The 144,179-nt window shown below is 42.0% G+C and overlaps 1 protein-coding gene across 1 annotated transcript; it reads right to left on the reverse strand.

Moving 5' to 3' along the window:
* Nucleotides 1–9,510: 9,510 nt before the first annotated feature.
* On the reverse strand, nt 9,511–99,249 carry TGFBR2 (transforming growth factor beta receptor 2). Its single transcript, XM_034993315.1, has 7 exons — nt 98,902–99,249; nt 62,969–63,137; nt 57,995–58,185; nt 30,107–30,906; nt 28,301–28,442; nt 15,035–15,162; nt 9,511–12,235 (listed from the first exon to the last, which is right to left on the reverse strand). The coding sequence occupies exons 1-7, from the start codon at nt 98,993–98,995 to the stop codon at nt 12,056–12,058; spliced, it is 1,704 nt and encodes a 567-aa protein (XP_034849206.1). The 5' UTR covers nt 98,996–99,249; the 3' UTR covers nt 9,511–12,055.
* Nucleotides 99,250–144,179: the final 44,930 nt, after the last annotated feature.

The raw sequence follows: 144,179 nt of genomic DNA on the forward strand, positions 1-144,179 counted from the left end.
AAGAGGGAGACATGTATCAAAAAAAAAAAGGTTAAATTTTGAATCAAATATGACAAAGCACATTTATGAAGTCTGGATATATGGTATAGGCCTGGGTATATGCTGAATTTTAAATTTTTTCCTAATAAAAAATGAATGAAAACAAAAAAAGCATGAACAACAACAACAAATAACAACAACAAATAACAAGCCGTAGTGTTAAAGAAAATTCTGGGAATTGGGAAGTATAAACATTAATTAGAAGTGACATTATCTATAGCAGTCTTGCACTGAAATTTGGATAATGGAGCAAAATAGTCCAGAAGTAGTTTCTATTATAAAGACAAACCTACTGTGTCCTGAAGGAAATAACACAAATCAATCATAAATGAGTTTCTCACCCTCATTCCCACAATACATGATGTTGAGGTATCTGTTTGGCAATTAGAAAAATATAAATGATCTTCCCTCAAGCCTACACCATACACCTAAATACATTCTAGGGAAAATAAATAATTATTAAAAGAGAATGTCACAGAAAATCTTTAAGAAAATAGCATTGGTTATTTGTTGGATTTTTGGAAAGATAGTTATTTTCTAAATCTGAATGCAGGAGAATTCATAAAGAAATAGAGTGAGTGACTTAGCTCCATATGTATTTTAAAATCTGGATACATTAGTGAAATGACAAGAGAGATAAAAGCCAGGAAAGTGTGGCAACTATTGGAATTTAGAAAATCATTTAGGTGTAATAGATAAATATGTAAAGGACATGACAGATAATTCTCAGCAATGAAACTACAATCTCTAAACAAACATGAAAAGAGTTCAACCTTCTATGGAAGAAATACCAAAAATGATGTATAATGCCAGAATATTAAATTAACGAAAAAGGGGTAATATGTAAAGCTGTGCTGGTGTTCTCAGATATTGTTGGTGGGAATAAAAACAGACACAATTATTCTGGGAAATAATTTGGACAGAGATGACAAGAACCATGAAAACTTTCATAACTTCTTGTAATTTATCTTAAGGAAATGAAAAATATATAAATGTTAACATATGTGAAGTTGTTCATCATGCCAATATTCCTAATGCTGGAAAATGGAAAATGGGAAACAATGTAACAGATATCAATGTGAGAATGATAAATTAATGAGTATAGATACATATGAAAGACAAAAATAAAATTAAAACAGGATAAAAGTTGTTTTCCATGGTTCTTCTCAACTTCATATTAGGTTAAGCATAGCAGTCTACACTTGTCTACATGATTATCCTCTGACTGTAATTTACTCAATCACTTCTATAACATTGACTGTTAAATTTTTGAATGTTCAATGTTTGAATTTAAACTGAGTGTTAGCATTTTAAGAAATCACATTTAGTATCAATTACTGAAGATTTGTAACTTGTGAATGATTTCATGTCTTTACACAGTGCTAGTGTATGAATGATTTAATTTCCTAACACAGTATCTTTATTGTTAACAAAATACTTGTCTCATAAAACAAAACCACAAGGTATTGCCTATATTAACAGCTTTTTCCTGTCCTGTTTGTGCCAACAGCAGAGACATTCCTTCCAGTAATCATGACTCAGCATAGTCCACAGGGGAGCTAGAATGAGGAGGCATTCCAGCAAAACCAGTTCTGTTCCAGAAGTAGGGTCTACTACTCCCAACCAGGAAAAGCTGAAGAAAATATACTGCTTCCTGGTTTTGGAAGATTTTCAGCCTGTTCCCATTCAGTCTGAAACAAGTTCAAGTGTGGAGGTTGAGAAGCTGGGAGGATTTCAGCGAAGTACCACCACCGTTATCTTTCTAGGTATCCAGTGTTCCACGCTCTAACCTGAAGGGCTCCTGAGTGCCCTGGGAAATTGAAAGGGGATTACCCACAAAGAACCTCAGATAGTGAATTGTAGTCTGCACTTCACTTTCAAATACTTTAGCACTTACATTTGAGATACATATATTATATAAAATAACTTGAATATACATTCCTCGGATAGATAGCTGCTTCAGTCTCAATAAATATTCCAAGGATGCTTAATTCGTATATGATTAAATGTCATACTTCATAGACTGTGACTACAAGTATTGCTCCTGGGTAGGGACTTGAGGATATGGTGGGTTTTAAGGGAGTAGCCCAGGTGCAGCAGGAAGTAAATCTGGACCCTTGGCACTCAAATTATCCCAAGAAAAATACCAAGTCCCCAGCAAAGCAAAGGACCAGAGGAGAGGCAGACCCAAACAAATCCAGCAAATGGGATAATGGGCAGCCCAGGGGAAAATCAGGGAACGAGAACTATCCAACACCTTGCTCCTTATTCTTACTGCAGGAAACCCAAAACAATGGTAAAACCTCAAGAGTTAGTGGGGAAAAATCTCGCCAAGATAAGGGCTGAATTTCCCACCAGTCCAGCAGGATAGGGGCTCAGAATCAAAATTAAGTAGATTTATAGAAAAATAAGACATATGACATTTCTTGCATGCCTGAGTTTGTAATCTGAGGTTAATAACTACTACAATTGAATTAGGATATTAAATTTTACTGGTACATAGCATGTTTAGTTATAATGGCAACGAGTGCCCCTTAAAAATAAAATTCCAGAATGTCCTTCTTAATTCCGAGAAAAATTTTCCAAAATGGTGAACTGGTAAGTTTATCACACTCACACACAGACACAAAAACACACACATAGAAAACAACTCTAAAAATATATACAAGTCTAGGGAGTCTATTGAAATGGAAACTTTTCTCTCTTTCCCCCCCCTAATTTTCTGTAATATGGTTATTTTGTAATTGAAAATAAAGGAAATGAAATATAAATATTAGGGGCGCCTGGGTGGCTCAGTCGGTTAAGCGTCTGCCTTCCACTCAGGTCATGATCCCAGGGTCCTGGGATCGAGCCCCATGTCGGGCTCCTTGCTCAGCGGGGAGCCTGCTTCTCTCTCTCCCTCTGCCTGCAGCTCTCCCTGCTTGTGCTCTCTCTCTTGCTAGATCTCTCTCTCTCTCTGTCACATAAATAAATAAATAAAATCTTTAATAAAAAAAGAAATATAAATACTAATGTGAGTACATTAAGATAATGAAAGGAAAGTACTTCATAGGCTCTAAGTATTAGAGGAGGTTTAGTGAGAATATAGTTCCAATCTACAGATGAGAGACTGACACCCACATACTGCAAATTACCCGTGGTGGTTTTAGGCATTGCCTTGAATTCTTCGTCAGTTCTCCCATTGAGAGGTCTGAGGCCCTGTGTCCTTGCTTTGAATTTGAGTGACTTGTAACTGCTTGGTTCAAGAGTGTGGGAGAAGTGATGTTCTAAGACTTCCAAGAAAACGTCATAAATGTCCATGCAGGTTCTGCTTGGTTCTCTTGGCACATCTGCCCTAGAGGAAGCCAGCTGCCATTCAGAACTCTATTGCTCTGACACTGCCAGCTGGAAAGGCCACGTGTAGGTGTTCTCGGTGTTCTAGATGATTGTCCCAACTGAGCTCCAAGCTAACAACCAGCATTAACTGCTAAGTGAGGCATCTTGGTCACCCAGCTCGGCTGAGCCATTAGATGATTCTAACCCCAGTCAATGTGGGAGTTCAATGGCAGAAAAGACCCCAAATGAGATCTGTCCAGCCCATGCCTTTCCCAAATTTCTGACCCACAAAATTTGAGGAAAGTAAAATGGTTGCTTTAAGCTACTAGGTTTTACAGTCATTTGCTATGTTAGAATAATAATTAGAATCCCCAAGGTCGTGGAGCTAAGGGATTGAGAAATAGGACTTAGGCTAGAACCTAACTTCTCATTCCCATCCTTCCTGAGTTCCAAAGGAATGAGATGGGACATTTGAATAAAACACATGTATGTTTTCACACAGTCGTGGTTTATTTCTAAGTTTGGCACTGGTGTGAAATTCCGTAATGTTGTTGGAGTACCATGAATTGCTCCCTACATGGTATCAGGGGCTGTTAAACACAGGGTTGCATCCAAGGAAGGTATGGTGGGTGGGAAAAGACATGCCAGCTGCATCGTATTCCTATATTTTTGGAGGACATATGTTGCTGGAAAAATGATAGGTGTACGAAAAGAATGTGAAGTCATTGAATAAACGTTAATCTTTAAGTGGTATTTTAATTATTGTACAGTATGAACATACCATTTGTGTGTGTGTGTGTGTGTGTGTGTTAAGATAGAAAATGAAACCAAATAAAATTGTGAATCTGTCATAGTCCTCTTTGCGAATGTCTCAAGTGACCAAAGGAGAGAGTCTTGGGCTTGAGATCTTTTCATCTTGAAAGAATTTATACCAGAGGAATTGGCTAATGCTCTGTATTGGGTTAAATGATGGTCCCCAAAAAGATATATCTATGTCCTGATCCCCAGACTTGTGAATGTGACCTTATTTGGAGAAAGGGTCTTTGCAGAAGGAATTTAGTTAAGAATCTCGCGATGCAATCATCCTAGTTTATTCAGGTGGTCCCTAACTCAAATGACAAATATCCTTATAAGACACACAGAGAGGAGAAAAGAAAAAGGTAATGTGAAGATGGAGGTGGAGATTGGAGACTTGCGGCTATAAGCTAAGAACTGCCAAGAAACATCTGGAGCCAATGGGATCTGGACACATCAAGCTTTAGTCCTGACTATACCCTAGAGATTTCAGAGGAAACAAGGTCCTGCTGACACCTTGATTTTGGACTTCTAGACTCCAGAACTGTGAGATAGTAAATTTCTGTTGGTTCAGATTGTGGTAATTTGTTACAGCAGCCCTAGGGGACAAGCTCCATGGGAGAGAGTTCTGGGGGAATTGAAGGAGCAAGGCCATTCTGTCAGGGGTAACCATGATGGCTGGAGCATTACATCTACACAGGCAGGTATGGGACAGCAGTCAGGTTCTCACTGGAATTTCTCTGTAAAACCTAGGCATTTTTGGCCTCAGGCTGTATCATTCCACTAGGCATTATCAGTTAGGGCATCCCGATCATGGACTGTTTATTTGTATGTCTCCTCAGTTGGATTGTGTACTTCTAAAGACCAAGAGCCTTCTTTTCTTCTCTCAGCGGAAATTATTGAACAATTGTTATGTGCTCCACTCTGTGCTAGCCGCTGATATAAAATACCAGGTAACACATAGCTCTTGCTTTCAAGATGCAAGCAGATCTTGGATGGTACACCACTGCATTCAACTAACGTATGCTGAATGAAGGAAAGAAATAGGGACAAAAAAGCTTGCAGGAGTGGACGGATTATACTGAGAAAGCCTGGGTGCAAACTGTAAACTTGCATAAGATACTTATCTCCATTTCCTTAGCTGCAAAAATGGGGAAAATAATCCCTACTTCATAGAGTTGCTAGGATGATTACCATATACATATATAATGTTATTAATGAATGAGAATCTAATGTTCCAGCAAAGTTTCAGTGTATCTATCTGTGCCCAAAAAAGGTAATACATTCTATCTTGCATCAATGATATCTAGTACTTTTCTCATGTATTTTTACTTAGTGTGTCATTTGATTTTTCTCCAGCTTCCTAATGTAGGCAGGACAGGGAGGGGAGGGGTCTCAAGTGGGGCACAAGAGCAGGAGACTAAAGTCACAGAAGAACAGGGTGGTGGATGGTGAAGCTAGACTAAACCCCAAGACTGCCTGTCTCCCAGAACCCTGTATTTACCACCACAGCCATGCCAGGCACACTGAGTGAAAACAGTCCCTTCCAGGATATGGGGTGGTCTGCTCACAGTTACAGATAAATATGACTCATTTTCCTCAAGAGTCCATTTTGCCCCCAAATTTGGGGAACTCTATGTCTGCAAAATATTACAACAGGGCTTCATTTTAGAGTAGAATGGAAAAAAATGATCATTATCATCCTAACAACTAGTGCTTATGTGCACCAATCTCTGTTCTAACCGCTTTTAAAATAGGAACCCTATTCTTGTAGCAATTCTTACTATTCTCACAGGTAGGTTCTCTCACTTCCCCCATTTTACGCATTAAGAAGCCAAAGGAATAAAACGGTTAAGAGGCTTGCTCAAAGTCACATAGCTAGTTGGTAGCAGAGCTGGGATTTGAACCAAGGGGGTCTGGCTCTAGAGGTCCCAATTTTAATGATTTTGTTATGAACAATTAGACAAAACATGAAAATTCAAAGGCATTTTATCTTTTTTGATGACCCGATGGCCTATGGGCTATGGTTATTCTGTTGTTTACTGTGTGACTGCATACAGAAGTGATTTTTTTTTAAAGATTTATTTATTTGACAGAGAAAGACACAGCGAGAGAGGGAACCCAAGCAGGGAGAGTGGGAGAGGGAGAAGCAGGCTTCCCGCCGAGCAGGGAGCCCGATGCGGGGCTCGATCCAAGGACCCCGGGATCATGACCTGAGCCGAAGGCAGACGCTTAACGACTGAGCCACCCAGGCGCGCCTATGGAAGAGATTTTTAAGGACCACTTGTGTGTGTGTGTGTGTGGCGCACACGCATGCGCACGTGCATGAGTGAAAGAGAGTGAGCATTTCACAGTGTGTGCAATTTTAGCTGGATTAAAATGGGAAGACTATTAACAAGTTATTTTTAAATGCAGCAAAGATCAGGAGCGGTACTAGAATGAAATTCCGCGGTGTGAGGCTGATTGGCAGGCCATGTCATGTGGGAAAGTTCATAATCTCGTCTTTATCAGCACAGGTTGCAAAATGCCTGGGAGCTGTGGCCCCAAACCCATAGTCTGGAGCTATAATTATTCAAGAAAAAAAAAAAGTAATTGGAAATGTGATAAGCGACGATTAGAAGGCCTATTTCAGGAAGAAAACTAACAGAATGAGCAGATGCCAATTGCGGCGACTTTTGTGAACAAGGGTGGACAGACTGGTTGAAATGAAAAGTTTCCTGTCTGTCACCTAGGGGAGGGCTTTCCCTCAGGACCGCAGCGTCAGTGTGTCATCTGCAAAGGGAGCTTACAACAAAACCCACTGCCATAAAACAGAACCTCCTGAGCACAAAGAGTGCCTGCATTCAAAAGCTGGTGACCAGTGCAAGAGCCCGCGTCCCTGCTGAGGGCACTTGGAGACTTACTGCCAGCCAGGAAGGCTCCTGACCTTGCAGTAGCCAGCACTGAAATAACCCGGGCAAAACGGAGCCTGCGGAGGGGGTCAGAAGACCTTGGCTCCTGTTTTGGCTGAAGCGCTTGGGCTGGAGCCCAGAGTCCATATGCCTTTGAGGAATGACTCTCTCTCTCTCTCTCTCTCTCTCTCTCTCTCTCTGTCGGCTCCCTTATGGCCAACTCCCTCCCCTCCAGTGCAAACTGTGTTTTCCTCTTCCATATTTTAGGCTAACAAAGAATCAGGATCTGGAGCATGCCAGAGGCTCCCCCATCCTGTCTTACACCAGCTTTATCTTGTGTTCAAGGAGGGAGTGTGGGCTCTGGAATCTCATTGCTTCAGTTCAAATCCCAGCCTAAAGATTGCTAACTGTGGGACTCTTAGGAATAGCTCACTGTCTGCCTCAGCGTCCTCATCGCTAACATGGAGGTAAGGCTACCTCGCAGGTGTGTGGTGAAGATTAAAGCAGATAAAGAAGGTAAAACAGAGAATAGTGTTTGATGCCTCTGAATACCAATACATGTCAGTGATTAATACGGATTCACATTTGTGAAACCCTGGGCTTAAGGTGTTTTTTTTTTTTCCTCCTACTGCATGTTAAAATAAAAATAGACCCACTAAAACCATGTTTTTAAGGGTTGGCACAATCTGAAGTCATCTCACGTACCAATGTACATTTTGCCCATTAGGCAACGCTGTCCACACATATTCATTCATCTTTCAATCGTTCTCATCAAGGCTTTAGACAACATTTATCATGTGAGTGGAGAGCAAGTGGATAATAGAGATGCCTCCACTGAGCAAACAGATCCACGGCAGAGAGATGAGAACAGTGACCATGCCATATGTAGATGGAATAGAACATTTCATCATGGTGCGGCCTCTCATTCCACTGGGCAGGCCAGTTTCCTCAGGAAACAATACAAGGTGGAGAAAAGCACCGGGCATGATCCCAAATTATTATTCCAAATTATTCTAAATTCTAGGACAATTTGGCCTTGCACCCAGATTCTGCATCTGTGAGACCCTAGGCTTCTTTCTTGAGTTCTCTCAGCATGACTTCTCGTCTGTAAAATGGGCACAATATCTACCTCAGGGAACTAGTGGGGGATTAAATGTGATGACACAGCAGGTAGTGAATGAGCGTTCTCCTCAGATTGTCAATACACGGGGACAGAAACTTCCCTGTTCTACAGGTCTGTAGCATGTGCCCAGATCTCTTCTGTGTTATAAGTGCTTCCTAGGGTCTACCTCAAAATCTACCTCTTGGTGGAAGCAGCCATTGATGTACTAAACCAACTTAATGTTGGCCAATATGCGTTGCAGGCTTTCCAAGTTCAAGACAATTCCAAAAACGTTTGCATGTATTCCATCACAATGCTCCTGTATAGGATGAGACCTGTTTTACATATTTTACCTATTTTACATATAATTAAACTGAGGCATGGAGAGGGTAAGTTATTTACTCAGGTCACATGGCTGGTAAATGCTAGAGCAAGTAACCACTAAAATTGCCAAGCTACTCGTGAAGATAGGACGAAACCTCATGCCCACAGTAGTATAGGACAATATCATCTAGCTCGGTGATTCTCAGCTGGGAGCAATTTCATCCCCTAGGGGACATTTGGCAATGTTTGGTGACATTTTTGGTTGTCACAGCTGTGGGGTGGGTGCCAGGAACTCTGCCTGCAATGCATAGAACAGGCCCATTCCCCAAACAAAGAATTATCCAATGCAGAATGTCAGTAGTGCTTAGGTTTCTAAACCTCAGCATTATTACATTAAATATTTAGAATCTTAACTATTTAGAACTCAGTTGATAACTTAGAAGAAACCATAGAATCTCTCAGATTCCAAAACAGGTAGCCCAAAGTTCGGGCAGCAAATTATATACATTGTTACCAGAAACCCTTCCAACAATGACCTGGAACCAACTGCCTAAGGCACATTCATCTGGTGATGCAGATAAACGGATTAAAATCCCCAAGCAGGATGCTGTGGCTAAGTAGAAAGGAAGAGGGAGGAACTATGACACATGACAGAAATCAAAAAGATATAGTCAACGGCCTGCTATATGAGGGAAGAAGATATAAGAAACAGCATGAGCTCTTAGCAGCAGCGTTGGTTGTGCCAAGCCATGGAAGAAGCAGTCATGTGGATGGAGGCCGTTCCTGGGACAGGCAAGATGGCGGCCGGGAGACGTAGAGACTTCATGCCCCGGCCACCAATGGCATCTGCTACATCTCATATTATGGATCTTTTTGCGATTGCTTTTTTTTTTTTTTAAAGGACTCGAGACTGTCAGTTGAAGGAGACAATATGGGAAATTTGGAGAGAATCTGGCTTGTGACTTTTCCTGCATAAACTGTAGAATAACCAAGTTTTGAGGTTAAATGGCTTAATTACGATGAATGGGATCAGGAGGCAGGAAGCTGACCTGAGTATTTTTGCTTTATTCCATCTAATAAACATTTTATTTATATAAAAGACAAACAATGCATAGAATGAAAATAAGTGCTTGAGACATTTGATATAAGAAGAGTATATAGCATTCACATTCCTATTTTAATACATGAGTACTGCTGAAGTGTTCCATAAAAGAATAAAACTTTCCCTTTATGTATAGTAGTAAAAAAAAATCAGTATTTTTAGGAACTACAGAATGTTATTCCTTGGTCTTTTTCTCGACAAAGAAAAAAGAAATAAAACAAGCCACAGTATCATCTGACACTACATTCCAGTTTAGGCTGATGACCACCCAGAAGTGATAAAGCTCTTTTGAATCTTGGAAAATCCCATTAATGGACCAGTATTCTAGAAATTCACCACTAGAGGTCGATGAGCAACAGCTATTGGGACAGCATTGACAAGCCCTAAGGTGCATGGAATTTCTGGGCACTTCCATGATATTGCTGGCAAGCTGTCCTGAACTCTCTCAGCCCACACCCACTGAGCAAGGTGCCTACGAGGTTCACCTAATCCCAAATCTCAGCGTATCTGCTAAAACTTCAATGAGATGAGATCTTCCAAAATCCAAATGGAACTGATCTACTCACTGCCAGTCCTCTCTTAGATTCCTATTTGGCTGAAAATAGGTAGCTTCAAAAACATTTTAGAAAAAGATTTTTTTTGCAGCATTAACACTTATTTGTGGATTAACGAGTTCCTATGGAGTACTAAAGCTCATTCCTTGTTCTTGCCCATGTGGACACAGACTTTCTAACTGCAAATGGGATTCTTGGGTCCCACATTCAAGTCCTCGCTGGCAAATCCTGCAAAGGGCGGGAAAGCTGGTATGGTGGAGAGAAAGATAACCGTGGCAAAAGCTTCTAGGTAAGAGCTGCCCTCCTTAATGCAGGGGTGGGGGGGAAAGCTCTTAATATATAGAAAAAAATAGATTTGGTTTACCTGGGACCACTTAGAGGGGGTCCCCTTCAGTCCAAAAAAAAAGACCAACTTTAAATCTTAACACCAGACTAGGAAAAAGGAGGGACTCGAACTCATATAGCCAGAGAATGATTGATGGAAAGTACATTTCTTACAAAAGGCCTTGCTTAGGGGCGGGTTTAATTCCCAGACTGGGGTGGGGCAGGCAGTGGAAAATGCAAATGTTTACATCGAGAAGTAAAGCAGCTTTATAAGTGTGTCCACACCTTCGTTTTTTGAGTAATGAGGACCGGGGAAACGTGAAAACCATCTGCTATCTATCCTCACTTGTGGGATCCAGATTTTTTTTTTTTTTTTTTTCAAAATCTCCAAATATTTAAAAAGTGGCTCAATTTTGTCAAACGCCGTTCTGGCCAAGCAAAACACATGTTCAGAGTGCCTGAGGAAACAGTTCTGACCATGGCAGAATCCTTCTGACTAGGCCAAAATGTACCTGAGCATTCAGGAGCCCCAGACAGATGGAACCCACGGGTGTTTGCATAGAAAGCTAGAGATTCAAACTAAGCCTGATGAGAAACCCAACACAATGAACCCCGCGGGGGAGATTTGTTCCCTTTAGGGAAAGTAGCATGGGAGAATAGTAGCATAGGTATGGGGGCAGGGGGTAGGGGGTAGGGGGTGGGGGATGGGGATTAAAGGAAAGAAAGAATGATCTCTCCTTAGTAGAATATGTGGCCATTTCATAAGTGGGGAAATTTGTCCTGATTTTTATGCCTGTGAAGCCTGCGAAGGTAAACAAATGGGGCTCAAAACTTTTAAGCTCTTAGAGATGGGGACAGGGTTTCTGAGCTGGTTGAGGAAGGTGGCTCACAAACCAGATGTGGGCTTGAAGCTCAAGTGAAAAGTCCAGGAGACACAGTGGCACACAGGAACCCCAGAATCTGGTCCCCAAACAGTGTGACTATAATTGGCTCCATAGCCAGAAAGGACCCCCCCTCCCCCCCCAGCCCCGTGCAGGGAATTATTGTTTTGCAAAAGCGAGTGCAACGTGGCCACAGCAGGCTCTGAGACTCGGAGCCCCCTCCTAATGCAGAGCCCCCACCTCGTGGAGGCAGAAAACCAGCGCACGTGTTGGCTGTCAAGTGCTAATTAGCTGTCACGGATCCCCTTCCTTCTGTGCCTGGTTCCGGAGCTCTCCAAACAAACCAATTTCTCGGGATGTCTGATTTTATTTTCCTTGTCTCTTTCCAGAGTATGGCTGTATATATATAGATATAGACATATATAGATATATATAAAACAGAGCTATTCCATATTTATATACAGGCATTAATAAAGTGCAAATGTTATTGGCTATTGTAAAAATCAGTATCATTTCCTGAGGAAGTGCTAACACAGCTTATCCTATGACAATGTCAAAGGCCTAGAACGCTTCATGTCACCCACTCCCGGCTGCCGGCTTCCAGGGAGGGGAGCGACCCCCGGGCTTCCAGGAAGCATTGCTGCAGGTTCAGGGGCAGCCTCCCGCTGCCTCTCTTCTTTGGTGGCAGGGCAGCCTCTCCAGCCGTGGGCCAGCCTGCCCCAGAAGAGCTATTTGGTAGTGTTCGGCGAGCCATCTTCCGGGATCTTCTCCTCGGAGCAGCTCCTCCCTGAGAGCCTGTCCAGGTGCTCCAGTTCGCTGAAGCGCTCCGCCACGCACTGGGCCGTGAGCCGGGCCTCGGGGTCGTGGTCCCAGCACTCGGTCAGAGTCTCGCACACCGTCTGGATGCCCTGCAGCGGGGGAGAAGAAGGCACCGACGCCCTGAGCTGCCGGTCTGCGGGGCCCCGCGGCCCGCAGGGCGGCCCGCTGCCCTTGCCCCTGCAGGGCAGGCCGGCTGCCACAGAGCCTGTGCGTGCCCACGTCCCGCGGAGCACCCGCCGGGGCTGGGGGGCAGCCGCTTGCCTGGGGAGCCGAGGGGCGTGCACTGTCCTGGAAGCCCGCCGTACCCATTTGCTCTCGGGCGCCACTTGATCTCGAGAGGCCGTGAAACGGAGAGCCGGCACGTTTGGGCACAATGAGGCCTCTCCGGGAGCCCCAGTACTGGAAAATTCCCATGAGGAGCGGCCCCTAATGCCCTGTCACCCCTTCCTCATTCTTTTAGAGCACTTTCTGGTTTTCTTGTTTTCGGTGGTTTTGGGTTCATAGCAAAATCAAGTGGAAAGCACAGAGGGTTTCCATATACCCCCCCCCCCCCGGCCACCTTGCATCCGCGTGGTAGATTTGTTCCAATCAATGAACCAACACTGACACATCACTCCCAACCGAAGTCCATAGTTTATGTTGCGGTTCGTGTTAGGGGTTCTGACAAATGTACAATGACCTGTACGCACCATTATACTATCCCACACAGTAAGTTCCCGGCCCTAAAAATCACCCGTGCCCCACCCCGCTTCTTCTTCCTCCCTCCCTTGAGGCCCTGGAGACCCCAGATCTTAATGTCTCTGTGGTTTTGCCTCTCTAGGGTACCTTATAGTTGGGATCGTAGACGCATTTCTATTTAAACAGCACCGAATACCGCAATCAGAGCGAAGTCTAGGCTTTAGTCTGGTTTTATCTGGTGAAGTCCAAGCTTCCAACTGCTGCCGAGGGTGGTGCCCGGGGCCCCACTGCCCCCCAGCAACATCAGGCTGCACTCCAGAAGCAGCTGTTTTGTGGGTCAGCTGTACTTAGACTCTAGGCTATGTCAGAGGGTTTAGTCCAACCCGGTGAAGGCCCCATTCGAAAGGCCCATCCAGGAAATGCTGCCCAGTATGGCGGCGAGGGTCTTCTCTCACAGCTGTAATTTTTATTTTGCATCGCAAATACTTTGATCATTTCAAGCCCTTTTTTGCAATAAAGCAGGCGGGGGGTAAACAGATGGGCAGAACTAGAGCATGCTCCTGGCAATTAGGGGCTTGCATGGTCACTGGTGATTCTTCACACAAGTGGCCCAGGGGGACCGGATATATCCCAGCACTTTCCCCTTCAACATCTACTACCAATAACTTTCCCAACACACCTAGGAGCCTCTCCCTCCCTTCCCGACCTGTGAGTGAATTCATGATGTTGAATTAATTGTATAATTCACCTAATTGACGGTATTGATTGATGGCCTGTTAAGAGTGGAGTGGTATTGTTGGTACACAAGTAACATTTATTTTACTCTGGCACTGTAATTATAGGCACTAAATTAAATTAAATATTAAGCATTAACTTGAAATCAATAGGGCAACAAATCTCATTAAGAGAAAAAAATGTATTATGCAAATTCTTTCCAGAATTTTATCATCATGAATAATGGCTTCATTATAAGAACTGTACGGCGGAGGAGGCAACGGAGTCTGAGAGAAGTAACACCAGGGCCTTCTGATTGCAGAGGTAACACAGAGCAGGCTTGCATTTTTCAGTCAGAGAGGCTTTGCCCGAAACCCCGGGGGGGAAGCCCTGGGCTACCGTGGCCTGGTTCACGTGCCCTCCGCCGACTTTATTAGGGGCTGGTCTGCTGAAGTGGCTCCAGGCCAGGATTGGCACAGACCGGGCTTCCTGTTCCATCTGTCTTCCTGAGTGTGCGTGATTTGTTGTTTCTGTTTCTTATCTCAATTTGCCTGGCCCTGAGGAAAACCTATGACTTAGCCCCAGCCTTGACTGGATGAGGGAATTCTTCCAAAGGAGGCAATAAAACAATTTACTCCGTAGAAAGATCCGCTCTGTCGGCGAGATAGGAGTGCACTGTTCTCTCTCGTACTTCCTTCCCGCCGCTGTCTCGGGGGTATGTCACATGGCCCTGCCACCCACCACTTTCTTCTTTTCCTCTGACCACTGCCCTCATCGAAATGCCCCCAAGCAAAGAATTTGGATAGTCCTCCCTCACCCTGTTAAGTCCAGAACTGCTGTTCTTCCATAGCTGGCCTTGCCTACCATCTCTTGAAAGGAAAAAAACAGCAGCCATGAAGATGTTCCCCACAGACACATTTCCTATTTGTTCACTTGCACTTTCCTATTTCTCTTGGCTTTCTTTTAGTCCCAAACTGGCCTCCTCTTTGCAAAGTCTGTGCGCCCAGCCCACATATGGCCCTGAGCACACGGCAGTGCCCCCCCCCCCCCCCCCCCCCCCAGTCCAGCTGGCTGACAAACTCTGCTTGCTTCTCACTCTGCTAAGTGTTTCCTTCTAGAGCTGAAGATTCCCAGGAGAAAATATTTGGAACCCAGAAGGGAACAAAACATAAACACTCTACGCAAAGGCTTGGGGGTGAGGGGCAGAGGTTGCAAACAAAATATTTTAACCCAGAAACAAGCGGGCTTGCACAGTGGGACAAATGCCCTTCAAACGATTATTTGAGAGTCCTCTTTGAATGGAGTATCTACCTGCTGGTTGGAACTTAGAACAACAGGTCCACACCAGTTGATGAAATTTTCTTTATAAACAAACAGGATCATAGAACACAAAGGGACCTGCCCTCAGATTGAAGCCCAATATCCTAAAATTCTCTCCTCCCTCAGAGGCTACTTCAGATAAATCTTATTCTCCCCTCCATATGGCCACTCCTTACCTGGTGGTTGAGCCAGGAGCTGGGAATTTCTGGTCGCCCTCGGTCTCTCAGCACGTTGTCTTTCATGCTCTCAACACAGGGATGCTCTCGCACCTTGGAGCCAAATGGAGGCTCGTAATCTTTCACTTCTGTTAAAGAGAGCAACACAGGGCCATTGAGAAGGGCGTGTGCAGCTGGGGACGTGAGCAGGTTGAGAGGTCTGGCTGAGTAGCCTGAGGCACTGAGCATCAAAATATATCTGTGATCACTCTGAGAGCAATTTTTTTTTTTAAAGATTTTATTTATTTATTTGACAGAGACAGAGATAGCGAGAGCAGGAACACAAGCAGGGGGAGTGGGAGAGGGAGAAGCAGGCTTCCCGCCAAGGAGGGAGACCGATGTGGGACCCGATCCCAGGACCCTGGGATCATGACCTGAGCCGAAGGCAGACGCTTAACAACTGAGCCACCCAGGCGCCCAATTTTTTAAGAATAGTAGGTTAAAATAAGAGGGAAGGAGGGGTTGTGGAAGAGCTTGAGAAATATTCAACAGATCATCATTGAGGGTTTGCTACGAGCTACGTACTGTGCTAACAGTTGGGGACAGTGAAGAACAAGACCAACAAGGTCACTGAGCTTTCATTTTATTTATTTCTTAAATTAATTAATTAATTGATGATTTTAGAGATAGTGAGAGAGAGAGAGAGAAAGAGCACAAGTAGGGGGAGAAGCAGAGGGAGAGGGACAAGCAGACTCCGCTCTGAGCTCAGAGCCTGCCCAGGGCTCAATCCCACAACCCTGAGATCACGACCTGGGCCGAAATCAAGACTCGGATGCTCAATGGACTGAGTCACTCAGGCCCCCCTGAGGTTACATTTTCATGCAGGCATTCTCAGTGGGGTGATGTTGCTCCAAGGGGGGCAAAACTGGTTCTTGGGAGGTAGAAAAATCTTACATATTACAATGGTTGGTAGCCCTACAGAGGTCCCCAGTACATAAGCAGGTTTAATATGTGGTGGTTAAACTTCATGGGGATATCCAGCCTAAAAGGGAATGAAATTCTGACATGTTACAACATGGATGAACCTTAAGAATGTTAAGTGAAATAAGGCAGTCACAAGAGGACAAACACTGCATGATTTCATTTATGAGGTACCTAACATAGACTAATTCATAGAGACAAGAAGTAGAAGAGTGACTGCCAGGGACTGGGGGATGAGAGATGGAGGGCTGTTGTTTAATGGGTACAGAGTTTCAGTTGCGGGGGATGAGAAAGTTCTGGAAATAGATAATGGTGATGGTTGCACAACACTTTGAATGTACTTAATGCTAGTGAATTCTACACTTAAAAAAGGTTGAAAGGTGAATTTTAGATTATGTATATTTTTCCATGACGGGAAAAAGAATTGATGTGGAGTACTGGTTAAGAAAAAAAATGCCAGGGTGCCTGGCTGGCTTAGTCCATACAGCATGTGACTCTTGATCTCAGAGTTGTGAGTTCAAGCCCCACAAGGGGTGTGGAGCCTACTTAAAAAAAAAAAAAAAAAAAAAAAGGCAAAGAAAACAATGTCTATAAAGGCTCCTTACCATAGCAATGATGACACAAATGTTGAGCAATGCTGTTTACTGGGATGATGGAGGAGAGAGATTAACAACACATCAACAAACAAAATTATAAAGGTAATTTTCCTTTAGTGATACATGGGACAAAGAAGAGAAGAGAGAATGATATACCCTTTCCCTAAGCTTCAGGTTTCCACTAAGGTCAATCTCTTTACAGAAACTTCCTTGAATATCTCCCAAGCCATTCGTGGCTAGATGTCCCGGGCAGAGCTTTATTTTAGTCTGTATCATATTTTGATATAATCACATGTTTATTTGTCTCATCTAAGAAGACCATGAATATCTGAGGGCAGGTTCTGACTCCCTTTTGTCATTCTTCTATACAAGAGGCTCTCAACACATTCTTTGTTGAGGAATGAATGAATGAATGAATCTTAGATCTGGTCCAAAGTGGCAATGCCTAAACTCTAAGTGAAAAGTAAAACAACACACTGATTTAACTGGGTGGATCAACATACATGTCATTGCACAGGACAACCTAAAAGATTTTAGAAAACATTCCTTTACTAAAACGTGTCTGTGCTAGAAAGGGAGAATGGGCTGGACCCAATATTCTTCTTCACAGAAAGTAGAACCTTTGGCCTTTAGCAAAATAATCATGTTTAATGACTAAACTTTCAATATTTTGCCCTTCCAGGCTAAGAACTGAAGAAGATTTCGATGCCCCCTTTGAAAAGGTTGAGCTTATTCTTATTGGTCTATTTGTTTTCTCCCCTTTCCCAGAACCCCACTTGCATATTCATTTTCTGTGATATCTCCACCCCCACCCCCCAATAGAAGAGCAGCCGGGATATCGTCTTTTTTCAGGAGATTTGTGATGAAGGCCTCCCATCACATCGAGACAACCACAAACCATCCTCCTGTGTGTCCGCCTTTGCCCCCGAGTGCCATAACACTTAATCCTTACTGCTCTAGGGGTGAGAGCTGAATCTTGATCAGCATAATATTCTTATTTCTTTCTTCCATTCCCTTATCTTCTATAGACTGTAAATTCCTAAGGTCCGAGGCTGAGGCTGAGTCTAGTGTCTTTCCAATTCTCTGCTCAGTACTTAAAATTGTGCCATTCACATAGCAGGCATTCACTAGATAGGAGTTGGGTTGAATTCAAACAAAAGCAGAGGACTGGCAATCAGAGCTCGTTCTCAGTACAGTTGACTCTGACCTAACTCTTCTATAAAAGGAAGGGGCTGAATTGGATGACCTCCTTGTTCCCCTCCAGACTTATCTTGTAATCCAATCTAATTGAACAATATGATGCCCTCTTAGCGCTGTGACTTGAGGTGTGTATATTCTTTTTCTTTTCAAAGATTTATTTATTTATTTTATTTATTTGACAGAGAGAGACACAGCGAGAGAGGGAACACAAGCAGGGGGAGTGGGAGAGGGAGAAGCAGGCCTCCTGCTGAGCAGGGAGCCCGATGCGGGGCTCGATCCCAGGACCCTGGGATCATGACCTGAGCCGAAGGCAGACGCTTAATGACTGAGCCACCCAGGAACCGGAGGTGTGTATATTCTAATACAATATAATGGGATAGGATTTGTATATGATATAGAGTCCTCTTTAAATAATCTATCAGTCCACGGAGTCTCCATTTCCAACTATTTTGGCCGCCATAGCTGGTGTCCCTGGCTCCCTGCCCAGATCCCTTTACCAAGCCAGCAGCACCAGACCCCAGCTGCCACAAGTGTTGAGTCCTGAGGGCTCACACCTTCGCCCTCCTCTGGAGGACTGCCTTTGGCTGATGAGAGCTGCCTGGCCTGGAGATTTCCAGAAAGCCTTACCCCCCAGAGGCAGCCTGCAGCATATGATAAATTGATGTGGGAGTTTTCATAGTCTAACCCTCTTGCTTCTGCAGGGAGAGGACTGTGGTACAATTCACCCTCTAGAGTACCCCATGAGATCAGGCTGAGGCTAGAACTCTCTTGAAACTACAAGTTTGCTGAGCTCCTCCCCTTCCTGTTTCTCTTTACTCTCTTCCCCTGAGACCTTATCCACGATTAACCACTGCACAAAAATCTTTGTGTCAGACTACTTCTAGCAAAGCTGGCCTGAGAGAGCTGCCAAGGAAGTGCTTTCTCTTTAGGTCAATCTCTCAGCGAAACTGCCCCATCAGACACTAGTTGCAAAGCCACCCTGAGGAAGTCTTGATAGGGCCTCTTCTTGAGAAACTAAATGTACTAACCCATCAATAATTCCCACAGCACAGTACTCAGAAAGGGGCAGGGGATGACCATGGTCAGGGAAGGAAAATGGCGGCATCAGAATCAATTCCAGGTGTCACTCTCATGGCTGAGATTCCTACACAACAAAGAAAAAGTCTCCATAGTTGAGGTTATAACCCAGGGCCGATTTATTTCATTTCCAGTCCTAATCTTCAAAGTTGCATAAACCACAGTGCCTAATTTTTAAGTTCTGTGGGGATGAAAGTAGGTTTCCATGGGGAATGAGGGAGAGCTCAGAGAGGACGGCATAGGGCATCAGGCACAGGCTTGTTTTCTGGGTAAAGGAAAAGTAATGAATGCTCCTTTGGAAAAGAAGACAAAGGCTTTCCCAGAGTGAAGAGAATTTTTACTGGATTACTTCCTACTTTTCCTGAAACCTTGGAAAGTTGTGAGATTCTCTAGTATCCCTAAGGGGCACAAGACCTGCTCCCAGTCTGTGACTTGTGGGAGATTTTATAGGGAAGGGAGGTCAAGGACAGTCTGAAAGCAGCTGGCCCTGAGCTGAGCTGGGAGAGTGTGAGTCTATGACCCTCCTTCTAAGTTTAAATTAGACAAGTCTGGGTGACCACCAGGTGACCCACACAGGTACACCCCAACCCCTAACACTGAAGTAGTCTTTCAGGTGAGGAACCGAGATGGAGATTTAAAGTGCATGCATCTTTAAAAAAATAAAAAGAGGGCGCCTCGGTAGTTCAGTTGGTTAAGTAACTGACTCTTGATTTCGGCTCAGTTCATGATCTCAGGGTCATGAGATCGAGCCCTGCGTTGGGCTCTGTGCTGGGTGTGGAGCCTGCTTAAGATTCTCTCTCTCCCTCTCCCTCTGCTCCTCCCTCCCCTGTGCTCTCTCTCTAAAATAAAATGAAATGAAATAAAATAAAATAAAATAAAATAAGATACAATAAAATAAAAATAAAAAAATAAAAAATAAACTGTATGCATGTTTTAAGCCGACCTTTCTTCATCTCCTGGCAGATGTCATATTTATATAATATATAATATATATTTTCCAAAATAGCTAAGTGGGCTTTTTGTTTTATTGCGGATTTTTGCAATTCCTCTTTCTTTGCTTTTTGCCCTCAGTTTAAACATGCTATTCCCACCTAATTTTTTTTTTTGTCATGCCCTAGAACATATGTAAAGATGACCTATGCTTGGCAGCGCCTCTCAGTCACCACCTTTAATATGTGATTTTGGCAGCATGAAAGCCACCATCAGCCAGTGTTATCTTTCTTTCTTCTTTCTTTTCTTTCTTTCTTTTCTTTCTTTCTTTCTTTCTTTCCTTCCTTCCTTCCTTCCTTCCTTCCTTCCTTCCTTCCTTCCTTTTTCCTTTTGTGGCTGTGAAGGCAATGTCATTCTCAGGCCTCCACCAGGATGCAGAGGATAACTGCTGCCAGACATTATGCTGGAGGTTGTTTCCTCCTGGAGGCCTTGTGCTAACTGCTCCTCAGGTCTGCCCAGAGGCCCTGAGGATATGGAGCACATCTGCTTTGCCTCAGCAGAAGGAGGCGGCCACAGACACCCAGGGGGACGCCTTAACTCCAGGGCAGGTGGTTGAGGGCAGGAGGCCTCTGCCAGCCAGGTGGGCACCGACGGTCCTCCCCAGGACAGGATATCAAGCACTGATAGCCGGGTGGTCCTGGGGAATCCAGCAGAGGTAGTGACTGGCCAAACCAGGGGCTGGCTTTCGCTCCTACTTTCTCGCATTGTTTCAGGCATCTAGAGGCTGAGATGCTTCATCCACTCTGGCAAAACTGCTGAGTCCAAATTACGTATCTTTTATCCCTATTTATCTTTTATCCTTATCTATTTATTTTTCACCTTGGTGCTTAAAGTACTTTTATTTTAGAAAATGCATGTGAGGGGCGCCTGGGTGGTTCAGTCGGTTAAGCGTCTGCTTTCGGCTCAGGTCATGATCCCAGGGTCTTGGGACCGAGCCCCACATTGGGCTCCCTGCTCAGCCGGCAGCCTGCTTCTCCCTCTCCTCCTGGCTTGTGCTCTCTCTCACTATCTCTAGCTCTCTCTCTCTCAAATAAATAAAATCTTAAAAAAAAAAAAAAAGAAAAAGAAAAAGAAAATGCATGTGATTAAAACTCCAAAATTACTAAATAAATGGATATGGCAAAAGCAAATCTTTCTCCCACTCCTCATTCCTAGTTGAACAAAACTGGCTTCGGTTGAATGCTAGGATTAAAGGTGACTTAAATTTTCCCCTTACTGTTTATGATGAGCACTGCTCAATCTATATTTTTATAAAAGATGAGGTGTCTTGCTCCCCAGTTTACTGGGGACTGAAGCTTGAGAAAAACACTGCAGAAATAAATCACAAGAAAAATGAATGCTACTCAGGTGTCTTGGGCAACACCAAATTGCTATTAAAGTCACAAAATACCCTCTCTGTCATCATATCACAAATCTGGAACAACCCATCCCAGGACCAGCACCTTCCACAGACCAGGCTTGGAGCTGCATGGCTGTAAATGTTTTGCAAGTAAAAGGAGTTGCATCTTGACAGAGGAAGTGAATACAAGTTATTAAGCATACTTTAAGCATTTCAAATGAGTCAGAGAGAGAATGTCAAAGAAGAGTCTTGAAAGATGTGATCCAACACTTCATTTTACAGTTGAGAAAAGAGAGGCCAGAGAGTGCACTGGATTCCGGGAAGAACACTCAGAATCGCATGCTAGATTACCGTTACTCTGAAAATGGTTTTGCCTTTTTAGGAAGCCTTGCATGCTTTCTCCTCTCCCCTCGAGCATTTCAGTGAGCTCTTTCTCCCCCAGCCAGAACAAGCCCAGCTGGGGCAGCCCCAGGTGGGAACATGCCTGTCACAGATGTGACAAATGTGTTCCTCCCTGCCTTGGCCAGCCCCTCTGCACCGCATGACTCTGAGAAGGGGAAGCTTATGGAACCTATCGGATGGTGATGGTTTGTAATTTCTAAATGAGTTATGCAAAAAAACCACTGATTACAAAAAGCAGCCCTCTCCTTAACTACTATTATTTACCGACATTACACCCAAACATTCGTGCATTTTGGGTTTAGAGAAACAAGTGGGATGGTGGGGGTGGGGGTGGGAAAAAATGATCCTGTCACAAATTAGGCCGCGAGCACCAGATCAGGGCAGGGTTGGCCATGGAGTTCATGCATGGTTTTCTAGAGTTTTCTAGAGTCTTCTTTGTGCATATGATCAAACAATGCCCAGGCTCAGGCCTCCCTTCTATGAAGAGCTGTAGAGCAAATTAAGGGGTGAGCGGGCTCCCCCATCATTACTCAGTCTACTCTCAGAAGACCACTGGCCACACAATTTGCCATGCCTGCTGGCCCAGCTCCATGTAGAACAGGCTGGTGTTCACCCTCCCAAACTATCCCAGATGGATGCGGGTTGGAAGGTAAGCCCCCAGCTTCCTCGTGAGTCAGGTGGTGTGATGCTGAGGTGTGTGTTTGACTGCACCTGGGGTCCCCAGCAGGACTGTGTGTCTTAGCTGTCTGCAGTGGTGCCCTGCTTGATAACACGCCATTTCTTGGCCTCCTTCCCTTTCCTGACTGACTTCCCCGTTCCCTTACTGGCATTTCCTGAGATCACTTCTCAAATAAACCACTTAGGCTCAACTCTTGTTCCAGGCTCTGAGGCACCCAACCCAAGGCAGATGTTCACACAACAGAATTATTCCATCAAACCAAGTCTGTCGTGCCCTCAGGCTGTTTTCCCAGGCCAGGCACACCAAGGCCCACCACCTCAGGATCTCCCCCTGACTGCCTCAAATGACCTCTTTTCTAAGAAATTTCTTTATTAGGAACCACTTGCTCTTCTTTCCAACTCCCCTTCCGCAGCCTTTCCCCAAAGTCTTCTCACTGGTGGGAGCCAGCCTGCACTCCCAGACCCTTGCAGCTTCTTTTAATTTCTCTCCGAAGGCTCTGAAGAGAAACCTTGCTTGCCTCTCTCCGCCCTCCCCCCACCCCGCCCCTGCTCCAGTCCTGCGCGCCCGCAGAGGGCAAGTCTCTGGGACCCAATGCTGTTCCTCTGGAAGTCAGCATCTGGGACACAGCTGTTGTTTTGATGCAGTTCCAACTTAACAGAGCAGCAACGCCGTTGACGGTTTTCCCCAAAGCAACACCCCTGAGTTTTATAGCTGCTTCCAGATTTTACTCCCCTGAAACCCAGGAAAATGAAGCGCTTCTATCCTGTCCCTCTTCAGCCCTTCTCCCCCACCCCTCTTCGTTGTTGTTGGGGTTTTTTTTTGTCTCTCTTTTCTCTCGTTTTGATTCGTGCACACTTTCTGTCTGTTCTACAAGGCTGTAGCAAGCTGACAGTATGCTCAGGGACTGTGTCTCTCCTCTTGTTAAATGCTTGCTCTGCGGGAGGTTGTGTGTTAGCTTCTATTCAAAGGCCTAAATGGCCAGGGATTTGAAAGTCGGTTCGCTTGTGGGCCTGTTTTGGCTGGGAATGATGTGAACATTGTGCCTGCTGTGCTCGCCAAAGGGGGGCCTGAAAGGCTCCCCGCCTTCATCCGCCCCCCACACACCACGAACACTTGCATGAACACCAAACAAACCGAAAGCTGGACAGAGATTTCTTTGTAAAGACAGGGCCAGTCTCTACGTCTGTCCTTGCTGAGTGACGACTGCAGGACTTTCCTCCTTCCTTGGAAGACAGTAACAGACCTATCACCTTCTTCCAACAGCTCTGAGAGACCTGTTCTCTTGACTTTCATATTCTTTCAGATGATCCAAGTGTCTGAAATGATCCCTCTGTCATAATCTGTCCCTAACTCTTTATTTTTCTTTCTAAAATCATCATATTGGCCTCCTCCCACCCCTGGTGTTGTATCACATATCTATTTGTTTACTACCTGTCTTTCTAGAATATTAGCTCAGAGACTTTTTTTTTTTTCAATTTTTTCACTGCTGTGCCTTTAGCATTTTGAATATGCCTGCCATGTAATTGGTCCTCAATAAATATTTGTTGAGGGAAGGAATGAATGAATAAATAGATCTTCAGAGAAAAAAGGGTAAGAAAGTTATCTCAGACTTTAGGGCGCTGAGCCCATAACGCTCAGAAATGAACAGCTTTGCGATTCTGCTAACAGAGATGCACCCAGAGGAGACAGCCATGTCAATCCCTGGAGACTTTCATGAGTGAGGCCGTCACCGAACATTCCTCAAGCATGTGACTGTCTTGCCAGCTACTTCCAGAAAGGCATGGAATTAAAGGCCAGGATGCACCAAGTCACACTGGTTGCCTGATCCATAATGATAATCATGGTGAGGGAAGCTGTCCTTTACTGAAGATGTCCTTCACTGGTCAGGCCGGCAGCGTCCTGGGAAGGTTGGGGCCAGGGGGCTAGAGTCAGACAGCAGGGCTCTCATTCCTGGCCGCACAGCTTGCCCATCTCCTGACACCTCAGTTTTCCCATCTGTAAAATGCAGCCAGTAACAGTGCTTACACTTCAGGGTCCTTGGCCGACTGGGGGAGCGGACCCGTGAAGCAAGTGTGTAGTCATGGTGATTACTCTTCCTCTGTGGCTCTCTTCATGATCACACCGGCGTCCCCCAGGAAGCCTTTCCTTTTTGACCACCCTCCTCAATTATGACAGCCCATCTCCTGAGCTCCTGGGTGCGAATGGCACTGTACCGGTTGGCCTCAGAAGAGTGCTATGATCCTCTGTTTGCACTTTCTCATCTGATAAGAGAGACTTCTCCTGTGTAGTGCTCTGTCTTTCTCTGTTCCCCCACCACTCTGCACAGAGAGGCTGATCAAGAAGGAACTCAAGAGGACACTCCTGAGTCTTCCCCTTCCTTCCAGAGCTGGCCTAACCCTCCGTGCCTAACCCTACGGTCTCACTGCCCTCAGCTGACATAGGCTTTAAGTGCCCCATGCCCCTGCCTTACCTTCCCGCAGCACTGGTCACAACTGAACTGCACTTGCCTGTTCAAAAGTCTATTTCAGTCCTGGTTAATGGCATGAGACAAAGCCTAGCGTTGAGACCCGACAGACATTCATAGAAGACCTGCAGTGTGGAAAAACTGTGCTTCGGAAGATGAGCCTAGAAAGGCGAACGAGGGTCAGGTTTAGTGTCCATGTGAAGAGTCTGGGCTCAACCACAAGAGCAGAATGGAGTCACTTAAAGGCAGGAAAGCTGGGGTTTCTCATTCCCTGCAAGACTGTCCCCTGACGCTTAGTATCCTACTGCATTCAGTTAGATGTTTTGCTACTCAGAATAAAACCAGATGGCATATTAGTTGACCTATGCTGCAAAATAAAATCTCAATCTATAAGTCATCAGACTAAGTTAAGCTTCATATTCCACATTTCCTTTTTTGAAACGAGACTGTCAGTGAAAAATAGTAATTACCTACATTGTATTTCAGGTTACAGAAAAGAAGGTTTAAGCTTAAGGAAAGCTTTTTTATAACCTGTCCTCTTTCTTAGACCTTCAAAATTAAAGCCTAACAGCAGCTGGAGGGAATTATTACCCATTTTATTTTTAAGGTAAGAAATGTGTCTGCATGTGCACATTTTTAAAAAGTAAAGAAAAAGAAGGCTATAAACTTCCTGAGGGCAAAACCTGTCCTTCTACCTGTGTATCTACAATAGCCGGAAGGGAATGCATTTATCTCCAGGATTTATGTTGTTTCCATGGGATTCCTGAAATACAGAAGAAAAGTCTCTGAAATTAAGACGAGGCTAAGAATCTGTCTTTGATGTTTTTAAGATACATCCCCCTCAAAAAACAAAACAAAACAAAACAAAAACCCAAAAAACTCTAAACCAAAAAACAATGCTTTCAAAAGAAGGTTAACGACAGGGCTTAATACATGAGTTCACACACTAAAACAACTGAAGGGCTTTTAGTTGGATCAAAATGAGCACAGATAAATAGCTTGGGTTTCTGCAGCCTGAGCGGAGATGGGAGAAACAGGACTGTGGGCTTAAGATCAAACAAAACGAGAACTGGGATGGCCTCTTTCCGGTTCCCCAAAAGCCGTCTGTTCTTATCCTAGAGGTTATGAAAAGTTTTTTTGAGACTAGCTGAGCAAATGAGATCCTGTTCCTTCCTTGGGAAAACTTGTTTATACTGTATCCGTTTTTAGACCTTGTAAAAGTTGGTGAACTCAATTCTTCCCATTAGCCCAACTTCTTCCACACTCAGCAAATATCAACAGGAAAGGGTTTCAGTCATCGATAACAATGAAAGCAGGGAGCTCACATAGGGACTTAATAAGCTGGCTGCACCGACAGAGGGAAAGCAGAGAAACAATCTCCAGCTCATGTTTATAGAATAACGGGTTTGAAAGGATAGAAAAGATACTGAAATCTAGGTAAATTTATTCTGACAGTGACAACAGCATCGTCTCTTATACAACTCATACCGGTTTAAGGATTCATTTTGGAACTGTCAAAGCTTTCAAGCAGAAAATTATTCTCAGTGGCTCAAACTTGGTTAAACAAATTTCACTGTGCAAGGAAAAACCAAGTTAGTTTTGGATGTGCTGTCGGGGAAGAAACTCGGGCAAGACAGCCAGAAAGGAAGGGCCATCTCCATGCAGGAAGCCAGGCAAATAGGTGATGGGGCAGTAAGGTTTCCAGTGGAAAGGGGTGACCTGGACCCATCCTGGAGAGTCAGCTAAGGAAGTTCTAAACAGGATGAAGATTCAGAGCCAGTGTGTGCCAACCAGATCCACCATGTTTTACCCATGGGTAGTGTGGTCCAGTGACCAAAGCTGTGGTGATCTGAACAACAAAATAAATATTGGTGGTATTGGATGCCCATAGAATAAAATAAATATTCACAGCCCTATACTGACATAAATGCATAATGAAAAGAATAAATACCAGGAGTGCTGAGAGAAAGGACAGATCTCCTTTATGGCAGAGGACCTACTAATACATGCAGAAAGGATAAAACAACAGAAAATCACTGATAGGCAAACATTACAATAATAATTGTTGCCAACAAGGATGACTGATGGATCCTAAAATCAGCAGGTAAAGTTATGATAAGAAGCACGTCTAGTATCCTAACGAAACAGGTGTTTAGTATCTTTAGGAACAGGTCAAGGTATCTTCTTATAAGATATGTATTAGCCACAAATGGAAAACGTAGTATCTTTACAGGGGAGAAACCTGACAGATACCACCCCAACCCAGGGACCAAACTGAACAGACACCCCCACATCTTGTGCCCCTTCCATGAGCTGCCAAGGAGGGCAGAGCATCATTGCTGTGTACTTTTTGCCCCAAATGCACGATCCCAATCTAACCATGAGAAAACATCAGAGAAACCCAAAGTGAGAGACTGTCTATGAAATAATTAGTCCAACTTCTTCCTGAGTGTCAAGGTCATGAAAGACAGACAGACTGAGGAACTGTCACAAGTTGAAGGAGACTAAGGAGGCACGGACGTTAACTGGAATACAGGATCCTGAGCTGGATTTTGCTCCATTTGCTCCAAAAAGGACATTCCTGGGAACTCGGAAACATGAATAACCTGTATGGACTAATTAAGAGTATCGTGCCAATGTGAACGACCTGTCTTCAATAGCTGTGCCGTGTGGCTTAGGTAAGGTGTTAATGGTAGGGGAAGCTGGGTGAAGACTACATGGGAACTCCCTATACTATTTGTGCAACTGTTCTGTAAGTCTAAAAATACTACAAAACAAAGAGTTAAAAATAAAACTGGAGTTGGCTTGGCTGGACTTAGCAGCCAGCCAGGACCAAGCTGAGATGCATAAATTTCTAAGGTGAGAGCGAAGACCATCATGGAAACTACTGAGAAGAATGAGAAAAGGCTAAAAATGTAGACCTGAGCCATTCTCATGTCCACAGAAATCAGGGGCCAATGCTGTCTAAAACAATGGCATCCCTCCTATGTCCCTGAAGACTACCGTGGCATTCCTTAATAACCTCTCTACTAGATTTTTATAAAGTTTAACAAATATATCAAATCGTTCTGCTTGTTTTGCCCAACAAAGGAAAATCATCTCCATAGAAATAAATTTTTAGCCAAATCCACTACCTGGACCTTATAATTCTTAAGGTTTAAAAACCTTAAAATAGAAAGCCAAACAAAAATCAGATATTTTCCTGAATAATATTTTCCATTTGATAAACAGAACTCATTCCTATAAATTGTATCAGTGTTCAAGTCTTCCCAGATATTTAAATATCTGTGGCGAGATGTGTCAAGAGAAAAGTAAACATACTTCAAAAAGGGGGATAAAAAGCTTTATGCTCTGAACATGGCTTTCAGCTTAAAAAGCTAAGCTTTTTTTTTAGCACAATTCCCAATCATTCTGGAATGGCTGTGTACTAACAGATCTCAGATAGCTCTCACTGTGGGGTTAACTCTGTTGTAGCCCTGGAATTATGCTTGAAGCAAACAACATGACATCATTTTGAAGATGCGTCAACCCCTGCACCATGATGGTGGTCCATACGTACCTCCCACCGCATTACAGCGAGATGTCATTTCCCAGAGTACCAGAGCCATGGAGTAGACATCCGTCTGCTTGAAGGATTCAACATTCTCCAAATTCATCCTGGACTCTAAGACTTCTGGAGCCATGTATCTTGCAGTTCCCACCTAAAGCAATAATAGACTTTGAGGCCCATCATGTAATTCCCGGCTAGCATCTTTATTTTAAAAATATAACTGATGTTTGTCCTCGACACATGCAGATGATCTTTGAAAAGCACAGTGCTCTTTTAAATCATGAGACTGGCAAAGAAAGGTACAGCTTATGAAATTATCTAAAAATAAGTTTTCTCTCCCTGAAAACACTTGAAAAAATATAAACAAAGCATACCAAAATAAGGAAATGCCAAACCCCAGAGCTGCTTTATCTAGCTTCATGATATATGTCATCGTATTCTACAATAACATCCTCACCGATAACCGGGGAGATAACATCTGTGATACTTTAGATCTTTATTTTTGCTTTTGCAAATTAACTATTTTCTCATTCCCGAAACACCAAGATTTATGGGGAAAATAAGAATCACTGCCATTAGTTTCGGTCACTTAAGGACTGTCTCAATCTTCTTTCTTTACTCCATGGTACTGTTCTAGTGTGCCAAGAATGTAGTATAATTTCATAAAATCTCTAGTAAACTAAACTGCATGAAAGTATTTCTACAGTAAAGGACCAAATCTAGATCATTTTATAATTTAGCCATGTAGGACTGATAACGTGAAAACACTGGTATACAGAGGAAAAAAGAAGAAAGCTATTTCTAGGGAAGGGATCACTTAAATGTTTGATTTTGTAGCCAGCATAGCTTCACTAAATAACAATGAAGTCCTACATTTTCAAGAAGCTAAGGAAGGTCAGGTGAGTTGATATTATTGTCCCAAGGAATGTTTCTTAATGGTATGTATCAGAAGAAATTTTTCTTCTTACTAGGTCACTGCATGACTCATGACCCTGTCATATTAATCTGTCCATGTTTCACTCGATATGTTTATCTGAACATTGGCTGTGCAGCCAGAGACCCAAGAGGTCAGACCAAGCAGTAACCAAATGCTTCAGAAGCACATACCGCCACCTGCTTAGAGGAAACAATGGTTCTTTGCAGACTCTACTGTAATCCATATCAAGCTTCCACTGTGTGAGAACATGGGGCGCCATTATTCATAAAGGATGGCTTGGTAATTTCTAGTGACCTTCCAATATCTCCTTACCCAAAAAGGTTTCTATTTTCATCTGTGAGATGCTTCAAAGGAACTGGAGAATTGTATATCCACTCAGTCTGTCATCTCACTCAAATATTTATTGGTCACTTTCGCTGTTCAAGGCATTGTGTTAGATGTGAGCAAAAATGGAAGTGGATTTGGGCTACAAGGAGACTGCCTTCTAGAAAGGTAAAAAGAAAACAAGGTAGCCACCAATAGTTCAGAGTAGGAAGGGCTGAGTAGAAGCATAAGAGAGGAAAAAGAGATAATGCATGGGTGGTGTTGGAAGCAATGAAAAGTAATTTACAAATGGGAGATAAATGAAGACCAACTGAAGGAGAAGAACGTCTATCCTGGATTAGATGGGCTTGGCAGAAACCGGAGGAGAAATGTTGTTCATTAGAAAAGCACGCTGGCAGGAGAGAGTGGGGCATGCCCAGGGGCAACTCCTGACTTCGGCTAGATTCCCTAGACAGGTGTCTAGAGCGTAGGGCTGTTTGAGACAAAAGACATGAGAGATGGATGGAGAGGTGGCTTGGGCCCCCTACGAGTAAAAGGACCCAGGTCTAACTTACTTGCCCACTGTTGGCCAGGTCATCCACAGACAGAGTTGGGTCGAGGCGCAGGGAAAGCCCAAAGTCACACAGGCAGCAGGTCAGGTCATTCTTCACGAGGATATTGGAACTCTTGAGGTCCCTGTGCACGATGGGCATCTTGGGCCTCCCGCACAGGGTGTGGTCGCTGTGCAGGTGAGCAATGCCCCGGGCGAGGGAGCTGCCCAGCTTGCGCAGGTCCTCCCAGCTGATGACGTGCCGCGTGAGGTATTCCTGTAGGTTGCCCTTGGCGTGGAAGGCAGTGATCAGCCAATACTGCTTCCCCAGCTCTGTCTTCCGCTCCTCGGCCGTCAGGAACTGCAGGATGTTCTCATGCTTCAGGTTGATGTCTGAGAAGATGTCCTTCTCCGTCTTCCAGGAGGCGTACTCCTCGTAAGGGAAGATCTTGACCGCCACAGTTTCGAACTGCTCTGAAGTGTTCTGCTTCAACTTGGCCTTGTAGACCTCGGCGAAGCGACCTTTCCCCACCAGGGTGTCCAGCTCAATGGGCAGCAGCTCTGTGTTGTGGTTGATGTTGTTGGCACAAGTAGAGCTGATGTCGGAGCGGTCGTCTTCCAGAATGATCGCCAGGTGCTCGCTGAACTCCATGAGCTTCCGTGGCTTGCTGGTCTCCCAGGACGGGCTCAGCTTCTGTTGCCGGTGAACGCGGTAGCAGTAGAAGGTGATGATGACGGCTATGGCAATTCCCAGGGGTGGCAGGAGGCTGACGCCTGTCACTTGGAATATGACTAACAATAGGTCAGGGTTGTTGGTGGCATATTCTGATGTGGAAACAAAAGGAGGGAGAAAAGAAGTTGGGTTCGGTAGGTATGCACAGTCAGAGAGTGGGTCTACACCTCAGGCATCTAGAAGTTTTAACATCTGTATAGTTTTTGTGGATAATAAATTGTGACTTTTTATTCCAGGGATGGATGCACCTGTCCAGACTTCCTTGCCCCTGGCCACCTATTCAAGGTCTCCTATTCTTCCCTCAAACTTCCGCTTCAATGTCACTCTCTAAAGGAGATCTAGGAAAATGTGGGGAAGTGTTTTATTTTATATTTTCTCATCACACTCTACATTTTTCCTATGTGACAACTTGGCACAATTAGAATTAAATCACTATGACTCCAGTTATGGGTTTCACATCTGCCTTTCCCTACTTTCCCCACCCTCATCGGATTGACAACTCCACGCTGGCAGGGGCCATATCTTTCTTCTTCACCACCAGAAACAGTGCTGAGCACACATCAGGTCCTCAGTAAGTGTTGGATAAATGGACAAAGCATTCACGGAGTGTTAACTAAGCCCAAGGCATTACAGGAGGCTCTGGGAATAAAGAAAGAATGGTAGCTCCTGCCTCCAAAAGCTTACGTAGATGGTATTGGGTAAAAATGAAGACACTCTCACAGTTCTACCATTGTCTTTATTCTTTCCTAAACTCCAGCTTGTCCTGCTCTGACCAACCTCCAGGCCACCCTTAAACATAGGTGATGGGGAGAGGAGTCTGTGCAAAAGGGTCTTTGGAAGTCAGTCACCTTATATCCACCCAATATTCTTCTTTTCAATGTGCATGTGGTGTGCAGTTTCATAGAACAGGAAATCTTACTAGCAACAGTGAAAATATTGCTACAAAGGTGAGAGGAGTAAAAAGAAGGAAATACAGCCAGCTTTCTAATTTGGACCACTGAAGCAGGCCCTGTGGGGTGACGGAGGAGAGTCCTTAGCACCAACTATCTGACCACACATAATGTAGTGTATGTCAAACTTTGCTTCATGTGCTGGCCTTGGCTGGCTCTGGTTAAATAGTTTTCCTTCTGGGAAGAAAAACATGGATGGAAACAGTCAGCGGCAGGGGATAGTGAAAGGCAGTTATGGTTCAGTAAGAGCTTTGTGCTAGCCTGTCTCCACTGGGCAAGAATGCCAGAATGCTATTATTGCTTTTATATGTCATTCATTTTCCCTCAAAGTTACTTATTAACAAGAAGTCCTCATGATCAGGTGCTAGATTTGCTCATTAAACATAGCACTGCTGGGTGCCTACTATGGGTATGGATGGCTCTGCCCTCAAAGAGATTATAACCCAAGGAGAGGATTAGGACACGTACACAGATGCATAGTAACATATGGCAATCTGGGACAGGCGCTGAATGTGTGCTGCAGTCTACACGCAGTGGTGGAATGTAGAAAAGCTTGGAGAAACAGGGAACCACAGTGACAAGGACTATCTTTTAGTTGGTCAGTGGAAGATGGGAAAAGGTCAACGACGGCTAGAAGGAATGTTACATTAAAAACTACAAATATATGATCTATTTGAGGAAGAGCAATTTTCCCAAACTGCCAAGTCCACATAAGGGAACAGAAAGGAAAAGGGTTAGATGGCTGACATGGACGTGGACATCATGTCAGAGAAAGTATCTATAATTGTTCAATTGGCAGTTTTCACCTACTGTAGGTGTTTGATGAGCTTACAGCAGTAAGAATATAGTCCAGGTGCAAGGGAGAGAACCATTACCTCTTGAAGAGAACCCATTACCTAGATCATATTTGATATCATCCCTTAACAAAGCACAGTGAGAGATGACGCTCTCGCTGTGCCAGTTTGGGGTGTTTGGGTTTTTATTTTGAGGTTTAACATGACGTACTACCTGGTCCTAAGGTCAGTTCTAAGAGGCAATGCCAACTTCTACTGCCTATACTTCTAGATGGAAACCTTAGCTCTTAAGTCTATTTGATGGCACTAAAAAACTGGAAAAGTAACCCCAAAATATCTGAATTTCAGCAACCAAGAGGAAAAACAGTCACTATTTTGGGGAAAGATCTACTAGTGCATTAAAAAGAATAGGAAAGGGGAAACAGTATGGTAACGGACTCTTGAAAACCCAAATTCTTGCTCACATTGGGAGGCATGAATGGGACAAAGGACAGGTGGTGAGAGTGGTGACAATGGGATAAGGCAATGACAGAGGAGACTGGAACTCCAAAAGTAAAAAGAGTTCGTGTGGACAAGTATGGACTGTCCCCATCGTTCAGCAAAGTACGAGCCTGGAGAGCAAGGTTAAGGGGGCAGATGAAGGAGGTGTCACAGCAGGAAACAACGTTCCTTCCCAGTAACCCCGCCTCTATCATCTGGAGTATCTCATGAATGTGTCTGCTTCAAGCACCCACTTGTCTGTAACCACACAAGATGCCTTATAATCATAAATCAGTTTGATTCCCATGTTGCTTATTTCCCCCAAGAGAAAGTGAGCTGTACAGGGTAAATCTACACATACTGATCACCACGCTATACCCAGCGCCTGGCCTAGGATGGGGTACCTACAGTACTCAGCAAATGTTGGTCACAGAAGCTGAATGGATGATGACTTACCCGGAAAAAGAGCCCTCACATGTTTTTCTGTTCCACAGCAGGGTTGGCAAACCATGGCCCCAGGGACTATTTTGTACAGCCCCACACGCTACAAATGTTTGTTTGTGTTTTAAAGAGTTGTTTAAAAAAAGAAAGAAACTAAGAAGTTCATGCAGCAGAGATGATATCTGGCCCAGAAAGCCTAAAATATTTACTACCTGGTCCTTCATAGACAAAGTTTGTTGGCCCCTCTTGTATAGATGTTATTTGTTTTAACAACCTCTAAGGCATTAGCAGAGTGTGGGGAGACTTCACTTTGGTCCAATTGTGAATTTTCTCTTTCACATAGGGGGCAACAACACAACTAGAAGATAAAAAAAAAAAAATTTAATTGCATAATTACTTGGCTGTGTCTTCAATGGGTTAAAGAGTGCAAAACGTTCAAATGAACTGTTCACTTATTGCTGATAATTTTATTTTGTAATTCCTGGCCATAGATGAAAAGGGTCTTCCTCGCTAACTTCTATTCTTCTTCAGGCTGAGGGAAACACAGACACAGAAATCCCCCAAAATTTATGTGTGAAGAAGATTCTAGAAATCCCCCCCGTTCAATATCAGAAACCAAAGCTTTACTTTCCCCTCAAATTTCCTGTGATTTCTTTTTGAAAACCTACATGTAAAAATTTGGTGGGGCGGGAATTACTGAATAACATCTGTCAATCTTGAAACTTCAAAGAGGTGGTGAAAAACCCTAACAATGGTTAAAAGGGAGCTTTGGGATGTGGTTTTATCTAAACAGGAGCCACCCACACCCTCTCGCAGTATTAACCCTCGGGCTGCTACTAGAAAAACCAACAGCTGTAGGCATACGCACAAACCGGCATCTCCTTTACTCAGAGATTAGCAGGGGGCATTTCTTTTGGCCAACCCCCAAATACACAAAAACTCAGAAATCAAATACTTAGTATGAGCCTGGCTATGCGCTAACAGTTTTATATAATATTTGTATTTAACTGACAGAAAAACCCTATGAGGTGGATATTACTATGATTATAAGCCCCATTTCACAGACAGGAAAGCTAAGGGTTGGATGGATTAAATGATTTCCCAAGATCAGACATTTCGGTAATAGCAAAGCTAGTATTTGAAATGAATTGTCTGACTGGAGACAGACAATTAATCCTGCTCTTAATCCTATGCTCTGTTGTCTTTACACTTCACAATGGTGAGAGCCAATTAAGAATGACTTTATAAAACCTCTCAATTTGCTAAATTGGTTGCCTTCATTGGGGGCTTGTCTATCATTTAAGTGGTACTGGCCATTCTTAGATAATGCACCCCAAAGGGCATGTTCTAGATGTGCAGACCATTCTCTTTGGTTCCTAACTAAGAACCACAGTTGAGTAGTGTCCCTGCAAATATGTGTCTTTTCCCTGCCTGGGAAGAAAAGTCTTATGTGAGGAAGAACCCTAAAATCTCTCTTGTCAGAGTCTATCCCAGGGCCTACAACATAGGACGCTCAAGATATAATTACCGAACCATTGGAATTTTTACATAAACTGTTTCCTGGATGTCAGGTAACTAGCGCTCAAGACTTGACCTTCACATTATGCTCCCTTGTTCCGTGACAGCGAGTCGGACACAGGTATTCTCCACTTGTTAGAAGTTGCTGTTAAGCCACTCGCTCTTACAAAACACTTACATTAGTACCTGTTTTTGCTAACGGCAAGAAATCCAAAGAGGACTGTCACTTGGATGAAAGGAGGCACGAAGAGAAAACGGCGGTCTGTGTCTGTTTTGCAGCGGGCTGTTACAGAGGCGGTGCACACCCCCGCGGCAAGACTGGCCCCGCCCAGCTCCTTCCCTGAGAACTGCACTGGGCATCTCAGCATCCAGCCTCCATAGCTTTGAACTCTGTGAACATCTGTGCTTTATCTCGATTTATTTTGGGCATCTGTTAGCAAGATGTGTCCCACAGCATCAGAAGAGCCTAAAAGTGGTTATTTTGGGGAGTCTGGGAATGCTCAAAAATGTTCCCCAATGAAATTAATGGTAATCGCTTCTTTGTTTTAAGTCATTTTGGCTTGCGAAAGGTTTCGTAGGAACGCTCTCCCTCTGGAGAGCGGTGGGGGGGACACAGTTCTGGGAGGGGAGGATTACAAAGAAGAGTAGAATTTCTCGAAGATTCATAGAAAGTAAAGCTCTACAGTATAATAGCAAAGTTACTAGCCTGAGCTCCATGGGTAGAATTCAGTAGATCTGTGAATGTAAATGGGCACAAATCACATCTTTTTATTTTCTCCAACCATTAGCTAAAATTTAACATTTCCTATTAGTAGCTGTAGCTATGACTTTGTCACCAATAGAAACCACAGGTATTTTCATGCCATGTTACATTTGTGGCAGATGTCTCAGTGTCTCATTTACACTCATCACTTAGACATTTCAGTATCTTAGATCTGATGCTAGATCCTATCATTTCAAGCATGATTACAGAAGCACATATTACTGTATCACAAATTTATTTTTAAATATATTTGATAAGTATTTTTCAATATCAGTAATTGTCTTTGAAACCCTGTGTATTCTATTTTATGCCTTTAAAAACATCCCTTGAGAAGGGGTCTACAGGGTTCACCAGACTTCCAAGAAGTCCATGGCACATGCACAAAAAAAGCGAAGAACCTTGGCAGAGGGAAGGCACTGGAGCTCCAGTCTCTGCCAGGATTTCCTAGAGCAGAGATTTTGAGATTCGGCTGTGTCTCTGGGAAGTTACTAAGGGAGGAAGCTGGTGCCAATAACAGATCCTCCTGGCAGGATGTGTTGTCTTCCCCCAGGGGCAACTCTGAACTCTGTCAGAGCTTCTGTCCCTTCTGTCCTGCATGAAGGGAGGTCTGCAATGGAAAATGGTGGGAAGCCCTCCTTTGAAATCCCAACAATAATAAAGATAACTAACATAAAATGTGCTTTATGGAACTAGGCAATTCACTTTATAAGCATCATCTCACTTTATTTCTCCAACAACCAAGTCAGGTTCTATTAATAGCCCTGTTTTATAAAGAAAGATATTGAGCCTTGGTGGATTCTACAACATTCTTGTTTACTTAGTTTACTTAGGAAACAAAATAAAAGTTGTCCCTAGTATCAATTTTCCTGCCAATTTTCTCTGGCACAGCCAAAGTACAATTGTAGTTGTTAAAGAGATAGGTTTTTGCTCACTATCATATCACTCAGAGCTTGGCACATAAATAAGGAGACAAGTCAAATTTGTTGAGTGGATGAATGAATAGATTTGATGAATCAATCTGATGAGGAATAATTCTGTAGAGCTGACCCCCTCTCCTCCAAAGGCCAAATTCCATGGATGAGCCAGGCTCTCCTCTGCTTGGTAAGTGCATGCTTCATATCACACCAGTCTCCCTGTAATTTGCATATAGTATGTGGGGACTGTAAGCATGAGTACCTGGGATGTGGTATGAAGGAAGGAGCCCTAGACTGGAAATCACGAAACTAAGATCCTATGCCTATCTCTATAATTAATCACCATAAAATCTGAGGCAAGTCATTCAACCTCACTGGGACTCAGTTTCCTATAAATGCTTATGGTTCTTGGTTCCACTTGAGAAAAAAAAAATGCCTCATCAATAGAACACTTTCAATAGAAGAAACCAGAGCCTCTTGGCAAAATGGCCAATTCTAGGTCTGGGACTGGAAATAATGAGTTTGGAATATTTTGTTACACCACACATAAACAGGAAGTGATCAACGACTACTAAGGTCATGACAAGAAGACCCAGGAGTCTTCTTGATGAGATTCTCACTGGCCAAGATAGGAAACTTAGAAATTTAATGAAGATTTTAAAAAAGCAACACACTGGGATCCATTAAGTACGTTTAAGCTTATGATATCAGAATGATTAAAAAACAAATTTACCAACTTCTGAGGATAACAGGATGTCAACTCATTATATGGAAAACTAGAAAATGAAGAGAAACATCAAGCATGCCTCCTGACTTTTTCATCAGAACCACAGCACTGGGTAACCAAAGAGTTGAAGAAAACATCTTTATTAAATTTTTCCAGCTAATAAATGAAAATGAGTTGATAGAAATAGATTATCCTTTTTTAACCCTTAATTAATTAAATGGATCTAGGCAGCAAGTATCCATGCCAACTCATATCACAAAACAAGAGATAATCAGACATCATTACCCTCGATGGAGGAGCATAACGCAACCTATAGACTTGCCAAAGAGATCTAAACGGAGTCTGATGAAGCCTCGGGATTCAGCTGCCAATTTGCAAACAATACAGGGGACAGAGAAATGCAGCGAACTGCACCATGAATGCAATCAGCAAAATCCAGACTATAAAGTAGTACAGATTAAAGGGGTTACAATGTGCTATAAGGGGAAAAAAAGGAACTGGGGAGGGCAGTAGATTAACAGAAACTGTAGGTATATCAAATTACCAAAATAATAATAATAATAGTAATAATAATAATAGGTAGGACTAAGCTAGTATCTACAGATGCAAACTTGGATGATAAAGCCATTTAAGGAAACACAGGAAGTGATAATTATAAAAGAAGAATAGTGGTAACTTTGGAAGGAAGGAGGGCTTTGTGATTGAGTTGAGGAACATGCAAGAATTTCCGGGACATCTGACAAAGTTATATTTTTTGGGCTTGGGCAGGGGTTACAAGAATGTTAACATTCACTAAGCAGGACATTTGTTTTATGTGCTTTTCTGTATTTGTATTTTATTTTGGAATGAAAAGAGGTGTTTTTTTTTTTTTTTTCAAAAGAGAGAAATCAGAAGAATAATTATGGAGGCCATGCCTTGCTCCTGGGCTAAGTATACTATTTTGAATGCTCTTGGAGGAAAAGGAAAGGGGAGACAAAACTAACTTTATTTTGGACAACCTACTATGTGCCAGAAATTTCAAATATGTAATCTCATTTGATATTCAGAACACCCCTTCAAGTATTCATCCCATCTTAGGGGTTAAGAAATTAAGTTCCTTGTCTGAATATATAAGGACTACTATTGGTCCTTTCGAGGTATGACTGATGCTACAAGAAATGTTCTTGAAATGTGGAAGGAAAGAAGAAAGAAGGGAAGCAGGGAGGGAAGGAGAGAGGAAGGAAGAAAGAGAAATCAAGAGTTATGATAAATCACTCAAGGGCAAATAGGGGAGCTGGTTTCCCCCAAGTTTGAGTGACCCCAAAGCCTCTGTTCTTTCCATGCCACCAAGCTGTCTCCCTAGTGATGAACTCCAAAGTCTATTTAGTAATTCTGAAAATCTCCAACCAAATGTGCCCCACATACAGAGGCCAGACCTAGTTGCAAATAAGGAACCATTTGCAAATGTCAGAGCCTTGATAAATAAATATTTTTTAAAGACAAATGTCAAAGATAAATGTTAGTATGCCATAAAAAAATACAAACTGGCAGAAAGCCTCAAGGGGAAATTTCATGGTATACATTCCTTTGGAGTGATTTAAAAGTAAACAAGTTGCCTAGTAACACACACACACACACACACACACACACACAAATGATCATGAAAACAGGTTGCTCCCAGCCTCTTCCAAGTCCTTTCTTATGCCCAAATCCAACACTGGTTGCTAAAGTGAATTTCAAACTGAACCTCTATAATTCACAGTTTCAAAAAAAAAAAAAAAAGTCACACAGTAAAAAAGACAATAAATGAAGGCCAACATAGTAAAAAAGCCACTGGTGGGTCAGTTAATGTGTCTTGATAAAAGCCAAATCACCATAAGTGAATTTGAGAGATGGGCTCCTATTTTTAGTATTTGAAGTAGTTTTGGCAATTCCTCCACTTAATGAAGGAGTTTGGGGCACAAATTTATCAAGGTATTCATTTATCCAAGCAATAGAAAGGGATAGGGATGATTGGTTCCTGCACGCTTTAGTGCGTGGGTATACTAATGAACACCACATGACAACCCAGAGATTCTTGAAGATGATAGTGACAGTCTAACCACTAAGCTTTCACAGGCCAATACCATCTAGAGCAACAGGATATATATGCATCTGGCTGAGATCCAAAGAAGGAACCGGGGCTAAAGAGAGATAGGCTCGGGGTGGGGGATGGAGAACTTCCTGTCTCAAGTCATTCTGTTCATTATAATGTTAAAAAGCACAGCAGTCATTTACTGAGCACCTACTTCATGCCAAACACTGTGTTTTGCATGGATTATTTTGAAATCTTATAGCCACACTGCTAGATATGTATTATTTATTCCCATGCCCTGGAAATGGAAACTGGGAAAATGTACATGAAGTGAGCTGAGGTCAAAGCAGAGGAGACTTGTGTGGTAGGTAGTGATGCAGATGGAGGGGTGGAGTTTCACTGAAGAGGGATGCTTATGGTGGCTATCGGGACCTTCAGCCAGCACAGGGTTCAACATAGAAAAGAGGACAAAAGAGGACAAGAGCCCTGGAAAGAGGACAAGACTAGAGAGCCAAAGAAAAATAGAAGGAAAGAGAGTAAATATAGAAGCTGAAATCGGCGAAATAGGAAACAAAGACACAAGGGAGGGCCAACAATACCCCAAATTGGTCGTGCGTACTGACTAATACAATACATAAACCTCTGTGAGATTGTTAAGGCAATAAAGCAAAGACACAGGGGGGGCTTCATTACAGATACAGCAGAGATTCAAAGGATCATGACAACTTTTTGCTAACACATTTAAAAACTTAGACAACAATGGTCAAAGTCCCCAAAATATATATGTGTAACTTACCAAAGTTGACCCAAGAAAAACTGTGAAACTTGAATAATCTCATAAATATTAAAGAAATTGAATGAGTAATTAAACATTTTCTTAATTTCTTATTTCTCTTTCTCTCTTTCTCTCTCTCTTTTTTAGCCTTTTACTGTCAAATTAGTGTCTTTGGTATTAACATGTCTGAATACACATCTCAGAATTTGATTTTTGCAGAACTGTCAACCCCCCACCCCAAATCTTCCTACAACAAAAACACCGGTAGAATCCTTACAAAAACGTTTAGTCTAAATCTAATCAATCTGAAGGAAATGAAATCACTATTCCCAAAGACACAGATGCACCCCCATGTTCACTGTAGCATTATTTACAATAGCCAAGACATGGAAACAACCTAAGTACCTATCGATGGATGAATGGATAAAGAAAATATAACGTATATATATAAATATATAAATACACACACAATAGGATACTATTAAGCCAGAAAAAGAAGAACATCCTGCCATTTATGACAACATGGATGGACCTTGAGTTCATTATGTTAGGTGAAATAAGTCACACAGAGAAAGATTAACACTTTATCATCTAAGTTATATGTGGAATCTAAGAAAACAAAAACAAAACTAAACTCACAGATTCACAGAACAGACTGGTGGTTGCCAGAGGTGGGGGTGAAGAGGTAGGAGAAATGCATGAAGGTGGTCGAAAGGTACAAACTTCCGGTTATAAAATACGTCTGGAGGATATAATGTACAACCTAGTGACTCTAAAAATCCAGTATTGCATCTTTGAAAATTGTTACGAGAGTAAATCTTAAAGTTCTCATCACAAGAAAAAAATGTTTGTAACTATGTGTGGTGACAGATGTTAACTAGATTTATTGCGGTGATCACTTTGCAATATATACATACAATGAATCGTTAGGCTGTGCACCCGAAACTAACATAATGTCATACGTCAATTATATCTCAATAAGCAAAAAGAATCTCATTAAGCAGGAACCATCAGACAAATCCAGAATACATGAGCTGGCCTATTCCAAGTCAATGTCATGAAAAACAAGAAACACACAGGTGAGGCAAAACAACCACATGCAATGGGCAGTCCTTGACTGGATGCTGAATTTAAACAATAGTAACCCCAGAGCTTGGGGGAAATTTAATATTGACCATAATATACATAGACGCACGTGCACATGCACACACATGCTGGCGAACAGAGAGAAACGAGGGTGTAGTAAAATGTTAACACAGGGTAAATACCGAGAAAGGGAAAGAGTATACAAGCTCACCCTGCACAATCCTTTCAACTTTTCTACAAGTTTAAAATTTTTTTAAATAGAAAGTGGGGGAAAAAAATAACCCAAAACACTTGAGCAACAGTGTTGCCCCGGAAAACCCCAAACACATGCCAGTCCCGGATGAAGCTGAGAGCCACCAAACTTGCAAGGAAGAGGTCATTTCAATTTTACACAAACTCTTTCAGAGAATAGAAAAAAATATACCATGGCTCAATTCATTCTATGAAAATAAGTACAACCAAAAGCAGACAAGAAGAGTATGAGAAAAGAACATTACTAAACAATCTCATTCATTATTATGCAGCCATCAAAAGGAATGAGATCTTGCCATTTGCAACGACATGGATGGAACTGGAGGGTATTATGTTGAGTGAAATAAGTCAAACAGAGAAAGACATGTATCATATGATCTCACTGATATGAGGAATTCTTAATCGCAGGAAACAAACTGAGTGTTGTTGGAGTGGGGGTTGGGGTGGGAGGGATGGGGGGACTGGGTGATAGACACTGTGGAGGGTATGTGCTCTGGTAAGTGCTGTGAATTGTGCAAGACTGTTGAATCTCAGATCTGTACCTCTGAAACAAATAATGCAATATATGTTAAGGAAAAAAAAAAGAAGAAGAAGAAAAAGAAGGTAGCGGGAGGGGAAGAATGAAGCGGGGGAAATCGGAGGGGTAGACGAACCATGAGAGACGATGGACTCTGAAAAACAAACAGGGTTCTAGAGGGGAGGGGGGTGGGAGGATGGGTTAGCCTGGTGGTGGGTATTGAGGAGGGCACATTCTGCATGGAGCACTGGGTGTTGTGCACAAACAATGAATCATGGAACACTTCATCTAAAACTAATGTTGTAATGTATGGGGATTAACATAAGAATAAAAAAATGAAAAAAAAAAATCTCATTCATGTACCGTGATTTAAAAAAATAATTCTAAATAAATAGTGAGCCAAATCCGTTAGACAACATAAAACAAAGATAAGACAGCAGGACCAGGTTACCAGGAAAGCATCTCTTAGCACTAAAAACAAACAAAACAACCCACTATCATTTACCACATTAATAAATTAAAGGAGAAAAACTATATGAGATCAATTCAGTGGACACAGAGAAAGTACATGATGACGTTAAACACCTTGATAATAAATATATACCAATGATCTTCAACAAAGCTTATTTTAAGGGGGAATGTTAGATGCATTTCTTTTTTTAAAAAAAGATTTATTTATTTATTTGAGAGAGAGAGGGAGAGAGAGCAGGGGGAGGTGTAGAGGCAGAGAGAGAATTTTTTTTTTTTTTAAGATTTTATTTATTTGAGACAGAGAGAATGAGAGAGAGAGAGAGAGAGCACATGAGAGGGGGGAGGGTCAGAGGGAGAAGCAGACTCCCTGTCAAGCAGGGAGCCCGATGCAGGACTCGATCCCGGGACTCCAGGATCATGACCTGAGCCGAAGGCAGTGGCTTAACCAACTGAGCCACCCACGCGCCCGAGGCAGAGAGAGAATCTTAAGCAGACTCCACACCAAGCCCAGAGCCCGACGCGGGGCTTGATCTCATGACCCTAACATCATGACCTGACCCGAAACCAAGAGTCAGAAGTTTAACTGAGTGAGCCACCTAGGTACCCCTAGGTGCACTTCTTTTAAAAACAGGAACCGGATGCCAACCATAGCTATCTCTGCTGAATGTGAATTGGAGGCCTAAACAGTATAGTGAAACGAAACGGAAGACTCTGCATTACGATATAAAGAATTTTCTAACTCTACAGCTTCCTCTGGCTTAGTCTTTTACACCTGGTCTCAGTGACTCTTGGTCTCCAGATGTCCCCGGCTGGGCTAGCTCATCAGCTATATAACCAGATGCACTGACATGTGGTCTCTTTTCTGATGAAATAATATATTTGTGAACGATGATATAGGTATCGGGAAGGACAAGAAGTTCACGTTGTTAAAAGTACTCTTATATCTAGTCAAGAAACTATTATTTCCAAACAGACTAACACTAAGTACATTTCGCTGAAACAGCTTACTTGAGGATTTTTATCCCAAGTCTCCCACTATAACCCAGAGTCATCTTTCTTTGCCACGCTGTTTTGTTTGCTGCCTGGGATTTAAGGTCCCTTTACATTCCTTAAACCATTTAGTATATTCTGAGCAGCCACTACATTTAAAACCCTGAAGTCCCTGCTCCTCTTGGAAGAGGAGTTCTCCTGATTCTTCTAGGACTAAGTCATGTACTAATATCTTTGTGCTACTTTACCTCCCAACCGCAGTATTTCTAAACACCACATTGAGCTGAGATCCAGTTTCATGACTTTTTCAATGCACATGGAAAAGCTGACTTTCTTGGCAATTTGCAGCGAAATTAACAACAAAAAAAACACTAGCTCTAGATTCAAACTAGTAACGTTTTATCAGGCAATAGGAAGCTCCAAAAACAAAGGAGATCCTGAGATCAAAAAATTCACAGATACCGTTCTGTATATTTAGAAGCAGTATAACTTGGTTTTTTAAAAAAACTTTGGAATCCAATTTTTAGATCTAGCTTTGTTTCTTTCTCCTTCCTCATCTGCATAATGAAGACAACCCGGGACCAACCGCACTGGGGTTCTTATAAGGCTTGCAAGAGGTATTTGTCAAGCTCTTAAATATTTGTCAAGCTCTCTAAGGTAGAAAACACTCAGGAAATGTTTGTATTATTTTGTGATAAACCCTAACAAAAAATAATTCTTAATAATAACGTATTTCACAGATTTCCAACCAGGAAAAAAAAAAAAAATCCTGATCTGGTGAAGAAGCATTAAAACGTCACCAGGTATGTGGTTTGATTGCAGTCTTGTTGGCCTCTTTTATATCACGTCCAATGATAATATTGCTTTTAGAGAATCCATTTTCCCCGTGACTATCTGAGCTGCAAGATTCTCTTTCTTGAAAAAGTGAAGCAATAGCACCTTGTCGGAAATAAGTTTAAGACAGCATAGACTTTAAGAGTTTGAAGTGAAATAGCAACTCTATGGTAGAAGGCTCATTTAGGGAAGTCAGGAGGTCGTCTGGCTATCCTGGGAAAATGGAGGCGTGTGCTTTTTGGTTTTGGACGTCGTCCTCCCCAGGACATAACTCAGTTGAATGAAGCCTAATGAAGCTGGACCCAGTTACAATAAAGAAAATGACGAAAGTGAACCAGAGATACTGATATCTCATATACATTCACTGAGTATGTTTCACGTATGTTCATTCAACATGCAAAGCAAGTATTACAGAGCCACGGCTGTACGCTGGGACCCCCAGACAGTGAGATAAAGGCTTTCATAAGAAGCCCAGCAAATTTTCTCTCTTGATTCTGTTATATCCCATATCCTTATCAGTTTTCTCCTGTTCTTGCCCCATCTCACACACGTACACACACACCAAGCCACCATATTTTACACACACACACACTCACACTTCCTAACTCAGGAGTTCTGATATCTTATCAACATTTTCTGCATTTTTAAAAATTCTGGTGGCGAGAAGTCCCCATAGCTCAGTGGTTAGAGCACCGGTCTTGTAAAAATGTTGGTGGCATGATACAGAAAGAATCTCCTGGCACTCTGCTGCTCAAAGAGTGTTCCCCAGTTGTACACCCAAAACTAATGTAGCACTGTGTATCAACTATACTCAAATAAAAAAGTAAAAAACAAACAAAAACAAATGTGTTCCCCAGACTAATAAGCTCAGCAGGGTACTTATTTGAAATGCAGAATCTCAGCCCTGTCCTAAATTCCTGAATCAGAATCTGCATTTTACAAAGTTCTCTAGTTGCTTCATTTACACAGTCGAATTTGAGAAGTGGGGCTTTAGCAAACATGGGCCAAGTTCCTTGGTCCTCTGCCATAAAGAGGATTCCCTCTCGCATAGAAAATTCATTGGGGACCTGTCTGCAAAGCCCTCGTAGAATTGTATTCTGTGCTAGCCGGTGAGGAAATGGTCCATTAGAATTTACGAAATCAACTGCAGCAGGAGTGCGAAACGAGATCGGACTCCTCATCCATCGTCTCAACAAAAAGCAAACAACTAAATTCAGGCAAAAAACAAGAAATCATTTTAATTAAACAACAGAAGGACAGTAAGCTCACTGGGCATACAGGATTGAATTTAGCTTCCAGAATACTGACAGGACTGTTTGACATTCTGGACAGACTTTGAGGATAATTTTTTCCAAAATAATGGACCAGGTCTTTCCTCCTGTCCTTGTGATTGCTTTATTCCAATTATACATATTTCAAAACTAAGCCATTCCCTAACCTTTGCACCCCATTCCATTGTCTACCTTACATTATTTCCTTCCTACCGTTCTCCCCAACAAAAGTACCTTGCAAGTAATCCAGTCTGGTATGACAACCTCTTCTGGAATATTCCTGAGATCAAAACTCTGGCTGAAATGTTACAACAGAGGGACCACACTTCTCTTTAAATCATCCCATAATCTAATCCCAATAGATCTAGCTATAGATCTATTAGGATAAAGTCCAAACATTGGGATATTTACAAATTTACTCTTTATATTAAATCAAATGAGGCCTCCTGCTCGTCTACTTACTGGTTTTCATGCTGTTCTCTAAAGCAAAAGACAACAAAATGGCTTCTTCTTCTGTGGGATTGATGACAGTTCTTAAACACTTGGTAAGCATTTCATCTGTTTCCCTAAATCACTTATTTTTCAGGTTGCACATCTCTGTTTCCTTTGATCGCTCTTCAAAAGACTTATATATCAGACTCTAAAGTTGGCCTGCCCAGCTTAGAGCAGGCACCCACTAAATGCCAGGCCCCTTTTCTAAGTGTAAAGTGATCTATTCTCTGAAATCATTCTTGCTCTTCCAGATTCTCCATGTTTCGCCAGACCCAGCCACCATACTTGGAATGTAATCTGTGTAGCAAAGATTACATTGGGACTCTCGCCGGCCCTTCTGATGAGTGCAGTTGAAGACTATTATTGGTTGGTCGGTTGGTTCTGTTGTTTTGTTTTGATACTCTCGGCCAAATCACCCTCAATTCAAAATGACCTTAACTCACTTGTAAGCCCCAGGGTCTTTATCACATGAATAGATGCCAAGCCAGCTTTGGATGAGCTACTGTTCTGCAATCGATCGCCTAGACCTATAGGCCTGACTTTCCATGAATCCATTAAGTTTCATATCACTGGTCATTCCAGGCAATTAAAACCCTGATTCTGTCTCTGCTGTAGTAGGCATTCCTTCCATTGTGCTTATCATCATTCATGTTCCTCCTTGGGATATAGATTCTTGCTACTTTTGTTGCTGTAGCTTTCGGAGGGCAACCAACATAATAGAGAGCCAAAATCATGCCAGACTTTGCCCAAGAAATGATCACATGTCTTACGAATGCCTATTTCTCCACCAACAGAGCTGCAGCCTGACCACTTAACTTGGGTCATGTTAGGCTCCCCCACCTGCCCTCGTTCTTCTATTCTTTTTAGGGCTGCCTATCTGGACGACATCTTCTTATTCCATCTAGGGGCCCTTCATGTTCTCATAAAACCTGAAAGCAGAGATATAGTAAGGTATTTCAATATCTTCTCCAACAGGGAGACCAGCCCACTTTAGAAAAGCATGTTAATTATCCCCACTATCGATCTCCCTTTGGCCACTTGAAACACATCCTTACTTCTCCTCTGACCTTCCACGTGAACCACAGCTTGTCGCAGATCCTCCTGAGGATCTTCACCTCCTGCGATTATGCATACTGCCTCCCCTCACTTGTCTTTGCTAGAGCAGTGACACTCCAAATTTGCCATCTAACCTTCCAGTCACACTTTGAGGTTTAACACAGACCTGCTCTGAATGTAAAATTTCATCAGTTCTAAAACCACAGATGCCTCCACCCAGTGAGGAGGCACTTGGCCTTGTTCGGAAGCAACTATTATAAGCTATGAAAAGCACAGTATCATCCTGTATTAAAGGATCCTATTATTCCTCAGGGATGTGGTACAGGTAAATTGTTTTTGGTTGCTCTTCTCCTCTAATCTAGAAGGCTGAATTTCAGCTACATCCTGTGGTGGTTGTCATTCTCTTAATTGTTACCATCCTTTTCCAGGTTGTGTGAGGAACATGATGAAAAATATAAAAATATTTGGCAGAACAAACTGTCTTGAGGTCACTGGTTCCCAACATTGGCTGCATATTAGAATATCTTGGGGAGTTTTTTTTTTTAAATCCTGATACCAGGCCTCAGACCAATTAAGTCTGAAACTGCAGGGCTAAGACCCAGTTAATGAGTAGTTTTTAAAGACTCTCAGTTGTTCCCAAAGTGCAGCCAAGGCAGAGAACCATGACTTCAGCTGGATGGGAAAAATAGGTATTCGGAATAGGATGGGACCTGAACAAGGAAGGAATGGAAGGAATTTTAATGCCTATATTTAGGATCGACTGTTCTTGACAGTGGAACCAGCTATATCCTAATGAGGGAACACGAGGTATATTTTTTCAAAGTAAAAATATGAATTATGTCCTTGAAATGATGAAATGTTACAACAGAGAGACCCCACTCCTCTGTAAATCATTCCATAATCTAATCCCAAGAGATCTAGCTGCAGATCTACGAGGATAAGGTCTAAACACCGGGATATTTCAAAATTTATTCTTTACATTAAGTCAAAGTGGCCTTCCTGTACATCCACTTACTGGTTTTCATGCTGTTCTCTAAAGCCAAAGATCAACAAAATGGTTCCTTCTTAATGACTGTATAATGACGGCTGGTAAATTTGATATTCTGCATAATTAGCCCCGTGCAGGAGTGATTTCAGGATCAGAAAACGTTTTCCAAAAGCATGTCAGCCAGATGTCCAACTGGTGGGTTTAGTGTGAGTGAAAATGAAAGTCAATTTCATGGTGGTTAGCTAGCTCGCTGGTGTTTTTCCACTGGTGGGACACTGGGACACTTGTAAAGTAGCAAAAGGGTCTCCGTGGACCCTTTTGCCGTCACTCATCCGTGTGCTGTTTGTGGAACACGAGGTGGTCATGGGGGTGAGGAGAGACTGCAGACATACCACCTTATCAGGCCAACTGTTTAACTGGTCACTCATATCCAGTGGCTGGGATTCGAGACAGAGAGTGTCCTTCCTGGATTCCACTCTGCCATGATTCACATCTAAATGAGGTTCCAGCGTGGAAATAGTCACAACAGGCAACCACATGTAGCCTCAGAGCATCTTTGTTTACTGTGCTGCTTAGGGAAAAAAAAAATCTACAGAAGCGAGTTGCTTTGCCTGAAGACGCTACAAATACATTCTAAGCTTCACTCGACTGAGTCACGATGCCCTCTGGCAAGTACGATCTTTATTATTTCCTTGGCCAGACACGGGTTGTATTCACAGATTCAGAACATGCTTTGTGACCTAGCCCGTTCACAACCCAAGGCCCCTTCAGGCCTGAGTCATCACCTCAAATAACTGATTTCTCTTCCCAGGAATGAAACCAGGGACTTCCATCCATAATTTTCTTCCTCTTCTAACAACTCTTCGCAACCATATTTCCACGCTTACTTTTGTCTTCTGCATTTCGACCGGAAAGTCAATCTGGTTTGTTTCTCCTAAAACAAGAACGGCGAGCCAGCTATTTTGAGTAGCGACTGCACAGTTCAAAGGCAGCGCACCCAGAAGTCCCACAGCTGCCAAAGCACCACTTATTCTTCGCATTTCTTCCACGCAAGAGCTGAGAAGCCAGTTCCGAGATGCTGGGACAGAACCAACACAAAGTGGGATTTAAGAGAGAGTGGGCCACGCTCCTAGTTTGTTTCTGACTCAGAAACCAATACGAGTCAATACAGTGCAGCAAGACATGTGATCAATACACAGAGTGGGTTTGCGGGATGGCGTGAGGCCACGTGATTAAGGTCACGATAGGTCCAGGGGGAACCAGCTGGCTGAGATGTTCTGCTAGCAAGTTAAACATAGACAGGAAACCGCGCGTCTGATACTGTAAAAAAAAAAATCATTTGTCTTCCTGCCAGAGTTAGGCCTGCAAACCAGAGAGGCTGTTTTCATTTAAAAGAAATTCTACAATGAGAGAGGAAGGAATGAAACTCTGTGGCTACTGGGAGCCCTTGTCTCCTCTCCACTCAGCCTCTCGGGTTTAAGGGCATGCTAACTGCAAAAGTCTGCACGTAGCTGGGACGTCAGCAATGAACGCACACTGGGCGGCAGCCGACTTCGGAAGGTCTGTTTCTCTGTTTAACCACATGGGTTGAACTTGGAGTCAGAAGTGGTTGCCAGAGTCCTCGTGTCTAAGTTGACTACATATAATTGATGTTATTTACTGATAGTTCCATCCTGTTTAACAAAAAAAATTCTCATGTAACCTATAGATAGGTATAGTAGGGAAGGAAGACAAGAAAATAAAAGGTGTAGGGGGGGGTGGAATGAAGATAACAAGAAGATAAATGTGGAATACAAGGCAAGCAGTGGTGTTGTCAGGAGCCACGTACTTGCTAGAAGCATGACTTAGTCGGTACCGAAGGGGGATGTACAAAAAACATGATCTACGTCATGGGTTGAAGTCTGTTTTTGTAAATGAAGTGTTATTGGAACACAGCTGCATCCAATTGTTTATACGCCGTCTCTGGCTGCTTCCACAGCAGAGCTGAGTAGCTGGGACAGGGAGAGGCTCTAGGGCCTGCAAAACCAAAAAAATATTTACTAACAGGTCCTCTAGCAAAGAAGTTTGCTGACCTCTACTCTATATGCTTCAAAGTGTCCTTAAGGTCAGAAACGAACAGGACCCCCTGAGGGAAACACTCTTTCTAAGGGGGACAGCTGAGAGAAATTTCTCCTGGCTTCCTCGCGGATAGAAAAATTCAATGCAATCGTTTCCCCAACAGTATTCCTCACAGTGAACATTTCCCCCTGATTTCACTTCTTAAAGCTCCTTGCTCATCTGGCTAAATCCAATGTTAAGACATTTGAATCTAGGGGAGCAATAGTAACTATTTACAGCCGAAGTTTATTGAAGACTTGCTCTGGGCCAGGTACTACTTCTAAGTCCCCTACATGAATAAGGTCACTTATCCTCACAAGAATCCTGTCCAAAGAAGCACGATTTCTATCCCTGTTTTTCAGAGGGGAAAACAGAGGTGAAGTGGTTCACTCAGGGAGAGTTTATAAGTGGCTTAGTGGGGATTTGCACTCAGATCATCTTACTGGGGGGGAACCATGAGCTTCTCAAAAGATGAGCAGCCTGCTGGCCATCCTTTACGTTATAAACATCATTTCTCACAAGCCCGTGAAGAATGTCAGCCTGAGGTTGCACGTCTTGCCAAGGATTTGCTGAACGGTGAGTCTGTACTTCAGCGACCAGTCCTGTGCCCACAGAACAGGCAGCCTCTGAGGCGAGGGGCGCAAACCGCCATGGGTGTAAGCCTGATGAAAAGCATACAGCGCCCCCACCCGACCTGACTGTGGAAGGGTAAGGGCATTCCCTGAAGAAGACACAAGATTCTCTGGTTCTCTGTGGGCAAAAGGTGAAGAACCAACTGTGAGATCTTGGGAAACTCATGTCACTCTATGGAGACCCATTTCTTTATAAGTAAAATGAAAAGTGTAGATGAGCTTATTTCATGGGACTCACCTCAGCATAAAAAATTATGAGTCCAAAAAGTCAGGAAATAACAAGTGTTGGCAAGGAAGTAGAGAAAAGGAAACTTTTTTGCACCCTTGGTGGGAATGTACATCGGTGCAGCCGCCATGGAAATCAGTATGGAGGCTCCTCAAAAAATTAAAAATAGAAATACCATATGATCCAGCAATCCCACTTCAGAGTAAATAACCAAAGGAAATGAAAACACGATCTTGAAGATCTATCTGCACTCCCATATTCACTGCCGCATTATCCACAATGGCTGAGATATAGAAACAACCTAAGTGTCCATTAATGGGTGACTGGATAAAAAAGATATGGAGTACACACACACACACACACACAATGGAGTATTACTCAGCTATAGGAAAGAAGGGAATTCTGCCATTCACAACAACATGGATGGACCTTGAGGGCATTAGGCTAAGTAAAACAAGCCAGACACAGAAAGACAAATACTGCATAGTACCACTTACATGTGGACTCCTAAAAAAAAAAGTCAAACTCATAGAAAGTAGAAAAGTAGTTGGCAGAGGCTGGAGGGTGGGAGAAATAGAGAGAGGTTGATAAAAGGGTACAAACTTTCAGCTATAAGGTGAATAAGGTTAGAAGATCTAATGTAAAACACAGTGAGTATAGTTGATAATGGTCTTGTATAATTGAAATTTGCTAAAAGAGTAGAATTTAAATGTTCTCTCACACACAAATAAATATGTGAGGTGATGGATGTTATTACCTAGATGACAGGAATCCCTTCATAATGTATGTGTATACTTTTTTAAAAAGATTTTATTTATTTACTTGACAGAGAGAGAAAGAGAGCACAAGCAGGGGGAGCTGGAGAGGGAGAAGCAGACCCCCCGCTGAGCAGGGAGCCTGATGCAGGGCTCGATCCCAGGACCCTGGGATCACGACCCGAGCCAAAGGCAGACGCTTAACCGACTGAGCCACCCAGGCGCCCCTGTATGTGTATACTTTAAATATCTTACAATTGTATTTGCCTATTATACCTCAATAAAGCTGAAAAAAAAATGCTAAAACATGATGTCAGAAAAATAATAGATTTCTAGAGGTGCCTGGGTGGCTCAGTCGGTTAAGTGTCCGACTCTTGATTTCGGCTCAGGTCATGATCTCAGGGTCGCAGGATCAGGCCCTGCGTGGGGGGGCTTGTTTGCTTGGGATTCTTTCTCTCTCTCTCTCTCCCTCTGTCCCTTCCCCCTCTCTAAAATAAATGAATGACTCTTAAATATATATAACTCTAGGACACAAGACAACATATCTGCAAGTGGTTAGTACAGGTGACCAATCTATCATAGATTCTCAACCAAGGGCAGTGATCATCCCTGTTGATGTTCTAATTATTCTATGAATTTCCAGAGCCTGGGCCTTGGACAAGGTGTCAGCTTACTGGCTCTTCAGTTAAGGAAGGGGCTGGGTCTCTGCCTTGAAACCAGACTTTTCAAAGTTCAGGACTTGAGTTTAATGCTAATTCCCTTTCCTGCAGAGCCATGGTGCCTCTCGATTTCTGGAATGAGCAGTTCAGCTCCAAGTCAGGGAGAAAGGTGGAATGGCCAGGGGTCCAGTCATTGGGGGCTGGAAGCTCCTATAAGTTACCTTCTTGCTTTCCACGTACCCAGCTCCAGCAGATGATCAGAACAAACAACTAAGGAACAAACTGATTCAGGCAAACTCTTTTTTTTTTTTAACATTTTTTTAAATTTATTTATTTGACAGAGAGATAGCACAAGTAGGCAGAGCAGGAGGCAGAGCAGCAGGCAGAGGGAAAGGGAGAAGCAGGCTCTCTGCTGGGCAGGGAGCCCGATGAGGGGCTCGATCCCAGGACCCTGGGATCATGACCTGAGCCAAAGGCAGCTGCTTAACCGAATGAGCCACCCAGGCACCCCAGGCAAACTCTTTTTAATGTTACTCTATTACTTGGCCAGGGCTGCCCAGGGCTACCAAACAGCTCCTCAGTAGACCTAATTCAGAAAAATATCTTAAAAGCATCCCTAAATGTCTTCTTGCTTTGGGAAATTTAGGGGACAATCCCACAGACCAATTAACATAAATATTATCATGGAGGCCAAAGAAATGTTACCTAAAAGGTGCTTGATATCTACATGCATTTGCTAGCGCAAAGTCTGTGGGGTATATAAAAGAATGACCTTTACTATCACTGTTGAAAGTCACCCACATTTCACTGGGGAGTTCTGCTACGCGATACATGAATGGACTGAGTACAGGATCTTTAGCTCATCTCTAAATGACCAGGTTTTAGACCAAATGTGGTCCTCTTGGGCTGATTAGCTCGGCAAGTCACCAGCATGAACTTAACAAGACCCATCCCTGGTTCCATGCCTAGCTGGGTGAGTTCACACCAGTGCTTTTCACCCTTCAATGCGCAAAGAAATCACCAAGGACATTGTTACAGGGCAGATGATGGTGCGATAGGTCCAGGAGGCTGCGTACATCTTACAAGCTCCCTGGTAAGGCCACCACTGCTGGTGAGCCAAGACTTTGGGTATGACAGGTTTTCAGCATTCAGAAGACTTGTGCTCCTCGGCAGTGTTCCCCTTCCCCAGGGAGGAAGGAGTAAGACAGAAGGCACCTACTGTGTGCCGGCCACCGAGCCTGGCTCTCCCAGCATCCCCTTCTTTACCCCCCACGGCCAACCCCGGGGGCCATAGGTCCCGCTATCAGCACTAGGGGGTCGACAGTGGCACGGCCATTCAGTGAGAAGGGCGTGGGGCCCGAAGCAAGGTTTTTGCTGAAGAAAAGAGTGAATCTCTTTAGCAAGGACAGTGTGATTGCCCTCATCACTGATCTGAGAGGCACTTGTGAGTCTTTCCAGTTTTATTTAGCTGCCTCTTGCTGTGATTCTGAGTCAAAACAGGAACAAGGTGCCTCATTTGACATATCATCCGGTGAGGTCAGGGATGTGGTTAGCTGTGATTAGAAACCCTAGACTCGACATTCTCCCCTCACCTCTGCGAAGGCATGTGGAGGATGAGGCACAGATACCTGGCAGGGTCTGAATGCTCTGCCGGAACGCCAGGGTCGAAAGTCAGCTATACGACCTCAGCGCCGCATGGTCCTGTCCACGGCTCACGCAAAAGTCCCAGACCCTGTACAAAGAGCCCACAGAATACTAGCAGCCAACGGTGACTCCTCACGCTGGACTGGGCACGGATGCAAATGCTCTGCATGCATCCATCTATTCAATCCTGACAATGTCACGACACCCTCACCCCCCCCCCCCCCCGCCCATTTCCATTTCACACACGAGAGGATGGAAGCATGGAGACACCAGGTAACTGGCCCAAGGTGGCAAAGTAGCAGGTCGGGCCTTCAGTGCAGGGAAAGCCATCTCGGGCTCTCACTCTTGACCAGTTACACGACACTATTTCTCTCTTTCCCAAAACAGCAAAAGTCATCTTGCTCAGGGCTCCGCAAATGAAGGGTCTTTACTGCCCTTGGAAACCGTTGATGGAATGAATAAAACTGAGTGGTTTTGTTTGATTCTTAAAGGTTCAGTGGGAGATCAATAACCACAGAATGTCTTTGCAAAGTGGATATGTCATCTGCAAGTAAAGAGAGCAGCTGTTGGCTCCGGGGTCCCTCTTCCCGCATGCTATGCTCCGGCTTGGAGCCTGGCAGGTCTCCTCTAACGAAAAGTTGTCACTAGGCCATCAATAAGGACTAACACAAATAGCCGCTCTTCTAGCTGGAATCTGAGGTCTGGGTGAGTCCAGGGGGCAGACCCTGACGCCCCGGAATTCTACACAACACCTTTTGGCAAGAGAGAGGATCCATTCTCTCTGAATGTCAGCTATCACGAATAATAGCACTGAAAATAAAGATGTGCATTTAAAAAGAAAATCTTGTGGCTCATCTTTTTCCCTTAATTTTTTTTTAAATTACTTATTTTAGAGAGAGATTGAAATCACGGGAGGTAGGGGCAGAGGGGGAGGAAGAGAGAGAATCTCAAGCAGAATCCCCCACTGAGCACGGAGCCCAAGGCGGGGCTCCATCCCACGACCCTGAGATCATGACCTGAGCTGAAATCAAGAGTCGGACGCTTAACGGATGCTTAACGCCACCCAGGCGCCCTTTCCCTCAAATTTTTAAGAAAAATGGAAGACGTAAGTAATTATCATTCGCTGTACTTGCAGATCAGAAATCTGGCAACAAGAACAGAGTACTGTACTAATAAAAATACAGCATGAAACACTTTAGAGTGTTTGTATTTGACATCTTATTTGACTCACAGTGGAGAAATAAAAATTGTTTCAAGAGATTTCATTCCTCAGTGTAAGGGACAGATGGTGGCAATGAGAGGGGAAGTGGGTCCCCAAATGGGGTGTTTTAGGTGGGGGAATTATCCCACTGCAGAGAAGGGAGATGTCTAAAAAGCAAACACTGGAGCATTTTAGGAGACTCTGAAGTCATCCCGCAACTGAGGCATCAGCTGCTCTGGATTTCCTGAGCTGTACAATGAGAAACTGCCTTTATGCTGATTATCCCGACTCATAGGGAAAGAAACAGTCTGATAATGAATAAGAGGGAAAATATAGACATGGGCCCATGATTATCACCTGAGTTGAAATACACTGAAAACTGAAGTCATGCATCTCTTAAGAGCTTATAGTAATTGTATACATCTATATCTATATCTATCTATCTATCTATCTATCTATCTATCTATCTAATCTATATATCTATCTCCAACTTACAGGCCATTTATTAACTTTTGTCCCTTTAGACAAAATAACCTCTTCCATTGTGGATAAGCCAGTATGCAAAAGGAGAGAAAAGTTTCATGGATGGTAATAAACTTGTTTGGATATTCTGCTATTAGAGATTAATTCCTTTGGCTTAAACTGGAGTTCTTTGAAAAAGTGAACTACTTGGGGAAAGTTTACAGGTTAAGTCAGGATATCAGGTGTTACCATGCTTTAGCGTGATTTAATATAGTTACATCTTCCCTCCTAACTCGAATTACATAAGAAAAATGCAAGAAATGGAGTATATAGGATGAGTGATTTTAGAAAGTGTTGTGCTGACAAGATGAGCATGTCTGACTTTGGACACTGAGAAGTTAGCATTGGTAAGGGGTTGGACAAGAAGAGCAGGGAAATGGCAGTAGGTGAAGGACACAGAGAGAGAAAAAGGTGGGTCAGCAGTGAGGGCGGGCACCAAACACAAAGCATGAGACATCATTTTCCATAGTTGGGATATACATAGTAGCAGGGATAGTGTGTTAAGCCCAGAACTTATGTTCTAAACAAATCTTTTATTGAATCAGACCTATTTTTGGGTAAAATAATCTTTCCCCACTCTGAATTTATATTCCTAAAACCAAGAGAATATTATTTTCACTATCGGACTGGCAAAATTAAAAGGCTTATGATATCCAGTGTCAAAGAAGGGACATGGAAATCTGTATACTCAGGTATCTTTGTGGGGAGGAGAATAGTTTAGCAGTGGTTATCCAGACTTAAAATGTGTATAACTTCTGATCCAAAATTTCATTTCTAGAAATGAAATTCAAGTCTTATTTTGCAGAAATATTAGCACAAATGTATAAGACACTTTTACAAAGATATTCAATGTAGGAAAAATGGAGACACCTTAATAATCTACCAATAGGGGAATGGTTAAATCAGTCAGAGAAGATAATCCATATTATGGAATTTCTAGACAATAATTAAGAGGCATGTAGTATATCCATATGTATTGTCTTGTTTAAAAGGAGGAGTAAAAGTGGTTGGGTGAAAAAATATTATCAAATAATATTTACTGTATGATCAACTATTTGCACTGAGAGGTGGATGGATGGACGGGTGGACAGACAGATGGACGGATAGATGGATAGATGGATAGATGGATGGATACATGGATTAAAGAAGGGAAGAAGGGAGAAAGGGAGGAAATAGGGAAAGAGAGGAGGTAAGGAGGGATAATATAAATGAATAATAGAGAGAAGTATGCATCCAACAAACTATCCACACTGATTATCTGTTGGGTCGGGAGTGAGGGGATGAGGCTCATGTACTTCCATTTAAAAATATTTACATGTTGGACTGTTTGAATTTTTGGTAAGGAACATACACTATTTTGTAGTTGAAAATCACTGAATAATGTTTTAAACTGAAGGAGCAGTGTGTGCCCTCCTTTCAAGCTGAGCGAATCCTGAACTTCAAAGAGGGAGGCTAGCATCTAACCTCGCCTTTCACTGCCTCCATGGGCAAACCCTGGCTCGTTACTTGCCCTCTGCATTTCAGTCCTTCTCTCAGATGGGAGTATTAACAAGTACTCTTCAGACAAATCCTAAGAACATGTACACAAAACCACCTGAGCTCATTCCAAATAAGTCTCCCTCCAGTATCCAACAGCCTCCTCCAATCTCCAGACCGGCATTTCTCAAATTTGAGCAGCATCAGAATCCCCTGGAGGGCTTGCTCAAACACAGACTGCGGGGCCCGCACCCAGAGTTTCTACTTCCACAGGCTGGGGTGGGGCCCCAGATTCTGTGTTGCTGGAAATTTCTCAGGTGATGCTGCTGCTGCCACTCCAGGGACTGCGTGAAGAACCACCACTGTCGGTTGAAGGCAAATGATAATGTGGGTCCTATAAGCCAGACTGGCTATGGGCCAGAATGAACCCTATCACTCCTGAAGCACCTCGTCCCGCCTGGTGACTGGGTTCCTAATCCACAGAGTGTAAGCTCCCTCTCCAGTCCCAGAAGACGGAGTCTGAGACCTCGGACCAGGGACACAGAGATGGACACAGAGGAAGCTGGGTTCCTGACCCTCGAGGGAAGAACACTCACCTTCGGAAAAGATGATATAGTCATTGCACTCGTCGGAGCTACAGGAACACATAAAGAAAGTCTCGCCCAACACCTTTTTTTCCTTCATAATACACTTTGGAGAAGCAGCATCTTCGAGAACGATTCCATGGTAGGTGTCCTTGGGGTCATGGCAAAGCGTCTCTAGTGTTATGTTCTCATCATTCTTTCTCCTAGGGTGCAGAAGTTCATGGCAGGGGAGAGAGGAGAAGAAAGAGAATGGATGAATATGGCCCCCTGGACAGAAAAGCAATCTGGACCATATTTCCTTCCCAAAGCTTTTTGAACAACGGCAGCTGGTTCCTGTTCTCCCACGTTAACAGGTTGTCCTCTAGTCTCCTGTGATTTTTCTACCCATTTCGCTTTTTCCATTGCGTTTTGAGTGTAAACATGAAGGCTTTCCCTGGGGGCTGTCCAGCTGGAGAACCTTACGCTTTAAATCTTAATTAAACCAAGAGAGAGGAAGGCATGGTAAGCCGAAGACTGCGAGGTCCTCAGGGTTAAACCTTCCGTCCTGAACACCCTGCCAGGCTCACACCGCGTCCCCGGTCTTATCTCACAGGGACAGGGTCACATCTAGCTCAACTGCGCTCCAAGAGCATTCCTGGGAACGCCGTGGCCGTTCCCGCGTCTGTTTGCTGGGCCCCAGAGGGCTCCGTGTGAGGGCGTAACCCATGTCGGCAGCAGGCTGTGCGGAAGGCACGGAACACACTTCCTAGATGAAGCATTGGCAGTTTCCCCGCCTCACAGAAAGGAACGGAAGGGGAAGAAATGGAAACACATGGGAAAGAACTGCACGGGGTTCTTCATTTATAGTTCAGTGAAATATTTTACACTGCCATGAACCAATTACGTCTACATGTAGGATCCCTTCACTTCACGTGTCTGAAGCCTAACCCAGCTAAGGGCTCTAAGAAGCTCTCCCGTGGCATTTGACTGAGGCCCTAGAAAGTGCTCAGTGGGCTCTATGTGTACAGTACATTTAAAAATGACATGATTAATGCCCACTATTATAATTGCAAAAGCCAAAATAAAACTCTGGCATCCTTGGGAAAGTGTATCGTCTCTGCCTCTTTCAATCTGCTTCTCTCATAAACGTGCCATCTTGGATGGTTCTGTCCAGCACCAAGGTTGGGCTGACCTCTTTCCTCTCATCTCTGACCATTTCAGATGCAAAATACCTGTTGTCTTGAATAGTCTTCTCTCCATCTGGAGGGGGAGTCTAGGGAAGGGGTAATCTGGCCCGAATGGTGGTCAGTTTTGCGAACATAATCTTCCCTGGGAAGGATTCTGAGTGCCGGCAGTTGAGGGTCCATATGTGCCTGCATGCCTGTTCACACACACCCAGCCGCTCCCGTCCCCCCCACCCACAAGCTGACTGCTTGCAGCAAACAAAATGGCAGGCAGGTTGGAGGCAAGAAGCAGCGAAAATACAGCCTTCACCTGGAAAACAGGCAGGGCCATATCCACAGTGAAAGAGTAATTTTGATGGCACCACCACTAGGGACACGAAAGGATGATATGTCAACAAGGGGATAAGAAGAGCAGAAGTGAGGGTGCAGATGGAACAGTCCAGCCAGGAATGGAGTCAATGTGGCTGAGTTCCATGCAACCCAGAGCTGACTCCAGCAGAGCCATGCGTGCCATTGTGAAGGAGTTCAAGGGTTCTGGTTCTGGAACTAACACTCAAGTGGGTACAAAAGGAGCAAGCCCTTGCTAAGCAGGTCTCTACTGGTAAAGGAAACGCCACAGTTGGAATTCTTATTCTAGCGTGGCTAGCAGGGAAGGCGTGATCACACAACAAACTATGTATGTTTAAAAATCCATTTATCCTTAACCCCTTCCCTTCCTGGGAAGTCTTGGCAAAAATGGCAGCCATGAAACAAGAGCACCTTCCTCCCTGTCCCCACAGTGGTGTGTGTGCACGTGCGCGTGTGCGCGCACGCACACGCCCAACAAGGGTTGTTTTCTGGTCTGGGTAACAAAATGAAGGCACGCTGAGTCTTCGGTGCCCCCAGGTAAAAGCATGATGTCTCTTCCTTGGGAAGCTTCTAGAGGCCAAGGAATGGAATGAAGAAGGAACTGAGTCCTGATGTAAAGCTACTCTATAACTCTTGGGCAGCTCTTCCAGAGCCTCTTGCCTTCCACCCCCTTGCAGCTTAGAGGACTAAAATTGCAGAGAGGAAATTCAGTTAGAATACTTGAGCCTGGGGAAAGTCCTTAACTTCTTTCTCCACTCACTCCTGTAATAGTGCTCCCTGGCAGGCAGAGCTGACTTTGCAAAATACCTTTGGATACAGTTGAGCATAAGAAGGGAAAATACAATGAACCAAATACAGACTTATCCTTTGTCCTGAAACATTTGCCCTGAGCCACTGAAGAGGTTTGCCACTATCCACTCACAAAAGAACCACGATAATAAAATTAATTTTGGTTCCACAAGATTTTTATCCTTGGAAAGGACTTACACATTTGACATGGTATGGGTGCATAACTGCCATCAGTTAAATGAACAAACAAATCGGCGAATGAATGAAAAGAAAGCTAAGACTCATAAAGGCACTGCAATGTATTACCAGGGTAGAGCCTTTCAGTTTCCACATCTGGCTGTTAGTTTGGGTTCCCTGGAAACAGACCTTAAGGCTGTGAGATTTCTGTGCAGAGAGTTTTCGGAGAGGCACCAGTAAGGGAAGCAGCACCCCGCACACAGTGGGGGTGGAGCCACGATGCAGATCGCAGCAACCGACTCACTGATCCCTTGGAAGCCGTGAAGCTAAGATGGCCGGTCAGAGCCATCCCGAAGGAGGCCAAGTGGCCAGACATTTTGGACTCTGGCATCAACCAGTCATGGGATGCTGGCTGCCAATGGAGAGGGGCAAACTTGAGGAGGAGCCAAATGAGGGAAGAAGCTCCAGTCTGTGGGGGTGGGGGTGGGGGTAGTCCCCTGGAGGGACTCGGGGTGATCCTTCAGCAGCTACTGCTGCCAGTCGTTGAGGGGGGAGTGCCTCAGTGCTGAGGGTGATCAGCGAGGTGTACCACAGCACCTCTCACTTCCCTTTCTCCCTCCTTACATTCCACTCCACAGGAGTATTTGTCTCTGCCGAGACAGGTAAAAACAACATTCACTGCATTAACTCTTTACGGTGGGAACAGTGAGGAGACAGGGAGGTTTCCTCTTCCCTACATGCTCACATTTCCTGAGACAGCGAGTAACATAATGCTTCATTCCAAAGACTGGAATCCTAGAGAGACTTGATTCACATTCAATCGCTGGGGTTTGTACGGTGGGTCAAGAAAAAAACGTCTTTATTAGATGAGCCTTTTTGGGGTAGCAGAAGTAAGCTCTCCTGTCACAGTGCATATACAAGTTAAGATGATCAGCAGAGAACAGAAGCAAAGAAGGAAGCGCTGAGGTCACCCAATCTGGTGTCTCAGTCTTTCCTGCACTAGACTTGATGGGTGGTCCCCCAGCATCTCCTGAACTTTGACTCCTCAGAGGAGGAAGCCTGTTTTGCTGTTGGGAAACCACATTTGTGAAAATGTTTAAACTTATACTGAAGTCTGTCCCCTGGTAAATTTTATGGATCCTCTTTCTGCCCTTCAGGATTACACAGAACAAGTTTCTTATATTTTCCACTTGAGAGCCCGTCCAGTATCTCTTAACAGAACTCATCCATGTCTTCTCTCTACTGGACTTGCTGTGTCTGATTCCATCAGCCATTCCTCACATCGTCAACTTCCTAAGCCCTCAATCATACTGGCCCCTTTGCCTCTGGACATGATCTTTGTCAAAATCCCTTTTGCAAAGGCATTGCTCAGAACTGGACCTGAATGAAGTTGGCAGGTACAACAAGGTATCACAACAGCTCTCTGCTATTAACATTCTTTTAGTGCTTGCCAAACTAGTTCATCTGCAGTATGTATGGAAATTTGCAAGTTTCCAGATCTATCATCAAGTCTAACTATATGTGGTCAAAAGACTTACTCCCCCAACGAGGAGCGGGGAGATATTTGGGTTTATATTCTCATTTGCCAACTGACCAGGAGACACATAGGTTACTTAAAAAAAAAAAAAATTGGCTGATAAATTCAAAACATCAGAATAAGTCTATAAATGTTATATTTCATTAACGAATTTATACATTTTTATAAAAGGGGGGCTCTTTTAATCTCTATTTTCCTTTTATCTCTTGCTCATACTCCCAGTCTGTAACTATGAAGGAATCAAAGGATTTGTGAGCACCATGTATGTGTGTGTGTGTGTGTGTGTGTGTGTGTTAAGGTGGGGGGAATGAGAGGGAGAGGGACAGGGAGGGAGGGAGAGAGAAAGAGAGAGAATATGAAGGGAATATGGAGGGAGGGAGGGGGAGAGAGAGAATATGGAGGGAATGTGATCTAAGAGAAATACACAGTGTTGATCCAAGAAGATGTTGCATGTAGCCTGTGGTGCTGTGAGTGACCTGGCCAGGACTTCTGAGTAAAGAATGGGTTGTTCTTCTGGTTCTCCAAAAAGCTTCCTTTTTTTTTTTTTTGGACAAAAGCTTTCCTCTTCCAACAGCCCACCTTTCATCTCCTCTCCTTCCACAGAACAAGACAGAGATTGCCTCAGAAGAACAAAGCTCCTGGTGTCCCTCTGGGGTACCAAGCAGGTGTCAATTAAAATGACAAGTGGCAAATGTCTCTCCTTCATACAGGGAAGGGGCCTCGGATTTATTGTAAATATTAACAGTCATCTTATATCCTGTCACACGCACATAAATATAGATACACATGGGTGTGTATGTATCTGAAGAAGGACAGAATCTCTCTGGAAATTACATGTAATCATTTGAAAGAGAGATGGCCTGAAAGAAAGGGATGTGTGAGGGGGCATGGAGAGAGCCCTGACTCCATGTACCCTGGTGTACATCACTTACAAAAGGGGGGGGAAACGGAGATTTTCAAAGGCCACCTTACCAGACAGCCAGACAGACTTCATGTGGCTTCTCACAGATGGATGTAATGCTGCAGTTGCTCACGCAGGATTTCTGGTTGTCACAGGTGGAAGATCTCACATCGCAAAATTTACACAATTGTGGAAATTTGATGACACCATTGTTGTCAGTGACCATCATGTTATTATTAACTGAGAAGAGGAAAGAAAGACACATTAAATGAGTATCTCACTGCTAGGCAGCCTGCCAATGAATTCCTGATGATGTTATGCAATTTCAAATGAACCAAAATAATGCCTTCACATCAGATTAGAATTTCCTTCACGTAGGCAATTTGTAATGAAAACCATGGCAGGGGGGTATGGTTGGGGTTGGGGGGAGAAGGTTTGAGTAACTTCATGCTTTTGTCCTTGATTACCATAAGGCACTCTATCTCCAAACACAATCGTTCAATCAAGAAACATAGATCTGATTGGTCCACTGCATAGTCTGGGTGCTAGGAGCACAGAGAATGCTACCTTAGGGAAATTATCCTTTAGTTGAGTAGATAGACAAGGAAACAGATGAGGGTAGGGTAACCCAAAATAGAGAGAAGCACAGAGGATACGGGATCCTGACAAGAGTCACCACCCAGATGGGCAGAGACAGGTCACAATGGAGCAGAGCTGTGCGGTGCACGAAAGGGTGTTGGCCAACTCAGAGGAGACACTGTAGGTGAGGCAGGACACTGCCCTCGTTCTCCTGACCTGCACAGGAAGAGCTCTAAGGGCCTTCTTTGCAAGAGACTGGTTCTAGGGGCGCCTAGGTGGCTCAGTCAGTTAAGCGTCTGCCTTTGGTTCAGGTCATGATCCCGGGGTCCTGGGATCAAGTCCTGCATCGGGCTCTCTGCTCAGCAGAGAGTCTGCTTCTCTCTCCCCTCTGTGCTCTCTCTCTCAAATACATAAATAAAATCTTAAAAAAAAAAAAAAAAGAAAGAAAGAAAGAAAGAGACTGGTTCTAATTGCTTTGAGGAAAATCTGGTGATTAACCAACACTGACTGTCTCCGAGACAGAATCCCAAACATTGGCGAGGTTCAGAGCACTGGAGTCCTGCAGGTGTGGAAAAGCTGAGTTCCACCTTGAGAGTCTGCTCTCCGCTGCCTCTCTGACTTCATCCCCCACCACCAACCCATATTTACTCCTTACTCATTACCTTTTAGGACACATGGGCCTCCCTGGAAGAAGCCAAGTTCCTTCCTCCTCAGAGCCTTTCACTTGCAATTCCCTTTGTCCCCTTTCTGGTCGCCAATTAATGTCACCTCTTCATCCTAAAGCAGCCCACAAGTAACTGGCATAGGATTCTGTTTTATCTCCTGCACAACTATCTCACTCACTTACTTGTTTATAATCTATCCACCAGAATGCAAGCTCCTTGAGCTTTTGTCTGCCTTATTTCCATACTGGGTCTCCAGTGTCAAGAAGAGGACCTGCTCCACAGAAGGTATCCAAAAGTATTTGTTGAATGAGTGAGTGAATAGTGAATACACAAGGACTGAATAAAAGTTCACATTTGGCTCTTTATACCAAGTGGGAAACGATATAGAACTTCTTCACTCAGATGGGGAGGGTGGCGATTATAAATGCAATATTCATTCACAGTCATCTATAGCATATTATAAGGCAGACCATTCTTAGCAAAACACATGCTACATGTTGAGAGACCATTAAAAAAGATGTAACAGTGCCTGCCCCATCTTCTTCCTCCAAGAGATCCATTTCTATTGGGAAAAGTGGAAATTAAAGGGTTGAGTTTAGGGATGCCTGGGTGGCTCAGCTGTTAAGTGTCTGCCTTTGGCTCACGTCATGATCCCAGGGTCCTGGGATCGAGCCCCGCATCGGGCTCCCTGCTCAGCGGGGAGCCTACTTCTCCCTCTGCCTGCCGTTCCCCCTGCTCGTGCTCAGTCTCTCTCTCTCTCTCACACAAATAAATAAAATCTTAAAAAAATAAATAAATAAAGGGTTGAGTTTAGAGAGTCAAGTGAAGTAAGACAAGGTTATGAGGCATTTGGTCAACAAACATGAACTTAGAGACACTTTCAGGCTAGACTAAGAAAGATTACATGCCTAGACCACCTATAGCACTGGACCAGCCACTGGCTATTAGGCAGCTGGGAGGTGTGCTTCTCCCAGGGCTCTCCCTTGGAAAGGCCTAAGGAGAGCCTCCTCATCTCCTCCCTGTGTCAAGTATGCTCCTGCCTACAGCCAGACAAACAACTTCAACGCCCTCCCATGGTCTCTCCCTGCCCCGTGAATTTTTGATTTCTGTCATCCACACTTTGCCACGAAACCCTCCTTGTCGCTTAGGCATAGCACCTGTTTCCTGGGTCTCTAAAAATACAAACATATATAAATTTCAGATTTGCTTTCTTGTGGTAACATTAAATATAGAAGAAAAAAAAAACAACATTCATCCCTCTCAGGCCTCAAGTTCATTTCAGGAAGTGTATTTTTAGGCAACAAACTATTTTGAAATTTGTCTCCCAGACCAAGAGCTTTATGCTAAGCTAAAAATACAAGCCAAAATGCTTTCTGAACTTTGTGTTCAATTTGGGACTAACACGACAATGAATACATATATTTTTTCTACAATAGTTAGAGTTGGATCTATTTGTGAAGCAACTAATTTAACCCTTTAGATTTCCCTGTAAGACGGGGTAAAACAACAAAAATCTGGGTCATGTTTTGTTTATATGAAATTTTTTTCATAGAGTATGTTTCACACAAACAAACATGTATTTGCAGATTAGGAAGCTTTGTTGTTTTTAAATATAAAATCAAGCCTCCATGAAATGGAATTCAACCTTCTCACATTTTAGGATTTTAGCCTGTATTAGTAGTTACCAACTTTGAGGGCATGTTAGAATCAATCACCTAGGGAGGTTTAAAAAAATAATGAGGCCTGAGTCCCACTTCCATATATGCTGATTTAATTATTCTGGAAGGTGGCTTGAGCATCGAGGTTTTTCGAAGCTGCCCAGATATTCTAATGTGCATCCAAGGCAGAGAACCCTGACCTGGAATGAGTTGAAAACAACCTGACTAGCAGAAAACAAAAAAGGTACCCCACCCCCATCACACACACACACACACACACACACACACACCTCCTGTGACAATGAAGGACCAGCCCTTCAATAAATCTGGAAGGAGATTCCTTGTAAAAACCAGGGCCCGAATGCTATGTGATGCACCCTTTTACACCTCAGATGGAAAGGAGTCCTTTGCTGGGCTGGCCAGTGCTTTTCTGACACAAGCTAAGAAGAGTGAGAAAAGCTAGAGGAGTCAGGAGTGAAAGGAGAGACGTGCCAACAGTGAGTCCGCTGTTGGAAGCCACAGGGGCGGCCACAGACGTGTTGACAAGTTTAAGTGGTTTAGATCTAATGCCTACAAAACACAATCAACAGTGAAGACACAAAAGAGGGCCATCGAGAAAGAAAAAAACACAAAAAACAATAGAGAAGGGCCACCAAGCTGCCCAGCTCTGGGGTGTCCCTCAGATCACAGTCTGCGAACGAGGCCCCTGCAGACGTGCAGATGTATGAGGCCTGCTGCCTACAGCAAGGCCCAGAAAGAGCAGACCTTTGCAATGACCTCTGGGAAAAAGGCCTCCACACCTGGAGGCTCAGGCCCGCGGGGGAGGGGACGGCTTACAACGGGAATGCACGCACACCTAAGCACCTACTGTGTGCCAGGTAAAGTATGTTACCACATATCACGTCATAAGCACCCAGTAAGGAGGCCTCTTTTTTCTCTTTATTATCGTAAAAGCAACCATTGCGAAGGTGAACAGACTTTTTAGCTTGATCAGCTTCTTCTTCCCTTTTTTTTTTTTTTTTTTGCAAAATTTGAAAGCCTTTACCTAGAGCATATTCACTACAATCCCCCTCCCTCCCTCCCTTCCCTAGCCAGCCACTCCCTAGCTAATTGGCCTCAGGAGGCCCCCCACCTTGACAACTCTGGCCAGTCAATAACGGTCAGCCTCCTCTTTAAGCCAGCATTCTCCCTTGTGAATATGTCTGTTGGTGGGATAGGGTGAAGTGTAAAGGGCAAAGCTGCCCTCAAGCTTTGTTGGAGGTCACCTAATTTGGATAAAAACGCTATGGAGTCATGATGGGGAGAAGGGGCCGAGAGACATACGTACAAAGTTGTGCTCATCATTGCAGAAGGCTGACTTACAGACTCCCTGAAGACCTGTAAACCCTTACTGAAGAATCCAAGGACTAGCCGAGTGTCCTCCAGGGTCATGGAAAACACCCTAAGTAGTTCACCGCTAATCAGAGTGGGGTGCAGGGCTCCCGGGGGCAGGAAGGGTGGTGATGGCTATTCACTGTAGGCTCGGATTACATCTGTGCATTCCAGTCATCGGGAAAAGAAGTTACCATTGTGACCACGGGTATCAAACACCTTACGTTTAATAATGTTCATGAAGCCTAAGTCATGAAGAATAAATGGATATATGTGAACAGCCAGGGACAAAGTTATTACCCTAAACAGCACAACAAAAGCCATCTAATTAACCCCAGAATAAACCCTAACCAACTTCAAAATCACTTCCAATTCAGGTTAAATTACTCTCCTGCGTCTTTAATTAACATATTTTCATATTAAGGTAGTGTATTTTAGTGTCTCTAGGACCTCTGTGCGCAGCTGACAATCCTCCGGGAATTTTCTACCCATAACAGGCAAATTAGCTATTCAGAATGTCCCCCAGAAAGAGGTTTCAATAAGAGTGTCTCTCACCTAGAAAGTCATTCACTAAAGGAAGTAAGCATGGGCAGCTTCTTTCAGCATATGATGGGATCACATGGCACATCATATTTCACTTCTCTTCAAACAAACCCATGAGTAATATCAAGCCCTTCAGTCTAGGTCACGCTGCCTTCCTCATTTTAGGACACATTTTCCCCAAACTCATTGCCTGAAGACACAAGTTCCAGGGTTTGAGAACATGAATTAAGTCAATCCTTAGCTGTGTCTATTTCTGGAAAAGTACTGTTGGCTTTGAAGTTCAGTGATGAGCAGCCTAATAAGGCTTGGGTTTACTCCAGATCAATGTAGGGAATTTTGGATATAAATTCTTAGTCCGTATCTTTGGAACAGTGTCAACTATTAACTGAACTAGTAGGTAAAAATCTCAAGACTCTACAAATAATCTTAAACACTTTGCCAGGAAGGCATTCACATACCTTTGAATTCATGCATCTATCTACTCTTGTTTAGGGGTGTGTTTTGGGGGGGCACCTAAGAATTCATTTATTCTACAGACACCTGTGGCTGTCCTGCTTAGTGCTGTATGTTTCAGAGCAGGACCAGGAAAACCAATACAACTACGTGCAGCAACTCAAAGAATAATCCATGGCAACTGGCAAACAGAACTCAGTATGCTTCTCAGCCGTGCTTCTCAGATGCTAAGAGGGACACAAAGCTTTTGGGAATACGTTTAACCCACAGGTGTGGGGTTGTGTATTGGCTCATGCAATAGGGGGGCTGGCAAGTCTGAAATTTATAGGGCAGGCCAGCAGGCTGCAAACTCAGGCAGGAATGAATGCGGCAGTGTTGAGACTGAAATTTCTTCTCCGGAAAACCTTTTCTGCTCCCAAGGCCTTCCAACTGATTGGAAGAGACCCAGTCACATTACCGGGGGTAAACGACTTTACCTAAAGTCAACTGATTGCAGTTGTTAATCACATTTGCAAAGGACCTTCACAGCAACGCCCAGGTTAATGTTTGATGGAAGAACGGGGACCCGAAACCTGGCCAAGTCCTCATTAAAGTGAGCATTACAGGTAGGAGCTGAGACCGGTCCCAGGTTATGCCCATGAGGCTGGTTCACATGTTGAGCAGGAAAGTGAGGGTGAACCCAGTTTTTGACTGGCCATTATTTTCCCTTTCTCCACTCATGCTGGATCCAGCAAAATTAAATACTATTCCTCACCTTTTTTACAAGCATGTCTCATCTTACAGTTCTTTCCATCTGCTTTTCTCTTGAGTCTGGCCTCTTAAACGATCACAGGCCCAGAGGCTCTGATCACCATATGGACCCAGAATTGAAAGACTTGTTCTCTGAAAGAAGGTTTTTAATTGCAGTTGGCATTTCAGAGTCAGACACTGAGGCAACCATCTGGCAGGCAGCCGCCATGGTCTGTGATGCTGGCAACAAACACCCACGGCCCCCGAGACCAGGTGGGACAAGTGTATGGGCCCGTCACACACGTCCTCCCCTCCAGAACAAAGCTGCAAGTCAAGCAGCCTCAGAGGAGTCCATCCCCTCATGATCCCCCAGGAAAGAAAGACACTTCCAAGTGAATAAAATACTTCGGCCAATTACTATAAACAAACAAAAAACACCTCGTGATTAAGTCAAAGATATTTCAGGAATATTTTTCTTCTCCACGGCATACCTGGAGAGTCTAACACAATGCAATACCTTCTTTTTTAGTTTTAAAAGTGCTTGAATCCTCATTCTCTAAGGAATTACAAACATCTTGAGAGCAGGGGAGGTGGGCTTTCCTTCAAGTGATGGTTCCACATGGTCCCTGCGGCACCAGGATCACTATGAAACCATCACATAGCTAACTTGGGGACCAGGGTACGGGGAGGAGAGAAATAGAGACAAGTGGCCTGAATACATCAATTCTTTCATTTTTTTTCAGAATATTTTCATGCAAATGTTCTGTAATAATAATACTTTTTTTAAAAAAAAGAATTTATTTATTTATTTGACAGAGAGACACAGTGAGAGAGGGAACACAAGCAGGGGGAGAGGGGGAGGGGGAAGCAGGCCCCCCGCGGAGCAGGGAGCCCGATGCGGGGCTCCATCCCGGGACCCTGGGATCATGACCTGAGCCGAAGGCAGACGTTTAACAACTGAATCACCCAGGCGCCCCTCTGTAATAATAATACTTTTTAAAAAACCTCCCAAGGATGACCTAATCAATACTCTAAAATCTCTTTGAAATGGCAGAAAAATCATTCCAGTCATTCCACACCGAAATTGCCTACCACATGGTCAACAGTTAAGGACTTGTCAAGTGTCTGTGATATTCTCCACACAGTAAGAGATTTAGAACACACCTCAGCTTGGTCCCCGCCCTCTTGTGGCTTACATTCTAGTTGGAGAAGCAGAATTATCAAACGTTACCTACTTGCCTTTAAATGCAAGCATGAGGTCAGGAAAAGAAAGAGAGCTGCTATAGGAATATCTAGTTTCAAGGAGGAGTCTGTCCTTGAAGAATGGCTGGTTTTGAGAGGCAGGGGAAGGACAAAAAGGTACTCTGAGCTGAGAACATTGCTCAGATCAGGAGAGGCTGAGCAGAATGAGGGATGCAGACAACGTGGAGACGAGATCTCTGAAGACAGAGAATCATTCAACAAATATGCATCCTGCATTTTGCATATGGGAAGGCTGAGGGGCACATGCATGCTCTGGTGTGTATGCTGTTCATACGCCTGGCTTGACCCAAATGAGATTTACAAAAGGCAAGGAGAGTTGAGAAGGCAGAGAAAAAGTCCTGGCAGAAGCAACGAGGGCCAAGAATGGAATCTCAGACTTTGTCCGCCTACTCTCATAATAGAAATATTCTACTCAAGAAATGAACTGAATAAACTCAAGGCCTGGTTTAAAAACTTAAATGTCAGGGGCTGGCAAATAAACTAATGAATCTGGACAGTTGTCAACCATCCTAATAAAACTTCACTGAAGCATAGGTAACAATGAATCAGAGAGGAGGGGTGTGTGTGTGCGTGTGTGTGTGTGCGTGTGTGTTTCCTCCCTCTTTGACTTGTTCAACTGAGGAATTTAGCTTTGAAGGTTTGTTTTCTTGTGTTCTTGTTTTTGATTTTTTAGCCTTTCTGGCTAAAATGAGTTGAATTGTTCACTATGGATTGCTTTAAGGAAACTGCATAAACAAACATAGAAATTTGTATTCACCAAACAAGTAAATTAAGGGATTAAAGCATGCTTCAAAGGGATTCATCCAATAGGGTACTTTAAATTGAAAACTTGACTGTGTCTTTAAAAGAGGATTTTTAAGATTTGATGTACAAGGAAATTTTTAAAAGCCCTATATAGAATAAAACAAGCTGTAGCTGAATGGAAAAATAATTGGCATTTTCTAGGGACAAACATAAAATAACTGAGCTGGGGTTTCGATTGCAAACTTCTCAATTGAACACTCCCCAGCCCCTAGAGCTCCAAATAGCTCCCAATGTGCACACTCTGTTTTCTTGCTTAGCCCTGAATTTCTTGGATCGTTGAGGATGAAGTGCAGCTTGAGTTCTCCCAACACTTGCCGAATTTGCTTTCTTTCTTTTTTTTTTTTTTTTTTTTGGATATATGTCCCAGAATCAGGTCACATATCAGGTGACAAAACCCAAACATTTAAAATGACTCTTGCAGATGGAAATATCTATCTTATTGCCAAAGGCAGTATTTCAGAATACTAGCATTTTTGCCATATTCAAAGAGCTGAAAAACTTTCAACTCTCGCAATCATCCTCCTTCATCTTTAATAGGATCTAGTAGAAAAACAGCCCTCAGAGAGCTGGGCAGGGGTGAGTAGCTGGCAACAAATACCACCGTCCACACTTGGCAATTTTAGTTTATCATTGAGAAAGCTGATTTTCACAGCGTGTTTATCTGGCAAATCCTAACTGTCGAGACTTTGAGATGAGCCGACACCAGGCGCATGCAGGGGCTGGGGCTGAGGAAAAGAGGAAACTGGTTGAAAAAATTAAGCCACATCAATGCAAATGAGATACTATACCAAGTGAAGGGGTACAATTTGGCCCTATTTCACATACTGTCAAAATATTAACTGTTCTTTTGCTGGGAAATGCTTGAAAGTTGGTACTTTATGTAAAGCAATAGTAACTGAGAAAACAATTCTCCCTGAGTTGATACGACTTGAATGGTATATACTGTGGCAACAAGCAAAGGGACCCAGAGATTACTGCAAGTAAATATGATTAACTAACTCCTTGGTGACAGTCAAAACAGCACTGGTAAAAACCTGATAGAGGCAAGATAATGAGCACACGATTTATGGAGTGCTATCGCATTCCAATTCAGCTCAAATAATTTGTTACCAGAAAAATCAGCCGACGTAAACCAACATGCATCACGTATCTGCTCTGTGAGCGGCTTCATATTAAACCGTGAGGGCAAGAGTGGATAGTATAAGACATAATCCTTTTTCCTCAAGATGCTTACGTTCTTGCAGGGAACCAAAAAAAAAAAAAAATGTACAAAAATGATTTTTATCTAAAGAACCTTGGAAATGGAAAGGCTCTTCATAAAGATGTGCTTCTTAATGAAGTTATTCATTTAAGATTTAAACAATACTTTATCTTGAAGTGCTGAGGCACTTCAAGGGCTGAGGCACTAATGCCAAATTCCAAAACTAATAGAAAATCTGGGAAGGGATTTTTTTTTTTAAAGGTAAAAACTATTAGAGAATCAGAAAAATAGGCACTCGAGATGAGCCATTTGCTTCAACGAAGCAAGGAATTTGGCCTGCATATCAATTTCCTGTGAGATTGGGCTTTTCATTTAGAAATTTCTCTGTAGAGGCTTTCTCCCCTTCTCCTCAAAATGTGCATGCCTGGTGCCTGAGAGGTTTTTCAATTACAGTTGTATTAAGTATGTGAAAATACTGGTCAAAGCAGATGATTCCCCTAATTCCCACTCTGGAAAAGGGTGGGAAATACCATAGCACTCAGGTGAAATACTTCTTTAAGGGGTAAGGTCCCAGATGCTTGGTTTCTGACCACAAAGTAACCTGGGAGTAGACCAGGCTGGGAGACAGGACTGCATGAGCCACGTACAGCCCCCTGATGTGCTCTGTTTGGCCTAAACTCTTTCTTTTGAAAATGTGACCCAAGTTTTAAAATGAGGATATTTCACATGAAAAGCCATATTTCCAACTCCAATTAAGAAACTAAAAAGATGTGGCAGCAGTGGGACTACAGGGTCCCCTGATGACAGTCCTCAGTCAGCTGGTAAGGGGCGGTGGGCCCTTGAGGTGGCACGAGGACTCCTATGTTTACACTCCCTGGTACTCCCTCGTGTCTCCTACCTAGCCCTGTCTGGCCCCTGTGGCCATCTGAATTTTCACCATAAATGATTTATTAACATGTCCACTCAACTCTTTCTTCCAGTATTGGAGGTTTACTTATTTTTTTAAAGATTTTATTTTGTAGTTATTTCAGAGAGAGAGGTGGGGGCGAGAACACAAAGGAAGAGGGAGAAGCAGACTCCCCACTGAGCAGAGAGCCCAATGTGGGACTCGATCCCAGTACCCTGAGATCATGACCTGAGCCGAAACAAAGAGTCAGACGCTTGGTATTGGAGGTTTAACTGGAATGCAAAAATTCATGTATAACTCTCTAATATGGATATTTTCCAATATGTATTTGATTCACTAATGTGGACACTCACTTATTTCAGTTCAAGGAGAAGGAAAATTTTCTACTTTAGAAATCAGATTTGCATGAGATAGTAATAATAATAATAATAGTTATTTCTACACCATTTATTGAATGCAGACCAAATGCCTAGTCCAATACCAAGTGTTGTGATGATTATTTCATTTGCTCATCATAAGCACCACGTGGTTTTGTCATCACCATCTTATGGATGGGGATATTAAGGGTCAAAGAGGTGAAATAACTATCCAAGGTCAATGAGAGACAGCTAATGAGAAAGAAAGCCACGGGTCACAAGCAAATCAGTGCTCCTGATACTGGTGGTGTGATAGCCATCCCCATTGTAAAGGTTCCCGAGCAGAACTTTATGCTCCCTCCAGCAGAAAGCAAAGACACTGAGTGTGGCCAGAAGAAGTTGGGGAGGGGGCAGGTAGGGGCAAGGGAGCAGTACATTTCTTAGAAAAAGCTTTGGTTCTTTGTAATTACTTCACTTATTTTGGGAGACATACATAATGCAGGCAGCTTAGTGAAGTCCAACGGTTTTAGAGTCAAAGACTTCAGAGTTCCAGTTCTGCCATTAATCAGAGCAGTAGGACCCAAGGCAAGCCACCTGACTTCTTAGAACCCCCATTTCTTGATCTATGAAATGGTACTTTCTAGGGTCAGGATGAAGAGAAAGCATGCTGGAACTACATGTGAAAATCATCTGGACGATAAAAAGCGCCACACAGGCACTCTGGTTAGAAAAGTAACACGGCATGCAACACTCTCTCACAAAAGAAAATTACACGAAAAGCATGACAAGATAATTAAGAGTTTGGTAAATCTATTCCTACTCATCAACAGAATGCAGCAGTTTGATGACTTCTACAAAAGATTTCAGAAAATTTGAGTGAATAGACAAACTGAAATATAGTAACTTTTTGTTACCGCCATGGTCCAAAGCTTTCAAAGAGATATAACGGAATCAACCACTGTTATAATCAAGCTCCCAAGAGTGCTCAGGATCTTTAAACACCCTTCTAGAGCCAAATCATCTAGTTTTAAAATATTGTTCATAACCAGCTTAGGTCTGGCAAGTAGGTAGTAACTTGAGGATCGAGTTCGATATTCGAATCCTCTGCTGACTCTTGCACAGCGTTCACCAGGGACAGCTGATCCGCCTTGGCTTTGAGGCTCTTCGTGTGTTATTTGGCAAAATGCCAATAAAAGTAGTGAGTTTGACATGCAGAGATGGGAAGGCACCGAGGCGCCTGAAGATTACGGAATTCTAAAATGTTGAAATGAAGTTATGTTTGGCCTTCTTTCTCATGGAAATAAAACCAGTACAATTTGATTCACAGTTGATGAGAAAATTGGAGAAGAATATAAGCAACAATTGGACTAGATTTTTAAGTATCTAGTTAAGAAGTGTTCTGTGCCATTCAGATATATGGAAATCAATATTCCTTAATCTCTTCTTCGTGAAGCCATTTACTCATGTAAAAATTAATTATGTGATACTGCTATACAATTCCCACTGGAGGAGAATTCACGCTGGGAGTAGAAGCAGCCTGCAGCAGAGAAGGCTCTGGACAAACTGTGAGCTGGCTTTGAGTTCTCTGGGAAGCTACTCAGTCACTCTCTGTGCGTATCCTTTGACCAGTCAAATAGGTGGCTGAATATGATGATCTTCAAGCCCCTTTCATTTTGGAAAATACTCACAATTCAACCCCCAAAAGTCAAGAGAGCTGAATCATTCAAACATGCCCCAGCTTTGACCTGGCAGCTCTGGTTAAATACAATGAGATGCTATGTTTCAGCTTATAAGAAAAATGGCTTCAGGACTATCAAGCAGTGTGATTTAAGTTTTGTTTTCTCTGCTCGTTGAGAAACCCACTCTTTGCAACTTTGGGAGGTCCACATCCCCTGTTAACACTTGGGCTTAAACCTGATCACTGCAGCTGATCCATGTTGCAAGAAAAAACATTCGTGCATCCCGAGGTTGGAAGGAAGGAAAATTATGTCAGATGACAAGGGATCACTTTCCATTCAGCCCTTATAGGCATTTCCTCTAATTTTATGGGGGATGTGGAGGAAATTCTGGTTTAGAGCACAGACATTCACTCTAGCAGTTTAAAAAAACAACCTCCAGCATTAGAAACATCTCTGTTTATTCTGAATCCATTTTTGGGCTCAGCCTGAATGATAAGTAATAATAACATGTATGATTGTATAAAAACATCCTATTACTTGATCTATACCTTGATTACGTCTGACAAATGGCTATGGAAGATTAGCGTTATTGCTTCCATTTTACAGAAGAGGGAAGTGTTTAAAGTTACATGCTGAGGTGGGCCGACAGCAGGCTGTAAGCTTCATGATGTCAGGGACCATCATCTGTCTTGTTCCAAGGTGGATAGCCTCGGCCCAGGGTCTGTCACAAAACAGGGGCTCAGTAAATGTTAAATTAAAAGCCAAAAATTCCAAATCAAGCTCCTTCTACTCTGCCATCTATTTAAGGCTGATTTTCCCAAAAGTAAAAATTAAGGCAAAGAAATACAATTTTAAAGACATAAAAGTAAAAACCACTCCTGGTATAGTTTTAGCATTATATTAAAACTGCGATCCACTTCTAAAAGAATTTGGGGAGACTAGCAAGCAGCCAAACTACCCTGGCCTAGTTGGCATAAGAAAACTAAAAGGCACATTCAGATTCACTTTGGTTTCTAAGATAACACCAAATACTTTGAAACCTCCGCTTCGTGTTTTTCAAGCAGAGGAAGTGAAATAAAAAAGAAACACGTTTTAAGCATTGTGAAGCCTTCAAGAAGGGACAACAAAGGGTAGGAAATTTGAAATGAAATCTGAGAATCTGCCCTTAACCTGGGCAACTTTGCTTGTTTTCTCACAGTGCAGTTGGATGAGAAAGTGTAAAGCAGCTTTATGCCTTTCCTGGGCATTACTCATCGCTGTCATGACCTTAATGCTATTTGCAGTAAACAGCAGAAAGGGGTCTCATAAGGTAAAGGAGCCGCGATTTATGTGATGCTCTCCGCCACTGAGTAAAAAGTCAACCGCCCTCCACGCCCGCCATAACAATCCCCCTGAAGTTGGTGAGAAGAGAAAATTTACATGAGGATGTTGCTTTCATTGTCAATAGGCTGTGGAGGAGTCAAGAAAGACTCCAGTAGTCATTTCCATACAGAAAATGAGAGCCACGCCCACAGCTCTTGAGCTGCCTTGTTCTTGCCACTGAGTACTGGAATACAGGGGGCTCCTTCTATCAGTGTGAAGAGCCATATTTCCATACGAAAGTAACATTCATTACTAGGGCTAAGCGTGGAATAAGTAACTCAAACTTCGAAATGTTTTGAACTGTCCTTGGGAGGTCAAATGACAATACCTTCTAGTTCTTCAGAAGACTTCTTGTACAAACTCTCATGGGCAGCAAACTTCTGCCCCTTGGATTTGCCCCCCAATCAAATAATCTGATTCATTCAACCTCCCTAGTGCTGGAAACTGCCGAGTGCTAGAATGAGAGCTAAGACGTGTTAAAATGCTGCATGGCCCTAGAGGTGACCGAGAAAGCACATTTGGAGTACACTGCACAGTCTCTCATCCATCTTTTTTTTTTTAGATTTTATTTATTTTTTGACAGAGAGAGAGAGACAGCGAGAGAGGGAACACAAGCAGGGGGAGTGGAAGAGGGAGAAGCAGGCTTCCTGCTGAGCAGGGAGCCCGATGGGGGGCTCGATCCCAGGACCCTGGGATCATGACCTGAGCCGAAGGCAGACGCTTAACGACTGAGCCACCCAGGTGCCCCTCTCATCCATCTTAATCTAACCTTCTTACCAACACCAATGGGATTGCGGACTGACTCGATATCTTGAGGAGTCCAATGTAAAAATGTGTATCTACAAATGTAAAAAAAAAAAAATGTAAAGATGAGAGACCATGGGGATGCTGAGAGGGTGTGAAGAGGTAACAAGCACACTCTAGTTTTAGGACATCTGGACTTGCTATTCCTCCAACTAGAACATTCTTACCTCAGATAGATGCCTTCTTCAGAGAGAAATATGACAACCCTTTCTAGTCTCTGCCCCTCACCCTGCACATATTAGTAGAATCCTATTTGCTAGCTTGAGTATAATGGATTTTGTTTAGCTCACTGTTGTACCCTAAAATCTTCAACATTGCCTGACACGTGGTAGTTGGTACACAATGAACACTTGTTTCCAGTTTTCCATTTCCCTCTGTCCTGCGACGTCAAGTTTCATATCCCTTCCTTAGGTTCCTAGAGAAAACTTCTACCTTTCTGACAAATTCCTCTTATTTGAAAAAAAAAAATGCATATTTGCAGTTGTTGGGCAAGGAATAAAGATATGCTCACAGAGGAAATAGGACAATAGAAAAAAAAAAAAAAGACATGTTGAACCCAAGTGTGGAGAGTGTGAATAGTCTGTGCATCTAACAAAATAAAAATAAAAAGCTCAAGTTTCCATTAATCAAAATTAGAAGCAAAAGAAGTCAGTTCAGAAGTGAAGAGAGTTTCTTTCCTGGGAAGAACAGGTTCATGAAGGTAGAAGACCATGGGGAGGGGCACTTAGGTGGCTCAGTCAGTTAAGCATCTGCCTTCGGTTCAGGTCATGATCCCAGGTTTCTGGGATTGAGTCCTGCATCACAGGCTCTCTGCTCAGTGGGGAATCTGCTTCTTCCCCTCCCTCTGCCCCCTCCCTGTTCATACTCTCACTCTCTCTCAAATAAATAAAATCTTAAAAAAAAGAAGAAGAAGACGACCACAAGGCACTCAAGAGAAGATGCTTCTGTCAAGGCACACTGTCATTGTTCTGAAGCCAAGGGTCTGGTGCTGCACTGTGTAATATGTGTAATATGTAATATGTGTAGGGGCGCCTGGGTGGCTCAGACGGTTAAGCGTCTGCCTTCGGCTCAGGTCATGATCCCAGGGTCGGGGGATCGAGTCCCGCATCGGGCTCCCTGCTCCTTGGGAGCCTGCTTCTCCCTCTGGTTCTCTCTCTCTCTCTCTGTCTCTCATGAATAAATAAATAAAATCTTTAAAAAAAAATGTAATATGTGTAATATGGTAGCCAGGAATACACAAGGATTTCTACATTTAAATTTAAATAATTAAATTCATAAACATAAATAACTAAAGTAAAATAAAATCACATATTCCGTTTCAAGTAGCACTACCATTTTCAAGTGCTTAGCAGCTATGTGTCACCAGAAGAGATTTAGAACATTTTCATCACAGTAGAATGTTCTATTGGACAACACTAATCTGAGGAAATCCTGAAAGACCTGGGCTCCTCAGCTTCCAGGGAGCTCTGACATCAGAAGCTATAAGGGACACGGAAGGAGAAATAGGGCAGAGCAGAAAAGAAGTACCACGGGGAAGAGACTTGCCTGCTGGCTTGGATGGCCTTTGTAATTAATGTTTCATCCTGACTTCTTAAGGGATGCGTTAATGTAGGAAACGATTGGCTATCTGTTTTATTTATTGCTGAGGTAGGGACAGAAGACAATTAGGGACTAGGACTAGAGTTCCCCAGTAAACCCATAAACCATGAGTGGCAGCAACAGAAGGTTCCAGAAGTGAGAAAAATGGACCAACAAGCAACAAGCTGAAACTTGTGGGGGCTCAAGTCAGCTGGCACAACCTCTCAAAATGCAAATCCCTGCGCCTAAGATAAAAGACTGTTTAAAAAAATAAAAAAAGTGAGGCTCATCTGACTCTTAGGTTATCAAGTAATTCTTATTAAGCCCCATTTCAATGGCTGAAACATAATGCAGAGCGAGGCACACAGATTAAGTTTCCAGTCAAAGCCTACATAAGCCTAAAGCAAGGAAATTAACATTTCAGAAAAAAATACTGGCTTCTTTTCCAAGGTTTTCTGGAGGGTTCAAGTCACGGCATGTCAAGTAAGGGTGAGTTTCTAGAAGAACACAGTGGAGAGATGACCGATGGGGGAGAGAATTTATTCACAGGGGAAAATCCCAAAGCCCTCAGGGAAAGCCACTTCGCTAGACTCTTCTGAGGGAAGCCAAATCTAATTAAAAGCATTCCTCCAGGGCAAGTTTTCTCCTTGGAGACTTCTACCTGCCTGTGTAACTTCTCTTTTTATCCAGTATTTCCAGGAGAAGTTTAAATGGTTTATAATCCCTAGTGCTCCACGGGCATTGACTTTAATCATATTTTTTTTTTCTTGCAAGACAATACTATTTTTACAGCCCTTTTAAGATTAAAACTAAAAACACAGATCATAAAAGAGGCCTGGCTGGATCTTCCCAGAACAAAGTATTATAATTAAAGTGTACTACTAAAGAGTATTTTCATAAACATTAGAATATCATGTGTCCAGACAGAAACAGCCTATAATTCCCAAGTACATGGATGGAAAGATATAAATAATGTAATCGGTCCCACTATGACTATAGATGCTAAGAAATTACCTGATTGTGTTCCTTCAGAGGACTTGAAGAGGAGGATTTTAAGGATTTCTGGGCTATTGGCATCGTTCTCCACTCTAGTACATTCTTTGCAATGGTTTATATATGTTGTCCAATCAGCCCAACCTCCCTAGTCTCAAGCCCACTAAAACGGCATTAGATATAATAAAAGTATTCCATTGAGGCTCTACCCAACTGAAACTCTAAATTCTTCAGATTTCTAAAAGTATGAAGTATATGTTGGAGATACTTGGGGTGTGAACATGTCAGGAAAACGTCTACGAGTGAGGCCCCGGAAAAAGAAAGCACCCCTTTGGAATTAATGAATTTGTGCCCTTGTTTGGTTTTGTTCACACCTCACTCCAGAGGAGTCAGCAGACGACTTTGTATGGAGTGAGATCTGCACAGAACCTAAAGAGAATGTGGACATATTAGACGTTCTGGGACACTTCCCCATATATCTTTTGAGGTATAATGAAGGAACTGTTGTTTTAAATATCATGAGGTGCTGCTGGTGGACCGCTAACCCTCACGTGGGATGAGAAGCAAGAAGGGCCCAGGTGCAGACCAGGTGCATAGGCAGGATGTGATGGATGCCCCTGCAGAGGGCAGGCATTGGGGGCAAAGAAGAAAGGCGTTCACAGTCTTCACATCACAAACTCCCAGCCTTGTGATGGCTCTATTACACCATGTCCCTACTTACAATATGCCAGTGACTCAGAGAATTAAGCCCACACAACATGGCCTGGTATTTAAGGCCCCCATAGTCTGATTATCCTTCTGCCAAACAACCCCTTACCTGAAACTCTATGGTATGTTAACTCCTTCTGCCTTCCTCACCCCCAGTATTTCCATCTGCCCACAAGATCTCCCATCCCCAGGGTGGTCTGCCCAGCCCTCAGAAAGAGTTCAGTGCCTCTGCCAGCAGCTGTAGGGGGTCACTGGGACTGGAGAGGGACCCAGAGAATGGCTTCCCAAGGACACTGGGTGTCTGCCACCTTCCATAAGGAGAGGCCCAAGACAGAGAGTGTGCTGACTGCCCACATCGGCTGTGGCTTAGGAGAGCTGGACACCTCCTCTGTGTGGCTGGTGGGCGTGCATCCCAAGCAGGCTTCTCCCCACTGTGCCTCAGTTTCCCTGAAGCAAGTGCAGAAACACAACTGCTGATGAGTGGACAATGAATGGTACCATGGAGGGGTGCCCAGCCTTTCCGAGCCAGGTCAACTGTTGGCTCCTTTGGAAAGTTACCCACCTGCAACCCACCCTACAGTGCTCCAGATCCTCTGGCCTTGATTTTCAAGCTCCTGTACTGTGTGAGACAGGCTTTAGATGAGTATTTACCCCCACTGTGCTGGTGAGTTTCCAGAAGGAAAGGGATTTTGATTCTCCCATAACTCTGTAACAAAGTCTTACTCTTATTTGTTATACTGGACTTAGAGTCAGAGGATGGGACGTTTTGACCCTAATCAATGGTACTGTTTTGCTGTGGGACATTAAGTGAATACCCTGACTTCTCTGTTCAAATCCTCCATGTGCAGCAATCAGCGTTTCTCAACCTGGGTTCCACAACGGAATGGTCTGGGGATCTTTTCAAACAATATTGATGCCAGGGCCTTACACCAGGGTGAATGAATCAGAACTCTGGGGGTTTGGCTCAGGCACTGGATTATTTTAAAAGCTCCCCAGATGATTCTTATGTGCAGCCAGAGTAGGAAAAAAAAATAAATACAGTCCAGGAAAAGATTTATTCTGTATGGAGCAAAGAACTAAACAGGAACAAGGGGGCAGTCCTACAAACCATGTTCCCCAGCTTGGCCTGGCTGCTAGGAAAGTCTCAAACTGCATTATAACAGAACATTTTTATCAATGTGTACAGGTAGGGTCAAGCCCAACCCAAGTGATTCTTCTTTCTTTCTTTCAAGATTTTCTTTATTTATTTGAGAGAAAGAGAAAGAGCATAAGCATGGGGAAGGGCAGAGGGAGAGGGAGAAGCAGACTCCCACTGAGGAAGGAACCCGATGTGGGACTCCATCCCAGGACCCTGGGATCATGACCTGAGGGAAGGCAGACGCTTAACTGACTGAGCCACCCTGGTGCTCTCCAGGTGATTTTCTTATGTGACTCAAACTCTGATAATGTTTTGGGATGAGGCAGAGATCATCAACATAATTGGTGCCAATGCATTAGGTTGCTATTCTACAAATTCTCCCTGGAAGGTCATTTTTAGATTAATTTTTTAGTAAGAGTTTTACAAATTCCTATCTTTTTAAAGGGTGGAAATCCTTTGCCAATCGCCAAGGGCACAATGAGTTTGAAGGAGGGTCTGTCTGAAGACCTGAGGAGCAGGTTTCCTGAGAAAGATGAATTTTTAAAGGATTTTGATCCCACATGGCAAAAATGAATAATGACTTCAAAAAAGTCCGACGTAAGAAAGTGTATCTCCCTTTAGATAAACTACCAATGAAATTAATAAGATAAATAGTTCCTTAGATCAGATTTAACAGTTGTGGAGAAGCTTTTCCTTCAGAAAATCACGAAGCTAAATAGATATAACACAAAAAAATAACTTTTAAGTCAATATAGTTCTACAATTTAATTTCTCTTCCTAGTCTCGGATTTTTTTTTCTATCTTATTCCATTTAAACGACATATATTGAGCACCACCTATGTACCAGATCTGAAGAGGGACCGACCATCTCTGAAATGTTCAAAATTTGAGTATTTTTCTAAGTATAATTACATATGCCTTAACAGGAAACAGTATGTACAAATTACCATTTTTTAAAGGATTATATAAAAGGTAGTCTTCTAGAAGATTTACTATGGCATCCTTTTTAAACAAGAAGTACATAAAAAGGTAACACTGCAACCTATTCTAATTTGAAGATCTCTCCACTTCTCACATAAACTCATGAACCCAGTCATTCCTTAAAGACGCTGATCTCTTCTAGGAAATTTTCACAGAGGCGGAAGGATCAGAATAATCCTTAGTTCCGAGTCCACTGGAAAAATCATCCTGATGAATAATGGTGGAAAAGAAGAGAAAGAAGTCCATACTATATAATGTGGGAGCTCATTTAACGTGTTTCCTTAACCAAAGTGGAGTAAACAACATCATGACTCAACTTCTCTTTTTATGTTGTGGGGGAAATAACATTTATAGAGCAAATTGCAGGCAAGCAGGAGTTATCAGTTAGCTTTGTGTAGCTGGCAAACAGAACGCAGTTTCTGCTAATCAAGGTGATTCTTTACCACAGCCTTTGAAAATGTCAGTCAAGTAAGTAGGCTTTGCTACTCCTCAAGATACAAGTTCTTTTATATAAAAGTAATTTAAATAAATACTAGATGTCTGTGTTTCTTGTGTTCTGCCAGTCAAAACAATCTTGTTCTTCTCTGTATCTGTATTCAAACATTCATCTTTGAAAAGTTCTGGGAAAGAAAGCCAAAGACAACACTTGACCTCTAGGCCTATACGGTGAAGACACACCCTTCCTGTGTAAAGACATCCATCTCCCTGATCATGTGAAGGACCTTGAAGCTCTGGCAAAGAGTAAAACGACAGGACTGTGGCAACTGCCACAGTCTTTTATAAATGACCACCTGTATCTATTGGCAGGAGTGACATAACCCTCAAGAAGTCCGACTGCGTAGTGTTTAAAAGAAAAACTGCCCCACAAGAAAAGGAGATAAAGAAAAATGACTCATTACATAGCTTGAACTCTAGTAAGACCGGGCGACAAAGCCCTCAGAGAAGTGTGTCTTGAAGGAGGGAATTCTCCCTTCCTAAATATGGTTTCCGATTTTTGAGGCAAAGAACAGGGCTTCTTGACATGAACCCTACCATCCCCTCTACTACAAGTTAGCTACAGAAATATGAAAACACGATGGGCTGGGCGCCTGGGTGGCTCAGTTGGTTAAGCGACTGCCTTCGGCTCAGGTCATGATCCTGGAGTCCTGGGATCGAGTCCCGCATCGGGCTCCCTGCTCGGCAGGGAGTCTGCTTCTCCCTCTGGCCCTCCCCCCTCTCATGTGCTCTCTCTCATTCTCTCTCTCTCAAATAAATAAATAAAATCTTTAAAAAAAAAATAAAAATAAAAAATAAAAACACGATGGGACCATAGTGTTTGTCTTACATTTACTTGGAAAATTAAGCAGCAAGGGAGCACGAAGACCAAAAAATGGTAAAATGACAGAAACACAAATTTGTGATGCTTTACAATGCCTCAGATGGTTTCATCTTTCTGGGCTTCCATTTCCGTAGTATCTGTAAAACAGGGTAATTATACCCATTCAGAGGGTTGTTTGCAGAATTAAATATGACACCCAGGTGAAAGAGTTTTACATAAAGCACTCTATTAACATAAGGGGTTATTAAAAAATTATCGTAGCCAGACATGGTCAACGTGTTTTCTTTGAAGTTATCATACTAGACTTTTTTCCCACTGGTGCTCTTTCCCTTGTAACCCTCAAAAAGAATAAAGTCATTCAAATCCCTGCTCTTTTCTGTTTTCCTGACACTAGTTTTTTTGGTTTTTTTTTTTAAGATTTTATTTATTTATCTGACAGAGAGAGACAGCGAGAGAGGGAACACAAGCAGGGGGAGTGGGAGAGGGAGAAGCAGGCTTCCCGTCGAGCAGGGAGCCCGATGCGGGGATCGATCCCAGGACCCTGGGATCATGACCTGAGCCGAAGGCAGAAGCTTAAAGACTGAGCCACCCGGGCACCCCACTGACACTAGGTGTTGTTTTTTTTTTTATATATGCCTGGACAAGCTGGCAAATGACGATTTTTACGATGTTTGTTGTGCTTTTCGTATTCACTTAACAGCCACTTTAACAACAAAGGACATCTTATATGCTCCCAAGAGATACGTGCCAGAGAGGGCTGTGGGCAGAAATGTTCACGAAAATCAGGACCTTCCACTGCAGTCCTGGTCACTGCTGAGGAAGGGCACACAAGTGACTGCTTTCAACCAGCAGGATCATCAACTACCACCTCCAACCCGTTCATTTGCTCTTAACTTCAAGGCACTTCCATTCAGAGAGCACAAACGCCAGGTGGGCTCCGTGATCACTTCGTGTAACATGGGAAGAAGTGACACTGAATCCATCAGATTTTCCCAAGATTTTCAAAGGCTCCCTCTAAAGACTCTCTCTTATTATTATTATTATTATCATTATTAATTGAAGTACCCTTGGCATACGATATTGTATTAGCTTCAGGTGTACAACATAGTGATTTGACAATTTATAAAATGCTCACCATGACTTGTTTTAAGATAAATTTTATTAAAGTACTGATCGTAATAAAAACAGTACATTGTATCAGAGGTCAAGGTTAAGATTCCTTTCCCAGAGCTTAAAGATGAATGTCTGAATAAAAATAGAGAAGAACAAAACTGTCTGACTGGCAGAACATGAGTAACACAGACATCTGACATTTAGTCAATTGTTTTTAGGGAGTTATACCTTGAGGAGTAACAATGCCAATAAGCTTGGAGCAGAGGTAACTGTAGTTCCAACAGTTATTCAAGAAGCAAAAATGGAGCTATTAAGAAACTAGGTTCCTTCCTTGGCCCTGAAGATACCCTAAGTATTTCATTAATAAACTGGTAACAGGAGACACTCTTGAGTTTGACGAAATGCTTTGCACGGTGCTGCGTAAGTGATTATGTAATGGCCACAAACATCCTCACCAACAGCATCATCAAAATCTTGAAAGAGAAATACTTTCAGCAGTTTTGAAAGCTAACCAACAGTACATCAAATTAAAAGTATTCTATGTCAACCATTTCCCATAAGTGCCACAGAATATTAAGACATAAAATTCTTATTTCATGTCCTTTTTCCCCTCGATAGAGCAGGTAGGGCACTGTTAGTCCATGCCTAAGTAATGTTATGAAGTCAGGGGTAGCTCCCCAATTTCCCTGGAGGAGGGGCTCCCTGGGTGATAATCCGGCTAGAAGAGAGGCGGGAGCCATGTCTGGAAGCTGTTGTTAAAACCAGGAGTCATCTTTGCAATAGGGGATGTCTTCCTTCAGGCAGGGAGAAGGGTGTCTTCAGATGCTCTCCACTGCACCAAAACCCCTTTGTTCAACTGCCCCTTCTCCAAGTATCCCAGTGACAGGAGATACCCTACAATTCATAAAAAATGAAAGGCAGGAGTGGCAAAAAATTGTTCCGAGTCAGATAATACGATTTACTTTATGACTTTTTCTAGCGCCTACAGTTGTAACACGTTGGGTCCCCTACAAAAGAGTCACACACAAGAGGATAAATGAATCAAAGGCAGTCTGTGACAGATGGAAAAGCAACAGGCCTTAACACCCACAGACTGCAGCTCCCTCAAATTCACAGAAGCTAAAGACTGAAGGCAGAGGGAACCTCCCCTGCAAAGAGCAACTTACATGCCTCAGATCATTCAAAATTTCCCACAAGCCATGGTTCCCTCTGGGTGGCTTTATTATAAATGACAAACCCCGATGACACACTTGGTGGTGAGAAGGTAAACAGTCTAGAAAAAAATATACACACATAAATTTATATATATATATACCTCCTATCATCCCATCTTGGATTTATAAGGAGTTTCCCTGGCCTTTAAAAGTAATGAATTCTAAACAGCAACAATCTTTCAGTGAGAATGCACGGTGAGTGCTAGGGAAGAATCAGACAGAAGACTCTCCCTCAAAGAATTTTCATTCTAATAAGGGGCACAACTATATAGCTACAGGTAGCCTGGTGGCCAAAGCCACCTGAGTGCAGAAACCAGGCCTATTGGTGAGGCTGTGAAGGGGAAAAAGAAGGGAAATCTGACTGGGGTAACTAACTGAAGATCCAAGAGGGGAAATGGCATTTGCTCAGGCATTATTTCAGCATGTTGGAGGTATTGTAGGGCATGGGTAGAGAACGGGAAAATTGGGAGGAGCAGAACAGTCACCAGTTACAAATCTAAAAGCAAAAGGATGCGTGAGGACGTCTAGTTCGAATGGAACCAGGGCTTGAGGCACGCGCAAGAGCAGAAAGGGAAATGGGAGAGAGGCCTGGCTGCATTCATGCATGTAATCATCAAACCGGTCCTGTGACCCATCGGTACACCTTAGGAGCCAAGGATACTCACATGGCCCCTGACCTCAAAGAGAAAGTAAGGGCCATATAATCAATCACCTAGGATCCATAGAAGGCTTTCTATCAGGAGCCACCTATTCAAAATGACGTCTGGGGAGAAGATTTAACTGATGGCCGTGTACATGTATTAAAGAGAAAATGACGAAGGGTATCCATGGGCAGAAACCAATGAGCTTCTCATAGAGGACAGGAAACATGAGGTCAGACTTGCATTGTGGTAGTATGATTTAAGAGTAAAAATGAAACCAAATGGTTATGCATTTCACGTAACTAGGTTCCTGTTGTAAAAATTTGTCTGATTACGAGGTTCTAGGTAATAAGATTTACAGTTATTCTGATGAATAAGATGCGAGTTGATGCAGAAAGCAGCAACATGAAATACAGGTTTCTATGGAAAGTTTTTTTCTGTTTTTTTGTTTGTTTTTTTGCCCAGTACATTTACAATGTCAAAAGGAAAAAAAAAATTAGGAAATAAAATTATTTAAAAAATCAGAAAGAGGTGTGAGAACTGATTGTTGTAATGGCCAGAGACCAATAATTCTTAAATTTTATTTTATTTTTTTTTAAAGATTTTATTTATTTGACAGAGAGAGAGACAGCGAGAGAGGAACACAAGTAGGAGGAGTGGGAGAGGGAGAAGCAGGCTTCCCGCCGAGCAGGGAGCCCGATGCGGGGCTCGATCCCACGACCTGATCATGACCTGAGCCGAAGGCAGGCGCTTAACGACTGAGCCACCCAGGTGCCCTGAGACCAATAATTCTTAAAGACAAAAGTAACTGAGGTGCAAAAAATTGCCTTATGGTGAATAAAATAACAATCACTGAAAAAGCCATTGGTGGCACTCTGAGAACAGACTAAAATAAATGTTGAGGGATTCAAGAAAATTCAGTGAGTTCTCACTCGGCATCAACCAAATAAGTTTCTCAAGGCAAAAGATTTTATTTTTAATGCTGAAGAGTAGAACCATGTCCTGAAAAATCTGACATTAATTCATTTATTTATTGGGTACATACTCTGTATACAGCACAGTGCCACATACTTTAAGAAATGCCAAGGTATAATAGCTCTTAATTAAGGCCTACAAATGTCAAGGCAGTCTATGATTAAATGCCTAATGAGTAAATGTGTTAAATGCAGAGAAACGGATCTCTAGGATCTACAGTTGTTGGTCAAGGGAAAGAGCCATGGAAGATGTTTTGGGTAAACAGACAGGATAAAACCAACTCACTAACTGACTTGACTTGCTGTCAGAGCGTTTGTTGCTGCTAGCGTCAGTGTGTTAGTTACCTACACTTAAAAAGGGGCCTTGTAGCTAGGGAGGAGTCAAAACACCCTCATAAAACTAGAAGCCACTCTCCCTGGAATCCTTCTCTTCCTCAGTGACAGAAACAAGTCTGATCTGATCCACCCATCACTGCAGATCCTTTGCTTCCTCTGTGGAAGATGCTTTAATGTTATTGGAGTGGCACTTCTCAAACTTCAGTGCATATGTACAGGAGTCACCTGGGGATCTTGTTAAAATGCTGATCCTGAGCAGGCCCAACATTCTGCATTTCTAGTAATTCTCAGTGATGCTGATGCTGCTAGTCTCTGGACCACCCTTTGAGTAGCAAGGTATTAGAACATCTTCAGCTATTGTTATCAGGGGATGATACAAAAGCATCGTTTTGGGGTCAGAATGCTTGAGTTCCAGATTTGAACCTCAGTGCATATTATAACTCACAATAGGTAGATGTTAAATGAGGCTCGTGAAGGGGAGAGAAGGTAGAACAAGCAGGGCTTGCTGGAGATGATGGAAAACAGAAAACAGCAAAAAAGAAAAGACTGGCTGGTTTGGGGCTCCTTGGAATAAATAGGTGAGAAAAGAGGCAATACAAATTATATAATTAATTATAATAGGAACTATAAGAATAAAAGAGTGCCCAGGAAGGGCTGAGATTGTTAGAAATTATTTTACAACAATGTAATTTTAGGGATTCCTGAATAGTGAATGCAAAATGTGACTGCTGGTTGTTGTAGTTGTTGTTTTTCCTTTTCACACATTTGAGGTCAAATTTTATCATCGTTTTCCCCCAATACAATGGGTTTTAGAAAACAAAACATAAAAGTGATATGTAGTAACAAGATAGTCATTCAAAGCAATAGTTAGAAGATTTCTTCTCTGTGCTAAATGGTGTAGGCAGACCATACAGAAATAAAATTATGGGGTTCATAGCTACTCCCCTGCCTAAAAAAGCAGTCTGCAATCTGCCAATCTGTAGCAAATTCTGTCTTTTCTGAGAATATTTTAAGAAGAGTGGTGAAAAATCTTTGAAAAGCCAGAGAAGACTAATTATATTCAGACGAGTTTCCTTTCTTTTCCCAAAAAACATAGGCGCTTCTTTAGGACTTTCTTTTCCTAGACATAGCAAAGTATTTCATAATTGTCTTCCTCAGGAAAAACCTTCACAGACACTTCAACCAATTCAGAGGAAGGGGAGAATGAGAACACCATAATTAATGAAAGAGAAATGGTATTACCACCAAAACCAAGTAAGCCTTTTCTTCAGCAAGGAAGAAGTGCTAGCTCAAGTAAACATGCTATTTAGTCACGGTGTATGCTCAGGCACCTGTACCAGGAAATTTTCAAAATAACTATGGTTTCTCTTTTTTCAACAGTAGTCATCTCCAACAAACTCCAAGTGGATGTTTGTGGTATGTGTCTGTTCTGACCTGTTATGACTTTTGAGTTTTCTACTTTGATTAGTTAAGGATTACGTTTTTCGGTCAACTTCAATGGCTTCCTCCACTAAGCTACAAAATGAAACATTTCAGAACAGAATAAATCGAAAATCTCATCTAGTCCAATTCTTGACACTGTACCTAGAAAAAAATGAGAAATAGTGGGGCCAAGGGACTTGAACAGACCACCCGGACACCTTGGTTGCCAGTATAACATATTTTAGTCTTCACCAGCTGTCTCCTAGGCACAGTCTTCATCTCAAACTAAGGGTCAGATCTGGGTTTCATTCAAGATGAAGGTTCTGTGAGAATTACATATTTACAACTTCTTCTCTACTTGGGCATGAGGCCTCTAAACTAGGAAAATAATGAAGGGTGTAGTTAAACCTGGGAAAAAAAAGTTTGGGTTTGGTGATGTAACAATGCAGACTTCAGTCTCTGTATGGGGGTGGGGGTAGAGAAGGAGACATTTTTATTTATTTTCTAGACCAACAAGTAAATCCTACCATTAAGCATAGGGTTGGGTCTCATGAAAGCTTAAGCTTTTAAATTTCAGGGCACTTTTTAAGAAAAAGGATATAAAAATTAAGAATAGAAGTTTAGGTATGAAAGTGAATACTTAGAATTTAAAATGTCGTCTCACAAATTGCAAATTTTAAAAAGCTACAAATACCACAAACATAAAATTTTAAAAGAAAAATATTTTTTATTAATTAACTGCCTGACATATCCCTGAAATATGTTTACTATCTTTTTTGATTGCATACTCTTTGATTGCCTCTTCCAATGATATTTTGTAATATTCTCTATAGAGAGAATAGAAAAATAATTCAGTCTTTCCTCTAGAACTGCTGATCAGAATTTGTAATTTATTTTTGAATAGTTTCAAAAAAGTTTCAGCTTCATCACTCATTTTCAGTGACATCCTATAAATGCTCTGAAGTGTCTCTAAATTTGGGAAAACCTCCATCAAGTTTCTTTTATATGGTGAGCTATAATATTCAAGGTACTGCAAGATTTCTTAAATATTCTTGGACCTGACTGACACTCACTAAGCACACTGCCAGTCTCCCTTCCATGGCCAGGAGATGGGTCTATACCAGGGATAAGCCTTGAAAGTTACACTCCATTCACCTCATGGTGAATCCACCTTGGCATACCATATATATACCCCCACGTATTTATGCATCTTTGAATTCCCCCAATCCTTCCAAATAAAGGGGCGGTTTTGTTTGGAATACCTAAAAACTCCTTGATGGCATAAATACTCCATGATTCATCAACTGATGTATATACTGCATTTTCCCATTGAGGTCACAAGACAGGCATGACGTTTGATTACCTGGTGTATGAATCAAATGTTATTTTATTTAGCTAAAGAAATTAAATGGGATAATAAATGAAAAACATTAAAGCCTTAGAAATATGTTGGACATTACCATTAGTTTTCTTAACCCCTATGTTCCCCCACCACCCATGCTACAATAGAGAACAGTATGTCAATTGAAGCGGTCTAGTCTCAGTATTGTATATAATATAACAATTAGAGGCCAGGTCCCTAGACCAGACCATCCTGGTTCCAACCCAAGCATAATCATTTGCTAAGTGGGTGGCCTTTGCTAAGTTATCTAAACTCCAAAGGACTTATAATGAGTATTATAAAATCTACCTCATGGAGTTGTTTTGAAGAATAACTGATAGAGACGTAGTGCTCAGCATGATCCAGGCAGTAGCAAGATCTCAATAAGTGGGCTCCATACATTACTGGGAAACCAGTCCAAGAAGGCTCATGAATAATGCTTCCTCAAGAGAGGGATGCCACTCACAGGGAACATGAGGCCAATTCAATTTCCCTATGTAGAAAAGTTTCACAGAGTTTTAGGATGACCAGTAGTCATCCACAAAGCAGCAGAGTGAGTTTCCTCCAAAGTTAGTGAATCCTCTGTAATGATTTACAGCTTTCACAGATAAGACCTGCTGGGGCATATGCTTAAGGTACGCACCTGACCCCATATTTTCCTTTGAAACATTCATGTTTGTTTTGCCAACTCCCTGGCTCTCTAAAATGTATAGTTTTGACAATCCTATACCTTTTATAGTGTCAGAAGGGCTTTTTACTTCTTAACACTGTTCTAATGTTCTTGTTTTCCTTACAGAGGCTTGAGAAGGCTATGGATCACTCAAATAAATATTTACAATAGTAGAAAAAAACATCCAGAGAAGTTTCACCTTGCCCTAGTGTTCCTAATACAGGGAGGAAATACTACTACAGCACTGGGAAATCTTTAAAAAAAAGTGTATAAGTGAAATAGCAGACAGAACGAGTCAAATTAAGAGAACTAAGGTTTCCTTCAAGAAAATACAAACTATGAAAACCTGAGTTTCACAAAGAAGATGCAACATTATGATCACAAACAGTCTTAGCTTTTTCATTAATGACCAGTCTCTCCAGGGAGAACATAACACAATCAACAAAAACCAATCTGGTGCCCCACACCTCTGCAAAGGAATGTTGTTCCAATGGCATCGGAAGACCCAGGGTAAGGACAAATGAAGGCCCACATACCATAGATCAAAATATTGGAAGTTATAAATCAAGTGGAGAAAATGTCACATAAAATAGGTTTTGTCCTACCCTGACTAACAAATGTATCTTCATAATACTTTGGAAGACCAAGTATAATTGTAAAACTCTTGAACTATTCAAGCCCCTTTCTGGAACTGGGCGTTTTGGGTAAACATTGTCCCAGGCCTGGCCAAGCATACACCTTCCTCTTTCAATGCCTGCTCCATCCTGTATCAAGTGGGGCCTTGTAAGATATGCATGGACACCCAAGTTGTAACACATCCCTGCACACACCCCACACAGCTACAGCTCCCCCGTAGCCACAGAGGCCAGGAGTCTTCTCACCCCATGGACAGGGGTCTGACTTTAGAAGACCAAAGGCAGTGCCCTCTAAGACCCAGGGCAGAGGCCCCTTTTGCCCATATACTAGGCCTACATTTTAATTGAGCTGAAAAAATTGCGGGGGGGGGCATCTCATCATATAAGAAGAGAGAAAAGAAAGGAAAAGAAAAGAAAAGAAAAGGGCAGAAGGAAAGGAAGGGAAGGAAGGAAAGGAAAAACAGGAAAAAGAGGGGCGCCTGGGTGGCTCAGTTGTTAAGCATCTGCTTTCAGCTCGGGTCATGATCCCGGGGTCCTGGGATGGAGACCCGCATCGGGCTCCCTGCTCGGCGGGAAGCCTGCTTCTCCCTCTCCCACTCCCCCTGCTTGTGTTCCCTCTCTCGCTGTGTCTCTCTCTGTCAAATAAATAAATAAAATCTTTAAAAAAAAAAAAAAAAAGGAAAAAGAAAGGAAGAAAGAAAGACAGAGAGAGCCTCTGCTGCCTGTCTTGACAGCAGACAGCCTTTCCCACCTACATCCTCAGGAGTCACGAGCACTTACTCTGCAGCTAAACCCATTCTAATGAACTAAGCTCCAGCCCTGTAAACAAAACAAAGATGCTAGGGAACCCTTGAAAGCCTAAGGGGGAGATCCTGAGTTGACTACATCTAAGGAGGCAGTTGCTTCATGTTGAGTGCCAAGACCTAAAAAGCTGATCATAGCAAGTAAAAGACCAGATCCTACCATGAGGAGAAGAACCTTAACCACATACCAGTTTTCAAATTAGTGGTACCTCAAGAGTCAAATCATCCGCCTTTGTTATGTTCGATAAATTCTGTTCTCTCTGCCCTCAACCAACAGTTGTTTGAGGCCTGCACGCACATGCTGGTCCTACGTGCCTGGAATCTGGGGGTGTACAGAACACAGCTTTGAAAACGGTGCTTGTCCAACTGCTGTAAGCAATCGAACCATGGGTCACATGAGGTGGCTCCTGCCACCAGGACTCCATGATAAGACTAGGAAGAGTAGAGTTTCCTCGTAAAGAGACGGGCTTATCTTGATTTTCTATGGTACAGAGATAGTCAGGAAGGAGGCAGATCACGCAAGCCAAGCAAATCGTGAAATCAGGAGCACTGAATTGATGGTATCAGATGGTAAGTTTGCCCTTCTCAAACACGATGACTCTTTACCCCTTCCCTAACTTCCATCTCAACATAATGTACTCACAGATCCACTATGTAAAAGAGCCTAGCAGAATGCAAGCAGAGCAAGCTGAGAACGCACGCATACACACACAGACACACAGGCAAACTTCAAGCGACCTTGAGCAGACTCCATCTTCCCCATTTATAAATAAAGATAATAAAACTTATCTTGCAGGCTTCTTCTGAAGATTAAATTAGATAAGTCATCTCAAGCAGCTGGCTCAGAGCAGATTTTCTAATGTTAGTTTCCCTTCTCCCCACTTCTCCCTAAGATGAGCCAATGTGCCTGCTCAGCATTCTAAACCCTTCTGACATGCCAGGCAAGGAAGGAGAATCATCGTATTGCCTCAGTCAGAAGCAACAAGTACCTGGGGAGCAAAACATGACATGAAAAAGCCTAGGTGGCTCAGTTGGTTAAGCAACTGCCTTCGGCTCAGGTCATGATCCTGGAGTCCCGGGATCGAGTCCCGCATCAGGCTCCCTGCTAAGCAGGGAGCCTGCTTCTCCCTCTGACCCTCCCCCCTCTCATGTACTCTCTCTCATTCTCACTCTCTCAAATAAATAAATAAATCTTTAAAAAAAAAAAGAAAAAGAGGGAGCACAAAATAAGTATTGAGCATTCTTACTACTAATGTGTATCTGCTAAGTCATTTCCACTGAAAATCATGTGTTAATTCGGCTGAAGCTACACATGAGGAGCTGGAGGGCAGAAGCTAACAAGGTGGCAGAGTTATGCTTTTATGTGGAAATTGGCTAAATAATGCCATGCTCTAGCCAGGAAGTATGTTTCCTCTGCACCCTATTTTAAACTGTTTTGGTGGTTTGCATCAGACCTACATAATATCCACGCTGCTCTGCAGCAGACAGAAGCTGCTAAAGGCCCACACTTCCCTGCACCCAACTCTGCTTCACCGCTTATAAACCAAAACATCAAACCCTGATGAAAAAAGAAACTTAAAAGCTAAATTTAGATTTCAGCACTTCATTTTTAACGAAAGTCTCCTTTCGACAACCTTCTAGAGAAAAAAAAAAAGAGAGAGAGAGAGAGAATTCAGTATTTACTGGAAAATTTCTTTGGTGAAACCCTAAAGTTTTGGAATGGCTTAGAATGCCTTACACCAGTTCAAAATGTATAGCTAAAGGGACTGGATGAGAACTTTCCATCATGTTTGTGAGAAGTTGAAGCATCTTTTTCCACATCTCATCAGAATAAAAAAAAAAACACCAATTACATACTATAAAAACAGCCAAACTGCCCACTTAGATCAGAGCCAACACTATTCTAACTAAAAGGAAGATTTTACCATTCAGAGCAAACTCCCAATAAACAGGGACTGCCTGGTTGTTAAAATGCTTGCCCTGGATTGTATCAGCAGCTCAGCTCAACATTTCCTGGGTGCTGGGTGATGTGTCGGGTCCTTCTGGGGACGCTGGATGTAGAGAAATTAACAAGATACACCCCTTGCCTTTGAGAGATTTGCTTGGCAAGGGAGTTACATAAAGATATAATTTTGGCTATTGTTATGAGATAAGAGAGAGGTCTGTCCCCAGGAGGGCATGTTCAGCTCAACCCCATGGCATGCAAACAGGTTTCCTTAAGCAGATGACACTTGAGTTAAGTCTGAAAGACAGGGAAAATTATTCGGGTAAGGAGTTCCAGACAGATAGCAGCTTGAACAAAGGCACTAAAAGGCCTAAACTGCTCAGGGAATGTGTATGCAGGATAACATGGATACAACTGGAAAGTGTGAGCCTTAGTGGGATGTGAAGTCTCAGAATCAAATGGCAACCAAATCATGGAGGACCTATTGAGGCCTGATTAAGGAGTTAATAGTAATAATGAAAGCTGGTATTTACTGAGCACTTACTATGTTGCAGGCACTGTGTTAAGCACTTCAAAGCATTATTTCATTTAATCTTCACCATAACTCCATAATCCCCATTTTACAAATGGGTTTGGGGATTAGAGAAGGAAGGGGACTGTGTCCCCTTACACAGCCAGTAAATGGAAGGTGGGTCTGGAACCCAGGAGGCCTCCATTCCAAAGCTTGTATCTTGAAGCCTCTCCTCAAAAGAAAGACTGGATGCGCACACTGGGTCCACCACATTGGCTACAGAATGGAGGACTGGAGTGGCCCAAGTGGGGGCCTATAACATGGCCATAGAAAAGAAGAGATCAATGAAAAGAAAGAGGTTCAGAGGGACTGAGAAAAAAAACATTCAACTTGCATCCCTCCAAGTGCATTCACCAACCAAATGGCTTTTGAAAAAGGGGTCTAGAGAATAAACCACCAGTATTCATTAATGCTTTCCCAAGTACACAGGATTAAACTATATGCCCTTGTCTTTGCCTTTAACACCCTCCCATACGTTAAACCATCTTATTCATTCAGGATAGTGTCTCCAGGTCCGAGCCTCCTGCCTGGTACAAGGAGATGCTCTATAAATACGCTGAAAAGGACAAATGAGTATGGCCGCTTTTTACAATGGCACCAATGAGGTGTCATTCTTAACTGGAAAAAGGGGTTAAAAAATAAAGAAAAATTTTAAAAGTTGTGTTGATAACTAAGGATTGGCAAACTAAAATGGAAACCATGTAGCAGTTAAGGTAGCTACACAAACAATAATGAGGACTCATCACCATGGGGTGCTACCTTGAAAAAAGGCAATAAATCCAAAATAGGATGAGAATTTTGTATAGACCATAACTGGTGAAAAATAAGATGTTATTAAAGGAAGTGGCCGAGAAGGTAAAAATGCGTTTTCTGAAAAGCAACAGACCAAAGATCAAATTCTGGGCCTAGTGATCTCTAGTCTCCGACCTTGACAAAAATAAGTACATCATTAACATGATTTTAGGTAAGAAGTTCATCTGTATGACACTTTTACCAACACTGAGTCCTCAACAGCAATCTCTTGTTAGGAATTTGAAAAGTAACAGTCACATTTTTCAGATCTGAAGAGTTTTCTGACATTTAAGATATCCCCCTAAAGAGTAATTACTTAATTTGGGGCATTTAGGAAGGGTGGATCTACAAAACAAAAAAAAATTTTTTTTAAAGGTTTTAAGTACATTTCTTAGTGAAGTTTGTTCTTATACTGAAATCCTTTGCCCGCTTATCAATCTACTGAACAGAAGATGGGCTTTTTTAGGGGGCCTAATAGGATGCTGTTAGCCATCTCATTTCCTCATATCTTATCACACAGTAAGGTATTTTGAAAAATATCTTGATGGTTTACCAGTTATTTTAGAAAAATCCTGAAACCGCTTACTTACATGGAAAATTAAAATGGAAATGGAAGTAGGTTTCTCATTTTCATTATAGCTGACTTCAACCTTCCAGTGTCTTTGAAAATTTAATTTCAAATGAATGCAAATTCCAAAGTGATTCCTTAGTTCAAATTTGGAAACTTTAATTCCATCAAAATATGAAATCTGTGGGTTTTTTAAAACTGTTCAAAAGCCCAAATAAAAAGCCACTAGGCTTTTAAGTTAATTGTTTAGAAATGTGTATATAGATGAAATGAAACTGACTCATGAACTACCGAGTCTGGAATTTGAAAATTCATAAATCTTATCCTTGTAAACAAAATCTAACGAAATCAGGGTCTGCTGATTTCCTTCTTCCGTAACCTGAAACAAAAGTTTTAATGATTTTTAACATGCTCAGAAAATTAAGGGTGCCATTTAAAATCTTTATTAGCAACAAATAACTCAGTTTTTTAAGTGTCTGGGAGTATAATCAGAGACACTTGAACATGCTGGTGCTGCAACGTAGGAAAACATCCAAAAATGAGACACTAGGACTTTATTAAACTCAAATCTGGGTTAGGATTTTTTGTTTACAACAGTGCTTCTTCCTCATTCCATTCAAAACTCCCATCTCCATGCCACCTCCAATAAGAAATACCATTTTAAAAAAGTTCTCAATCCACTTCAAATACTCTTGAAACGTACCATTTAGAACCTGGTGCTTATTTCTTCTAGACGAACGTAAAGGTAAGTCTGCCCCTGGCCCTTGGTAAATAAAGCGAGCGCCTCAGGGTGATGTGGGCTATCAGGGCATCTCCAAGTCACCAAAGGGGGAAGAGAGCGACAAGATGTCACAGATGAAGGAGCTGTAAGTTATCCAAATCTAACCATTTTACAGATGAGGAAGCTGAGGCCCTCAAGGTCCAAGTACTCAGTTCACCCAGACCTCAGCTGCAGATACGCAGTTATGTGGATCACTGCTGCCAAAAAATAATAAATTTTAAGGTCTCCGGGGCTCGGTACTTTCCATAACAAATAATTAAGAACTCAATTCCTGCATTTTTCACCCCCGAAAACCTCCCCGAGTGGGTAGCTCAGGGACAGTTACGAATTTAACTTTTCCGTTTCCCTCAAAGGACGCTTGCAGAGAACCATCACCTCCGGGAAGGCAGGGCTGTCTGGCTCCAGGCAACATCCCCAGCACCCAGCACCCGGCACCTAGTAGGCACCGAGGTAATAATTCCAGCCTGCCACCTGACAATCCCCGCTCCCTACCCCACCCACGCCCAGCCATCGGTGGAGCCAGAGAACTTTCTTTGGAAATTGCCCGGTTCCTTGAAACTTTCATACGGTGACTCCCGGCCAAGAAGCCGGCCTGGGGGAACGTGCGGCGCCTTCCGGGAGCCAAGGCTGGAATCACTGGCCACTGAAGGGGGTGGCTGGCCGAGACCTGGGTGGGCACGCAGCATCGCCCCGGGCCGCGGCGACCCCAGGTGCGCCAGCTGCTCCGGCGGCCTCGGCGGCCTCCGCTCCGGGCCGCGGCTCCCCAGCTCCTTCAGATGCCCAAGCAACTTCGCAAACTTCCCTTTCCGGGGGTGGGGGCTCGCCTCGAACGCGGCCGGCGCAACGCCTTTCCTGCCCGCACAAAGGGGGCCCGACGTGCCCGGCGCCCCTTCCCCTTTAACTTTCCTCCTCTTTTGAAAGAGAAACTCACAGCCCGGCGCCTCGGGGAGCCGGGCTGCGTGGGTGCCGCCGAGGGAACTTTCCCGTTTCCGCCCGAGCGCCGGGGGCCGACTGTCAAGCGCAGCGGGGACCCCGGCGCCCCGCCGAGCCCGCCTGGGGGCCACTCACCCGACTTCTGAACTTGCGGCGGGATCGTGCTGGCGATGCGCGTCCACAGGACGATGTGCAGCGGCCACAGGCCCCTGAGCAGCCCCCGACCCATGGCAGCCCCCGCCGCTCGTCATAGACCGGCCCCGAGCGCAGCGGACGGCGCCTCCCGGAGCCCCGGCTGCGCCTCCGCGCCGCGCCCTCTCGGGACCCCGCGCCGGCCGGCCGGGCAGATGCGCGGGCCAGATGTGGCGCCGCTCGCCAGCCGGGAGGGGGCCTGGAGGCCGGCGGGGCGCGGGGAGGCCCCCGGCGGCCGAGGGGAGCTGCGCAGGAGGCCGGCTCCTGCCCCTGGCGAGCGCGCGCGCGGGGGTGTCTTCGGTCGGTGCGCGCGAGTGACTCACTCAACTTCACCCGGGCGCCGCGGGGGAAACAGGAAACTCCTCGCCAACAGCTGGGCAGGACCTCTCGCCGCCCGAGAGCCTTCTCCCTCCACTCGGCTTCCAGCCCTCCTCTCTCTCCTGACTGCCAATCATGTCCCCGAGACCGGCCCCTCCGAGGGCTTTGGCAAACTTTCAGCTGCCCCCACCGCCCTCAGGAGTTCCTGGCTCCAAGTCTTCACCCCGGCGTGACTGAGGGCACGCGTTTCAGAAGGGAGCTGAACACACACAGTGTATACGCTTCCCAGAGCACCCCCACGGAGCATCTTCCGCCTCCCCACAACCTTCTTTGCATTGTTCCCAGGTGCTCCAGAATTGTGTTTTCCAACTCCCAAGTGCCTGAGCCCACGGGGGGAATGCTGAAAGCGGAGCTGTGAGCACATTTTTGTTTCAAATCGAATAGTAAGTAGTGCCTCACTCAACTTAGGTTTCGGTTACATAGACAGGCACTGCCACATTGCAAAATGTTCTGCTTACTGTAGGTCCAAGTCCGGAAGTTTTTTTCCCCAGACTGTACTGTGCGTACGGGCCACCTGAGTATCTTGTGAAAATGCGGGTTCTGATCCAGGACATCCAAGCTGCGGCATTTGTGATGAGCTCTTGAGTTCTGCCTCCTATTTTGAATTGCCCCTTCTTGGGGGTGCTTCAGTAAGTGAAACTGAGCAGCCGCCACAGAATGATAGTGGTGGGATATGTTATGTTGAGAATGTAGCGAGTATGGCAGAAAATGTCAATAGAAAAGTGGCCTGGGAGTCAGCTCGGTGCCAGGGGTTTGCATTCCAATACTGCCTGTGAAGAGAGACAGTCCTTAGCTTCTCCTCTGCGGAAAGGGAAACAAGGGCAGCAGGACCGGATAGACTTTCAACCCTCCCTTCTTGCTGGGGTGACCAAGTTTGCCCTCAAGGATCCTGGTGTACACCTTTGAAGTTTAATTATTAAAGAACCCCCTTTTTGTTTCCCATGCTTCTTGGTTGGGTAAGGAATTATAGGCTCATCTTACTTCCAACTCGCAAAGACTTAGATTCTGTCTAGTTTGCTGGCCAGGAGATCTTCCAGCAGGTCACACAATGAACTTCCTTTATCTGAGATGAGAGAAAGATTATTTGCAGAGGCAGGTGGCCAGGCTCACCGGGAAGAAAAGCAAATAGTTCTCCCCGGAAACCCAACTCCAGAAAACTTCCCTGTCAATCTAAAGGTTCATTTGCTTGATCCCGAAACTTTAAGTCTCGTCACCACTGGTTCCCCCAACATTGAGGCTGCCTCTGAATGTCTCTTAGGAAAAGACGGCTTCCCAGCTCTTGTGTTCAGGATGCCGGAAGGACAGGGAAATCAGGAGCACTGGGCATCTTCTTGCTTACCAAATAGCCTTGCCAAAGCGGGGGCCACTTTAGCCATGGAGGAGAGTTGTGTTCAAAATCTGCTTCTTGCCATTTCCTCCATTGCCACCCCATCTGTACCACTGCCATCCCTAGGGCGGGGGGTCTCCCAACCACCCATCCCCAGTCAGGCCCATTCTGGGCCCTGTCACCCAATTTCTCAACTCAGAGCCATTTTTCAGAATGTAAACCTAATTATACCAGCCCTCTGATTAAATTCATTGAGTGGCTTCCCACTGCTCTTGAGATAGAGGTTAGAAACCAGATCCTTCAATGCCCTTCCTCTCTGGTAACCTTTCATTGCGCCTCTCTTCCTCTCCTGCTGAGAGCCTTCTCAAAATTCATAGAGCATACCCACTATTCCTCCTGCACAGAGCCTTCCCCAGGGCACCCTTCCCTTTCTCTGTCCTTCTTTTCCTCTTCATCCAGCCAACCCCTGGTCTTGCTTGGATCAATCCTAACTTCCTGGATGGGCAAGCTTTCGCTGACCTCCCTGAATAGATCTTTCATTATAGGTTCTCTTGGCACCTTATGTTTCTCATTTTTAGCACTTACTACAGCTGTGGTTTTATGATGATTCTGTGTCATTCTTTCACTTCTATTCCTCTCCCCCACTCAAGTCCAAAGTTTTTGAGGACAGGGATTAAATTTGTTCCCCTCCACTCACTGTTGTATCCTTAGTACCTAGCACATAATGGGTGTTTAAAAAATACCTGTTGGATGAAGGAAAGAATGAGGTAATAAAGATTCAGAAGAAAATTGGACTTCATCATCCTCGCTATTTCACAACTCTGGAGAAGGCATTCTATTACCTGCTAAATTGAGATGTAAACCGGCTAGATTTTAGCTGAGGTGATGTCACTATTACTTCCTTTTCTTTAAAAAGGAGAAGTGTGTGGGGTTTTTTTCTTTTTTTCTTTTTTTCTAAATTTGCCCAAGTTCCTCTGGGCAGTATACATATACTTCCTTACTCACCAAAACACACTGAGAGGCAAATAAAAATGCCCAAGGGATTCCAAAGGCTTTCTTTTCTATACTTATTGCAAAGACAGATGTTTTTCACTGTTAGAGGCCAGGTTTGAGGTATTCAATTCCATGGTGGAGTATTTAACTGGTGGTCTTTGTCATCATGTATCACAAATGTTGATTTTAATTTTGTTTGCCTTTCACATTTCTGATTTAATCCCCAATCTCCTGTGAAATTGAGAGTCTGAAGTCAGCACTGCCAAGTGCAAACTCATCCTTTAGAAACCGTCACAATGAAATCAGAGACTTGTAAACTCACACATATTGCAATTTGGCGATCTTAAAAATTTGTCAATATGACCTTCCTTTTGGGATTCTTGCTGAAAGAGAAGTCTGATACTCTCCATTAAAACATTGTTTTCACACAGAGTTGTATATTTGCTTCAATATAATTTTCAGCTAAGATACGTATGCAAAAATTGGGCCATTTGCAGATAGAAACAAAAATTAAAAGCTCAACTCAGGACTTTAAAAAAAAAAAAAGTAACTTTTAGGCCCTTACCAAGTTGAAAAACAATAAAAACCAAGTCAGACCGAAGTTAAACAGCTTGAGTGTCTCCATATTTCCAGTCTTACGAACTCTGAACAGACACACACACACACACACACACACACACAACAATTGGACTGAATCAAAATGTAGTTAATTTAAGCCCTGCATTTTCCAGTTGTGATGAGGCAAGAACTTTCTACTCCCCTGAACTTCTTGACATGCAGCTGTTGAGGTTACTCACAACCAAAGCAGTTGATGGGGAGACTCCTCTCCATATAAATCAAGCATTCTGCATTCTCAGCTCTTAGCTCTTGACCAATTTCCCTTCTATTGTGAAGCAGACCGATGAACACTGAGACAATAGTGAATGTGTGAGGATCATCCCCAACCCCCTCAGAGTCATACACAGGTTAGCTCCTCCAGGAAATAGTTTGTGATTCCTCCAGCTTAAACTGATCCCTCCTCTCCCACGGAGAACCCCAGGAGCATTGAGTTTATTTAACCTTTTTTTTAAATGTTCATCCCATTCTGACATGGAGTGCATTATAATTATTCATTAGTTTCTGGAATCCTACCCCACCAACTGTAAGGTCCTTAGAAGCATAGATTATTCCCTTTTCAACTTTGAACCACATTTGGCACCTGACTGTACTCAATGTATGCTTCCTGTCTTCGATAAAGGGAAAAAATGAGAGTATCTGTGTTTCTAATCCATCCCCTTGCTTGCAATTCTTCACAGATATTAATAAAACCTGCAATTATATCACAGGTTTAGAGATCTTTTTAGAGAAAGCATGAATAGTTTCTTTTGGAGAAAACATAGATTTGTTTTAAATTACAAAGTAATATATGGTAACTGTAGGTAGAAAAAAGTCTGAAATACAGATAAGCCAAAGGCAGAAAATAAAGATCCTTCACTCTCTCACCCAAAGATAATCACTTGTTAACATTTGGGAGCACGTCCTTGCTGTACTATTCTAAGCTTCACTTTACGGGTGAAGAAACTGGGGATTACAGAGATTAAGTAGTTGGCAAAGGTCACATAGTTAGTGTGGGACAGAGCCCAGGTTTAAACAGAGGCCTGTCACTAGCTCCAGAGTCTGCACTCTAGAGTAAGTTAATCACGGGATTGATCCTAACCACCTGAGCAGCCTGATCACCACAGTATTTTGGGTGACTAGAGGTTGACTAGAGCCACTCTTTACTATCACTACTTCCTCATCTCTTATTCATTAATCAACCCATGGCAATCACTTCTCCATTGGAAAGTTCTTTAGTTAGCTCACATCTTGTCTTCAGCTTGTACAACCGGTGGGCACGTTCCAGTCAGTGGCTTACCTGCCCTCTTTCTCTATTGCCTTGGATACTACTAGCTCACCTCTCTTCCTTGGCATTCTCTCTTCTTTGACTTCCATGTTGCTTTTGCATTCCTATGCTATGGACTGAATAATACCCCCCACCAAATTCATATGTTGAAACCCTAACCTACAATATGACTCTGTTTGAAGATAGGAACTTTAAAGAAGTCATGAATGTTAAATGAGCTCAGAAGGTTAGGTCCCTAACCCAATGTGACTGATATCATCACAAGAAGAGAAAGGGACACCAAGGGAGCAGATGTGTACACACAGAGAACAGGCCATGTGAGCACACAGTGGAAGGCAGCCATCTGCAAGCCAAGAAGAGAGGCCTGAGGAGAAACCAAACCACCAACACCTTGATCTTGAACTTCCAACCTCCCGAACTGTGAGAAATAAATTTCTGTTGTTTAAGCCACCCAGTCTGTGGTATTTTGTTATGGCAGCACTAGCAGACTAGTGCACCCCATTTCCTGCTTGCTTGTCCAGCCGTTCCTTCTCGATATCTCAACAGGTTTATTTTCCTCCACTCACTGTTTAGACGCTAGTCCTCACCAGTTCTGTTCTCTGCCCCTCTCATTCTTCCTGGGAGCACATCTACTTCTATGGCTGCGCTGATACATGATGATCTCCAAATCTAATCATCACGCTCTAATTACTCACCGAGGCTACCATTATTCCAATCGCCTACTCTACTCTTCCTGGATGTTTCACTGGCGTTGCGCACGCTCATTATTCTAAAATCGGACTCCAAAATGGATGTCTCCTCGGTACATTCCCCATATCCAGAAATGGTTCAATCTCCACTGGGTAACTCAATCCAGAAACACTAAAAATCAGCTAAGGGTTTGCTTCTGTTTTAGCCTCCTGAACTAAGTAGGCAGTGGGGTCTATCTATTCACTTTCTATATATCTTTTGAGTCTGTGCTGTTCTCATCCCACCACCGACATGTTTTGGTTCTGTCTCTTGTTACTTCACAGGGGATTCCTTCAGTTTCTTCATCTGCTTCCCTCTCCAGTTTTACCACATCCCACTACATCCTCCACTGCGACCAAATATTCCCCTCCAAAAACACAAGAATAACAATCACATTTAAAATTATCCAACGGCTTCCCATTGCCTTCAGGATAGTTTCTGGAATCCTACCCCACCAACTGTAAGGTCCTTAGCCATGAAGAGAGGCCTGAGGAGACCTGCCATCCATCCATTTATGCATTCCACCAGCATTCAACCTGCCATCCAACCATTTATGCATTCCACCAGCATTTGATCCTCCAATATGACCCAAATACTGTGTTAAGCACTGAAAACATGAGGGCTCAGAAAATGTAATCTGGGCCTTAATTGAAGGACGTTAGGCTTGTCCTTATGATCTAATGTGAAACAGATATAAGGAGACAAATAATATGAATAAATCTCATAATATGAATGTCACAATGGTAATAAGCTCAGGGAACCTCAGGAGCAGGCACTAGAGGCCATGAAGAAGCCAGAGAGTGAGAGAAGGCTGCCCGGAAGAAGTGCCTTTTGAGCTGAATCTTGAAGTATGGTCAGGTGAAGGCATGAGACACACAGATCAGCAATGCAGAGACAAGGAGAAGTATGATCCTAGAGTGGGTAGGGAAATGCAAAGACTTCACAATGCCCAGAGTCTAGATTTGAAGGGATTTTAGATTGAATTTTCGCCCCAGTTCTGCACTCCTCCCCAAATTCATACTCTTTGCCTTGTGAGTTGGAGTCCCTTCTGCTAGAGGCAAAGGCTCTTATGTGCAAAAACCCTCATGGGATTTGTCGTGGGGCAGGAAATAAGGGCAATGCAGCTCTAATTTAGATTTTTGGTATTATCTACAAATTTGGTTGTATATGCAGTTATAGAATATGGCCAACACCATTGCTTACTTGCACAAAATTCATTCTTCCCCTTCCTACTTTGCTATTGGAGTTTAATTTTGTTTAGGATATGGATTTAACGGTATCGTAGGGAAAGAGCCCATCCTTGTTTGAGGGTTGGTATGTAATCCAAATCTGGACAAGGAAATGTAAGAAGAAATTGGATTGGGGCTTGTGAGAAAGGTTTCTTTCCAAGGAAAGCCACTCTGCCCACTCCTGTTTCCTACCTTTGAACATGATTGGGGAAGGGTAAAGCAGTTAGAGGTGATATCATCACCTTTCAACAATGACAGATGGCCAAAAGTATCACAGTAGAACCACTGAACCAATACAAGCAATCACCTCAACTTTGACATTTTCCAAGTATGGTAGATAGTCTTCATAGATGGTTGTGATCCCTTCCTTCCTCACTGACATACAGTTGCTCCTCACATCAAGAGGTGAGATGGAGCTTATTTTCTCCTTCTTCTCTCTTTGAATCTGGTCTAGCTTTGTAACTTGCTTCCACCAATAGAACACGGTAGAAATGTACAGTGCCTATTCTAGGACTGGTCCTAAAGAGAGACTTCTTCTCTCAGAAACCAGGAGTTACCAGGTGAGAAGTCTGAGTACCCTGCAACCATCGTCTGTGAGGAAGCCCGCATTAGCCACAGGAAAGGCCACATGGAGAATGAGATACCCAGCCAGAGCCACCAGCTATTCCAGTCCTCCTGGATGAGGCACCAAACACGTGAGGGAAGAAGCCATCTTGGACTTTCCAGCCCTAGCAAATGCTAGAGGGCATAGAATCAGCAGGGTGATCCCAATCCAGTTTGCAGAATCACGAGACATCATAAACTGATATTATATAAATTGTTAGTTCCAGTCAAAATGATTTCTAACTAATAGGGAGAAGTCCGCTAATGAAATAGAAAGAAGGAGATGTTCCAGTCACCACATGGTTGTCAATCTGTGTACCAAATACAGAACAACATCAATGATGAATTAAGAACTGTACAATTCCTCCATTTATCTTGCGAATCACACAATTATATCTTCATGTATTTGTATTCATAAAGAAATACATATTCACATGTGTTTGTATTGATTAGACATTGCAAACATGTAAATGTACCAAAGTTTTGTGATTTCATTTTAATAGTTCCCATTTTTACACATTAAAAGGGAAACTCAAAGCCCAAGAGTGGCCCAGGATAGCTTGAGATTTGAGAAGACTTTTTTCTTTTCATGTCAGGCTAAAGAGTTTGTATTTCATATTTCAGGTGGTAAAAGACATTGAAGGAGATTTTGATCAGGGGTGAGAGATGATCAAAGCTAATCAGATAAGATTTTCAAAATAGTGATTAGAAAGTCTGAAGGTTGCATTTGAGGACATAAGACTATCACAGGAAAACAAGTGTGAAATAACACATCTGAGCCAAAGGAGCATGGGAATGGAGGGAAATCGATGGATAAGAAAGATAATAAAGAGCTCCATATGGCAGGAACTGGTGTCTGTATTGAGATGGGATGAAGCAGAGGGATATTCTTGCAGAAGGTGGGTCCTAAACATCTAGGCTTAATAATTGTAACCAACACGGGTTGTCCTGCACATCTATTACTATGTGCTACCCACTCTTCTGTGTTTTTTTTTTATATATATAAATAAATGTCTGTAGTCCTCACGGCAATCCTATGAAGTAGGTAGTATTATCATACCCACTTTATAGGTGGGGATACTGAACCACAGAGAGATTAAGTAAAAATGGAGCTGGAATTCCAGCCCAGTGGAGACCAGCTGCAGAGTCCAGGCGCTAAGCCACTTTGTCACATCCGCCACCATGGTACTAGCGACCCCTCAGCTTCCCCCACCAGACTGTGTCATTCTTGAGGTGGGGACTGTGTTTTTCACACCTTTAGCTTCCTGTGTGTGATGTATGTTTGTTGCTCAATAAATAACTGTGAAAGATAAGATGATTCAATGAATAAACATAATATATAACATTCAAGAACTGAGATGCTGCAGATTGGGATTATGGAAAATAAAATCTGTAAACCCCTCAATGCCTGGCTACCCAATGAGGCTAGAAATGCTTGCCATGGAATGTAAACACCAGCAGAAACTTCTTAAAATGTTGAGAAATGCTTCCTATAAGTGAAAATGGTACAAATAAATAAAAATAGGTTTTTACCTCCCAAGAGAAGTTTTTTTTTTTTAAGATTTTATTTATTTATTTGAGAGAGAGAGAGAGAGCATGAGCATGAGCAGGGGCAGAGGCAGAGGGAGAGGGAGAAGCAGACTCCCCACTGAGCAGAGAGCCCGATGCGGGCTCGATCCCAGGACCCTGAGATCATGACTTGTGCCTAAGGCAGACGCTTAACTGACTGAGCCACCCAGGTGCCCTGAGATTTATGTTTTTGGCAGTTACATTAATCAATTTCATCCTGGTAAGTGTTCATCTCTAATTTTTAAGTTTAAAAAAAAAAAGAAGATCGCAACAAAAGTGCAGAAATGCTGGATAACTTCGGTCTTGTTTTAACATTATTTTCTCAGCTCCCAAATCATTCAGTTGAATAAGTAGCTATTAGCTGAATTATATTATAAGACTTGAAAGTTAGACACTTGATCAAACATAAGTTATTGCTTTAATTACAACAAACTGTTTTAATTGTTCATTTCACAAAAGTACAAAATCACCTAACAGTACTGGTTCATTGACTTAAAAAATTATACCTTAAGGTGGATTTATTTAGTTGGTTTCAGAAAAAAATAATGATATAACCATATTAAAGAGCTACATTTAATTTGTACTTTGATCCCACGGTATTACACATCTTAGAACATGTGATATGCATGTGTGCTAATTAGATTCAATGAATATTTGAGATTTTCTGGTAAAACTTTTGTACCCTAGTCAAAGATAAATATTTTGAGAGTCATGGTAGCACCTAGGAAGCTCTTATCAAACGACTGTACCTACCTTAGATCGATTCCAGAAGGTTTGTTAAGTGTCATAATGGAGGTCAGAAATGAATTTTCATTGGTGAAAGGCTTGCTGCTCAAGATATGTAAATTGGCTTAAAGGAGGGAGCCCCAGGCCTAACCCAGTATACTGGGTTTGGCCCCTTTTGGAAGATCCTGACCCTTGATCTCAGATTAACTGAACCCTACTGCTAAAAAATGGTCACATTTTCCTGGAGTGACTATTTCCAGCAAAATACTTTCAGGGTGTGTGAAAGGACAGAGAGCAGTCTTTACCTTTCCACAGAGGAGATCAATGTTGGTTTGCTTAATAACTATATGTATGTGTAGCTGAATACGATCTGAGACTTACTTCCGTTGTTAAATGTTACCTGGTAGTGAGGATCTGGGGAGACCTCGAGTTCTCAATCTACCAAACAATAAGCCAATATTTGGCAGTGACAAAATGACTTGAGTCAGTTCACAGCAGTTCTATAAACGCAGAAGCTTTAGATCGACTGCTAAGGACGATTGCAAAGAATATTTGGTAACAAAACACTTATGCTTTAGTGTATCAGGGGTGAAGAATTCACAGTGTGTTATGTGCTCTTGCATAATCATTTGCGAAAGTCTTGAGAGGTTATTAATTATTAACTCACTGAATCACTGGAAAAGCATGTGCCACTTAGGGTTGCCTCCTTCCTGAAGTTGACAATAGACTACCGGTTCTTGTTTAGAATTGCCCTGGTAAATGCTTATCTCCAAGTCATAATAACATCAAACCATCTGCTCCATGCAGTCATTCCTCACCTAAAGGCTATCAGAATGCTCCTAGTTCTTTAGGATGCCAGCGGAAGTAGTTCAGAGCCGCTGCCTTTGAAATTTATCAGTATTATTTTGCCTCCACACACAAAATAAGCTCCTGAAAGACAATTAAAACATTGGGCTATTTCCCCGACACTTAATGTTTTATTTGACTGGTTTTATAGACACCTTTTATTATGCTCTACTTTTTATTTTTTTCTCAGCCATCTGCTCCCTTGAAACGTATTTGCTTCTTTTATGGAGAACACCCGTATTCCCTAGGACATTTTTCTCTAAGTAAAGAAAACTAGATCATGGTTTTACCAGAGAGTTTCAAATCAGGTCCTTTACGTAAATATCTTTTACAGAAAAATAACAATTCTGTACGTAAAATTCTACTTCTGGGTGAAGTATACAATCTCTAGTCAGACCTAAAAATAATATTGGTGTAGCATTTTCCAACTTACAAAAGAGGCTCCACACACATGATCTTATTTGTGTTTCATGGAAACCATGTGATGTAGACAGGGCAGGAATTGTTAACTCCATTTTGCAGATGATGAAAGCCACATTCCAAGACGTTGGTGACTCGCCCGAGGCTGCACAGCTAGTAAAGGCCAGAACACCGATTGGTTACCTGACAGTTCTTTCTTCTCTTCCTCAGGGACTTCTTAAACTCTCTTTTTTGCTGACTTCCACATCTCTACACTGGGCTCTCACCTCTGCCCCAGACGAGGGTATATACTGGTATACCAAAGTCCACCCTCGAAGTCCAAGTACTATCACTTGCTTCCAGAGGGGCCAGAAGTGCCCTGGGAACATTACTACTACCCATGCAGCATGGCGAATGAAAATTCGTGGACAGTAGCTTCACACACAGAGGAGCCCAGGGGGACTGTCTGTCCAGGACAGTCATCCCTGAGGGAGTCGGGGTGTGGGATGGACAGTAGAACCCTGGTGGAGGGGGGGGTGGGAATGCTATCCAATTTAACCCTTGCTCTTGGCATTCCCATGATGCCCCCAAGGTTGCTCTCTCCTCACTACAGGGCCTCAGACCCTACTGATCTTGAGGTTAGTTCTTGAACTAGTGAATGACCTTTCAGAATGTGATTCTTTGCTGCTTCTTCATAAATATGGCCTCTCTCTTCCTATATGCAAGGCTACAGCATACTTTTCTCCAAAACAGGAGATCCTAATCTGGAATCCATGATGTGCAGAATTTTGTATGAATTTACATAAATGTGTTGTTCAAAAGAGGGGATCATAGCTTTCAGCAGATTTTCAAAGGGGTTGTGATAAAAAAAACAAACTTACTGATAATATTTAGAGTGGGTGATAGATCTGGGAACTAGACCCTATCCATCTTACTCTAGAGTCCTTATTCTTGGCCCTTTTCCTGACCTTCCACCTTCTAACTGTGAGACCTGAGCAATTTATCCAACATTACTGAGCCTGACTGATTTCAAGTTTAAAGTCAAGTTGATAATCACATCAGACTTCCACTTTGCAGAAGATGGCACAGATTTACATTTCTTTCTTTTTTTTTTTTTTTAAAGATTTTATTTATTTATTTGACAGAGAGAGATAGCGAGAGCAGGAATACAAGCAGAGGGAGTACTAGAGGGAGAAGCAGGCTTCCTGTGGAGCAGGGAGCCCGATGCTGGGCTCGATCCCAGGACCCTGGGATCATGACCTGAGCCGAACGCAGATGCTTAACGACTGAGCCACCCAGGCATCCCAGATCTACTTTTCCCTATTCCTCTTGATAAGTACTACTAAAAACCTTGGATACTATATGTAAGAAAACATAGGAAGACTATGGAAGGTGGAGAGAAGAAGTAAGACCATCTAAGGACCTTGAACCTGAGGAACCACATGGTGGTGATTTTCCTAATTCCTGCCTTCCCCTCTCACTAACCCCTCCCCCACCCCCATAAAGCTCATATTGGAGGTAAAGAAGCCCACAACCTGGAAACATCAATAAGTAAGACCAAAAAAACAAAAACAAAAACAAAAACCCTCCAACCAAAGTCTCCTCTCCTTAGCAAAAAGACTAGAAAAGAGACAATCTGTCAAGACAGAAAAATTTTAGACAGTAACGGCTGTACTCCATTAAAATGCCACATAAAATATTGTGGCTCCACCCTCATCCATGCTAGCAAAGACCAAATGGGGAGCATAGATTTCTATGTTTGTGAAGTTGGAATGAGGGATCCCAACCCCCCCACCAAGGTGGTGTTAGAGAAGGCCAAGTAGAAAGACAGGACTTTCTGCTCCTTCCTGCTTCTGTGCTGTCAGTGGAGACCATGCAGAGAGCCTGAACTTCTACCCCCATCCTGTGGTAATAAAGTATCTCTACCCATCCCCAGTGGGGTGGTGCCAGAAGAGAGCCCTTGGAGATTCAGAACTTTTACTGTTGACCTGGAGTAATAAGGCCACCTCTACTACCATGTCACTAGATACCACACAGAAGCTGGAACTCCCACCTGCTCCCAGCAATAAGAATCTCCCCACCCCACAATCAGGTGTCAATGGAGGTCAGTTGGGCAGCCTGGACTCTGACTTCTAACTATAACAGCTTGGTGCCCCTCAACCTACTAGAACAGTATTGAAAACAAAACAGACACACACACACACACACATACACACACACACACACAAAACCAACCTTTAAATAGAAGATTTAAATAAGATCCAGAGTTTTACAACATAATTTAAAAGGTCCAGGTTTCTATAGAATACGACTCATACCAAGAACCAGAAAGATCTCAAACTGAATGAAAAAAGAGAATCAATAAATGCCAACACCAGGATAATGGTAATATTACAATTATCTACCAAAGATTTTAAAACAGCCATGATAAAAATACTTCAACAAGCAACAAGGAATATGCCTAAAAATAAGTGAAAAAATAAAAAAAATCAGCAAAGAAAAAGAAGAGAAAATATAAAGAAGAATTACATGGAAATTTAAAACTGAAAAATATAATAACTGAAAAAAAACTCATTCAATGGGCTCAACAGTAGATTAGGAGAAGACAGGGGAATGAATCAGTGAATTAGAGTAAAGGATAGAACCTACTGTTCCTATTTTCAGATGACATGATTGTCTACATAGAAAATCCCAACAAATTTACAAAGACATTTCATAAGTGAGTTCAGCAAGATCACAAGATAAAAGATAAACATATAAATATCAACTGTATTTCTATATACTAAAAATGAACATACAGACACTGAAATGAAAACTACAATGCCAGTTACATAGCTCAAGAATGAAACACTTGGGGGAAATTTAACAAAACATGTACAGAACTTGTATGCTAAAAACCATAAATAGATGATAGAAATCAGGAGAGCCCCAAATACATGGAGAGACATACCAGATCCACTGATTGTAATACTCAAAATAGTGAAGATGTCAATTCTCTTTAAATTGATATACAAGTTTCAGTCAATTCCTATCAAAATACTAGTACGATTTTTTGTTGATATAGGAAAAATATCCTAAAAGAAAAACATTGTTCTAAAATGCACATGGAAAGGCAAAAAACTTACATAGCTAAACCAACTTTGAAAAAGAATAATAAAGGGAGGGGAGTCAATCTATCTGAGTTCAAGCTACAGTAATCAAGACTGCGTGGTAGTGGCAGAGAGAAAGAGACACATAGATCAGTGGAAGAGAACCCAGAAATAGACGAATATAAATGTGCCCAAGTGACGTTTAGCAGAGGTACAAAAGAAATTCAAGGAAGAGAAGATAGCTTTTTCAAAATTTGGTGCTATAACATGTAGACTTCCATATGTAAAAACCAAAGTCAAAACCAAAACCAAACCAAACAACCAAAACTTTGACCTACTCTCCTATCTTATACAAAAATCAATTCAAAATGGATTACAGACTTAAAGTAGAAAGTAAAACTATAAGAAGTTTAGAAAAGTGAGCATAGGAGGAGAAATCTTTGGGATCTGGCTCTAGCTGAGAGTTCTTAGTCTTGAGAACAAAGGCCCATCCGTAAAAGAAAAGAATTGATAAATTAGAATTCATCAAAATTAAAATGTCTGCTCTATGAAAGACCCTTTAAGAAAATGAACAGACAAGCTACAAGTGAGTAAAAATATTTGCAATCCACATATCTGATAAAGAACAACTGTCTAGAAAGATAAAAAATTCTCGAAATTCAGCAGTACAAAGCAATTAGGACATGGGCAAACAAAATGAGAAGACCTTTCACCAGGGAAGACCTACGGATGGCACATAAGCACATAAAAAGATGGTCAACATCAATAGCCATTAGGGAACTGCAGATTGAAGCCATATATCACTACATACCTATGAGTATAGCGAAAATAAAAAATAAGGACAACATCAAATGCTGGTGTGGATATGGAGGAATTAGATCACTCATACATTACTGTTGGGAATGTAAAATGGTATGGCCACTTTGGAAAACAATGTGGCAGTTTCTTAAATAACTAAATATGCACCTACTGTATAACTGAGCAATGCTACTTCTTGGCATTTATCCCATAGAAATGAAGATATTTGTTCACAAAGAGAAATGGACAAGAATGTTTATAGTAGATTTACTCACAATAGCCCCAAAGTGGAAATAGCACAGATATCTTTCAACAAGTGAATGATAAAATAAATTGTGATACATTGATACCATGGACTAGTACTCAGCAATAGAAAAGAATGAACTACTGATACTCCCAATAATCAGGATGCATATCCAGAGAATTACACCAGTGAATAAAACTCATTGCAAAGAGTTACATACTGTATGCTTCCATTTATGTAACATTCCTAAAATAATACAAATAGAAAGATGGAAAAACCTAGCTGTTTCCAGGTGTTTAGGAGAGCATAAGGCAGTAGGGAGTGGGTGTGGCTAGTAAAGAAGCAATGTGAGGGAACCTTGGGGTGATACAAATGTTCTGTATCTTGACTGCATCATTGTCAATACCATGGTTGAGATACTATACTATAGTTTTGCAATGTTACCAGATGGAAAGCTGGATTTAGAGTACATGGAATCTCTCTGTATAATTTCTTATATCTGTATGTGAATCTATAATTATCTTAAAATAAAAGTTTAATTAAAAGGCCATGTCTCACTCTCTATGTTTCCTTGTGAATCAAGTGTGGTAATGTCTATGAAAACTCTTTATAACTTACAAAGCTTTAACAAATGTTAAGCTTAAATGTTAAGCCTATATATATACATATATATATATATATAAATGTGCCCATATATATGTATATGTATATGTATATTATAGATATTATATATACAATTTATTATCAAAATAGCATCAACTCTGTAGGTATTTGAATGTGATATTTATTAGTCTGTTGTACTCAATGCATTTTCAAGCATTTAATTTGTAGGTTCTTCAGTGTATATAAATGAGAAATAGTTAATGAGTGTGCAGGTCTGATTCTAATGATAACAAGAGAAAACCTCACTCCTGAGTTAACATATACAATGTGGCTTTTGCATTTGAGGATGCTGTTGCCAACAATGTAATTAACTATTAGTGATGCACCAGTGAATGGATTCCAAAATTGGCTTCAAAAGCAATGGTTGGAGATCACTGGGCAACTATCTTGTAGCAAGGTTTGGAAGATTACATAACAGAATGATTTTAACGGGTTGAGCTTAGTCCCAAGTATGCAGTAGGTATACAATAAATATTTGTTGAATGAATGAATGATATACTACTATATAAACAATAGCAGACTGTACTACAATTAATTTGTATTGGAATGTTCTGAATATACCTTAAACTCATAATTCCCATCCCTGAACTTGGCACTTCTGCCCCTGCAATCAAACCCGACATTTCCCTTGTATTCTTGTCCTAGCAAATGACACCTCTATCCACATACATTGGTTATATCATACCAGGAAGTTCAGTCTTTCTAGACTTCCTGATCCAATGAGAAACTATGTCCTTAGCATCTCCTTGATTGTCTGCCATCTCCTACCTCACAACTTTTGGCCTCCTTCCTTCCCTTGTCATTTGTCATCTAGGCAATTTCTAATTGCCTCTATCTTCAACACTCAGAGTGGCACATCCTATGAGAATTTTTCCAGATCACACTAGTCTTCTGTAGATAGCAAACATTAAAAACTATTTATTGAGCTTTTGCACATACTACACACTGTATTAAGCTCCTTTCATACACTAACTGGGTTTGGTTTAGTGGGCATTTTGGTTGTTTTCCCAAATCTATCTGGCCCGTGCTCATCTTCACCTCCAACCCCACATAAATTTTCCTTCCTGAATTTTCTTCCAGATTCTGTTCTAATGTTTTCTTTGTTTATCTACATGTTCTGGGAAAAAGTCCTTTCCCTGAATATTTCGAGAGAATGAATCTTGATGAGTCTAGGTCAAGCATGCCATTCTACTAGCTTTACCAGCCAGAGGTTAAGACATGGGCAAATGATACAATTCTGGCCAAACAACATGTTTGCCGGTAGGGTGAGAAATGGCTGCCGCCAAAGAGTTTTGTTGCTCTCCAGAGAGATGCATGACTTCCTTTTTGGTCCTATGAACATGGTTACTTGAGGAGATGGTTTGAGACCTTGTGGCCATCTAGCAAACACAAAGGGGTAATACTGAAGGAAAACACCCATATACATAAGGAATTTTGGTCCTTAAGGATGTCATCAAGTGCCTGAGTTAATCAATTCTGGTCTTCTGTAATGTGAGTTAGTTGTTTTTATTGTTAAAGAATTTGAATTTGGTTTCGTGTTACTTGTAGCTGAACTCACTATGAATGATAAGATGTTATTATCCCCATTTTCCTGCTGAGGAACTGTGTCTCAGGCCTCCTCAACTGAACTATAGCAGATCTTGGATCTGAGCCCCACATAATTCCAAGACTGTTTCTATTGCTCACAGTGCATATCACACAGCAGTACATTTATTGCTCACTTCACCATCTCCTCTCCTAGACTGTAAATTCCTTATAGGTACGTTTTATGACATCAAATCTGTGAGTCTTTTCAGTGCTGGGACTATAAATTTTCATGGTTTTACATGACCAGACATGACATTAAGGCAAGCAAATAGTACACCTTAAAAATATTTTTTTTTATCTTCTTTGGTAATGGATATTCTGGTGGCCTCTCAAATATTTGTTTCAACCCCTTTACCTTGCAGAGCAGGCATAAGGTTTATATGAGACTGACCAAGCCCCTAGCTTTAGAAGTCACAATTGGCCCAGGTCCATCAAGATAATTCTAACTTCCTTGTGGCATTTATAGTTTTAGAGATCATAATATGATGAAGGATGATACAATGTGAAGCTTAACACTTTTAACTCTTGGTTTGGGGAAAGTAGTATCCCTCACCCACAACGAAGAAGTCAGGAGGGAGCTCTGGAAACTGTTAGCAGCCATCTTCCTACCATGAGGGAAGCCAGCCTAAGGATGAGCTAGAAGCACAAAGGAGGGAAAAGCTGAAAGAATTAAAGGGAAATGAGACCTGATCATATTGTGAGTCTTTGGGTCAAACCAAACATAAAGGCTACCTTAATTCTGAATTTTCCAATCTTGTGAGTCAGTACACTCTTTCATTATATTTGAGTTGGGCTTTCTATTGCATATAATATAAAGAGTCCTTACTGATATAATCTTAATTACATTTTAAATTAAAACCTATTCCAAATAAAAGATCACATTGCAAATTGTGTAAATATAGACTCTAGTCTGCATTATCCAGCTATAATAATAGCATTTATTACTTGTGCTCCTTTTCAGTTACATTCTTGAAGTATTATAATTCTATATCTAATTTTTATTACTTGTGCTCCTTTTCAGTTACATTCTTGAAGTATTATAATTCTATATCTAATTTTGTATTGCTTGGCTATAAACCATTTAAGAATTTTAGGAAGTGAAGTGTGAATATTAACCTAAAAAGAGAAAAACGAAATTTTATCTCTGTACAATTAATTTCCCTTTGGGTATCTGTCAAATCATGATTTGGGCATAAATACAAATCCTACATAACAAAGAGAAACAAGATCAGCATTTCTTTTTTTTTTTTTTTAAGATTTTATTTATTTATTTGAGAGAGAGAATGAGAGAGAAAGAGCACATGAGAGGGGGGAGGGTCAGAGGGAGAAGCAGACTCCCTGCCGAGCAGGGAGCCCGATGCGGGACTCGATCCCGGGACTCCAGGATCATGACCTGAGCCGAAGGCAGTCACTTAACCAACTGAGCCACCCAGGCGCCCAAGATCAGCATTTCATTGCAGTTAGGGCTGGGATTCTGAAATCATGACCCTCCTATCCATTGTGGAAACTTAAATCCAATAATCCCGGGAGCTCTGTTCCTTTTCTCAGAAATAAAATATTTGTGAGGAAATCTATTCTTTTACCTCTAAGCATTTATATACATATACACACAAACATACTACACACATGCATGTATAATTATGTGGTTTATTTTTCCTGATGAAGGCAGAAATTTGACGTTTTAAGATCTTGATATTGTATTTGTTGAAGGAATTACTGAAACCTGGCAAAACTTTCTGGTAAGATCTTATAAAGAGTTCAAGAAGCCTTAAACTCAGTTTATTTGGGGGATCTGCCTTTGGAAAAATTTAGAGACTTGTTGGGAGATGAAGTGGAGATGCTACTTGAATATTCTGTTCAAAAACTGGAATCCACATATAAAGCTTGCAGGCAAGGAAGAGATATTTAAAAGGGGAAAAAAGTCCATTCTTTGGCTGTTATGTTGAAAGTGAGTTCAACAGCCATAGGACTGCTGTTGAAGTTAGCGGCCCAATGCTGTGAAACAAATGGACTCTTCTTTTTGTCTTTATGAAAACTTGGCTTTCCTCTTAAGAGAGCTTTATGGCTTTTCACAATCAAAATTTAACCATAGGCCACTAATATGACTATTTGGTCTTGCTCACAAGTGGTAGCTAAATGACTTTAATGGCTCCTGTCTACTTTTATTTGCTTTTATCTCTCTGATTCTTCCACTTGACTTTGCTCTCGATAAAGAATTAATGTTTGAGCAAGTCTTCAAAAGGAATGGCAGAGCAAAAGAAAGAGAGTGAGTGGCAGGTAATGAGACCAGAGAGGTAGCCTGGCCTTCTCATGAAGGAGTTTTATCTTTATCAAGACAGCTCTAGGGTGCCCCAAGGAACTTATACAAAAAAAGAGCCCCTCAGTGTGGTCAGGTTGGATTATTCCATTAATGGAGGTTGGTGCAGTTCTAAAAGAGAGTCCTCCTTTTCCCAAAACCCTCTCCTAGCCTCCTGGTTACTTTCCCTCTACTCTTCATCCCCCACCACCAATCCTGGACATCCTAACTTTTTTCATACGCCAAGGATCTTCAAAAATTTTGAGTTACATTTATCAGTTAGAAAAAATGTGAAAACAAACTAATTTTCTCTCACAGAGAGAGGGCTAGCATGATGGCTCCACAGTGTCATAAGCTCTTTCTAGCTTTCTGCTCCCATATCCTTTCTGTGGCTTTTATCCTCAAAGCAACAAGATGACTACCAGGGATCTAGCCATCAGATCTGGGCCCAAGAAGGAATAAAAGGAAGAGCAAGATCAAAAGGGCTGTAGTCTAGCTTTCTATTCTCTCCTTCAAGGAAACTTCCCAGAAGTTCCCTCCAACAACTTCATCTAATTGTGCAGAGTGTAGTCGCTTGACCATACATAGCTACAAAGGAGGCTGGGGGATGTAGTTCCTTAGCTGGACACACTACCACACCCAACAAATATGATAGAAAGAAAGGATGCTATTCCTGCCAGTTGGCTTTTGAATTTTATTTTTTTCTAGTCAAAACAGCCACAGTTCCTCTCCAAAATATTTGAAACAATGCATCATCTTTTGCACATCTGTCCTTTACTAGTTTCCCAAAATGTATTTCTTCATGTAACCCTAGATCACAAAAGAATTTAGTCAATAGTGTAAAAGGAGGTAAGTATTTTTAAGCAACAGCCTAGCACCTTCCCACACACTGCGTCATTTGTGGCACGTTCGCCTCTTTCACACCTCCATCAATGTCTTCTGTGCCTCTCTTGTAAGTTTGTTTGCAAAAGCCTTTTAGTTTGTTGTCACATTGCACCTTAATGTCATTTTAGCCATTTTTATTCTGGAAATAAAAAACAAGCAGTTATAATTGTTGAGTGGCATTTTGTAAAACACTGGATTGAGCATATGGTGACTTAAACTCCACTGGATAGCCTGGATGTTTAGTTTTTAGTTGTCTTATTAGTCATGTTTTCATACTAATATTAGCTCTAAATTCAAGCTGCCTCCCTTAAGGAATTTTTGGCATGTTGCTCCAGGCCTGGCTTCTAGGTTGTTAGCATGACACTGCCCTGTGCCTTAAACTATTCAGATAGTGATTTAATATAAGTCATGTTTGTACTTTAATCTTTCTAGTAGCCAGATTAATACATATAAAAAGAAACAGGTAAGATTAATCTTAATAATATGTATTGTTTAATCTAATAGATGTAAAACATTGTAATTTCAATGCATAACAATAAAAATTATTAATGAGGTACTTTATACATTTTTGTACTAAATCTTTGATTTTTATTATATATTTTACACTTATCATACATGTCAAGTTAAACTACATTTTAAGTGCTCAATAGCCACTTGTGACAAATGGCTACTGTATTGGTCAGCACAGGCCTATAACCTGGGGGATATATGCATAGCTATATCCTAGAGATGGGGACATGGGTCTTGTGACTTCCTAAACTCAAGGTCAATTCCAAGGATACATTTCTCAGATAATCCCATTTAGGATTAAGCTGTTTCCCTATTGTAATGTAAGATGGTGGTGAAGATATTTGTCTATTTGACCCAACTGCTCCCCCTGACCCACCCCACCCCTAAATGTGTCTCAATGCTCATATAATTTCATTGGTGAATATGAATCTCACTGACCTGGCTTAACTTCCTAGCATATGCAAATAAGACCTCATATATTCAGCATATCCTCAATAATTATTATCCCTGAAATATCTGTGTCTTTTCGTGAGTCCAAGATCACTTTGCTCTAGGTTTTATAGTAACCATCAAAACCTGACCTTTAAGTAGCAGCTCATGCTATGTGTCTTCTCTGACCCAGATTTCCCAATAAAGTCCATTGTCATAACTCCATGTCATAACTCAGGAAATTTCAGCCAAGAGTAGCAGAAAGACCTTACCCATAACATCTTCAAACACAAGGACTTATACTGGTTCACACAATGGGAAGAACAGAGACAGGGCAGGTAGCAGGTATGGTTTAACCATGTTTCCAGGCACTGTCTTGAGTTGGGTTTCCAAGAAAGAGAATGTGAAATAGGTGTTCGAATCCACGTGGTTTATGGAGGAAGAACTCTCAGGAGAAAGGGAGTGAGTAAATAAAGAGGCAGGGAAAGGTGCTGAGCAGAGACATGATATCAGCTGGATTGGCTTCTGCCTGGTTACTCAGGGAACTCTCTCTGGAGCATGAATTGTACCACAAAACTAGTCTTACTGTGAGTTAAGAAGGTAGCCTTTCATATCCCTGTGCTGGTCAGTCATTTGTTGTAGGTTATTTTAGGGATGGAAGGGAAGCATAACTTTTGGGAGGGGGCTCTTGGGAATCTCATCCACAGAGAGCCATTCTCAGGAGAGAAGGGCAGCCATTAGCTCTTTGCAGCCAACACTCCTAGCGCTGGCATGTGTCAGTGTGGTAAAGCACAGGGATCAGGGCAGGGTACCCACAGCATCCACTAGCTGTATTTTTTTTGTGCTTCTCTTGGTTATACTCTCCTCTGTCTATGGATTTGGTCTTCAGCATTTGTCTCATGATTTCATGATGGCTACCAGCAACCCCTGGGGAAACCTACCTTTTTAATCCATATTCCTGGGGAGTCAGAGTCTTAGAGTCCCTCTGAGTCTCTCAAATGAGTCAGGAAAACTCCCAGAAGCCCCCAACAATTTTCTCCTATTGTTTATTGACCAAAATCTGATCATGTGATCATTCCTGAAACTTTCATTAGCGAGAAGAGTGGGATTACATTGAGACCAATCAGGTTCCTGCCTGATCTGAGGTCACTACCCACCCAAGGAGAAGTGGAATAGATAATCGTGCACCAGCCTCCAAGTATACAACTCACTCTGAGAGAGAGCCTGAGAAATCAATTTTTGCCAAAATGTAAATAAGTTTAATGGTTTCTCAGAAAGTGGTCATTTCAGGGAATTTTCTCTCTCTTATGACACAAAAAGGGGGATTCAGCCTAAGAATATTTTCATAGAATTTAGTGTCACATGGTACAAATGGGAGCCATTGCAACTTTATATTTGTAACAAGTTAGTAAAAGAAACAGATAAAGAGGAAAACTTATATAATGTAATATTACATATAATCATTGTAATAATTTTATTAATGTATATTAACATATATTTTTACTATGTACATATGTGCTTGTGTGTATGTATATATATGCAAGTTTTGTAGGCAATGAACTGAAATTATCAATGATTACCAGATCTCTATAATGTAAAAAACTGTATAACTGTACACTTATATATTTGAGTACATTTATTCCCATTCAGTCTACATAGTAAAACAGGTTGCATCATGAATTTGATATCTTGGGTTTTGTTCCCAGCTATCTTATTTACTACTTGTGTGATCCTGGGGAACTGATTTAACTTCTCTGAATTTCATTTTCTTTATTTCCATTATAAAAAGATACATATAGGGTGCCTGGGTGGCTCAGTCATTAAGCATCTGCCTTTGGCTCAGGTCATGATCCCGGGGTCCTGGGATCGAGCCCGCATCGGACTCCCTGCTCAGCGGGAAGCCTGCTTCTCCCTCTCCCGCTCCCCCTGCTTGTGTTCCCTCTCTCATTGTGTCTCTCTCTGTCAAATAAATAAATAAAAATCTTAAAAAAAAAAAGATATGTATATATTTCTCCTACTTAGATAGAGGTAATGTGACATAATGAAATAATGAATATAAAAGTCTTGTGAAGGATATGCTCACATATTTTATGATCTCTTTATTACACTACTATTACAACAGGAAATTGATTTGGGGGCATTCTGTTCTAGAATATTTCTACAGCTCCAATAATGTTCCAGGTACTGAGCCTGATATTTTTAAATGTAGCACATTTAAGTACTAAATATATTACCTATATGTGCTAGGTTTAGCTTCCATTTAGCTTCGACCTTGTTTGCTGGAACATTTGCTGTCAGAATTCTGTGCTATCATGTAAGAAAGCTGATCCCCCTGTGGTCGCCATGTTGGCGAGGTCTTGAGGAGAAATCACAGGGAGAGTCCCCGAGACTGCATCAAGAAGGATGTCAGTGAGCCCAGTCATTTGAGTCATCTCAGCCCTGGCACCAGACATGTAAGTGAAGAAACCTTTAGATAGTTCCAGCCCCATCCATTCAAGTCAACCCCAGCCATTTGAGCTTTCCCAGCCAACGTTCCAAACAATGCAGCACAGACAAGCCATGTTGACTGTACCCTGCTTGAATTCCCGACCAGACAATTCATAAGCAAAATAACACAGTCACTGATACACCACTAAACTCTGGAGCGGTGTGTTAGGCAGTAATAATCAGAACAGTTTCTCAGTTGGTTTCCACAAAATCCTGCATAATCCTATTTTTTACAGATGGAAACTAAGAGAGAACTTCAGTAACTTTTAGTCCTACCATTGATAGTGGCAGGTCTAGGATTTGAACTCAAGTTAGGCAGAATCTTTGTTCTTCTAAGCACCACCAAGCTGACCTCGGAGGGAGGGCACATGTGTGGCCAGCTTGATGAGTCCACAGGATGAAGGGTCAGAAGGAGAAACATGTCCTCCTGCTTCAGTGCTTGTTGGTTTCCAGGCTGTCAGCAAGATGATCATTTGAGGAGCCGAATGCCTCACATTTGTTATTATCTGCCTCAGACATCTTAATTAAATGCTTTGGAAGCCTGTACCATACAATCAAAACTCTAAGCACTTTTCTCTCCCTGGGAAAAAAAAAAAAATGTAAACTAAAAATTCCTGTCCACTCTTCAAATTCCAGCTATTGATTTCTGCTCTTGATTTGAACCTCCTTTCTCTCTGAGAGTGCAAGTCCCCCAACAGGATAAGAATAAATAAAAGCAAGTTGGTGCCACCTGTGTGAAAGAGGGAAGGGGAGATGAGAATGCCCTGATAAGGGCCTGGGTTGATGGTTCAATAGGAGAGGATGGTTCAATAGGTTGATGGTTCAATAGGAGAGGGGTTAAGGGCCCTTAAGTTAAAACTTGTTTGAACTTGAAACATTCTTTCTTGAAACCCTAGTAGAAGGCCTTTATACTCTCACAGTGCCCTTTGCTCTACATAGGCTCCCACGATAAAAATAAGAATAGTTACAAGAAAGAGAACAAGAAAGCAAAGGAAGGGTGTGTGAAATAGTGCACATTTCATCAACTAATGTTTTTGATGGAAAAAGAATTTACTCCCTCAATTGTATTAGAGAGACCAAGGCCCAGAGAGCCCATGTTGTGTTGCTAAGGTGGCCCGTGGTCAATGGAAGCAGTGACTGCAGAATTCTCCATTCTGCACTCTTGCTTCCTAAGAGTTGCCCAGCTTTATTTTTATATTGTTCCTATTTATTTTCATTCAATGTGATTGTTACGACTGATGTTTACTTTGCATACAGTTGGGCCACTTTGGTTCTGTGGGGGACCATATCATTGAGCAGCTATGATTGAGCATCTAAATCATCTATAGAAGGCTCCAATTAGGTGTTGCATACGTTATTTCATTTAACCCTCACAATTCCCTGAGGTCAGTTTCCATGTCCCTATATTCACATGAAGAATTGACTTTTAAAGAGGTTAAGTTACTTTGGGAATGCCAAAGCTCTGGCTTGAATGCCCATTCGTCTTCTCCCAAAGTCTGTGTTAATTCCACTGTGCCAATGTTTCCTGTGGTATATACAAGATGATTTTAGATAGTTCTAGGATGGACATGATATACTGCAATATTTATGTTTTGATTTTAGTGTGCATTAGGAAAAGAATAGAACAGACACATAAAGATCAAATATTCACAGATGTTATTTCTTATAATGGTGTTAAGATATTTATGTACACTTGAAGTGCGTGAAGTTAAAGTATTTACAAAATAACCACATAAGTAATATAAAATAGGTTAGGCAAAAATACAAAGTGGTATGCAATGAAGTTGAAGTTTGAGAAACTGTACTATATACTAGGCTGCCATGGTATCATTGATTGGCTATTGGCTATTGAAGGATTTCCAAAGAATGCATTCAGATTTACTGATTCTTAACACAAGTGAGGAGTGGTTTTAAAGTCTATCAATTATATTAAGGTTATAGTATGCTCTTAAAGAAAATGTATGATTCCTTTAAAACATATCTGTTTAATTAGTAGAGATATACATCTCATGTATTCACAAAAGTATTGTTCTCAGATGAGAGCACGATCCATCCATCCATCCATCCATCCAGTGGCATTTATAGGCACTTGACATATAGTAGGAATAGTATAATTAATGGACATTCCCTATGTTGTAGGAACTTATGCCTACTGGAGGAGACAAGCATGTGAATGTTTATTCATGACATATTTATTTGTGGGCAAAATGCTATGGGATCAGCTGAGGAGCGAACAACTCCCTAACTCTCCAAGAGTGGGACCTCTGGGGAAATATCACAGTGCAGAGAATTCTATTATCGGTCATAAGTTGCCACTAAATTCTGTCCAGATGCAGGCCAGGTGAAAACCTGCTACTCACATCTGAGAAATCTTGGGAATCTAGTTTGGGATAAAAGCGGAACATGGTACTTCACAAGGCGAAAGATCTAGCATAATTGTCACCTGGAGCTTATCCTATTTTAACACCACCTTTCTTTACTAGATAAAATTATTTTCAGTATATCCTGAAGTAAAAGGAAGGATTCATAGCAACAATGGTTTGAAAAGAAACACAGAGTAATGGATTAATACTTTTTAATTACATTCATGTATTCTCTGAACAAAGAAGAGAATGTATACCATCATATTGTTCACTCACAGTAATGAATAACAACATGACAGTTCATTTTTGAGGCTTAATTTCTGAAAATCTGTCCATGACTTCATCAAAATTAATCTTCTTCATACATTCCTGGAGAAACGAGTGTCCTTAACAGTTTTCAATCTATTTTATTCACAGTTGATTAGAGCACATACTTTATTAATTTTAATTTCCAAGAGTTATGTTCATATTAAGCAATATATATGGAAATAATTATGAAACACCTTAAATGTAAGGATAAATTTGGCAGAAATTATAAAAATTCCATTTTATAAAAAAATCCCCCAAAATACAACTAGCTATATATTTGTTTCTTCAAGAGAGTGTAACTGATTCTAGGGGCTTTAAACAAATGTTCCTGCAGTTGAAGAATTACAAACAGAAATTAAAAAACCATACAAGGACAGAATTGGTCATTCAAGTTCTGTTTCTTGTCTTTGAAATCACTGGGCCATCATTATTTCCAAGTTGCTGTTTAAATACAGGAATATATAGTCCAGCAGAGGTTGGATACAGGAACTTAGCCCTGAACCAGCTCAAAGGATTTCAAATTGTTACTAACTTACTCTCAAAGTGAATTCCTATACAGCTGGGTCTAGGTGTTCTGCGCCAGGCTGTCTAATGGAGAACTCTCTGAGTTTCACGTAGAAATAATAAAATATGCTATTTTTCTGCTTACATATATATTTTAAACATTCAGTTACAACCACAGCAATTGTTTAGAACTTAACAACGTATTTTTTTCAGAGAGGAACATCTCTACCTACCTGACATTATTCAGATTTGCGAGTGCATGTGCATTTGCTAGTGCATGAATACAAAGTAAGCTGACTTTTAGTCAATTTTAATATTGTTTTAGCAAGGTCTATAGGCACAATATCTGTTTTATTTTTTTTTATTTTTTTTTTTAAAGATTTTATTTATTTATTCATGAGAGACAGAGAGAGAGAGAGGCAGAGGGAGAAGCAGGCTCCCAAGGAGCAGGGAGCCCGATGCGGGACTCGATCCCAGGACCCTGGGATCATGACCTGAGTCGAAGGCAGATGCTTAACCATCTGAGCCACCCAGGCGCCCCAATATCTGTTTTATTGACCACAGTGGGGACCAGCCCCTCCCAGGCCTACCTGCTGTATGTCACTGCTCTTGTGAAAGCTTTGTCAGCTGGTAGAGCTGTAGCATGTCTAATCAGGCCCTGGGAATTGGGCCTGGCCTTTCCTGTAAGAATAACCATGTAGTTAATAATAGTAACAGTACGCCTCTAATCACTGGAATGAGACTCCCAGTTTACTGGGAGATAGTAGAGGCATTCCAGGTAAGGAATTCTGCGCATACATCCTGCCCTCCGGGATTCTCCCTCACCTGTGTCTGGAATGACCCACATCACCTTCTCAGCACAGGGGCGTTTGACCCTCTGAGTTCTGCCCAGCATTACCTCTCGGAGAAGTAAGCTGACATCTGTAGTCAGTCGGCTTGCAATGTCAGGCGAGGCCTTCAGTTCTTCCAACCGTGTCTCCTCATCTGGAAGAGTGCAGATGTTGGACCGACCCTAGAGACACACACTCAAGTGGCCAGGCAGGTGGCAGTGTGAGTGAGGAGGGCAGGGCACCCACTATGCAGACCAGAGCACCCACATTCTCTCCAAAGGAGCTAGCACCTTCTTCGTTCTTGCCAACCACCACCACTTGCAGGTACGGTGTTCCAGATATTTAAAGTTTCCCCAAAAGATTAGTTATATTGCTTTTCTATGTTAAATCATATATATATTTTAAAGATTTTATTTATTTATTTGAGTGAGAGCAAGAGCGAGAGCAAGAGAGAGAGAGAGCCCGAGAGCAGGGGGGAGGAGGGGCAGAGGGAGAGGGAGAAGCAGATTCCCTGCTGAACAGGGGCTCAATCCCAGGACCCCAGGATCATGACCTGAGCTGAAGGCAGATGCTTAACTGACTGAGCCACCCAGGCATCCCTAAATCATGTATTTTTAAATATTGGAAATGAATTAAAAACACTTAAAACCTGAATGAGCCAAACAACACTTATCTGCAGGCCAGTTTATGATCTCCAAACCTGGAGAGCTTTCGGATCCTAGGGACTCTTTCATGATTCTACCTTGCTGGAAAAGAAGAGGCTTGGCTGTCTTTCCTAGATAGGGCATCCAAAAAATGGTTTCTGGTCTGATGCCAAGCTCACAGCTGGGACTTTCATAAATCAATGACTACATTGTTGGTTTGGTCCAAATCTATTTAATCCATCCAGATCTCATCCACCAGGCTGGGAGAAAAGGGGATTACCTTTTATCAATGGTCCCCATTCTACATCATGGTTCTGAGGTCAGTTGGGGATCAGGTTGACTTTTTCTATTAAGATATAAATACAAATCAAAATGGACATGAAGCAAATAGAAACTCCCAAACTAGACAGACAAAATGAAGGTATGAAATCTTCTCATGCTAAGAAGGCTCTTTATTTTTGTAATGAAAGGTGAGGTCATACCCTTTTCGAAAGGGTAAATTAAGATCGATCTTTACAGTTTGCTTTCCTTGTACTCTTAGTGCGTGTGTGTGCACTAACATTTCCAGCTTAATTCGTTTGAACACTTCATTATTAGGGACACTTTTTTTTTTTACTTGCAATTTACTGCAGCTCATTGTCTGTTTCATTTCTTCTCTTATTGTTTTGGTATTTTTCTAAAACATACAAAATATTATTTTAAAGAAATTCTACAAAGCACTCTTAAAGATTAACAAGAGATGAGAAGTCATTGAAATTAAGAAGGAAGAAAGGGAGGCAGGGGACCAGGAGAAAGCAAAGGCAGGGGACGAGAGCCTGAACAGAATTATTATTCATTGTAATCATTAATCAAGACTATTGCTCTATATTATCATGTTGGGACCTGGTGGGCTTACTCTGCGACAGAAACCTGTGCTCTCATTCTTTTGTTCAATGTTTCCATTGTAACGGGAGAGGGCACTTATTCAAATATAATACCATTTCCGGAGAAATTATAAAAACATATTGAAAGTTAATGTGTGAGAATTCTTTTATCCCCAATTTTCCATGCCATAAAAGACATTTTCATTTGCATTGTTTGTTGTGAACAATTAGAGGAGAGAGCATACTCAATTACAAATTAAACCTTTTCAGAGGAGGATTAAAAATGATCTTATAAACAGGCTTTTTAGTGCGAGAGCGTAAGCTTTAACTTTGAATTGAAAAATCAATGCCACATAGAAACAGAAACAAGAGCATTTAATTAATCTACAGTTTATCCTTTCATATTGTGATAAACAAAAGGAAACTATAATTTTCTTAGGACCTTTCTGTTGAATTTTTAGGAACAATTACATTAACTGAGAGGCTAATTATTACTGCAAAGGAATGCCCGTTGATGCTTTGCAATCCCAGGAACAATACTGAAATGAAAGTCTCCATGCTTGAAATTTAATCTCTCAGTGATCTTATACCAGAGTACCTGAATTCCAACCATTTGCAAAGTACTTCTTGCATTTGTCGGTACTTGCCTGTTTTTATTTAACTCCTGGGAAAAAAAAAAAGCTTACATCAGTCATTTGAAACAATTATTCTAAAATATTGTCTCATTGATGAAAGGAACAAAGCATTCCTGGCAGGGACCAAGGAGTGATTTATATGTAACACTTTCAATGAATACTTCACTTTTTACTTTGCATACGTAGACACAAGCCAAGAGAAACCAGAAATGTAATTTCAGAATCTCTATGAGCATTTCAGGGCTGAATGTCCAACAAGAATTTAGGAGAGGAAAAAAAAAAAAATCATTAAAGACAACAATGGATAATCATCCTTGCAACTTAATGTTTGCTCACATCCTTAATTATTGAAATAGGTGTCTTTTTGGGACGGTATTGGTTATATGGGAGCTTGGTAGGTTTCCAGTTTTAGATCTTGCTTAAAATACAGAAACTTGGGCTCTGCCCCAAATCAGTGAATCAGAATATCTAATTTATGGGTCTGGAATAAGAGCTAGGAAAATGAATTTTAGACAAGCATGCCTGGGGGATTCTGATGCAGATCACATTTTGGGAAACCCTACATTACAGCTGCAACAAATTACCCATGTTTATCAGACATTTTGCTAGGAGCTAACGGCTCTTTAAACTCCATATAGGCAGAGAACAAATACAGAGCTGCTCTCCAAGGGCACGTAATCATTCCAGGGACCCATGGCCTTGACCTGCCCTCCAACCTGAAGAGGTTACTCAGAAAGGGTCCCCATGGCCCATTGACAACCAGTACACCTCTCTCCTCAAAGCCCGATTCAACAAAAGCTCTTCTATTTCCTTCCTGGGAAGAACTGCAAAGTTGACATGAACATTCTTGTGAGAATTTCACTAATGTTTTTGGGGATTTGTATGTAATCAAGACTAATATGTACCAGGCAGCCCACACTACAGTCTAACCAGCTGTTCAAGGCCATCCTCTGTTCTGATTGGTTATTACGCAGGCCATCAACATTGTTAAATATTTTGTAACCCCAGTGTTTTTTGTTTTATTGAATTCTTATGGCAGGCAGCAGTATCTGGCTGCTTAACAACTGTTCTCAGCCCCATTTTGCTTTCCTGCTTTCTACTATAAAGGTTAAAAAGTCAATGTTGCCTTTCCCAGCTTCGCCTGCAGCCACGAATGGCCCTGCCGCATAGTTTTGAACAAGGAGATGGAAAGGCAGTCTTCTGGAGTCCTTCTAAGAAGGATTTTTCCTCCGTGATGAAAGCAAAAGAATATCTAAGGAGAACTTTCTTGCCATCCCGGCTGCCCTCTGGGTTCTGCCTTTGGAAGCAGTCCCATGAAGTTGAAGTGGCAGGGGCCACCTAACTGGACCCGGGGCAGAGTGCAAGAGGATGTCAGACCCCAGTCCTCCTCACCGTCATGGCAGAGCTAGAAGGGACTGAATCTGGGCTTCTTGTTCAATGAAAATTACTGTGCTTAAATTGTAGGTCTCCTTGTGGTTTACTATTTTTGTTTCTTTTACCTGAGAGCATTCTCACTGATGTTGTCTACAACAAATCTCCTTCTTCTTCTCTGGGCCATCTTCTCTTAGTGGAATATTTTCCCAGGTACTGTCTTTTAGTAATATTCTAGAATTTCCAACGGGGTGACCGATGGTCTAATTTGTACACACACACACATACTTCAGATTCAAGATCAGAATGCTCAAAGTTATATTCCATAACTTGCCCAAGAACTCAAAACTATCTTCATACTCATGATCTTATTAATTGGTTGATCGCTACCTTGTCTCACTCTAGAATGTGTTTAGAAAAACACACAAGTATTCACAAATTATAAGCACATTAAATTAAGGAATTAGGACAGAATCTAAAAGGGAGGAGAGGTTAGGACCTAAAATAAAGCCTGAAGAGGGGAGGATGGAAAAATGCATAATCTCAGGTCCTCTGTAGTAGGGCCATACATTTGTTTTTAAACCAAATAGGAGTTATTCAAAGCCAACCAATTGTTCAGAACAATTGTAACTATTCCTGACCCTAATGTCAGGAAGGATATTCTTTCTGGGGATCCTTATAAATAGAGTATTGTGTAATGTAATCAGGTTCTGTGATGTGGAATCCTCAACATTCTCCTATGGCATCACACCAGACTGTGTGGTCCTTCATGAAGCTCATCAGCACAGCCCAGACTGAAGCAGAGGAGAACAAATAATCTGCCTAAATAGACCACCTAAAAAGGATTGATGGAGCACACTAGGATAACCCTTGCTTAGTTCGAATAAAGGGAATCAAATTCTTTAAAAAGAGTGTTGGGATTTTTGTGTAGGTGTTGAGAGCATAGACTCTGAAACCATGTTGCCTGGCTTTGAATCTTAGCTTTGCTGCCTATTAGCTGAGTGACCATGGACAAGTGACATAATTTTTTTGTGGGATGGTAATAATAATACTTAGTTCACAGATTTTTGTGAGAAGTGAATGTGTCACAGTGCCTGGCAATAGTAAGTACTATGCAAATGTTAGTTATTGTCCTATTGAGGGCTTTGAACTAAACTATGTAAAAGGTTCCACACCCAATTCCAATGTAGACAGCAGGGTTTTCCCACATGAAGCAGTTCTTGGGCACCAACTGGGTGTCCCACAAATCAACTCAATGTTGACACTATCTACCTGGAGACAGTGTCAGATCCTACAGGCTCAGGATGTGGTCCTACAAGACTGACCCCTCCCCTCACCACTACCAATAAGAACAACTTGGGACACCAAATCCAGGTTGTTCCCTTTGCTCTGACTGACCACCAGCTATAGATGGAAGTTCCCATGACCCTTCCTTGGGTTCCATTAATTTGCTAGAGCAGCTCACAGAACTCAGAGACGTATTTTACTTACTAGATTACCAGCTCACTTTAAAAGGATAGAACTCAGGAACAGCCAGATGTCGTAAGCTATCTTAAGACCTAACCCTAGAAGTTCAGAATATAGCTTCTTTGCATTCTGCTGTTCAAGCAAGCACAGAGGTCCATGTAGATGCAAGGGGAAAGGGATCGGACTCCACATCCTTGCCAGTGTGGCCAGTTTTCAGGCTTTGTATGTCAAGTAAAAAATGAATCACCTGTGTTAGAATCTGATAATAAAATATTATGGTGGAACCCATTGCAAAAATGCCTATAAGTGAAAAAATGCCTACAAACAGAAGAAACCATGAGAAAGACAGAAACTTGGACTTAAGCTATGTAATAAAGGAAAGTGCAGAGTTTTGGAAGAACACAATTGGTCTCATGTTTGTCCTCTCCTTGGTAGAAGTCTTTTGGTGGATGATCCTAGACTGAAATTTGTCCTTCACACTATCCAGTGAGCATATTGTTGTGTTTGTGTTTGTCCTTGTTTTCTTTGTTATGGGTTTTTTTGGTGAATTTGAACGTGTTTGGGTATTCATGCTACTCTTAGGCACAGTCCTCACTACTCCTTACTGTCACACACTGATCTGTTCCACTTATGGATGTTACTTGTTTAGTGACTACAACTTGAGGTCTTATTTGCTTTCTAGACTTCTCTGGTTGTTAACACCTTTTTGGTTCAGAAACTAGCCGTTATTAACATGAAGGGAAATGAGTACATAAAAAAATGTATCATCCAGCCTTATCTATTGAGACTGTGTCCTAGAACTGGGGCCCAAAGGAGCTGGGGGAAAAGTGGAATGATACCTACATCACTCCGCCCGCTGCAGGGGTTGGGGGGGCTGGGGGGAACTGGTACATACCAATGGCATCACCCTCTGATTATTTTGCTGGCTGTCTCATAGTTTGACCACTAAGGTTTCAATCCAGTACTGAGTAGATTGATCCTTATTTTCATGCTGCTTACTCTGGTGTCTTATGTCATCCACTGTAACCACCATCATGCCAATGGCCACCTCAAAAATTGTGGAAAAGGCACCATTTTGAAAGGGTGTGCTTCGGAGGGCAAACTGCTTTCTGTTTAGTTATTTTTACTTGGGCTGGGGTCATTTTGCCCAGGGTCTGAGCAATGTCTTACAACAGACTGCTCAATAGCTAATATTTGTAGGGAGGACAACTCTTAGGTCATTAGAATGTCATGAGATGGCCTTTATTAATCACAAATCAACCATATCAGGTCAAGCTTGCCCTTGTTTTGCAATTCAGAGTACACTCAATAAATGATTCTATTTTGTTATATACATTTGTACTTTCTAGAAGAAAGTATTTTTCCCACTATGGACATGCATATTCTCTACATATTTCTTCATATTCATTTCTCCTCATTATTAGCACTTTAAGAACTTCCAAGTTAGACAACAAGAAAGAATGTTCCACAGGTCTCAGAATAAGCATATTGTTAAGTTTCATTCAGGAAATTCTGGAGTTGAACTACAAATCATGGTTGGCTCTCTAGTCAAAAGGTCACCCTTACTCTCAACCCCTTGTCCAAACATGATGCAATTTGAGACCCTCTGAGTTTTTCATTTTCCTATACGTATTGCCTTTTGGTCCCGTGTCAAGAAATTATTCTCATTAGAACAATAACAACAAAAACCCTTTGTTCTTTCATTGGTCTCTTGGGTGGTTTTAGTGGTATTGAACTCAGACATATATTTGCTGTTTCTTGAAATCATGAATTCCACATCTCAATGGGATTATTACAATTCTCTAGCATGAGATAAATCAAATTGTATGGAATTTGTTTGAGAGATTTCTAAAGAACAAAAGGAGTGTATGTGTCGGGAGGAAGGATGGGGGTGGTTGGAATCTATTCATATCTCCAAGATCATGGAAAACTCCCTCTCCTTAAAATAGCTGCCCTTTGTGGCAGGTACTGCTTGTTGCCTACCCCAAACCCATTTTCCTTCTTCCTTCCTATCAGGATCTCTGATTTTGTGGAGGGCTGCAATGTATGTAGTTAAAAAGACCCATCTCCTAGAGTTCCTTTGTGTTATGGAGCTATTCTATGTCATGATTTTGACCATAGTTATATGAATCTGTGATAAAATGTCACAGAACCATATACACCGACATATAAAAAATGAAAGCAGAGTTCATGAAGAGCTGGTGAAATCTTAATTGGGTTGTTAGTTTAGTCAAATGTAATTCTGTCGGGACGCCTGGGTGGCTCTGTCATTAAGCATCTGCCTTCGGCTCGGGTTCTGATCTCAGGGTCCTGGGATCGAGCCCCGCATCAGGCTCTGTGCTCCATGGGAAGCCTGCTTCTCCCTCTCCTGCTCCCCCTGCTTCTGTTCCCTCTCTCTCTGTGCCTTTCTCTGTCAAATAAATAAATAAAATCTTTAAAAAAAAAACACCCAAAAAAACAAATGTAATCTGTCAGTGTAAGTTTCTTAATTTTGATAATGTGCTACAGGTTTGGAAGATGTTACCATTGAGGGAAGCAATATAATGGCTAACTGGGACCTCTCAGTATTTGTGCAGCTTCTTGTGATTCTATGATTATTTCCAAATAAAGACTTGAAAATAAAGATATTGACATAGACTTCTTTACAAATAAGGATGACCCTGTGACCCACCTTTGACCAATGAGGAAAAACAGGATTATACAAATAGTGGTCCTGGGTAGGCTACTTTATCATATTTAAGGGGACAGACTACTGCTTATGTTTTCATCTCTGTTTTTTTATCCTTCTTCCCTCATGGAACACACACATGGGACCAGATATATAAGTATGAAGTAGAAAGTTTGCATATGCAGATGAAGTAGAAAATTAGAAGGAACTTGGGTCCTTGACTCTACTATCCCAGGACAGCCTACTTTGGGGTTTTGTATCATGTGAGAAAAATAAACCCCTTGTGTTTAAGGCTGTGTAATAGGGTTTATGTTTTCTGATGTTGCATGTAATCTTAAATAATACCTTCTTCTTTGTTCCAAATATAACCGGGGTCACCAAAAGTCTGGGTGCCAATAGACTTTTATTTCATCATCCTGATTTCACCTGCTCTAGACAACAGTTTAGGAGTCCTGTGCTCTTGTAACAATTTATTCATGAGCTATTGGCATGCCTTTGGACAAGAAACCCATTTTCTCTATGATGAGAGAGTTGGACTTAAGAGCACCAAAAGCTCTTTTTTGTATAATTAAAGAAAAACCTTGAACCAGGAAATGGGTAATGATGGAATCTAGGGACATGCTAAATCAGTACCTAGTAATCACAGAATATTGGTAGAGTACATAATGGGAGAAATAAACGGATATTGGAAGGAAGGAGGCAGATTAAATCACTTTCCACAATTACTTAGACTCCTTTCCTTTGTGAGACAATAATCACTCCTGCCTATTCTTACATACCTTGTTGGGCTTCCTGGAAGAAGAGTAAACATGTCTCACTGACTTTGGGCTTGGCCAAATGACATGCTTTGGCCAGTGCAATATGAGAGGATGTGATGTATCTCATGTTCACACAAAATTTCAGAGGCATCATAAATCTTCTTCAGAGTTCTTGCTCTTCTGTGCTAGGTACACAGCCATGGCTCACATAGCTTCTCTCCCCTTCTAGGGCACTGAATGGAAACACACACACGAGCAGACATACAGCCTGGCTGCAGTCAAGCCACAGCTGAGATATAAAATGAGCAAGAAATAAACCTTTATTGTTGTAAGCTACGAAGATCAGAGTTTTTGTTACTGCAGAAAGTTGACTACTACAGAGAGGAACCTACAAGTCTTTAACAAAATGCCATTAGTCCACGGAGGTAGCTGCAAAAGTTCAAAAGCTGTAATTTAAGGAGGAGCTTGTGATTAGAAGCTGGGAAATAGAGTCAGGCACTGAAGAATGGGAACGTGGGCTTGGTTTGGTAAATTCTCTAAATCCCATCAAAAATTTCCTTTTTTATTATATGACATAACAGTTATAAGCAGTGGCTCTGAAGCCAGTTGCATGCATTCTAATCCCAGCTTTTCCATTTGCAAATTGTGTGTCTTTGGTCAAGTTACATATGTCTTCTCTAAAATAGGGTAATAAACAGGATTTAACTCCTTGGTTGGTACACAAATGTACTAAAACATAGTGCTTCAGAGAGTGGACACCCAGGTCTCCAAGATGGCGTCAGTCGTTACCAGTGAAGGAGAAGAAGCTCATGGATGTGAAACTAGGAGAGCTGCCCAGCTGGATACTGATGCGGGATTTCACCCCCAAGGGCATTGCTGGAGCATTTCAAAGAGGTTACTACCAGTATTACAACAAGTATGTCAATGTGAAGAAAGGGGGCGTTGCTGAGATTTCTATGGTGCTAGCAGCTTATGTGCTTTTCTTTTTTTTTTTTTTAAAGATTTTATTTATTTATTTGAGACAGAGAGAATGAGAGAGACAGAGAGCACATGAGAGGGGGCAGGGTCAGAGGGAGAAGCAGACTCCCCGCCGAGCAGGGAGCCCGATGCGGGACTCGATCCCGGGACTCCAGGATCATGACCTGAGCCGAAGGCAGTCGCTTAACCAACTGAGCCACCCAGGCGCCCCAGCTTATGTGCTTTTCAACTACTGTCCTTGTCACAAGGAACTCAGACAGGAGCGGCTACGCAAGTACCACTGAAGAGGGCCCAGTGTGGAGGCACATTCCGCATTCCTGACCATGACCTTTGCCTGGCACCCTTGATTCCTTTCATATTCTAATTCAGAATTAACATCCAATAAAAGATGACTGGTAAAAAACAAACAAACAAACAAACAAAAATCATAGTGCTTCAAACAGTGTTTTGTCTCTACTGTGTTCTCAATTGTTAGCTACTATTAGTATGAGTGGGTTTCTTCCCTCCATTATGCCACTTTACTCTGCTTTTGGCTAAGACAGTAAGATAACTACCAGAGCTTTGAACATAAGCACTGACTCATGGATAAAGGTCCAGAAGGAATTAGGGCAAGACAAACAAAAGTCAGAAAAATAAGTCCATTGCAAAATGCTTTATCTATCTATCATCTATCTATCTATCATCTATCTATTCTTCCATTCTATTTCTCTTTGGATTAGTCTCTAAGGAAAAAATGTATTTACCAAAGACAAAGGCGGGCTTTAAAATGGTTTTGATTTTTTAGCTGATTTTTTATTTTGTTAAATTAGAAAATTTGAAGCCTATACAAAACTGGAGAGAAATGTACAAAATTCCTATGTACCTAACTCCTAAGTATAATATTCATCTACAAAGATCACTCTTGTTTCATCTATGCCCTCTCTTCCCTGCCCCACTAGATTAGGAAGAAAATCCCAGATGTCATAGCATTCGATTGAATAACTTTGAAAAATCATTTACAATTATCTTTTCTTAATAAAAGATTGCATGCTTGGACTCCTAGAGTATTCTCATTATGAGTTACGTAGCATCAGAAAATTAGAATGTAATAATTAACTGGTGGGTGGCATATCAGCTTGTTAAAATATAAAGTGTAGGCTGTGATCATGGTCCGGAACCAAGAGACTGCCACACATGCTTCCCACATGGCTTCAGGGCGCTTCTATCTGGAGTGCACTGGCATGAGAGAGAGTCTGAAGAGTGGCCCTTTATAAAGCCTTCAGAACAAATCAGTCAATTCACTTTATTGCAATATATATTTAAAGATCAACAAGTATGCAGTATGGCTTCATATTAGGAACATAGGTGAATTTAAGATGGGTCCTGCCTTTAGTGAGAGTTAGACCCATATATAGCTAATTATAACCCAAGGCATTTTGAAGACTTTTAGTATAAAATTCCAAACCAAAGCCTGTATCATCTCAGAGGGAGTGTGAATAATTTGAATTTGGGGAGATGAGGTAAGGAGAGACAGTTTCAGAGAGGAAGCAATTTTTAAATTTAGCTTTTAAAAAAATGAGTAGCATTTTGACAAGTGGACTAGGACGTGGGTGGGTAAAAGCCAAAAAAAAAAAAAAAAAAAAAAGAGAGAGAGAGAGAGAGAGAGAAAGAGAAAGAGAAAAACCAAGCAAGGAATTTTAAAAGGTGTAAAAATATACATATCTTAACCCAGAAATCAGTGATGTTTTGGGTCCCAATTCTGGAACCTTCTTTCCAGTTTTATGTAAGCCCAAGCAGTGTCCCAGAAACTTTTTTAATAGATGTCATTTGCTGACATAACACATTTTCTGCATACTGATGAAATTTAATAGGCAAATCAAATAATGTAACATTTACATTCATTTTAAATATTCCCATAAAACTGGAGTCAGACAGATTATAACCCTTGGGCCAAATCTGATCCACTGCCTGTTTTTGTAAATAAAGTTGAATTGGAACATAGCTACACCCATTTGTTTAGAATTGTCTATAATATATGGTGCTACAATGGCAGACTTGGGTACTTACAAGAGACCATCTGACCTGCAAACCATAACAGATTTACTTAGGGTCAGGACTAGGGTGAGGTGAGTGAGGTATCTATAGTAGACACTCACGCTCCCGGGTGCCTGCATGACCCTGAGAGAGCTTCTTTAAATTTTGCTTCTTAGATGCCTCCCTTACCTTTCCCTAATCTTGGCTCTGTATTTACTGTCTGACTCTCTATAGAAAAGTTCTTCTAAACCCTGCTATAAAATAAAAGGGTTTGTAGCAGATTATATTCATAAATTATTTAGCAGTGTTCCTGGGATGAGATGAAGTCTGTTCATTCTCCAATAGACAAGAAGAGTGGGAAGTGATGGATTTAACACTCATTAACTATTATTCATTATTATTCATTATTTATGGCAACACGTCACTGAATATGCCACCCCAAATTAGGCCACTTTGGCATAAGAGTATTTTGAGCTATAGGCGATTAAGAGCCAACAGACACAGGAAAAGCTCTTTACCTCCCACTAACTGCCTAAATAAAGTATAAATTTCCCCTTTACAAGGAAATTTACATTTCTAAAGGAAATTTCCATTTGTAGAGATGTGTCTGTACCAGGAAGAGAGACAACTCTTATCACCTTAGAGATTCTAATCTGCATAGCAAGACAACCCTTATTTATCATACATTTCTTCCCCTCATCTTCCCAGAACTTACCTCCCCTGCCCAGAAGCCCTTTGTTTAGCCTAAGATGGTATATAAGCCTTAGTCTTCGGGCTGCCTCCAGGAGCCACATTTTCTTTTGTGAAGTCTGGGGCATATGTACATAATTACAACTGTTTTTTTTTTTCTCTTGCTAATTTGTCTTTTATCAGTTTGAACCTAGGAAGGTAGAGATGAAAGAGTTCAGACAAGTCTCCCCAGAATGTGCCACCTTGACATGTGGAATATTTTGAACTAAAGGCAACCGAGACCCTGTGGACTCAAGAGGAACTTTGCCTCTAGTCTTAACTACCTAGAAGAATCTAAATGGAGGAGATTTCCCAGAATTAGAGTTATTACCAGAGATCAATTTTATCTGAGTGACCCAACTGCATGACAGGGCAAACATCTAATTACAATACTTCTTATTGCCCTGTGAATTGCTCTCCCAGGCCCCTATCCCATTTCTTAGCTCAGGATGGCATATATATACTTCATTTTACTTTTCTGTCTTTGAATCTCCTGTGTATATGGGGTTCCCATGTATACAAAATTAAACTTGATTTTCTCCTGTTAATTGATCTCATGTCAATTTAATTCTTAGACCAGCCAGCCAGAAAAATCTTTGAAAGGTAGAGGAAAATTATTCCTCCTCTGTAGAGGAAGAGATTTTTCTTCCCCTACATCACTAAATAGAAACTCTACTTCACCATTTCTGCAAAGTATGCTGGGGCCAGGACTGTTGATTCTAGCATGAATGATTCAGTCAAATAGGATTCCTTGTTGGTCTTTTCCCTTTCTTGTTTATCTCATATATGATTTTCTTTCCAGATATTTCCCTAAGTTGCTTGTGCTATTTTAAACTTCAGGTTATATATACTGTTTCTTATTTTATGCATTTTTAATCAGTGTATGCATTGAGTTTAATAAAATTACTCTCATAAAATGAAAATAATAAAAATTTGCTTTTTACAAATTTATAGAACCAAACAATGGGAGATTGGCCAGAATCAGTGAAGGCTGAAATGAAATAAGAATAGCTCTTACCCCTTTATCCTCTGCTGATTTTTCATCCACTCCTGCAGGCTGCTCTCCAGAGCACTCTGAATATGCCCCACTTGCCAGTGCTTCTAATGGAGCATTTTCCCATGTGAACCCTATTGCCACGTCAGTGAGGGCATTCCTTTCGGAGAAAATTGCTTTGGAATAATTTTTCATGTGATTTTTTTATCCATCTTCTCGTATCTCTTAACCATGTAAAAAATTTCAAGTTGTATAGTTTGATAGCTTCACATCACTAGTGCCATAAACAATGGACAGAATCAGGGACCCAGATATAATGAGAACATGTTCTGAGACTTTTAAATTTCTTTCTGTAAGAATATACGGCTACTTAGGTAAGAAATGAGTATTGTTGGTGTGTTTTGAAACCTCAAGGATAGATATAAAATATTATGTAATAAAAAAGTTCATTGAGTCAACATTAGATTCTAACCAAAAAAATGCAAGTGGTGGGAAATGCACGGTTGCATTTGAGGTTTTCAAAGCAGTCCAGAGTGAAAACAGCTTTTTTTAAACAGCTGTGCAGAAAAGTAAATATCAAGTAGAGATAAATAGAACAAATGTCTTGATTCTTCAGGTAAACTTAGAGATCATAAATTTTTAATGGGTTTAATCAATACGGACTACTAGAAATTATTAGTATTCCACATACAAGCATAGAAAATTGAATACATAACATCTACCCAAAGTCAAAATAAAAAGAAAAGGTGGTAGTGTGATTGGCTTAGGGAGCAGTGTGATCAGCTTAGGAAGGCAAGGCACTGAGAAACCAAAAGGTGGATGAAAATAGTAAAGCACATAATGAGTTGTCACCATTCATAGCATATTTTTTTGCAGCTCAGAAGTGCTGCTAACCAAGGTTCCTAGGAATCCAAATTGAGGACAAATGATTGGATATTGTTTATACATCCCACATGTTTCAGGAAGAAAACCACCCTTCCCATACTCTCCAAAGTGCCCCCACTCCATACTCCATCAAGTGGTACACAATAGGGTGCTTATGTGGTGTTTAGCCCTTCCTCAAAAGAACCTGGCATAAATCTCAGTAGGAGACAGGATATCAGAATAAATAGGTCATTGTTCCATTGCATTAGGGCGATTCTGGTGTTCCTGTTGCTTGACAAAGACACCAGTGCCGGGAAGTGAGGTTGATTGTTTCATAGAGCTCCCATTTTAAAGTTCTCCTCACTTGCTTCTCTGGAGTAGTTCCTCTGCTATGATCCCATCTGGGAAAAAGGTCTTGATAACCATGCCACTGGGAGGTAGCTTTTTCTTTTATTCTACTTCTCCTGTTCACCATCTGTTATTAATTACTTAGTAGTTCCATTTGCTAGGCATTTTAAAAGCAGAAAAGTGAGCAAGCAGCTTCAGGTCTGGGCTGTGGAAGGTCTTGTGTTTATAACTGGAATGAGAAAGTTTTGTGATCAGCCCAGGAGACCTATAGAAGTCAGATCATGGGTTGATGATATTTCTTCTTTTCATAGTAATGAGGACATATTTTAACCACTCTCCCATGTGTGATTTGATCTAGGAACCAACTGGATTTAGAAATTTTGGGAAAAGGTGCCTATATTCATTTGCCAAGGCTGCCATAACAAAGTACCACAGACTGGGTGCCTTAAACAGCAGAAATTTATTTTCTCACAGTCTGGAGGCTGGAAGTTTAAGATCAAGGTGTCGGCAGGTTTGGTTTCCTCTGAGGCCCTCTCCTTGGCTTGTTGGTGGCCATCTTCTCCCTGTCTCTTCACATGGTCTTACCTCTGTGTGTCTGTGTCCTAATCTTCTAAGGACACCAGTCATATTGGATTAGGACCCTCATGACCCTCATTGAGCCGTAATCACCTCTTTAAAGACCCCATCTCCAAACACAGTCACATTCTGAGATACTGGGGGCTAGGGCTTCAACATACAAATTTGGGGGGACATTGTTCAGCCCATAAAAATGCCTTTTTCACCTCTTACTAGTAGAAGATCTTTTGGTTTATGATTGGACAAACAAGTATCTGGTTTATAAATCTCACCTGAGCTGCTGAGGGCCCATCTCGCATAAAAGAAACAGCTTTTGACAATTCAGGTTAACTCAGGTGAGAGTGGACTCTCTTCTCCTGAATTCTGGGCTCATTATAACATGTTGTTTCCCTAAGTTTCCTCGGAATGGGGTGGGAGGCTGAAGGGTAGATTACTCTTTCAAGTGTAGGTCAGAATAAACAAGTTTAATTTAAATGATAGAAAAATTGGGCCCATGATTTGCCATATTATGTGTACTTTACTTTTTTGACATAATTATTTTCTATTTCCCCCACCTATATAACTTTTCCTTTTCATCTTTCTTTTGATGGCAGTTTAGAACTATTTTATTGCACTTCTATCTTTTATTATGTCACCTCAATCTAATTAAGGCAGCAACTTATATCAAAATTTATTTCTCTGTTAAATATTGTTTATCAAAGCCTGCCTTTATTTTTTTAAACCTGCCTTCATTTTAACCATCAGTATTAGTGTCCCTTGAATACTAAAAAAAAATTAAAATACCCCTTTCATGTGTATATATCAAATGTTAATTTAATTTTCCATTAACCCTAAGAATTTTATTAAAAATATTTTAAATCCATAAATTTGAAATGAATTTAGAATATTGACAACTAAAAGTATAACCTGACTGTAAACAAATAGCGGCAAGGGGTCTGAGACAAAACTATCAGTGGGATTAAGTATGATTTTGAAGAAGCCAGATAGAATAAACTCTTATTCTTTTACAAAAGCACAACACATTCTCTCTCTCCAGGCTGCACTTGGTGGCTGGAGAAGTCACCTTCCACTGTCAGACTGAGATGGTTCTGTAAAATCCACCTGGAAGGGAAACGGTAATGTGGCTAAGAAGTGAGCTCAGGAATTTGGGTCAATTCTTTCCAATGACTTGTTGAACTATGGCAATCTCTCTAAAACATAAATGTGATAACTGGGTACAAATCAGTGCCATGTGGTTGACAGCACATTCTAGTCTTTATAACTCTGTTAAAGTTACAATCATCTTTTCCTCTCACAATTGCCTGGTGACAGCGAGTGGTGTGTCCCCTGAGTTCTAAATCATTGGGAGGTTATGCAGGTGTCTCATCTTCATTTGAGAAGAGGAAACTGAAACTCCGAAAAAAAAAAAAAGAACATGATTTCCTCATCTGTTAGTCAGAAAGCCGGTCGAAAAGATTAAGTATTGGTGGCAGATTTGTGGGATATACTTACTACAGTTTGTAGATGGAGCTACACAATTTTTTATTGCACTACCATGATAGACAGACATGAGCCTTTACTTGAAGGTAAGTAAATCCAGGGTTATGTAAATCTTTCCATTTTACAGATTTTCTAAAAAGCTCTTTTATTAGAGAGTCCATTTTGTCCTGCTACTCTTGTCTACTTTTATAAAATTGTAACACTTTCATCATGTCCAATAATTAGGACCCCTAAGGATTATACACATACATAAACAAAATTGGAATTATGCTGGATATATTTGTTCGTACAAATAGAATGTTGTAAGAACTCACAATTTCTGAATGAATTTTATCATTTTAATCTGAAGGATTTATTTTTTCCTTGGCATACTTGTCAGAGAAAGACAAACACCATATGATTTCACTCATATGTGGAATTTAAGAAACAATAAAAATGAGCAAAGGAAAAATAAAGAGAGGAGAGAATATGAGAGAGAAGGGGGAAATAGAGAAACTAAGAAACAGAATCTTAATTCTAGAGAACAAACTGATGGTTACCAGAGGGGAGTTGGAAGGGGAGATGGGTGAAGTAAGTGAAGGGGATAAAGAGTACACTTATCATGGGATGCCTGGGTGGCTCAGTCAGTTAAGCATTCCACTCTTGACTCTGGCTCAGGTCATGATCTCAGGGTTGAGATTGAGCCCTGTGTCGGGCTCCACTCTGGGGGTGGAGCCTGCTTAAGATTCTCTCTCTTCCTCTCTCTCTGCCCCTCCCTCCCTTGCACCCTCTCTCTCTCAAAAAAAAAAAAAAGTACAATTATCATGATGAGCCCAGAGTAACATGTAGAGCTATTGAATCACCATGTTATACACCTGAAACTAATATAACACTGGATGTTAACTATACTGGAATTAAAATAAAAAACTTAATTTAAAAAAAACCTTGTGATATTTATCCTTGAACCAAACTGACTAAAAATGTCTTTGGAGGGAATACAATCATCTTGACACTATTTCTTGACACTTTCTACTCATTTATTGTTTACCTTTTACTGAGTTATAATTAATCAGATAAATGAGTGGAAGGAAAGTATTTTAGAAATGGGACACAGGATAAGTACATTTTGAAGGATGGGAGGTGGTGAGAGGTACAGAGTGTAGTGAGTCAAATCTAGTGG

This window comes from Mirounga leonina, unplaced genomic scaffold, assembly GCF_011800145.1.
Source record: "Mirounga leonina isolate KUSES-001 unplaced genomic scaffold, KU_Mleo_1.0 Mir_115, whole genome shotgun sequence".
In the NCBI taxonomy this organism is placed as follows: domain Eukaryota; kingdom Metazoa; phylum Chordata; class Mammalia; order Carnivora; family Phocidae; genus Mirounga; species Mirounga leonina.

Bases quoted from the DNA above. Each gene is read 5' to 3' on its own strand.
- TGFBR2 (XM_034993315.1), bottom strand. From the start codon at position 98,995: ATGGGTCGGGGGCTGCTCAGGGGCCTGTGGCCGCTGCACATCGTCCTG. The intron at 58,186-62,968 runs GTAAGGTGGCCT...TCTGCACCCTAG, and splicing joins GAAGTCTGTCTGGCTGTCTG to GAGAAAGAATGATGAGAACA. The intron at 30,907-57,994 runs GTGAGTGTTCTT...TTTCCACATCAG, and splicing joins CTATATCATCTTTTCCGAAG to AATATGCCACCAACAACCCT.